The 144,179-nt window shown below is 45.9% G+C and overlaps 1 protein-coding gene across 1 annotated transcript; it reads right to left on the bottom strand.

Annotated features, from left to right (window-relative positions):
* Positions 1 to 43,801: 43,801 nt before the first annotated feature.
* Positions 43,802 to 101,851, bottom strand: stum (stum, mechanosensory transduction mediator homolog). The gene is made up of 3 exons (XM_080193406.1): positions 101,612 to 101,851; positions 48,718 to 48,897; positions 43,802 to 45,890 (listed from the first exon to the last, which is right to left on the bottom strand). Exons 1-3 carry the CDS (start codon positions 101,769 to 101,771, stop codon positions 45,856 to 45,858), a joined length of 375 nt encoding a protein of 124 aa, XP_080049532.1. The 5' UTR covers positions 101,772 to 101,851; the 3' UTR covers positions 43,802 to 45,855.
* Between the last annotated feature and the right edge of the window lie 42,328 nt (positions 101,852 to 144,179).

The raw sequence follows: 144,179 nt of genomic DNA, 5'->3' as shown, positions 1-144,179 counted from the left end.
ACCCAGAGGAAACCCACGCTGACACGGGGAGAAGGTACAGATTCCATACAGATGGTGACCCAAGCCGGGAATCAAACCCGGGTCCCTGGAGCTGTGAGACAGCAGTGTTAACCAGTGTGGTACCCATAATGGGAGCCCAGCCAGCGACACCCACATCTCACAATGAATTTGGAAAAGAAATTTGGTCTGAAATAATTCCTGGACGTTTCATGCCCTCCTATTGTTCACCTGATATTGACACCACACCCTCTCCTGGTCACCTGATTGGACACTTCTTGACCATTGCCTTGTTGCCAGTATAATTGTGACAAAAGTTGTCCAAAGGAAATGAGAGATAAAACCGTTTCTTCGTCCCTAGCCTTGACTTCTCTCCCCTGAGGATGTTTGTTGGGGTCTGGGGGTGGGGTGGCAATGGAAGGAGGAATGGAAAATGGCTGCCACGGGCCCAAGTCAGAGAGAGAGGGAGCTTCTTTTCCCTGGAAGCTGAGGGATTTGGAAGGGCTGAATCCTGAGCTCAGCCTGAGACTGACACTTGGGCCTGAGGCGGGAATCAGAAAAGTCACGGTTCTGCTGCTGGTCTCTTAGCAATCAGCCGGGAGCACGAAGGTGCTGGGCCCACAGCGTAGCCTATTGACAGAGTGCAGGTATCCGCTGTCCAGGGTGTAACTATTGACAGAGTGCAGGTATCCCCTGTCCAGGGTGTAGCCTATTGACAGAGTGCAGGTATCCGCTGTCCAGGGTGTAGTCTATTGACAGTGTGCAGGTATCCGCTGTCCAGGGTGTAGTCTATTGACAGTGTGCAGGTATCCGCTGTCCAGGGTGTAGTCTATTGACAGAGTGCAGGTATCCGCTGTCCAGGGTGTAGCCTATTGACAGAGTGCAGGTATCCACTGTCCAGGGTGTAGCCTATTGACAGAGTGCAGGTATCCACTGTCCAGGGTGTAGCCTATTGACAGAGTGCAGGTATCCGCTGTCCAGGGTGTAGCCTATTGACAGAGTGCAGGTATCCGCTGTCCAGGGTGTAACTATTGACAGAGTGCAGGTATCCCCTGTCCAGGGTGTAGTCTATTGACAGAGTGCAGGTATCCGCTGTCCAGGGTGTAGTCTATTGACAGTGTGCAGGTATCCGCTGTCCAGGGTGTAACTATTGACAGAGTGCAGGTATCCCCTGTCCAGGGTGTAGCCTATTGACAGAGTGCAGGTATCCGCTGTCCAGGGTGTAGCCTATTGACAGAGTGCAGGTATCCGCTGTCCAGGGTGTAGCTATTGACAGAGTGCAGGTATCCGCTGTCCAGGGTGTAGCCTATTGACAGAGTGCAGGTATCCACTGTCCAGGGTGTAGCTATTGACAGAGTGCAGGTATCCGCTGTCCAGGGTGTAACTATTGACAGAGTGCAGGTATCCGCTGTCCAGGGTGTAGCCTATTGACAGAGTGCAGGTATCCGCTGTCCAGGGTGTAACTATTGACAGAGTGCAGGTATCCGCTGTCCAGGGTGTAACTATTGACAGAGTGCAGGTATCCACTGTCCAGGGTGTAGCTATTGACAGAGTGCAGGTATCCGCTGTCCAGGGTGTAGCCTATTGGCAGAGTGCAGGTATCCGCTGTCCAGGGTGTAGTCTATTGACAGTGTGCAGGTATCCGCTGTCCAGAGCGTAGCCTATTGACAGAGTGTAGGTATCCACTGTCCAGGGTGTAGCCTATTGACAGAGTGCAGGTATCCGCTGTCCAGGGTGTAGCCTATTGACAGAGTGCAGGTATCCGCTGTCCAGGGTGTAGCCTATTGACAGAGTGCAGGTATCTGCTGCTCAGGATGTAGCCTATTGGCAGAGTGCAGGTATCCGCTGTCCAGGGTGTAGTCTATTGACAGTGTGCAGGTATCCACTGTCCAGGATGTAGCCTATTGACAGTGTGCAGGTATCCACTGTCCGGGATGTAGCCTATTGACAGTGTGCAGGTATCCACTGTCCAGGATGTAGCCTATTGGCAGTGTGCAGGTATCCGCTCACTACCTGAATGTGGCATCAGAACACATCAGAAAATTTATTGTCCCCCCGTTATTTTTGGCAGAAAAATCCAGAACTAGAGGAGAGCCAGCCAGGTGACTCCTGGGTACAACAACAAAGAAAATTACAGCCCTTCAGCTGTATCGACCATGCTGCCCGACTGAACTAAAACCTCCTACCCTACTGGGGACCATATCCCTCTATTCCCATCCTATTCATGTATTTGTCCAGACACCCCTTAAAACTCACTACTGTATCTGCTTCCACTACCTCCCCCAGGCACCCACCACCCTCTGTGTAAAAAATCTGCCTCGTACATCTCCTTTAAACCTTGCCCCTCACACCTTAAACCTATGCCCCTGAGTAATTGACTCTTCCACCCTGGGAAAAAGCTCCTGACTATCCACTCTGTCCATGCCTGTCATCATCTTGTAGATTTCTATCAGGTCGCCCCTCAACCTCCATTGCTCCAGTGAAAACAAACCAAGTTTCTCCAAACTCTTCTCATAGCGGATGCCCTCCATATCAGGCAGCATCCCGGTAAATCTTTTCTGCACCCTCTCCAAAGCCTTCACATCCTTCTGGTAGTGTGGCGACCAGAGTTGAGCACTATATTCCAAGTGTGGCCAAATTAAGGTTCTATAAAGCTGCAACATGACTTGCAATTTTTAAACTCAATGCCCCAGCCGATGAAGGCAAGCATGCCGTATGCCTTCTTGACTACCTTCTCCACCTGCACTGCCACTTTCAGTGACCTGTGTATCTGTACACCCAGATCCCTCTGTCTATCAATACTCTGAAGGGTTCTGCCATTTATCATATTTTTCCTGTCTTTAGTAGACCTTCCAAAATGAATTCCATGTTGTCTGCCCACCTCCCCCCCACAGAATAACCGCCCCCTCCTGCAGTACAATCAGGCATTCCACCTGAGAAAAAGACCCATCAGCCAGCCACGTCTCTCCCTTTAGTGATAGTGATAGAATTCGGTCTACCCCCTCATCCTGAGGACTGGTGTTCTGTTTGAATAATTCCCAACCCAGCACATCAATCCCCCAATTCCCACCCCAATTCCTCCATTCCTGATGCAAGCCCAGCCAAACTAGGGAAAGTCCAACACACATTAAAACAAATCAGCTTCGACAATGCTTTTGTTTTATTGTACAGGCCTAACTTAGGGTGTGCAAATGCTCTTGGGCAGGTGTTGGGGAGGGGCTTAGGAACAGGGAGAGGAATAAGTGTCTCCAGCCCTCATCAAACGCTCCCGATATCTAACTGTGCCTTCAGAACGAGTCCCACGACCAGCTCCATTTTGGATATGGTGTGGCGGCCATTTTGTGATGGGTAGATAACGGAAGGCTCTGGAAGGTTCACTCTCTCCAACTTGGGACAGGTTTTGTTTTTTTCTACAGAATTATTGGGAAATTGTACATGGGGTGTGGGCAAGACTGAAGATCAGTCTGAAAGATTCTTTCAAGTTTCTTCTTGTAAAGGTGACTTTATTGTTTATCCGAAGGTTATTTATTGCGATATGTACATGGAGACAACATTGTGATGTAATGCCTTGGGTATGCCTGCTCTCGGTGACCCAAGCAGGGTGTTGGAGCAGCCAAGTTTGGAGTGTCTAGCCAATGTACAGAGTATGCATTAAATCTATTGTCAATGTAAAGCTTCTGTTTTCTATACGTCAGTCACACTCCAGAGGTCACACTCCAGACATCACACTCCAGAGGTCACAGCCGCAATTCTCCCAAAAGTGCTGAGTTGGCAGGAAAACTGTTCTAAATCCCAACTTCAGTTCAGTTTCTCACCTGAATCTTCCACACTCTGTGCACTGCAGAGGGCCCAGTCATGAATTTCATCAAAAACCCAGGGGGCGCAGGGCCTATTTGCGCCGGAGTTTGACAGTTCTGGAACTCTGCGCATGTGCAGTGGTCCCGATCTGTTAGTCTCTCCGTTTGCTGTCCAGCTCGATTGCTGGCCAGCCCGGCACCCCCACAGTGCTACCCTTCCAGCCGCCTCCCCCCCCCCCCGCAAAAAGCCCAATCGTGGCCCCCCACAACAATTGCCGGGCCAGCTTTGACCCCACCCCAGACCGCCCCTCGAGCAATGGCGATCCCCTCACCCCAGCAGACGCCCCCCCAATACCTCCCCCCTGGGGTCAGACCCCCCCCAGGAGGCAGGCGCCCACCCCCCCACACCTGGCAGACCACCCATCCCCAGCCCGCCCTGATCGCTGGGCCCCCATCCCTGACTGACCCCACCCGCACCAACTGCCCCTAGGCTCCACTCACAATAGACTCCTCCCCTTGGCACTGCCTGAGGGGCATGGGCACTTTGCCCCTTGGGCAGTGCCAGGGGCACAGGCTGGCACTACCAGGGTACCCATGCCCAGGAGGCACCACCCCCCACCACCCAACCCTCTTGATGGGGGGGCCTGATTGCCTCCCCTTCATTCCAGTAGGGTCTCCGGCTTGTTCCCTGAATGTGGGGAGCTAGTCTGAACCCCGCCGAAATGAAGAACTCCTGGCGGGGTGGAAGATTCATCCGAGATGGGAAAGTTCCCAATAATTAAATATAAAAGACATTTAAAACATATTAAAAAAGATTTAAATGACTCATCTGCCTTCCCTCTGGTTTCCAGTGTGGTCTGACCGGAGGCTGTTCATTGGCTCTGGGAAAAGCGTATGCGTTCCCGGTATATGTGCACATCCTGGAACAAGGTCGGCGAAATGCATCTCCCATTGTGACTCGACAGAAAAGTTGAGTGTCGTGAAGGGAGAATCACCTCCACATCACTGCAAGGGAGAGATCTTACCATGAGATCAAAGCCAAATCCTGCGGATGCTGCAATTTGAAACTAAAACAGAAAATGCTGGAAAATGTCAGCGGGTCTGACAGCATCTATGGGGAGGTTTTTTTTCATCGTGGCCAGGGATTTCAATCTGGTCAAGCTCAAGAGCGTACTAACAAGTTACCACCAACATGCCTCCTGTTCCACCAGAGGCCCAAACATCCCAGACCACTGCTACACAAATATCAAACATACCTATTGCCCACCCATGCTTTGGCAAATCAGACCACAAGGCTGTGCTCCTGCTCCTGGCTTACAAGCTCTCGTTAGAACAGGATATGGTGCTCGACTCATTGATCGACAGTTCTGACGCGCCACAGCAAAAAATCACCCCGACCTCCTCAGAAGACAAACACGGGACACGGCGGACAGAGTACCCTTCGTTGTCCAGTACTTCCCCAGAGCAGAGAAGCTATGACATCTTCTCCGGAGTCTTCAACATGTCATTGATGAAGACAAAAATCTCGCTAAGGCCATCCCCACACCCCCACTTCTTGCCTTCAGACAACTGCACAACCTCAAACTGACCTTCAGGAGAACAGTGACCACCACACCACACAACCCTGCCACAGCCACCTCTGCAAGACATACCAGATCATCGACACGGATGCCAACATCTCACGTGAGAACACCATCCGCCAGGTACACAGTACATATTCTTGCAACTCGGCCAACGTTGTCTACCTGATACGCTGCAGGAAAGGATGTCCTGAGGCATGGTACATTAACGAGACCATGTAGACGCTACGACAATGGATGAATGAGCATCGCTCGACAATCACCAGGCAGGAGTGTTCTCTTCCAGTTGGGGAACACTTCAGCAGTCATGGGAATTCGGCCTCTGATCTTTGGGTAAGCATTCTCTAAGGCGGCCTTCACGACACACGACAACACAGACTCGCTCAGCAGAGACTGATAGCCAAGTTCCGCACACGTGAGGACGGCCTCAACTGGGATCTTGGGTTCATGTCACACTATCTGTAACCCCCATGACTTACCTGGGCTTGCATTATCTCACTAACTGTCCTGGCTGGAGACAATACACATCTCTTTAACCTGTGCTTAACCCTCTCTCCACTCACATTATCTGTACCTTTAAGCCTTGATTACCTGTAAAGACTCGCATTCTAACCATTATCTTGTAAATTGAGTTTGTGTCCGTATATGCCCTGTTTGTGAACACAATTCCCACTCACCTGATGAAGGGGCAGTGCTCCAAAACTTGTGGCTTATGCTACTGTATAAACCTTTTGAACTTTAACATGGTGTTGTGAGACTTTTTACTGTACTATACAAGAAATCCAGATAAGATCTAAGGAGATCCATCAAAGATGCCAAAAGACAGTACCAGAGTGCCAGGCTAGCCACACTGACCCCAACCGACTATGGCAAGGTTTACAAGACATAACAGGCTACAAGATGAAGGCATACTCTTCCCCCCACCCTCACACTCTCCCCCCCCACCCTCATATTCTCCCACCCTCACACTCTCCCTCCCCACCCTTATACTCTCCCGCCCTCACAGAATTTCCTCCCATCTCACACTCTGTCTCCCAACCCTCATACTCTGTCCCCCCACCCTCACACTCTCTCCCCCCACATTCACACTCTGTAAAATGGCCGACTTTGTTCCTGCCTCAATTTGCCTGCTGCTGAAAACCTCATTGCTGCCCCTGTTACCTCCAGATTTGATTATTCCAACACACTCCTGGCTGTTTTATTTATTCATTCACAGGATGTTGGTGTTACTGGCAGAGCCAGCATTTATTGCCCATCCCTAATTGCCCTTGAACTGAGTGGCTTGCTTGGCCATTTCAGAAGGCAGTTAAAAGTTAATCACGCTGCTATGTGTGCTAATCTAAGCCCACAAATTAGGCAGTCAGATGTGTTGTTAACAGAATGATCTTCTATATAGAAATAACTAACAATATTTGACAAAACAACATTAAACATATGAAAACAGGAGCACTGGAAAACTGATCTGGACTTGCATAAAGTCATAAAGGATTACAACATGGAAACAGGCCCTTTGGCCCAACTGGTCCATGCCACCCAGTTTTAACCACTAAACTAATCCCAATGGCTTGTGTTTAGCCCATATCCCTCTATACCCATCCAATCCATGTAACTGTCTAAATGCCTCTCTACTAGAGGATACGCAATTTCCTTCCTAGCCTTCCACAATGTCCTGGGACACACTTCATCAGGTCCGGGATTTATCTACCTTGATGTACTTGAAGACTTACAGCAGCTCCACCTCTATAATATGTACACTCCTCAAGATATCGCCATTTATTTCCCCAAATTTCCTACCATCCATACTTTTCTCAACAGTTGAGAAATATTCATTTAGGATCTCATTCATTTATGGATCCTCACATAGGTGACCTTGTCGACCCTTAAGAGGTCCTAGTCTCTCCCTTGTTACTCTTTTGCCCTTTACATATTTGTAGAAGCTTTTTGGATTCTCCGTTGTCTTATCTGCCAAAACAATTTCGTGTCTCCTTTTTGCCCTCCTGATTCCTCCCTTAACTCTGCTCTGACACCCTTTAAACTCTTCAAGAAATCCATTTGATCCCAATTGCCTATGCATGTGCCTCCTTCTTCTTAGAGTCATAGAGGTTTACAGCATGGAAACAGACCTTTTGGCCCAACTTGTCCATGCCGCCGTTTTTCTTAAACCCCTAAGCTAGTCCCAATTGTGCACATTTGGCCCATATCCTTCTATACCTATTGTACTCATGCAACTATCTAAATGCTTTTTAAAAGACAAAATTGTACCGGCCTCTACTACTATCTCTGGCAGCTTGTTCCAGACACTCATCGCCCTCGGTGTGAAAAAATTGCTTCTCTGGATCCTTCTGTGTTTCTCCCCTCTCACCTTAAACCTATGCCCTCTAGTTTTAGACTCTCCTACCTTTGGGAAAATATATTGAATATCTAGCTGATCTGTGCCCCTCATTATTTAAGAGACCTCTTTCAGATCGCCCCTCAGCCTCCCATGCTCCAGAGAAAAAAGTCCCAGTCCATCCAGTCTCTCCTTATAACTCAAACAATCAAGTCCTGGTAGCGTCCTAGTAAATCATTTATACACTCTTTCTAGTTTAATAATGTCCTTTTTATAATAGGGTGACCAGATTTGCATACAGTATTCCAAGTGTGGCCTTATCATGTTTTATACAACTTCAACAAGACATCCCAATTCCTGTATTCAATGTTCTGATCAATGAAACCATGCATGCCGAATGCCTTCTTCACCCCTCTGTCCACCTGTGACTCCACTTTCAAGGAGCTATGAACCTGTACCCCTAGATCTCTTTGTTCTGTAACTCTCCCCAATTCCCTACCATTAACTGACTAAATTCAATCTACCAAAATGCATCACCTCTCATTTATCTAAATTAAACTCCATCTGCCATTCATCAGCCTACTGGCCCAATTGATCAAGATCCCATTGCAATCGGAAATAACCTTCTTCACTGCCCACTGTGCCGCCAATCTTGGTGTTACCTGATATTTAAGGATGACATCAGGGCGATAGTGAGAAATGATATAGGTTCTATGGAAAAAAAGATTGAATCCAGTTGGGTGGAAATTAGAAATAGTGAGGAGAAAAAGTCACTGATAAGTGTAGCCTATAGGCCACCAAATAATGACATCATGGTGGGGTGAGAAATAAACAAATAAATAACGGATGCATGTAAAAATGGTACAGCAATTATCATGGGGGATTTTAATCTATATGTCAACTGATGAAACCAAGTCAATGTAAAGAAGCCTTGAGGAGTTCATAGAATGTATCTGCGATGGCTTGCTTGAATAGTCTATAATAGAACCGACAAGGGAGCAAGCTATCCTAGATCTGATCCTCTGTAACGAGACAGGAATAATTAATGATCTTACAGTTAGGGATCTTCTTGGAAGAAGTGATCATAGTATGGTTGAATTTAAAATACAGATGGAGCATGGGAAGGTAAAATCCAATACCAATGTCTTGTGCTTAAACAAAGGAGACTATAAACAGATGAGGGAGGAGTTGGTTAAGATAGACTGGGAGCAAAAACTTTATGGTGGAACAATTGAAGAACAGAGGAGGACTTTCAAATCAATTTTTCACAGTGGTCAGCAAAAGTATATACCAGTGATACTAGAGAGGCGGTGCTCAGCAGACTGGAGGGATTGATTGTGGACAAGTCCCCAGGACCGGGTGGAATGCATCCGAGGGTTCTGAAAGAAATGGCGGAGGTGATAGTGGATGCCTTGGTGGTTATTTTCCAAACGTCGCTGGATTCCGGGGAAGTGCCGGAAGATTGGAAAGCAGCTAATGTTACGCCGTTGTTTAAGAAGGGTGGCAGGCAAAAGGCAGGGAATTATAGGCCGGTTAGTTTAACATCTGTTGTAGGTAAAATGTTAGAATCCGTCATCAAGGAGGAAATAGCGAGGCATCTTGAGGGGAATTGCTTGATAGAGCAGACGCAGCACGGTTTTGTTAAGGGGAAGTCGTGTCTGACAAATTTATTGGAGTTCTATGAGGATGTGTCTAGGGCGGTGGATAGAGGAGAGCCGGTGGATGTGGTCTTTCTAGATTTTCAGAAGGCGTTTGACAAGGTACCTCACAAGAGGTTATTGCAGAAGGTAAGAGGGCATGGAGTTGGGGGTAGGGTGTTAGCGTGGATAGAGGATTGGTTGTCAAATAGGAGGCAGAGAGTGGGGGTTAATGGGTGTTATTCGGATTGGCGGTTGGTGACTAGTGGAGTGCCCCAGGGGTCGGTGCTGGGGCCTCAGCTATTTACCATTTATATAGATGATCTGGAGGAGGGAACCAAGTCAAAATTTGCTGATGACACCAAGATTGGTGGAACGGCAAATTGCGCGGAGGGTGTGGAGAGTCTGCAGAAGGATCTAGATAGGCTGGGCAAATGGGCCAGGAACTGGCAAATGGAATTTAATGTTGGCAAGTGCGAGGTGGTCCACTTTGGTAGGAATAATGGTAGGAAGGACTGTTACTTACGTGGCGAAAAACTGCAGCAGGCGACGGTGCAGAGGGACCTCGGGGTCCTTGTGCATGAGTCGCAAAAACCCAGCCTGCAGGTGCAGCAGGTGGTCAGGAAGGCTAATGGGATGCTGGCCTTCATAGCGAGGGGGATTGAATATAAAAGTAGGGAGGTCTTGCTGCAGCTGTATAGGGCATTGGTGAGGCCGCAGCTGGAGTACTGTGTGCAGTTTTGGTCGCCGCACTTACGCAAGGATATTTTGGCCTTGGAGGGAGTGCAGAGGAGGTTTACTAGGCTGATACCGGAGTTGAGGGGGTTGAGCTATGAGGAGAGGCTGAATAAACTAGGCTTGTACTCATTAGAGTTTAGAAGAATGAGGGGAGATCTCATTGAGACGTATAAGATGATGAGTGGGATAGATAGGATAGAGGTGGAGAGACTCTTCCTGCTCAGAAAGGACAGTAGGACTAGGGGGCACAGCCTCAAGATAAAGGGGGGGCAGTTTAGAAAGGAGTTGAGGAGGGACTTCTTCACTCAAAGGGTGGTGAATCTCTGGAATTCTCTGCCCGTTGAAGTGGTGGAGGCTGCCTCACTAAATATTTTTAAGACGCGGGTTGACGGGTTTTTGATAAGCGAGGGGATTAAGGGTTATGGGGAGAGGGCGGGAATGTGGAACTGAGCCACAACAGATCAGCCATGATCTTATTGAATGGCGGGGCAGGCTCGAAGGGCTAGATGGCCTACTCCTGCTCCTATTTCTTATGTTATGTTCTTATGTTCTTATAAGGAAGGACTGTAGAAAAATAGATAATCAGCCATGGATACCTAAGGAAATAAAGGAGGGTATCAAATTGAAAGAAAATGCATACAAAGTGGCAAAGGTTAGTGGGAAACTAGAGGATTGGGAAATTTTTAAAGGTCAACAGAAAACCTCAAGAAAGAAAAATAAGATAAATTATGAGAATAAACTAATATAAATACAGATAGCAAACGTTTCTACAAATATATAAAACAAAAATGAGTGGCTAAAGTAAACATTAGTCCTTTAGAGGATAGAAACATAGAAGATAGGAGCAGGAGGAGGCCATTTGGCCCTTCGAGTCCACTCCACCATTCATCATGATCATGGCTGATCATCCAATTCAATAGCCTAATCCTGCTTTCTCCCCATTACCTTTGATCCCATTCACCCCAAGTGCTATATCCAGCTGCCTCTTGAATATATTCAATGTTTTGGCATCAACTATTTCTGTGGTAATGAATTCCACAGGCTCACCACTCTTTGGGTGAAGAAATATCTCCTCACCTCCGTCCTACATCTACCGTAAATTCTCAGACTGTGACCCCTGGTTCTGGATTCCCCCATCATCAGGAATATTCTCCCTGCATCTATCCTGTCTAGACCTGTTAGAGTTTTATAAGTCTCCATGAGATTCCTCCTCATTCGTCTGAACTCCAGCGAAAACAATCCTAACCTAGTCAATCTCTCCTCATACATCAGTCCCACCATTCCCGGAATCAGCCTGGTAAACCTTCGCTGCACTCCCTTGAGAGCTAGAACATCCTTCCTCAGAAAAGGAAACCAAAACTATACACAATACTGTAGGTGTGGCCTCACCAAGGCCCTGTATAATTGCAACAACACATCCCTGCTCCTGTACTCGAAGCCTCTCACAATAAAGGCCAATAAACCACTTGCCTTTTGTACTGCCTGCTGCACCTTTATGCTTACCTTCAGTGACTGGTGCACAAGGACACCTGTGTCCTGCTGCACATTTGGTCTCCCAATTTACAGCCATTCAGGTAGTAATCTGCCGCCTTGATTTTGCTTCCAAAGTGAATAACCCCACATTTATTCAAATTATACTGCACCTGCCATTTATTAGCCCACTCACCAAACCTATTCAGATCATTCTGAAGGATCTCTGCATCCTCGTCATAGTTCACCTTCCAACCCAACTTGGTATCATCTGCAAACTTTGAGCTGTTATACTTTGTTCCTCCATCCAAATCATTAACATATATTGTGAATCGCTGGGGTCCCAGCACTGATCCTTGTGATACCCCACTAGTTACTGCCTGCCAATTTGAAAAATACCCATTAATTCCTACTCTTTGTTTCCTTTCTGCCAACCAGTTTTCTATCCATCTCAATACACTTCCTCCAATCCCATGCGCTTTAATCTTGCACGATAATCTCCTGTGCGGGACTTAGAACATAGAACACTACAGCACAAACAGGCCCTTAGGCCCACAAGTTGCGCTGATCATATCCCTACCTACTAGGCCTATCTATAACCCTCAATCCCATTAAATGCCATGTATATCCCATTAAATCCTATGACTTTGTCAAATGCTTTCTGAAAGTCCAAATATATCACATCAATTGGTTCCCCCTTGTCAACTCTCCTAGTTACATCTTCAAAGAATTCCAATAGATTTGTCAAGCATGATTTCCCCCTCATAAATCCATTCTGGCTCTGTCTGATCATAAGAACATAAGAACATAAGAAATAGGAGCAGGAGTAGGCCATCTGGCCCTTCGAGCCTGCCCCGCCATTCAGTAAGATCATGGCTGATCTGTCGTGGCTCAGTTCCACATTCCCGCCCTCTCCCCCTAACCCTTAATCCCCTCTCTTATCAAAAACCCATCAACCCTCTTCTTAAAAATATTTAGCGAGGTAGCCTCCACCACTTCAACAGGCAGAGAATTCCAGAGATTCACCACCCTTTGAGTGAAGAAGTTCCTCCTCAACTCTGTTCTAAACCGCCCCCCCTTTATCTTGAGGCTGTGCCCCCTAGTCCTACTGTCCTTTCTGAGTGGGAAGAGTCTCTCCACCTCTATCCTATCCATCCCATTCATCATCTTATACGTCTCAATGACACTACTTTCTAAAGCAGTGGGTGGTACGGTAGTACGTTGGTTAGCACTGCTGCTTCATGGCGCCAGGGACCTGGATTCGATTCCCAGCTTGGGTCACTGTCTGTGTGGAGTTTGCACGTTCTCCCCATGTCTGCATGGGTTTCCTCTGAGTGCTCCAATTTCCTCCCACATTTGGAAAGACGCGCTGGTTAGATGCATTGACCAGAACAGGCGCGGGAAGGTGGCAACTAGGGGAATTTCACAGTAACTTAATTGCAGTATTAATGCAAGCCTTACTTATGACTAATAATTTAACTTTAACTGCTCTGTCATAAAGCCCTTGATAATGGATTTGAGAATTTTTCCCACTACCAATGTTAAACTTACTGGATGTAGAGCCAGAACAGCCAGTTATTGCAATAACGGAGAATGCAGCAGCACCCGAGGATGATCCAGACCCAGTGGGGGGGAGCAGGGTGAGTTGGCCATTCACCCCCAGCCTGGCCTGATTTTTCATTTTCTAGATTGGAGTTGAGATCTTCTACAAGAGTTTGGATCAATTGTACCCACGACAGGATGTGATGTTTCTCTGAAAATTGTTGCACGTCAATTTTTTTTTGTTTGCTGTTTATGTGCCTTCAGTGAGTCGGGGGGGGTGGCGGCTGCTGGGGTGGCAGGGTACAGGAGGGTAGGGGGAAGAGTGCAAGGCCTCTTAAAGGGGGTGTTCTCTCAGGGCCACGTGGTCAAGCCGGGTCCTGTGGAGGGGTAATGGCGGAAGCTGAGCCAATGGAGTGTGAGGGAGTGTATCGGGAAGGATCAGCAGTTACTGCTGGGGAACAGTAATGTACAGTTGCACAGTTACTCTGTCAGATCCTGTTTATCTATACAGCTATCCAGTGCTTCAGCAATAAAGTCTGAAGCTTCATCGAGTCACCTTCGATTTACTACAGTTAATTTGGGAACAGTGAACGGGAAGGGGTGGAACAGAGTGGGAAAGTATGGGAAGTGATATAACAGGGTGCGAAGGGATGGGAAATGCCGGGAACAGTTGGGAAAACGTGGGAATGGGTGGAACGAGGTGGAAAGAGAAGGGCAGTGAGACAGTCGGGTCTGTTCGGGTGGATGAATCCAGATGGACTGAAGGGCCTTTGTCACTTGCAGAGATTTTAATTTACACTGAAACACCATAAGGTGGCGCCACAGTCTGAGCCTGAGCTTCACAATGTGGAGATGTCTGCGTTGGACTGGGGTAAACACAGTAAGAAGTCTCACAACACCAGGTTAAAGTCCAACAGGTTTATTTGGTAGCAAAAGCCACTAGCTTTCGGGGCTCTGCCCCTTCGTCAGGTGAGTGGGAGTTCTATTCACAAATGGGATATAAAAACACAAACTCAATTTACAGAATAATGGTTGGAATGCGAGTCTTTACTGGTAATCAAGTCTTAAAGGTACAGACAATGTGAGTGGAGAGAGGGTTAAGCACAGGTTAAAGAGATGTGTATTGTCTTCAGACAGGACAGTTAGATTTTGCAAGCACTGGCAAAGTTATGAGGGTTGCAGATAGTGTGATATGAACGCAAGATCCTGGTTGAGACCGTCCTCATGTGTGTGGAACTTGGCTATCAGTCTCACTGAGCAGAGATGTTGGCATCAGTGTCGATGATCCGGCACATCTTGCAGAGGTTGCTGTGGCAGGGTTGTGTGGTGTTGTGGTCACTGTTCTCCTGAAAGCTGGGTAGTTTGCTGCCGACAATGGTCTGTTTGAGTTGTGCGGTTGTCTGAAGGCAAGAAGTGGGGGTGTGGGGATGGCCTTGGCGAGATGTTTGTCTTCATTGATGACATGTTGAAGGCTCTGGAGAAGATGTCATAACTTCTCCGCTCCGGGGAAGTACTGGACAACGAAGGGTACTCTGTCCACCATGTCCCGTGTTTGTCTTCTGAGGAGGTCGGTGCAGTTTTTCGCTATGGTGCGTCGAACCGTCGATCGATGAGTCAAGCGCCATATCCTGTTTCTATGAGGGCATCTTTCAGTGTCTGTGCGTTCCTCCTCATCTGAGCAGATCCTGTGTATGTGGAAGGCTTGTCCATAGGAGATGGCTTCTATAACTAATCCTCATAGAGATAACCAATCACCACAGAGATAACTAATCGCCACAGGATAACTAATCACCACAGAGACAGAGATTCTCCCAAAAGTGCTGAATTGGTGGGAAATATGTTCTAGATAATGCCAGTTCTGACAGTTCAGCTTCTCACCTGAATCTCCGCACTCTGTACAATGCAGAGGGCCCAGTTGGGAATTTCATTAAATGCTCGGCGAACGGGGCCAAAGACCTTGAAATTGGCAGGATGGAGCAGGAACTCATGCATGCGCACATCGCTGGGAGATCGCGGAAAAGACCTCCCAGCATCCAGATCACTGCCATCCAACTCCCCCACACATCACTGGCCTTATTGCTGGTCCCCACTACCTGTCCCACAAACATTGCTGGCCCCCACAATCCCCCACACACATCGCTGTCCCCTGCAATCCCCCACACACATCGCTGGCCCCCGCAACCCTCCACACACATCGCTGGCCCCTGCAACCTCCCACACGCATCGCTGGCCCCCGCAACCCCCCACACACATCACTGACCCCCACAACCCCCCCACACACATCGCTGGACCCCACAACCCCCCCCCACACATCGCTGACACTCCACAACACCCCAGCACATATCGCTGGCCCCCCATCCCCCACACACATAACTGGCCCCCACAACCCCCCACACACATCACTGGCCCCCACAACCCCCCACACACATCGCTGACCCCCACAACCCCCCCACACACATCGCTGGCCCCCGCAACCCCCCACACACATCACTGACCCCCACAATCCCCCACACACATCGCTGTCCCCTGCAATCCCCCACACACATCGCTGGCCCCCGCAACCCTCCACACACATCGCTGGCCCCTGCAACCTCCCACACGCATCGCTGGCCCCCGCAACCTCCCACACACATCACTGACCCCCACAACCCCCCCACACACATCACTGGCCCCCACAAACTCCCACACACATCGCTGGACCCCACAACCCCCCCCCACACATCGCTGACACTCCACAACACCCCAGCACATATCGCTGGCCCCCCATCCCCCACACACATAACTGGCCCCCACAACCCCCCACACACATCACTGGCCCCCACAACTCCCCCACACACATTGCTGGCTCCCACAACCCCCCCAATCACATCACTGGCCCCCCACAACCCCGCCACAGACACCACTGACCCCCATAACCCCCCTACACACATCACTGGCTCCCACAACCCCCCCACACACATCGCTGACTCCCCACAACACCCCGCACACATTGCTGGCCCCCACAACTCCCCACACACATTGCTGGCCCCCACAACACTCCCACACATCGCTGGCCCCCACAACTCCCCACACACATCGCTGGCCCCCACAACCCCCCCACACACATCGCTGGCCCCCACAATCACCCCACACACATCGCTGGCCCCCACAACCCCCCCACACACATCGCTGACCCCCACAATCCCCGCACACACATCACTGGCCCCCACAACCCCATCCCCCCAGCACACATCACTGGTCCCCACAATCCCCCCACACACATTGCTGGCCCCCACAACCCCCCCCCCCACACACATCACTGGCCCCCACAACCCCCCTACACTCCCCTGACTGGCCACACTCACTGCCCCCACACTCCCCTGACTGGCCACACTCACTGCACCCACACTACCCTGACTGGCCACACTCACTGCCCCTGCACTCCCCTGACTGACCACACTCACTGCACCCACACTACCCTGACTGGCCACACTCACTGCACCCGCACTCCCCTGACTGACCACACTCACTGCACCCACACTACCCTGACTGGCCACACTCACTGCCCCTGCACTCCCCTGACTGACCACACTCACTGCACCCACACTACCCTGACTGGCCACACTCACTGCACCCGCACTCCCCTGACTGACCACACTCACTGCACTTTCACTCCTCTCACTGTCTGCACTCACTGCACCTGCACTCCCTAATATGCCAGAGCTGTATGTAGGCTGCAGGAATGGACACACAGCCTATAGCACCACAAAGACAGCTGCATGGAAACCGGCTCCCAGGTTTTCAGAGGCAGACCAGGAGCACCTGCTAGGTGCTGTGGAGGAGAAGCCTGATTGCCTGTTCCCTGGTCAGGGCCCCAACTTGAGGGGTGTATCTGCCACAGCATTGTGGGAGGAGGTGGCAGAAGTGTTGAGTGCCAGGGGCCTGACTCTGCGCTCTGGCCGGTATTGTCGGAAAAAAAATGTACGACTGTCTGCGAGCAACTAGAGTGAGTGCGTATCCCACTTGGAACCCTGCAAGTGCTTGACACGGATCTCCAACCCTGCTTAGACACCTGAAGGGCAAGCAACAAATGACCCTTCCCCCAGGAACAGAATCTAACCCCTTCCTCTCATCCCTCAACCAGCACCCTTCAGTGGTGACTGCTTTCCCTGAAACTGTCAGCACAATGCCCAAGACACAGACATGCATTGCACACTGTGCACTGCAATATATTAATGCTTGTTATCTAACTTATGGTCCCACAGGAGAAGAAAATCCAAATGCACGGGAGACAACACAGACTGGTGGTGATGTGCCTGACCTGCAGCAGCTGACCAGCATGGAGGATCATACCATGGAGTTGGCAGGGGGTGATGGAGTATCCCAAATGGTCACTGACAGCTGGGTCGGCATACAGTATGCAAGTGACCAGAAGCGCACCCTCAACCTAGGTCCTCCTTGAAGTAAGTGTGATGCTGCATGGAATGATTTGCCTCCCTCCCCTAATGTGTGTTCTTTATTGCAGCTCTGGACCCAGAGGAACCCAATCCTTTGAGCGTTTCTGCAGCTCCCATTGCTCTGGAGCAAACTGCACACGAACCCCTGGATGACACCTCAGAGGGAGGCACTGAGGAATTCTCTGAGGGCAGCACCACTGAAACGTCAGCAGCATGTAACACACAACCCACCAACACAGATACATGCAACACGAAACTCGTTGGAGTTTAGAAGGATGAGGGGGGATCTTATAGAGACGTATAAGATAATGAAAGGGATGGATAGGGTAGAGGTAGAGAGATTCTTCCCGCTCAGAAAGGACAGCAGGACTAGAGGGCACAGCCTCAAGATAAGGGGGGGGGGGGGGGGGGGGGCAGATAAGAACGGAGTTGAGGAGGAATTTCTTCACTCAAAGGGTGGTGAATCTCTGGAATTCTCTGCCTGTTGAAGTGGTGGAGGCTACCTCACTAAATATATTTAAGTCACAGGTAGATAGGTTTTTGACAGACAAGGGAATTAAGGGTTATGGGGAGAAAGCGGGAAAGTGGAACTGATCCACTTCAGACCAGCCATGATCTTATTGAATGGCGGGGCAGGCTCGAAGGGCTAGATGGCCTACTCCTGCTCCTATTTCTTATGTTCTTATGATCACCGCGGTGGGTACCTTTAGCTTTGAGGTTTCTGGTGAGTACATCACAGCCGAGGGCTCGGGAACACGGAGATCTGCTGGAAGCCGGGATTCAGCTGTCCCCGAGCCAACTGCCTCTGGGTTCATTCCCAAGGCTGGTGGAGATGCATCAGGAAACCCAGGGAGTTGTGGAAGGACTGTCAGCAACCATGCTGCGACTGCAAGGCTGTTTAGGGACTCCAATAGAGCACTGTTGCAGGAGGTGGTGCCGCAAGGGTGGCAACTGCAGTGGAAAGTCTGGCTTAGAGATCTCTCCTCATGGGTGACAGGGTCCAGCCCATCCTGGAGACACTTTGGGTCATGGGCAAGTGTGTTTCCAGACTCCAGGAGGCACAGCATTCCATGGCCTTGGGTGTCAGGAGCATGTGGGAGACACTGTTGGCCATGGCTGGGACTGTTGCCAGCATTCTGGAGACACAGCAAGCTGTGAACCTCGGCAACTTAGCCCAGGCTCAGAGGGCCAATGCTGACAGGCTCCAGAACTTGGCTCGCTCACAGAATACTGCCGCGGAGGGGCTCCAGTGCTTGGCCCAGTCTCAGAGGGCCAAGGCTGAGGAATCACACATCATGGGGCAGATACATCTAGGCCTCCAGGAATGGCAGAGTCAGGTGATGCTGGAGCTTCTGGAGTTCAGTCCAGCTATCCTGGTATACCAGGGAGTGTCCCAGGGCCTCTGGGTACCCCAGGGGATGAGAAACGGCTTGAGCCCATGCTGGGACCTTCCACCAAGGAGACCCCGGACATCCAGAGACCTTCCGAGTGAGAATAACAGGGCCAGTGAGAATAACAGGGTGGCACTGAAACAGTGCCATCCACAAGTCAGCCAGGGCCCTCCAGGTCCCGGCCACCTGGGGACGTCAGCCAATGGCATCACAGGCAATGGGGCGTCACAGCTGGACACCCCATCTCCAATGTGCATCCTGGGGTAGCACCTAGAAAAAGCAGTAGACCACAGTTGTAGTTCACTCAGAGGGCACGGGTAAAGGTCAGCGTTAGTCAGGGTTTGGTAATCATTTAAGAGCACAATAAACTGTTAATTGCATATCATGCTGTGACTATTATGTCTCTGATTCTCTCCCCCACCTCCCCTCCCCCCCACAGCTCAGTGCTCCCAACTCACAAACATAGAGGTGCTGTCTGTTGAGCCTAGCAGACTCAGCCCATGCCTGCCCTACCTTTCCCAACACCCACCAGACCTTCAGTGCAAGTGCCCCCCACCCCCGACCAAAAGTCATGTGTCCCCACCCCTCTCAGCTACATGGGCCAGGGTGGCAGAGTGCATTCGGAGTGCATTCGGAGTCAGACTTGAGTTGTACAAGAGGCAGGATCCCAGTGTGCATAACAGCGAGTCCTCATCATCCTTCAGCCTTCATCCAAGACTCACAACCATTGCCAGCCCAGGCACAATAACAGGTTCGGATGTCTCTGGAGGATAGGGTGGTGGGACAACAGGAGCAGGGGAAGGGTGATGTGGTGGTTTGAGGGTCCAGGTCAGTTTGGATAGCGGCTTCACTTGCTCCTGGGGTGTGGTGGATGTGTGTTAGTTGCACAGTACCAGCTAGGTGAAGCAGGCTGCAATCAAGGCGTCTCTCGCTGCCCTTCCTTGCCAGACACCTGCCATTGCCACCCACTGTCTTTCCTCCGGTTCTTCATTTGGTGGGATGTCCACCTCGCTCCCTTGCCGTCGCTCCTCCTCCTCCTCCCGCTCCAGCTGGTCTCCCCACTGTTGGGCAATGTTGTGCAGGGTGAAGCAAACATAAGAACATAAGAAATAGGAGCAGGAGTAGGCCATCTAGCCCTTCGAGCCTGCCCCGCCATTCAATAAGATCATGGCTGATCTGAAGTGGATCAGTTCCACTTTCCCGCTTTCTCCCCATAACCCTTAATTCCCTTGTCTGTCAAAAATCTATCTACCCGTGACTTAAACATATTTAGCGAGGTAGCCTCTACCACTTCAGGCCAAAAAGGCAGAGAATTCCAGGCAGAGAACTTCAGGCAGAGAATTCCAGAGATTCACCACCCTTTGAATGAAGAAGTTCATCCTCAACTCCGTTCCAAACTGCCCCCTGCTTATCTTGAGGCTGTGCCCTCTCATCCTTCTGTCCTTTCTCCCTACCTCTACCCTATCAATACCTTTCATTATCTTATACATCTCAATAAGAACCCCCCTCATCCTTCCAAACTCCAACGAGTACAGACCCAGTCTACTTAATCTCTCTTCATAGTCTAACCCCCTCATCTCTGGTATCAGCCTAGTGAACCTCCTCTGCACTCCCTCCAAGGCCAAAATATCCTTGCGCAAGTGCGGCGACCAAAACTGCACGCAGTACTCCAGCTGCGGCCTCACCAGTGCCCTGTACAGTTGCAGCAAGACCTCCCTGCTTTTATATTCTATCCCCCTCGCTATAAAGGCCAGCATCCCATTCGCCTTCTTGATCACCTGCTGCACCTGCAGACTGGGTTTTTGCGACTCATGCACAAGGACCCCCAGGTCCCTCTGCACCGTAGCATGCTGCAGCTTTCCGCCCTTTAAATAGTAATCCCTCCTACTATTATTTCTGCCAAAGTGGATAACCTCACACTTGCTAACATTGTACTCCATCTGCCAGGTCCTCGCCCACTCACTCAGCCTATCTAGATCCCTCTGCAGACTTTCCGCACCCTCCACACAATTTGCTTTTCCACTCATCTTTGTGTCATCAGCAAATTTTGTTACCCTACACTCAACCCCCTCCTCCAGATCATCTATATAAATGGTAAATAGCTGAGGCCCCTGCACCGATCCCTGCAGCACTCCACTAGTCACCAACCGCCAATCAGAATAGCACCCATTGATACCAACTCTCTGCCTCCTATTAGACAACCAATCCTCTATCCACGCTAACACCTTACCCCCAACTCCATGCCCCCTAGCCTTCTGAAGCAACCTTTTGTGTGGCACCTTATCGAACGCCTTTTGAAAATCGAGAAACACCACATCCACTGGTTCCCCTCTGTCTACTGCACTAGTCACATCCTCATAGAAATCCAATAAATTTGTCAAACACGACTTCCCCTTAACAAATCCGTGCTTCGTCTGCTCTATCAAACCATTCTTTTCTAGGTGCCTCGCTATTTCTTCTTTGATGACGGATTCAAGCATTTTCAAATGATGATGATGTGTGAAGCACGCACAGGGTCATACCGGAGGGCCCCCGCAGAGTGCTCCAAGCAGCAGAACCGCATTTCCAGCAGGCCTATGCATCGCTGTATGACGGACTGGGTGGCTGCATGGGCCTCATTGCAGTGGGTCTTCGCCTTGGGCTGGGGCCTCCGCACAGGCGTCATCAGCCATGACCTTAGCAGGTAATCCTTGTAACCCAATAACCATCCTGGGAGCCTAGGCTAGTCTTCAAAGAGCCCAGGGATGTCCAACTTCCGGATCACAAAGCTGATATGGACACTCCCTGGATCATGTGCATCGACCTGCATGACCTGGAGCCAATGGTCACAGACAGGCATACAGAGCATCTGTGACCTGCCGCACACATCTGTGCTTGGAGGCCTGGGAGGTCCCAGCTAGGTCACCACTGGTGCCATGCATGACCCGATTAGGGTTGTGAGAAATTCCCATCATGACAAATGCTAGCACAGGTTATGCAGGTCGGTGTGCAGACTTGGGCAATGAGCACACTTAAGCCATTGCGACGTACAACTGCAGCATCTGTTACAGGCATGTGTTGCTGGTTCGTGTTACAGGACAGAGACAGGCTGCAAATCAGCACCAGATGTGTGGCAGTGACAGCAGATTCCATGCTGTCGATGTCTGAACCTCTGCAGCTGGCCTGGAGCAGCAGCTGCTTCATCTGGTTAGGCCTCTATCAGCACATGGTGCACTTCTCCCCCAACCCGGAACACCAGCACTCAGTTGAGTCCCTGATCACATCTCACAGCAAGACAATGTCACTGCAAAGTGCTGTGGGGGGAGGGGGAGAGGGAGCCTTCGAGGCTGCCTCTCACAGTGCACTACTTGGGGTGGTGGAGGAGCGGGACTTCCTGACAGAACAGAGAGCTGTCAGAAATGGAAGCCTCCCCCTTCCCCACAGATGTCACTTGCCAATGGGCCAAAACCTGAAGACAGCAGGAGGAAGGCCATCAGACATCTCCAAGGCCTGCCTGCAACATCCCCCATGCTCCGTTGGCAGCACTTACCTCTTCAAAGCTGCCACACCAGGTTGCAACTTCTAAATATCTGTCCTGATTTGCACCAAATTACATCACGCCAAGGAGGTTGGAGACGCAGACTTGGGCAGAGATTGCCGTGTGGATCCCAATAATGGCATGTAAAGGTATGTAGAAATCATAGAAACCCTACTGTACAGAAAGAGGCCATTCGGCCCATCGAGTATGCACCGATCACAATCCCACCCAGGCTCTACCCCCATATTCCGACACATTCAACTACTAATCCCTCTAACCTATGCATCTCAGGACATTAAGGGGCAATTTTAGCACAACCAATCCATCTAACCCACACATCTTTGGGCTGAGGGAGCAAACTGAAGCACCCAGAGGAAATCCACGCAGACACGAGGAGAATGTGCAGCCTCCACACAGACAGTAACCCAAGCCGGGAATCGAACCCATGGAGCTGTGAAGCAGCAGTGCTAATCCACTGTGCTACCATGCCACCCTTAATGTAAACTCACGCTAATCAACAGCCCGCCGGTTTTCTGCAGGTTCCTGGTGGAGCCATTTTTCTCCGGCTGGGAGATGTGCACAGGTCGTAAAAAATGTTGGGAAACCCGAAAATGGCTGACCCGACAGAAAAGTGGCGGGTGCAGATGGGAGAACCGCGGCCTTTAGTTTTACACCACACACATTAATTTCAAACCCACATTAATTTCTCACTCACACAATTTCACACACACTCATTAATCTCACACACACATTAATCTCACACACATTTGCATTAATTTCACACACTGTCATTAATGTCTCACACACATACATTAATTTCTCACTCACACAATTTCACACACACTCATTAATCTCACACATACATGAATCTCACAAGTTTGCATTAATTTCACACTTTTGTTAATTTCTCACACACTCTCATTAATTTCTCACACACATACGTTAATTTCTCACACACATACATTAATTTCTCACACACACATTAACTTCTCACACACACACTAATTTCTCACACTCACATGAGACACAGACACCTGAAGAAGAGACTTTCCAGACAGTAAAACACGCCATAACCCTATAGCTGCATTTCAGAAAAAACTATTTTTTGATCCTCAAGAAACACTCAAAGAAGTCTAACAGTGAGACAGACAATGGTTAGGTTATTCTAAAGGCAGTCTTTAAATTCGAGGCTTAGGTAACAATCAGTCAACTTTGCATGACCATCAATGAGTCAGAACTTTAGAGATGTTTCCTTATCATTGAGACAAAGGCAGAATCAATGTTTTATATTTTTGAATGTGAATATAAATTAGTTTGTTTGAATATCCTACATATCTTTTCAAGTGGATTCAAATTTCTCCTTCACTTTTAAATAAATTTGTATTTTGTATTTCTACATTGATATATTAGCTTATTTTGCACTTACACTGCGTAATATTCCAGACATTACTATAATGTAATCCAAGATTTAAGCTTTTAATAAAGTATTATAAAATAACCATTATAAAAGTTTGTAGTCTCACTGTAAAACTCAAGGATACTAACTCTTCCAGAATTCTCTAATGGTGGATTCTAAGTTCTGAGAGCATTAGACTCTTTAGAGAGTTCTGCTATAATATACCTGTGAAGTATATTTTATTCTGAGATAGCTTTGTTGAGTCTAAATCCTCCTTGGAGAGAAGACGTTTTACTGAAGTGTTGATAGCTTGCTTGGCTGGCTTAAGCTCTAACGACAATTTCAAATCTCTTTTAGTTGAGGATTTAAAATGACAGTAAATTTGACTGAATATATTTCCCTTGCTGGGGGATAGAGATAGCAAAACCCTAACTGATCTGTGTTGGCAATGAGCCATAAACTGGAATCCAATTTCAGTGCAGTCAAGGTATATCCTGCTTAGGAAAGAGGAACAGGAGTAGGCCATTCAGCTCCTCGAACCATTCAACTAGATCGTGGTTGATTCTATACTGCAGTGCCATTTTCCTGCACTATCCTCATATCCCTTGATATCTTTAATATCTAGAAATCTACCGATCTCACTGTTGAATATACTCAACAGCTGCGCATCTGGGGTGGAGAATTCCAAAGATTCACCAGCCTCTGAGTGAAGAAGTTCCTTCTCATCTCAGTCCTAAATGGCCTCTTATTCTCAGACTATGTCCCTTGGTTCTGGACCACCTCCAGAGTCCACCATGCAAACCAGCCTCCCAGCCATTGAGTCTGTCTACACTTCCCGCTGCTTCGGCAAAACAGCCAGCATAATTAAGGATCCCACGCACCTCGGACATTCTCTCTTCCACCTTCCTCCGTTAGGAAAAAGATATAAAAGTCTGAGGTCACGTACCAACCGACTCAAGAACAGCTTCTTCCCTGCTGCTGTAGACCTTTGAATGGATCTGCCTCGCATTAAGTTGATCTTTCTCTACACCCTAGCTATCACTGTAACACTACATTCTGCACTCTCTACTGTGACAATAATAAAACAATCAAATTGATGCTCTTGTGCAGGCACACACCAGTGATTTGAGCGCTGAACTGAACACAACTCTTATTAAACTGATCAGGTAGCACAAAGTTTGTGTGCTGACTATCTCAGAAGCTAATCATTTGCCACAGACTTCACGCCTGTTTTTGCGGGGAGTGGGGTCTATCACAGTTTACCCTCTCAGTCCCCAGAATATACCCCAGTGACTCCAGCCAGTGTAAAAGCTCTAAGCTGCAGAGCTCAAGCCAAGCTGGCAGTGCCCTTCCTGCGCACATGGTTAGTTGAAGTCACATGACTAAACGTTACTTGGGGTCAGGTGCCACATTGCCCAAGCTGTCACACGATTCAACCTCTGGGAGTTTGTCATTCTCCTCAACATAATTACAGTGTGTGATCCCACAAAAGCAGTGCAACAAGGGTAATGGGTGTACTGCAAGGTTCTGAGGGGTAAATTTACATGACTGCAATACTATATTCTGTACCCTCTCCTTTCTTCTCCCCATATACTCCATGAACAGTATGTTTTGTCTGTATAGCGCGCAAGGAATAATACTTTTCACAATATCCCACTATATGTGACAGTAATAAGTCAAATCAAATCAAAAAATCAAATCAAGTACCATGAAGAGCAGGGACTGGAAACAGTCTTCAAGTCACAAAAGCGCCATCAATCATCACCCTTTACTCCCTGCCCCTCAGCCAACTGTGGATCACACCTTTTACTTCACCTTCGAGTCCGTGTGTTTTTACTGTTGTAACCAGTCTGCTGGCAAATACTTGACTCTCATCAACCCTCCTCGTCACTGTTGTGTATGTGGTGTCATTTCCTTTAAGATAGTTCAGCTGAAGACGGTCGCCTGATTTGAGGGACTAATGGAAGCTGAGAGTGAATAATTACCTTGGAAGATGGAGTCCTCTGTCAGGCAGAATCTTCCAGCAGCCAGGCAGCAGAAATGTAAGGACAGAAGCTTGGCTAGAAGCAGTCTTACTGCTGCAAAGCCCTCCTGTGCCTAAGTTTCTCTTACCAGTAAATATTTACTCTTCCTAACAAAATCTGAAATCTCTTGACAACACTGTAACAGCTGCAACATAACGGTTACCTCCCCAAGAAAGTCAATCTTATTAGTTAGACAAATCCCTGCTAACTGTTTTTGATTAATCTCACGTGTTCTCCCCGTGTCTGCGTGGGTTCCCTGTGGGTGCTCCAGTTTCCTTCCACACTCCAAAGATGTGCATGTTAGGGGAATTAGCCGTGGTAAGTTGTCATTTATTGTCAGAGTGATTAGCAGGGTAAATATGTGGGGTTATGGGATTAGGGCCTGGGTAAGGTGCTCTGCCAGAGAGTCAGTGCAGAATGACGTCCTTCTGCACTTTAGGGGTTTTATCTAGTCCCTCAGGATATTGATGGAGAAGAGAGTTCCAGATTTACACAAATCTTTGTGCGAGCAAATCCTTAACAGCCTAGCTCCAATTTTAAATTTATGCTCATTTTTGTTGTGAACTGCCTCACAAGTGGATGTGAAAGGTGCAAGATAAATGTAAGTTATTTTGTGGGGTCACCCACAAGACTATAATGATGATGAGGACAATGACAAACACCTGGAAGTTGAATCCTGTGACAGTCTGGACAATGTGGCACCTGACCATGTGATACTTGACCCCATGTGACATTTGGTCATATGACTTCTACAGCTAACCATGTGTGCAGGAAGGGCACAGCCAACTTCTTATTTTGAGCTCTGCACTTGGAGTTCTTACACGAGCTGGAGTCACTGGGGATTGAGAGGGTAAACTGTGATAGCTACACTCTCCCCAAAAACAGGCGTGAAGTTTGTGGCGAGTGATTAGCTTCTGAGACAGGCAGCACACAAACTTTGTGCTATCTGATCAGTTTAATAAGAATTGGGTTCAGTCCAGTGCTCAACTCACTGGTGTGTGACTGCACGTCTCCACAAGGGCATCAGTTTAATTTGATTTGATAATTTTATTATTGTCAGAGGACAGAGCGCAGAATTAATGTCATAGTCATAACTAGGGTGTGGAGAAAGGTCAACTTAATGCCAGGTAGGTCCATTCAAAAGTCTGATGGCAGCAGGGAAGAAACTGTTCTTGAGTCAGCTGGAACGTGACCTCAGACTTCTTCCCAATGAAAGAAGGTGGAAGGAGGATGTCCAGGATGCGTGGGGTCCTTAATTATGCTGGCTGTTTTTCCGAGGCAGCAGGAAATGTTGACAGAGTCAATGGATGGGAGACTGGTTTGCATGATGGATTGGGCTACATTCACAATCCTTTGTAGTTTTTGTGATCTTGGGTAGAGCAGGAGCCAAACCAAGCTGTGATACAACCAGAAAGAATGCTTTCTATGGTGCATCTGTAAAAGTTGGTGAGAGTTGTAACTGACATGCCAAATTTCCTTAGCCTCCTGAGAGGCGTTGATGGGCTTTCTTAACTATAAAGTTGACATGGAGGGACCAGAACTAGTTGCTGTGGATCTGATCACCTAGAAACCTGAAGCTCTCGACCATTTCTGCTTCATTTCCATTGATATAGATAGGGGCATGTTCTCCACTACACTTTCTGAAGTTGATGGCTACCTTCAATTTATTGACATTGAAGAAGAGATTGTCATTGTTGCACCAGTTTCTCTACCTTTTTCCTGTACTCTGTCTTGTCATTGTTTGAGATCCAACCCATTTCAGTGGTGTCAACAGCAAACTCAAAAATTGAGTCGAAGGGGAAGTTAACCATGGGCATATCAGGACTTATCAACTTGGACTTGAATATAGCATGCATGACTAAGGAGTTTGTAGATGACATTAAAATTGACCATGTGTGATAACAAGAAAGGTATAAATTGCAGGAAGATAGCAATGAATCAGGAAAGTGGGCAGAACAGGTGGAAGTAGACTTGGGTAAAGGGAACAAAGTGAAGGAATACACAGCAAATGTGTATTGAAGTGTGAGGAACAGAGAGACCTTGGATTGCATATCCAAAGATGCCTGAAGGTAACTGGACAGATGTATAAATGTGGTGAAGAAGTCATTTGAGATATTATTGTGTCATTTCAAGATGAAATTAGATATGGCGGTTGGTGTAAAGAAATCAAGGGATATGGGGGTAAAGGGGGAATCAGGATATGGAATTCGATGAGCAGCCATGATCAAAATGAATGGTGGAGCATGCTCGAAGGGCTGAGTGGCCTACTGCTGCTTCTAGTTTTCCTGTTTTTATGCTTGTCTTTGTTAGCTGAGGCACAGACTATAAGAGCTGGGAGATTATGCTGGAATGTATAAAATGCTAATTACTCTACAGCTGGAACAACGAGTGCAGTTCTGGTCACCACACTATAGGAAAGAGAAGATTTATGAGGATGCTCTCTAACAGGAGAACTTCAATCTCAAGGAGAGATCACAGGAGTTGAGGAGAGATTGAAATGTACAAAATGATGAGGAGTCTGGATAAAGTGGATAGGAAGACCCCACACTCCTTGGTTGAGGGGTCCCTAACCATAATCACTGGTGGGAAAGGGTCAATAAATCCCAGTTGTGTAGACCAAGATGCTCAAAATGGCAGCCAACAGATACATGGCAGGGGACAGATTAAAGGACGTAGGTCAAAAGATGGAGTTGAAGTACAGATCAGCCATCATTTAATTGAATATTAGAACTGACTCAAGGGGCTAAAATCAGGACAGATTGAGGGTGAGATTAAGAGAGGATTTAAGGAGGAAATCTTTTCACCCAGAGGGTGAGGAGGATCTGGAGCTCACTGTCTGAAGTGGGGTAGAGGCAGAAACCCTCATCACATTTAAAAAGTACTTGAACGTGCATTGGAAGTGCCAGAACCTACGAGGCTAACTGCCAGTATGGATATGATGGGCCCAATGACCTCCTTTTGTACTTGCAATTTCCATGGTGGCATTTTCCCTGTTTTCTGGCGATGGAGATGGATTGCCATTGGAATTTTCTAGTCCCATCATTGTCTCACCTGTCAGCAGGACCAGAAGTTCCTGCCGGTGGGAAGGGCTGGAAAATCCCATCTGGATCCACTGAAATGTTCAAGATGGCAGCCGACAGATTCATGTTGGGGGAGTGATTAAGGGCCGTGGGTCAAAAAAAAATGAAGTACAGATCAGCCATCATTTAATTGAATGGGAGAACAGACTCAAGGGGCCGAACGGCCTCATGCTGTTTCTATGACGATTTTCGAATCAGCTCTGCTATATACTGTGTGTGTGGTGCAGTGGTTGGATAGGCGACAAGTTTACAAACATCCTGATGCAGGATGGGATGAGTGGGGGGGGGAGGGAGGGAGGGGGCAGTATCCAAGTATCAGTGGTGGAGGCAAGAGGGCAGGAAGGGGGTACTGAAAACATGAAATAGAGAATCTCCTAATATAACCGGATGAGAAAGATACACCAAATGAACAACAGCTGAGGCAATGCATTCAAGTGTCACGTTAATATTTATTAATTACAAAACATCCATACATTTAGGTCACAAAGTGGTCAGAACTAAAATGATTCTTCATGCTAAATATTCCAATAACAATGCACCTCCTCAGAAGTGTTTCTTTTAAATCCGGGTGCCCTAGATTTTATGTACAGTTCCCTATTCAACCTTCACAAACCCAGATTTGATATCAAGCAGACAGAAAGTCTCAGATGGTTGGGTACTTTTAGAAAGCAGAGGCATTCAGCCAGAGCTAAACATCTTCCATGTTCAAACTGCACAAACTGAGCTTTAGGATTCCTCTCAATGAGCAATCGCAGCATTGGAGAAGAATGAGACTGACAGAAAACTCATAAGGGAGGCAGTGGCGTACTGATACTTTCACTGGATTGGTAATCAAGAGACACAGGGTAATGCTCTGGGAATCTGGGTTCGAATCCTGCCATAGCAGATGATGAAATTTGAATTAAATTAAAAAAAATCTGGAAGTAAAAATCTAACAATGACCTTGAAGTGATTGTCATAAAAACCCATCTGGTTTACTAATGTCCTTTAGGGAAGGAAATCTGCTGTCCCTACCTGGTCTGGCCTACATGTGATTTCAGACCCACAGCAATGTGGGTTATTCTTAAGCCACACAGTTCAAGGGCAATTAAGGGTGGGTAATAGATGCTGGTCCAGTCAGCGAAGCCCACATCCCATGAAAGAATTTTATAAACTGATAGTTTGTCGATGGTGATTGAGGAGAGAGATGTTCTTGTTACTTCTCATAGAAGTACGAACGTGTTCTTCAGGACTGGGTCTATAATTGTATTGTAGAGTGGAATTCTTCCCCAATAATTGCATCCCTACCCCAACAAGCCTCAAATAAGACTTCTTTACTAAAACAAGCCTTCCCTTTCCCCTTTTTTCAGTTTGTCTACACTCTGACAGCACCTCTCCCGTTTATTCCATGGAGGGAAACCACTCAGACCCTCATAACTGTGTCTTTAAAAGAGCTTCCCAATTAGGCCATTCATCCTCCACCCTCTATAACCCTGCATATGTTGGCACACAAGCCCCAGTCTTACCTTCCAGCTGTTGTCTTGATCCAATTCCAAAAAATCTGGGTTGGATACGGAGTGCGGATATCAGGGTTAAAAATCTGGGTGGGATACGGAGTGCGGATATCAGGGTTAAAAATCTGGGTGGGATACGGAGTGCGGATATCAGGGTTAAAAATCTGGGTGGGATACGGAGTGCGGATATCAGGGTTAAAAATCTGAGTTGGACATGGAGTATGAGTATCAGAGTTAAAACATGCTCTGATTGTTAAAATGACCCAGCTCTTCTCGTTGTCCGTTAACCCTTTGTGAATCATGGTGGAACATTTTAAAAACACGACACATGTGGTGCTATTAAACCAATGCTGCAGATTAACCCTCACTTTCCCACTTTATAGGTTTCCCATACGTTGACAGCACAAGTATTCCTCACTCTGTGCATCCACCACTGAGTTAGGCAAGAACACACTGAGATTAAAAATCAGAAAATCCCTGTCTAAGTGCTGTGTTGGACAGGGAAAGGCCACCAGCTGACCTCCACTCTTCCTGCCAAATGTTTAAACATTTTACAGAAAAAGATTAAAGAAGTGGATCCCACGCTGTCCTGTTGGTGGGGCAGCTTCTGATTGGCCCTACCAGTAACTTAATCACCAACTTTAAGGGAGGAGGAGGGGAATTTTATAAATTTATATATTTCAAATATCTCCCCTCAGGGGGCAACGCCAGGGGGCAGTGCCATGGTTATGACCCTCTCCTCCCCCTGAGGACCGTACTGACCTGTGGGCCTCCAGTGAGTTCTGATTGCAAGGTGTACATTGTGGGGAACCTGTCATGATTCATGTTGGTGTATCCTCAGACCGGTGTGAATGGACAATAACCAGGTGTAAACACCTGATAATGACATTCAGATTAATGCAAAAGGGCATTCCTGTTACATCTCTGATGGAAATTGGAGACAAGTGGGGAAATTGCTGCAGCATAAGAACTATTTTGGGGTTATTTCTCAATTTCCCCTCCTCTCTGCCATTCCCGTCCCCTTGAAATGAGGGTGTAAACCCCCCCACACCCATAGACAGGAAAGATACAGGCACAGGAAGGAATCGGCTGGGTCTCTTCTCCCAGATAAAGGCTGAGAACGTAAGAACATAAGAAATAGGAGCAGGAGTAGGCCATCTAGCCCTTCGAGCCTGCCCCGCCATTCAATAAGATCATGGCTGATCTGAAGTGGCTCAGTTCCACTTTCCCGCCTTCTCCCCATAACCCTTAATCCCCTTGCCTACCAAAAACCTATCAACCTGCGTCTTAAATATATTTAGCGAGGTAGCCTCCACCACTTCAACGGGCAGAGAATTCCAGAGATTCACCACCCTTTGAGTGAAGAAGTTCCTCCTCAACTCTGTTCTAAACTGTCCCCCCCCTTATCTTGAGGCTGTGCCCTCTAGTCCTGTCCTTTCTGAGCGAGAAGAACCTCTCCACCTCTACCCTATCCATCCCTTTCATCATCTTGTACGTCTCAATGAGATCTCCCCTCATCCTTCTAAACTCTAACGAGTACAAGCCTAGTTTATTCAGCCTCTCCTCATAGCTCAACCCCCTCAACTCCGGTATCAGCCGAGTGAACCTCCTCTGAACTCCCTCCAAGGCCAAAATATCCTTGCGCAAGTGCAGCGACCAAAACTGCACACAGTACTCCAGCTGCGGCCTCACCAGTGCCCTTGTACAGTTGCAGCAAGACCTCCCTACTTTTATATTCAATCCCCCTCTCTATAAAGGCCAGCATCCCATTAGCCTTCCTGACCACCTGCTGCACCCGCAGGCTGGGTTTTTGCGACTCATGCACAAGGACCCCGAGGTCCCTCTGTACCGTAGCATGCTGCAGCTTTTCGCCCTGTAAGTAGTAGTCCTTCCTACCATTATTCCTACCAAAGTGGACAACCTCACACTTTACCACTGCCCATCCAGATTCACAACAAAACAGACATGGTCCATAAACGCCCGATTCGGATGCTCCAATTCTGAGGAGGTATGTTCAGAGCAGGGGGGCGGGGAAGGGTGGGAAAAGCAGATCAGATGGCTCTCTGGTTGGGGGAGGGCATGGGGGAGGGGAGGAGGTAGGACAGGTCGCTCTCTGGTAGAGGGGCAGGGATAGTCCGCTGCCACTCTGTGTGCGATCGGTGGGGGTAGGGGAGGGGGGTATCCGCTGCCACTCTGCAGTGGGGGGAAAGGGGGACAGGGGCTGTGATTGGTGGGGGTGGGGAAGGGTAGCAGAGGACTGCGGTCAGACTGGGTAGCAGGGGATGGGGCGGATAAGGGGGTCAGTAATTTTGCGGGTGGGGTAGTGTCTGTGGAGATCAGGGGGAGGCATTATCCGGCCCAGGAGCAATGTGTTGGGGAAGGTTTTTCTATTTTTTTCACTGCGCAGGCACAGTGGGAGATGCCGACTGGAGCTGCAGCGTTTCAGCTGCGTTAAGCCCCACCCACAGGTTTCTGCAGCAAGATTTGGGAATTGCTGCTTTTTTTCCCAGGCAGAGTGTGTATGGGGGTGCCTGAGAACGGGTCTAAAAGTCGGATCTGGAATACTCCCAGATTCAGCACTTAGAGCCAAAATGTTAAAATCGGGCCCAATGTTTCCTCTTGTGGAGAAGAACATAACTCGAGGCCACCAACATCAGAAAGTCACTAAGAAATCAAATGGGGAAATCAAAAAGAAGTTTCTTTACTCAAAGAGTGGTGAGAATGTGAAACTCACTCCCACATGGAGAGATTGAAGTATGAGCGCATTTGAAGGGAGATGAAACAAGCATGAGAAGAGAATAGAGGGTTATAGTGATAGGTTTAGGTGAGAAAGGTTGGGAGGAAGCTTACGTGAAGCACAAACATTGCCATAGACTTGTCATGGTTTCTGTGACATATTTCCTATGTAAATAATAGCAGTGCTATGGGAATATGTCCCACTTGAACCCGTATCTCTGACCCACTTGACACATATCTCTGCTCCTTCACTGTCTCTCAATCTGGATCACTGAAACAGCACAGCGAGAGCATCTGAAGAACGCAGGCTGTAGCGTTCAAGGAAATAGTCAATATCCACCATCTCAAGGGTAACTAGGGGCAGGTCATTAATATTTGCCTTGCTAATGATGCCTACATTTTGAGGACAAATAAATATTTATAGTTTAAAAAAAGTCAACTCCTTTTAGTGATGAAGAATCAGATTTTTAAAAAAAATCTTTCCCTGAAGCTCCATGAGGAGAAATGATAGCGCAATGTTATTGTCACTGGATTAGTAATCTAGGAGACAGGGATTCCAATACCACTCATGCAGGTTATGGAATTTAAATTCAATAAGAACAGAAGAAATAGGAGCACGAGTAGGCCATCTCGCCCTTCGAGCCTGCCCCGCCATTCAATAAGATCATGGCTGATTTGAAGTGGCTCAGTTCCACTTTCCCACTTTCTCCCCATAACCCTTAATCCCCTTGCCTACCAAAAACCTATCTACCTGTGACTTAAATATATTTAGCGAGGTAGCCTCCACCACTTCAACGGGCAGAGAATTCCAGAGATTCACCACCCTTTGAGTGAAGAAGTTCCTCCTCAACTCTGTTCTAAACTGCCCCCCCTTATCTTGAGGCTGTGCCCTCTAGTCCTGCTGTCCTTTCTGAGCGGGAAGAACCTCTCCACCTCTACCCTATCCATCCCTTTCATCATCTTATACGTCTCAATGAGATCCCCCCTCATTCTTCTAAACTCTAACGAGTACAAGCCCAGTCTATTCAGCCTCTCCTCATAGCTCAACCCCCTCAACTCCGGTATCAGCCGAGTGAACCTCCTCTGCACTCCCTCCAAGGCCAAAATATCCTTGCGCAAGTGTGGCGACCAAAACTGCACATAGTACTCCAGCTGCGGCCTCACCAGTGCCCTGTACAGTTGCAGCAAGTTCTCCCTACTTTTATATTCAATCCCCCTCGCTATGAAGGCCAGCATCCCATTTGCCTTCCTGACCACCTGCTGCACCTGTCGGCTGGGTTTTTGCGGCTCATGCACAAGGACCCCCAGGTCCCTCTGCACCGTAGCATGCTGCAGCTTTTCGCCCTGTAAGTAGTAGTCCTACCTACTATTATTCCTACTATTATATGAATCTGGAATATAAAACTAGTCTCAGTAATAGTGACTATGAAACCATTATCATAAAAACCTTTCTTGTTCACGAAGAGAAGGAAATCGGCCGTCCTTACCTAGTCTTGCTTACATGTGACTCCAGAGCCCCAGCAATGTGGTTGAATCTTAACTGCCTCCTAAAAGGAGATAGCAAACCACTCAGTGCAAGGACAATTAGGGATGGACAATAAATGCTGATCCAGCTATCGAGGTCCACATCCCAGGAAGGAATAAAGAGGCTTTCTGGGATGGTTCTGACTCTTTGAAGTCCTGGCTATTTCCATGGTGCCTTAGTGAGCATCACTGTAGCCAAAGCTCTTCAACTTTGGGTGACTACCCGAGAACCAATCAGGATATTGTACCAAAAAGATCAGCAAATCAGGAATGAAGCTATCGGCTTTGACTCAATGGGGAACATTCTTGCCTCCATGTCAGGAGTATTGGCTGACACTCCATTTCAATACTAAGGCAGCTCTTACATTACCAAAGCTGCCACCTTCTGGTTGAGACACTAAACCAAGGAGCTGTCCTGGATATAAAAGATCTCACAGCAATATAATGCAGAGGAGTTCTCTCATATTCGACATCGCTGCCAACACAATATGACTGCTGATATTGGTGTGCATAGAGAACCAATCACATTGTGTCCAGGGTCTGCCTTTGATTGACTTATCCATGTCCTGTGACCTTAACTGATTGTGAACTGAAATCCTCAACGAAATAGTGCATAATTCATCATTAAAACAGGATTCACCTTATTAAAATATTGATGTGGGAGAGATCAGCTGGCCAAACATAATTTTTTAGAATTCCCTGCCACCAAGGGATCAGCAAAAATTAGAATTCTTCCACAATACTGAATAGTTGGGACAGATTTGGTTCTTAATCTAACTGAAACGTGAAGAGGGGAAACGTTGCAGAAAATTACACCTTTAAATGTTGTAGGATGCTCCTCACCCACTGGCCCCCTTACCCCTCATCCCATACATACTGCCCCCTTACCCCTCACACCATACCTACTGCCCCCCTCACCCCGATCCCCTTATCCCTCACCCCATACCTACTGCCCCACTGACTCTTGACCCACTTCCAAAGAGTAACAGCAAAACCTGGGGGTCCTTGTGCATGAGTCACAAAAACCCAGCCGACAGGTGCAGCAGGTGGTCAGGAAGGCAAATGGGATGCTGGCCTTCATAGCGAGGGGGATTGAATATAAAAGTAGGGAGGTCTTGCTGCAACTATACAGGGCACTGGTGAGGCCGCAGCTGGAGTACTGTGTGTAGTTTTGGTCGCCGCACTTGCGCAAGGGTATTTTGGCCTTGGAGGGAGTGCAGAGGAGGTTTACTAGGCTGATACCGGAGTTGAAGGGGTTGAGTTATGAGGAGAGGCTGAATAGACTGGGCTTGTACTCGTTGGAGTTTAGAAGAGTGAGGGGGGATCTTATTGAGATGTATAAGATGATGAAGGGGATGGATAGGGTAGAGGTGGACAGGTTCTTCCCGCTCAGAAAGGACAGCAGGACTAGAGGGCACAGCTTCAAGATAAAGGGGGGCGCAGTTTAGAACAGAGTTGAGGAGGAACTTCTTCACTCAAAGGGTGGTGAATCTCTGGAATTCTCTGCCCGTTGAAGTGGTGGAGGCTACCTCGCTAAATATATTTAAGACGCGGGTAGATAGGTTTTTGTTCGGCAAGGGAATTAAGGGTTATGGGGAGAAAGCAGGAAAGTGGAACTGAGCCACTTCAGATCAGCCATGATCTTATTGAATAGTGGGGCAGGCTCGAGGGGCTAGATGGCCTACTCCTGCTCCTATTTCTTACGTTCTTATTATGTTCTTAATACAAGCTGAGCTCTGTGTCGCTGTGAGACACAATCACATTGCTAAATTATTACCGTTCCCCAGTTACACATGAAGCTTGGTGGATTGATGTAACCGGTTACGATTGCTGTGCTGTTGATGTCTCACACACATTGAAAAGGAAACAAATTAAATTAACTATAATTACCTAACCAAAGATCACATTTTAAAGTGTATAATTACACCCAACAGTTTTCAACAATGCAGCATCACTTGTTTCTATATCATGAGTATGCTGCACACAGGAACACATGGTGGGGGAACCATGCTGCGCACACGGGAACATGCGGGGGGAAGGTGCTGCACAAACATGGGAACATGCAGGGGGAAGGTGCTGCGCAAACATGGGAACATGTGGGGGGAAGGTGCTGCGCAATGCGGGGGGAAGGTGCTGTGCATATATGGGAACATATGGGGGAAGGTGCTGTGCATACAGGAACATATGGTGGGGGAACCGTGCTGCGCATACGGGAACACACGGGGAGGAATCATGCTGCGCAGATGGGAACATGCAGGGGGGACTTACACACGGGGGAAAGGTGCTGTGCACACGGGAATACATGGGGGGGCTGGAGGTGCTGTGCACACGGGAACACACAGGGGTAAAGTGCTGTGCACACGGGAACATGCGGGGCGAAGGCGCTGCGCACACGGGAACGCGCAGGGGGTAAGATGCGGGGGGGGGGGGGAACCGTGCTGTGCACACGGGGGAAGTTGCTGTGCACACGGGAGTACACGGGGGGGCTGGAGGTGCTGTGCACATGGGAACACACAGAGGTAAGGTGCTGTGCACACGGGAACATGGGGGGCGAAGGCGCTGCGCACACGGGAACGCGCGGGGGGGGGGGGAAACCGTGCTGTGCACACGGGGGAAGTTGCTGTGCACACGGGAGTACACGGGGGGGGGGGGTGGAGGTGCTGTGCACACGGGAACACACGGGGGAAAGGTGCTGTGTACACGGGAACATGCGGGGCGAAGGCGCTGCATACACAGGAACGCGCAGGGGGGTAAGATGCTGTGCGCACGAGAACGCGTGGTGGGGGGAAGGTGCTGCACACATGGGAACATGTGGGGGGTAGGTGCTGCACATACAGGAACACACAGGAGGAAAGTTGCTGCGCGCACAGGAACGTGTGGTGGGGGGTGAAGGTGCTGCACACATGGGAACGCGCAGGGGGAAGAAGGTACTGCGCACATGGGAACACACAGGGGAGAAGTGCTCTGCACGCTGGAACACACAGGGGAAGGTGCTGCGCACACGGGAACATGCAGGGGGGAAGGCACTGCGCACACAGGACTGCAGCAGGTGGTGAGGGAACCAACAAGAGGGAGAAACACATTTGTCCTCATCCACACCAACTTGCCAGCCACAGGTACATCTGTGATCATCGTAGGGAGGAATGACCATCTTCAAATTCATGTTGAGGATACATGTAGGCACTGATAAATGGAATAGACTTCAAACTGATCTACCAAAACTGGGCATCCACGAGGCGCTGTGGGCCATCAACAGCGGGACTGTACTCCAGCACAATCTGTAACCTCATGGCCTGGCATATCCCTCACTCGGCCATTACCACAGAGCCAGGGGATCACCCCTAGTTCAATGGAGAGTGCAGATGGGCATGCCAGAAGCAGCACCAGGCATACCTAAAAATGAGTTGCCAACCTGGTGAGGCTACAAATAAGAATTACTTGTGTGTCAAACAGCATAAGCAGCAAGTCACAGACAGAGCCAAGTGATTCCACAACTAACGGATCAGGTCTAAGCTCTCCAGTCCTGCCACATCCAGCCATGGGCAATTAAACAACTCACTGGAGGAGGAGGCTCCACAAATATCCCCATCATCAATGGCGGAAGAACCCAGTACATCAGTGCAAAAGGTCAGGCTGAAACATTCACAACAATCTTCAGCCAGAAGTGCCAAGTGAATGATCCAACTTGGTCTCCTCTGGAGGTCCCAGCATTGCAGATGTCAGTCTTCAGCCAATTCAATTCACTCCATGTGATATCAAGAAATGGCTGAAGGCACTGGATACTGCAAAGCCTATGGATCCTGACGATATTCCAGAAATAGTGCTGAAGATTCATGCTCCAGAACTTTCTGCTCCCCTAGCCAAGCTCTTCCACTGGCATCTACCAGTGTGGAACACTGCCCAAGTATGTCCTGTATATAAGGAACAGGACAAATCCAACTCAGCCAATTACAGACCCATCAGCCTACTCTCAATCACCAGTAAAGGAAGGGGATCATCAATGGTGCTATCAACATAGGAATATAAGAAATGGGAGCAGGAGTAGGCCACCTAGCCCTTCGAGCCTGCCCCGCCATTCAATAAGATCATGGCTGATCTGAAGTGGATCAGTTCCACTTTCCCACTTTCTCCCCATAACCCTTAATTCCCTTGTCTGTCAAAAATCTATCTACCCATGACTTAAATATATTTAGCGAGGTAGCCTCCACCACTTCAGGCCAAAAAGGCAGAGAGTTCCAGGCAGAGAACTTCAGGCAGAGAATTCCAGAGATTCACTACCCTTTGAATGAAGAAGTTCATCCTCAACTCTGATTTAAACTGCGCCCCCCTTATCTTGAGACTGTGTCCCCTAGTCCTGCTATCCTTTCTAAGCAGGAATAATCTCTCTACCTCTACCCTATCCATCCCCTTCATTATCTTATACGTCTCTATAAGATCCCCCCTCGTCCTTCTAAACTCCAACGAGTACAGACCCAGTCTATTTAGTCTCTATTCATAGTCCAACCCCCTCATCTCCGGTATCAGCCTAGTGAACTTCCTCTGCACTCCCTTCAAGGCTAATATATCCTTCCGCAAGTGCGGTGACCAATACTGCACACAGTACTCCAGCTGCGGCCTCACCAGTACCCTGTACTGCGGTACTTACTTAGCAATAACCTGTTTATGGACTCTCAGTTTGGGTTTCGCCAGGATCACTCCCTCAAAATAGTAAGTTTACTTACTATTCACAAGTAAGGCTTACATTAACACTGCAATGAAGTTACTGTGAAATTCTCCTAATCGCCACATTCCAGCACCTGTTCGGGTCAATGCACCTAACCAACATGTCTTTCAGAATGTGGGAGGAAACCTGAGCACCTGGAGGAAACCCATGCAGACACAGGGAGAACTTGCAAACTCCACACAGGCAGTGACGCAAGTCGGGAATCAAACCCAGGTCCCTGGCACTGTGAGGCAGCGATGTTAACCACTGAGCTACCATGCCGCCCATATTCCTGACCTCATTACAACCTTAATCCAATCATGGAGCTGAACCGCAGACAGTGACTGCCTTTAACATCAAGACAGCATTTGACTAAGTGCTGCACCAAAGAACCCGAGAAAATTGAAGCCTAGAAGAATGGCATCCACGTATTTTAAAATGTTCTAAGGAAGAGATAGCAGAGATATTATTACACAGATGTAATAATTTGCTATTGAAAAGTGTAGTGCCAGAGAACTGGCTGATAGCTGACAGAATTCCTAGATTTACAAATAGGGACTGATCATGTCCGGGAATTACAAAGCAGACCAGCTTAACATCAGTGCTGGGAAAAATAATGGAATCCTTACTAAAGGTGGGGATAGAAGAACCCCTAGAAATGAGAAATATAATAATGAATAGTCAGCATGGATTGCAAAAAGGAAAATCTTGCTTGACCAACCTTATCGAGTTTTTTTTGAGGAGGAAACAGAGAGAGTAGGCAATAGTAGGTATTTCCCTGGATTTTCGAACGTTCTTTGGTAAGGTGCCTCATAATAGACAAATGAATAGATTCAGAGAATGTGGAGTCAGGGGACAAGTGACAGAATGGATTGTTCGCTGACTTAAAAGCAGAAAGCAGAGCATGGGAGTAAAGGGTAGTTAATCAGAGTGACAGAGATAGGAAGTAATGTCCCACAAGGACCAGTGCTGGGGCCATTATTTTCACAATTTATATTAACGATTTAGACTTTGGAATCAAAATGCAATTTATAAATTAGTGGATGACACCAAATTGTGGCAGATAGTCAATGCTGAGGAGGAATACATCAAATTACAGGAGGATGTTAATAGTGGCAAATGCAGTTCAACACACATAAATGTGAGGTAGTACATTTAACAGGAAGAATAGGGAGGTCACTTATTCCTTCGGAGGTAAAAGTCTTGATGTAGTAGAGGAACAAGGTGATCATAGAGTACAAATCTCTAAATGCTGTGTGACAAGTTGACAAGGCAATTATGAAACAAGCTTTATTTCGAGAATTGAAAACAGGGAAGTTGTGCTAAATCGACAAGCATCGCACAATGTTCTAGTCTCCATATTACAAAAAGTATATAGAAGAATTGGAGAGGCACACAGAAGATTTATAGGGATGAGTGGGGAAAGCATACCAGGAAAAGATTGATAGGCTGGGTCTCTCTTCTCCCAGTTAAAAACAGCTAAGGCAGTGGAGCTGATTGAGGAGTTTAAAATGATGAAATGTTTTGATAAGAGTGAATATAGATAGATTATTTCCTCTTGTGGAAAAGAGCATAACTAGATCCCACCAATACCAGTTAGTCACCAAGAAATTCAATAGGGAATTCAGAAGAAACTTCTTCAGCCAAAGAGTAGTATGTGGAACTTGCCACCTCAGGGATAGGTTGAAGTGAATTGTATGATAGAATCCCTACAGCACAGAGGAGATCATTAGTCTGTACTAACCACAATCCCACCCAGGCCCTATTCCCATAGTCCCATGCACTTATTTACTAATGCCCCTGACAGTAGGGTCGATTTAGCATGGCCAATCCACTTAACCCACACCTCTTTGTATATCGATGTGTTTAAGGAGAGGCTAGGCAACTAGGATTAGATTGTTTTGGCAATAGGGTCAAATAACAAAAGATGGGAGAAGTTTCAAGTGATGGAAGTGCCAGGCAAAAACCATCTCCAACAAAAGAGAATCTAACCAACTCCGCTTGACATTCGATGGCACTACCATCACTGAACACTTTACTATCGATCTCCTGGTGATTACAATTGATCAGAAACTGAACTGGACTGGCCATATAAATATTGTGGTTACAAGAGCTAGGAATACTGAGGAGAGTAACTCACCTTCCAATTCCAAAAAGCCTGTCCACCATTTACAAGGATATGTTCAGAGTGTGATGAAATATTCTTCACTTACCTGGATGAATGCAGCTCCAACAATACTCAACACCATCCAGAACAGATGGGCATACCACTGACAAACAGTGGCAGCCATGTGTACCATCTACCAGATGACTGCAGGAACTCACCAATGTTTCTTAGGCAGTGTCTTCCAAACCCATGACCACTATCTTCTAGAAGGACAAAAGAAACAGATATCTGGGGACATCACCACCTGGAGGTTCCCCTTCAAGTCACTCACCATCTTAACTTGGAAATATATCGCCGTTCCTTCACTGTCCTGGAATTTGCTCCCAATCAGCACTGTGGGTGTACCTACACCTCAGGGACTGCAGTGGTTCAAGAAGGCTGCTCACCTGAAGGAGATGAATATTGGAAATAGATGGGTGGGGGGAGTACTGAGGAGCTAAGCTGAGAGCAGTTTCAGAGCAAATGGAGGCAGTTCAATACCTTCACTGTTATTGCCCAGTGCTAACAAAGGAAAAGGACAATACCATCCTCACATCCACCAGCGACGGGTTGCAGAATCACCTGTCTCACTCCTTTGCCCTGCCCAGGGCAGTGGCCTCTTTGACCTCTTTTGTCAGGAGTTCTGTGCTGCGCTTTCACCCAGTGTTGGTGGTGAGAGGAGGGGCTTCTCCTGCACTTTCACCCTATATTGGGGTGTGGGGAGCTTCTCTTGTCCCTTCACCCAGTGTCAAAGGTGGGGGGAAAGAGGCTTTGCCTGCCCTTTCACCCTGTATCTAGGGTGGGGGAGTTTCCCCTGTCCCTTTGACCAGTAGTGGAGTGATGGGCATCCCCAGTTCTGAGGGTGGGAGGTGCGCATCTGCCCCTACACCTTGCCCAACAAACCACTCCTGCCCCTTTACCCTGCCCAGGGGATCTGTCCTGCCTCTTCACCCTGTCTCAGGGACCAGTCCTGCCCCTTCACCCTATTCCCTGTCCAGAACCGACCAGGTGACATGGCCAGAGGGCGACACAGATAGGTGATATGTGACTATAAAATCATCATCGATTGTTGTGAAAAGAAATTTGGTCCCATTAGGGAAGGAAATCAGCCCTCCTTACCCAGTCTGGCCTACATGTGACTCCAGACCCACAGCAACATGGTTGACTCTCAAATGGAGATAGCGAGCCACTCAGTTCAAGGGAAATTAGGCAGGATAACAAATGCTGATCTATCGCATGGAAGAATAAAAATAAATCACTTAGCTGTATTCCAATACCACATAACTCGCACCTTAATTTTTATGTCACAAGGAAAGCACTTTACCAATCTGTAGTAGAGTTTATTCTGTGCAAAACACTCTTGAAACCTACTGTCTGAGTCTTTCCTGATACAGAGTACCTAGGTGAAAGGTTAAAAATATTTAGGTCAGTTTGGCAGTTCCCATTGGGAAACTTCCTGGATGTTTCATGTGCCGCCGACACTCATCCTACACAAAACTCCCACCCCAGGTTAAGTGACATGTCTGCCCTCATAGTGCCCCCACCCTTGCACCATGTCTGCAATCATGATGTGGAGATGCCGGCGTTGGACTGGGGTAAACACAGTAAGAAGTCTGACAACACCAGGTTTAAGTCCAACCGATTTATTTGATAGTAAACTCAGTTTACTAGTAACTGAGTTTACTAGTAGTAACTGAGCTAACTAGTAACTCAGTAAACTGAGTTTACTATCAAATAAACCGGTTGGACTTAAACCTGTTAACTTCTTATTGTGTCTGCAATCCCACATATTGACCCCACTAATCCACCCAACCTACACATCTTGGGACATTAAGGGACAATTTAGCATGGCCAATCCACCTAACCTGCATACCCTTGGACTGTAGGAAGAAACCCATGACTATATCATCAACTTACCAAGGAGGCAAATATTAAAATTGGCTGAGTTTTCAAACATGAGTTCTTGTTTATTTGAGGGGAAAAAAACACTTCTCCACTGACTGGTCCATCAGCAATGAGAGTTTGGGCCATCGGAGAGGAGAGTTTATGTCACAAAATCCCTACAGGGCAGAAGAAGGCTATTCAGTCCATCAAGCCTGCACCAACCATCCAGACCCTATTCCTGGAAGCCCATATATTTATCCTGCTAATCCCCTGACACCAAGGGCCAATTTAACATGGCCAATCAACCTAACCCACACATCTTTGGAGTGTGGGAGGAAACCGGAGCACCTGGAGGAAACCCATGCAGACACAGGGAGAATGTGGACTCCACACAATGACCCAAGGCTGGGAATCGAACCCAGCAGTGCTAACCACCATGCCGCCCCTATGTCATGAAAGGTGAATGAATGTGGCCACAATTGGCAACTCTGGATGGTTATAAAATATTGCATTTATTGAAATGGAAGAATTGGTATCTCATGCGTCAAGAAAAAGAGGCAGAGCTGTAGCCCTCATATTCCAGTTTTTAACACTTCAATGTGGAAGAACTTCTTGCAAGACCTACTTTGACTGGTTGCAGTTTCAGTTCAATAGGAAAAGCTGGTCATTCAAATATCTAGAGCATTCCTTTTTAATAAAACATTGACCACATCTCACAATAAACTGGCATGATCTACAATTATATAAGACAGCCATGTGTTACAAACATTACCTTCAATCCTTACATCATCAAAATTGTTTCTACAAAGACTAAAGATATAAAATTCACAAACATACGTACAATAAAATATATATGTATAATCCATCTTGTGCTGGTGGGACTAGCTTAGTGGTAAAAACTGGCATGGACAATGGGCCAAAGGGCCCATTTCCATGCTGTAAACCTCTGTTTGATAATCCACCAATTCGTACACCAGAAATGGCAGGGAATTTTAGCGCAAAATCTTGGCACTCTTCACAAACACCTCTTAAGAATTCTTGCATTCCCCCATATCTGTTGGTTGACTGGAGAGACAGTCTAACTGCCTAATGCAGAAATCCACATTGGATCAGCAAAGAAAGTCAGGCTTTGGCCTAAGTGAGCAGGAGGGAGGGCAAAGAAGATGGCGGACTCTGCTGTGAATTGAGTGGGAGTGGGCATCTTGAGGTATCCAGAGAAAGAGACAGGAATATTGAGGGCTGAAGGGGCATCAAGTCACATTGTCAATTCTAAAGAACTGTTTCAATTTTCATTTCTGGTAAAGTTTCCCAAAACTGTTAGCAGATTATAATAAGTTTCTTTGATGCCAGGTGCTTTCACTTGAAGGCAATGACATCCACAATGGCGATGGATAAATTGAACATTTTGTGCCCCTCATCCTCAGTTTCTCAGATTGACAATGTTTTCCCCCGCTCCACCCCCAAAGATTCCCAAAGAATGGGCAGCACGGTAGCACAGTGTTTAGCACTGCTGCTTCACAGCTCCAGGGTTCTGGGTTCGATTCTTGGCTCGGGTGACTGTCTGTGTGGAGTTTGCACATTCTCCTCATGTCTGCGTGGGTTTCCTCCGGGTGCTCCGGTTTCCTCCCACAGTCCAAAGATGTGCGGGTTAGGTTGATTGGCCATGGTAAGAAATTGCCCCTTAGTGTGCCCAGGGTAGCTGAGGTTAGAGGAATTAGTGGGTATAACATGTAGGGATATGGGGGTAGGGTCTGGGTGGGATTGTGTTCGGTGCAGACTCAATGGGCCGAAGGGCCTCTTTCTGCACTGTAGGGTTCTATGGTTAATGGTGCCAATCCCAAAAGACTTTGTTGTTCCCAACACATTTTTACACTTATTTCAAAAACAAAATCAATTCAGAATTTACACCCATCATCCTCCAGAATCATTCAGCTCAGTATTTCCCTCCCTGCAGAAATTTTACTCTTTAAGAACAAGAAATTGAGTTAACTCTTGAAAAATCCCATGGGAATTGGAAAGAAAAACATTCTGCTCCGGGAATTTCTGGAAAAGCCAGGAACAGTGTTGGGAAACAGAAGTTCATCGATGAAATTCCCAGAGCCTTAAGAAGGTCAAAGGCTTTGTAGAAAATCAGCAGCCATTGTTACCGTGGAAATGTGAAGAAAAGCGGGAGAAGCCATTGCTGGTCGACCAAACGGGAGCAGGAGAAACGTAGGCTGAAGTTTCCATTGAGTTGTATTTATTTTAATCCTCCCCTCCCAGCTCATGTGGTTTAAACTGTTGGGGAAAAAAAAAACTGGCCCAAAATTGAGGTCTTCTGGCATTCCAAAGCCTGAAGGCAGTCAAGAGATGTCCGACCTGGGTTTCCAGCAATGGCTGTGTGGGGAAAAGGGGATGGGGCATGACGAGAATGACTCTCTTGAGATGTATACAGACTTACACATGGTGCGGAATCCCCTGCTCTCTGTAGCCTGCAGAAACAAAAATCATATATTGAAGGAAGCCAACTTTTTCGGACTCTTCCCCCCTCCATCATTGTGACTCATTCCCATCTGTTTTAACATAAACCATATTCCATGTTCACACTTATCTAATGTTTCAAACATCTTGCTCCTCCAGTGATTGAAAACAATTATTTTCTTTACTCCCCATTTCCCATAGCTCACCAAGCAGGCTCTGAACCTATCGGTGGTTACCGAAATCCATGGGGAACATTAAAGTAAAAAGTACAGCACAGGAACAGGCCCTTTGACCCACGATGAGTTTTTAAAAAAGTTTTATTTATTAGTGTCACAAGTAGGCTAGCATTAACACTGCAATGAAATTACTGTGAAAATCCCCTGGCCATCACACTCCAGTGCTTGTTCGGGTACACTGAGGGAGAATTTAGCATGGCCAATGCACCCAAACCAGCGCGTCTTTCAGACTTGGGAAGAAACCGGAGCACCTGGAGGAAACCCACGCTGACAAAGGGAAAACTTGCAAACTCCACACAGACAGTGACCCAAGCCAGGAATCGAACCATCGTGCTGCCCATGTTTGTGCCAAACATGACGCCAAATTAAACTAATCCCTTCTTCTTGCCCTTGGTCCAGGTCCCTGCACGCCTTGCACATTCATGTGCTTATTTAAAAGCCCATTAAATGCCCCGATCTAATCTGCCTCCACCACCATCCAGAGAAACTCAGCAGGTCAACCACGGAAAGATCTGCAGAGTTAATGTTCCGAGTCCAGTGTGACTTCTTCAGAATGGTTCTGGAGCTGCTGAGTTTATTCAGCACTTTTCTGCTTTTATTTCAGACTTCCAGCATCTGCAGTGTTTTTTTTTACACAGTATATTAAAGTTCTGGACATAGCACTGAGGCAGAGAGTGGGGGTCAACGGGTGCTATTCGGATTGGCGGATGGTGACTAGTGGAGTGCCCCAGGGGTCGGTGCTGGGGCCTCAGCTTTTTACCATTTATGTAGAGGGAACCGAGTGTATGGTGTCGAAATTTGCTGATGACACCAAGATTGGGGGAACGGCAAATTGTGCGGAGGGTGTGGAGAGTCTGCAGAAGGATCTAGATAGGCTGGGCGAATGGGCCAGGAAATGGCAAATGGAATTTAATGTTGGCAAGTGTGAGGTGGTCCACTTTGGTAGGAAGAATGGTACGAAGGACTATTACTTATGTGGCGAAAAACTGCAGCAGGCGACGGTGCAGAGGGACCTCGGGGTCCTTGTGCATGAGTCGCAAAAACTCAGCTTGCAGGTGCAGCAGGTGGTCAGGAAGGCAAATGGGATGCTGGCCTTCATAGCGAGGGGGATTGAATATAAAAGTAGGGAGATCTTGCTGCGGCTGTATAGGGCATTGGTGAGGCCGCAGCTGGAGTACTGTGTGCAGTTTTGGGCGCCGCACCTGCACAAAGATATTTTGGCCTTGGAGGGAGTGCAGAGGAGGTTTACTAGGCTGATTCCGGAGTTGAGGGGGTTGAGCTATGAGGAGAGGCTGAATAAACTGGGCTTGTACTCGTTAGAGTTTAGAAGAATGAGGGGAGATCTCATTGAGACGTATAAGATGATGAATGGGATGGATAGGATAGAGGTGGAGAGACTCTTCCCGCTCAAAAAAGACAGTAGGACTAGGGGGCACAGCCTCAAGATAAAAGGGGGGCGGTTTAGAACGGAGTTGAGGAGGAACTTCTTCACTCAAAGGGTGGTGAATCTCTGGAATTCTCTGCCCGTTGAAGTGGTGGAGGCTGCCTCGCTAAATATTTTTAAGACGCGGGTTGATGGGTTTTTGATAAGAGAGGGGATTAAGGGTTATGGGGAGAAAGCGGGAAAGTGGAACTGAGCAGCGACAGATCAGCCATGATCTTATTGAATGGCGGGGCAGGCTCGAAGGGCTAGATGGCCTACTCCTGCTCCTATTTCTTATGTTCTTATGAGACATACGAGGTAGGTCATCAGTGCTAGGGGGCAGAGTTACGTGGAAAAACTGGGAAAAGATTAAGGGTGGGTGAGGGGAAATATTTTGGTCCCCCTGTACTGTACCTATTGGTGGTGGAGGTGGCCCCGCCATTGGGTAGTGGTCGAATCTTCTAGTCCACCAATGTCTACATGGTTTTGCGTGCCCCATACTCTCCACTGCCGGGAACGTGCAGTGCAGTCACCATCGGTGGGACCGGGAAGTCCCTCTGGCAGAAACATAGAATCCCTACAGTGAGGAGGAGGCCATACGGCCCATCAAGTTTGCACCGACAACAATCCCACCCAGACCCTTTCCCTTAGTTATCCTGCTCATCCCTCTATCCTATCACATCCTGGGACACTAAGGGTTAATTTAGCATCACCTAACCTGCACATCTTTGGACCATGGAAGGAAATCAGAGCACCCGGAGGAAACCCATGCAGACACAGGGAGAATGTGCAAACTCTGCACAGTGACCCAAGGCGGGAATCAAACCCGGGTCCCTGGCACTGTAAGGCAGCAGTGCTAACTAGTGTGCCACTATGCCACTCAAGGGAAGAACAAGGAGATGTTGGCCTTGGGCTTTTGGGATTAAATATGGTGACGATAATGGAAAATCTGATTGGAGAATATTACTTTTCAAATTCAAACTGTGCGAGGAGGAGTGGGTGCCACAAATCCCACCCCAGTAATACAGTCACTTCAGGACTCAGGGAATTTGCTCTCACACATCGCGGGTGTAACTTTAATCTGATTCACACCATCACTCAAACACCACAATGATCCCTGGAGACCGTGGGCAAAGGATGAGGACGGAAGGAGATTGGTGATTGGCAGCTTCCACTTACTGGCTAGGATGACCATGTCCATTCCCCAAAATATACTCATGATCCAGCCCACCATCACCACCGCCGTGAGGATCTGAATGAGGGCGGCAGCCACGTTTATCAGGAAGACACAGCATTTGTGGCGGTTGGGCAGATCTGTTTCCGCCCCACACAGCACCATGAAGGCTGACACAAAGGTTCCTGAAAAACAACAACCAGCAAAAAATAAAATGTAAAGTTACCAAAGCCCTTTCCCTTTAATTGTTAAAGGGGTAGTGCATTTTTATATCTTGGGCTGCTCTTTTTCTTTAACTATTAAAGGGAAAGTATCTCACAGCCACTGAATAGGTTTTCAGGTCTAACCACAGTTATCACACAGAACTGCGCCGAATGTTTCTGCACTTGTTAATTCAATGTCAGTGTTTATGTTTCACATAAACCACCTCCGAGTCTCCTTTCATTAACCCTCTCTGCAAAGGGCTTCCTCTCATGTACTTGCCTAGTTCAAATACATAGAATGCCTACAGTGCAGAAGGAGGCCATTTAACCCATCAAGTCTGTACCAACTCAGCATCTCACCCTGGCCCATCTCCCACCCTATGTCCATAACCCCATGTATTTACCCCACTATTCCCAATAACCAACACATATTGGGTCACACGCAGACACAGGGAGAACATGCAAACTCCACACAGACAGTGACCCAAGGGTGAAATTGAACTCAGGTCCCTGGTACTGTGAGGCAGCAGTGCTAACCACTGTGCCACCCTTGTGGTTGTGCAGTCCTAATTTTTACCATTCTCAGAAAAAAATATTTCAAATTTCACCAACTGTCGTGGTGGGATTCAAACCTGGATCCCCAGAACATTGCCCTGGGTCATTATCTGACAATACCAGGAGACCATGCCTCTCTCGAATTCCTGATTGGATTTTTTTAGAGATTATCTTAAGTTGATGGCTCCTAGTTCTGGTCTCCATTGCTAATGGAAACATCTTCTCCAGGTCTGTTCAAGCTAAACCTTGCCTACATGTTGAATAGACTGTCGGTACTGAAAGTTGACAAGGTACTGGGACTAGACGAGATTCATTCATCAGAGTTGAGCTCTGACGAAGGATCATCCAGACTCAAAATGTTGGCTCTATTCTCTATTCCCTCTCCATGGGTGCTGTCAGACCTGCTGGGTTTTCCAACATTTTCTGTTATTGTTTCTGATTCCAGCATCTGCAGCATTTTGCTTTTACAAGAGCAAGGAGGCTATGCTGAACTTAAGAGTCATAGAGGTTTACAGCATGGAAACAGGCCCTTTGGCCCAACTTGTTCATGCGCCCTTTTATTTTAAAACCCCTAAACTAATCCCAATTGCCTGCATTTGGCCCATATCCCTCAATACCCCATCGTACACACGTAATTATCTAAATGCTTTTTAAAAGATAAAATTGTACCCACCTCTACTACTACCTCTGGCAGTTTGTTCCAGACACTCACCACCCTCGGTGTGAAAAAATTGCCCCCTCTGGGCACTTTTGTATCTCTCCCCTCTCACCTTAAACCTACGCCCTCTAGTTTTAGACTCCACCGCCTTTGGGAAAAGATATTGACCTTGTCTATGCCTCTCATTATTTTATAGATCTCTATAAGATCATCTCTCAGCCTCCTACGCTCCAGAGAGAAATGTCCCAGTCTATTCAGTCTCTCTTATAACTCAGTCTATCAAGTCCCGGTATCATCCCAGTAAATCTAGTCCCTCATGCAAGAAGGGTGTGAGACATTGGAGAATGTGTAGAAGAACTTTATAGCAATGGTTCCAGGGATAAGAAACTTCAGTTATGAGGACAGAATCAAGAGGTTGGGACTGTTTCCTTTGGAGAGAAAGCGGCTAAGGAGATTTGATGATATGGAGATGCCATACAGAATTTCAAAATCATGCGTGGGCTGGACAGAGTAGATCGGGAGAAAAGCACTGGATAAAAGCAAATTGCTGCAGATGCTCGAATCTGAAATCAAAAGAGAAAACACTGGAAAATTTCAGCAGGCCTGGCAGAATCTGTAAGGAGAGAAAAGAGCTGATATTTTGAGTCCAGACGACCCTTTGTCTATAAACTTCTTCTACACATTCTCCAATGTCTCACACCCTCCTTGCATAAGGGACTAGATTTACTAGGATGCTACCGGGACTTTGTCAAAGCTAAAAGGCATAGAAAGTGGGGGATATTTATACTGCAGGATGAGGGAAGGAAAGATGAACCATAGCCAGAAAAAGTTAAAGTTAAAAAGTTAAAGTTTATTTATTAGTCACAAATAAGGCTTACGTTAACACTGCAGTGAAGAAACAATATAAAACAACAAGAAACAAAGGGCATAGGTTTAAGATGAGTAGAGAGAGATACAAAAGTGTTCAGGGAGTATAGAAATACAGAGGGACCTGGGAGTGCAAGTGCACAAGTCTTTGAAGGTGGCAACACAGGTGGAGAAGGTTGCAAAGAAAGCTTATGGTAGGCTAGCCTTTGTAGGACGGGGTATAGAGTACAAGAGCTGGCGTCTAATGCTACAGTTGTACAGAATGTTGGTTAGACCACATTTGGAGTACTGCGTCCAGTTCTAGTCACCTTACTACCGGAAGGACGTGGAGACCCTGGAGACAGTGCAGAGGTTTACCAGGATGCTGCCTGGTATGGAAGGACTGGGTTATGAGGAAAGATTTAGTAAATTGGGGCTCTTTTCCTTAGAAAGACGGAGATTAAGGGGGGATCTGATAGAGGTGTATAAAATAATGAAGGGTATAGATAGAGTAAACAGTGGCAAGCTTTTTCCTAGATTGGAGACAAATATCACGAGGGGCCATGGGCTTAAGGTGAGGGTGGAGAGGTATAATTTGGATGCTAGAGGGAGGTTTTTCACACAGAGGGTCGTGGGGGTATGGAATGCACTGCCAAGTAATGTGGTGGAGGCAGGCACGCTGGACTTGTTTAAGGTTTACTTAGATAGACACATGAGCGAAATAGGAATGGAGGGTTATAGGAGACTGTTTTAAATAAGGATCAGAGCCTCGGGACATTCCTGGAAATCAACTGTTACATTTGTTGATGATTTTCTCTTTTACTCCGCAGGTGCTTCGGTCCACCTTGTTGTCTAACGAGGGCATGCACACGGTGGGTCGTGTGTGGGCTGTTCTTGAAAGTTCGAGAGTGGCCAAGTACTTTGCATTGTTTGTATATGCTTAAAACTGAACAGGCAGATGGGCACCTAAACAGCTCAGTGACTCAAGGAGAAAATAGCAAGGCATCTTGAAGAGAATTGTTTGGTAGAGCAGACGCAGCACGGTTTTGTTAAGGGGAAGTCGTGTCTGACGAATTTATTGGAGTTCTATGAGGATGTGTCTAGGGCAGTGGATAGAGGAGAGCCGGTGGATGTGGTCTTTCTTGATTTTCAGAAGGCGTTTGACAAGGTGCCTCACAAGAGGGTATTGCAGAAGGTCAGGGGGCATGGAGTTGGGGGTAGGGTGTTAGTGTGGATAGAGGATTGGCTGTCAAATAGGAGGCAGAGAGTGGGGGTCAATGGGTGCTATTCAGATTGGCGGTTGGTGACTAGTGGAGTGCCCCAGGGGTCGGTGCTGGGGCCTCAGCTATTCACCATTTATATAGATGATCTGGAGAAGGGAACCGAGTGTATGGTGTCGAAATTTGCTGATCACACCAAGATTGGTGGAACGGCAAATTGCGTGGAGGGTGTGGAGAGTCTGCAGAAGGATCTAGATAGGCTGGGCGAATGGGCCAGGAACTGGCAAATGGAATTTAATGTTGGCAAATGTGAGGTTGTCCACTTTGGTAGGAATAATGGTAGGAAGGACTATTACTTATGTGGCGAAAAACTGCAGCATGTGACAGTGCAGGGGGACCTCGGGGTCCTTGTGCATGAGTCGCAAAAACCCAGCCTGCAGGTGCAGCAGGTGGTCAGGAAGGCAAATGGGATGCTGGCCTTCATAGCGAGGGGGATTGAATATAAAAGTAGGGAGGTCTTGCTGCAGCTGTATAGGGCACTGGTGAGGCCACAGCTGGAGTACTGTGTGCAGTTTTGGTCGCCGCACTTACGCAAGGATATTTTGGCCTTGGAGGGAGTGCAGAGGAGGTTTACTAGGCTGATTCCGGAGTTGAGGGGGTTGAACTATGAGGAGAGGCTGAATAAACTAGGCTTGTACTCGTTAGAGTTTAGAAGAATGAGGGGAGATCTCATTGAGACGTATAAGATGTTGAATGGGATGGATAGGTTAGAGGTGGAGAGGCTCTTCCCGCTCAGAAAGGACAGTAGGACTAGAGGGCACAGCCTCAGGATAAAGGGGGGTGCGGTTTAGAACGGAGTTGAGGAGGAACTTCTTCACTCAAAGGGTGGTGAATCTCTGGAATTCTCTGCCCGTTGAAATGGTGGAGGCTGCCTTGCTCAATATTTTTAAGACGCGGGTTGATAGGTTTTTGATAGGCAAGGGGATTAAGGGTTATGGGGAGAGGGCGGGAATGTGGAACTGAGCCACGACAGATCAGCCATGATTTTATTGAATGGCTGGGCAGGCTCGAGGGGCTAGATGGCCTACTCCTGCTCCTATTTCTTATGTTCTTATGTTCTTACTATCACTGTTTGCTGTGCAGATACATGGATTTGGGCCAGTGTCTGGGGGAGTTTGCGCATTCTCCCTGTGGTTGTGTGGGTTTCCTCCGGGTGCTCCAGTTTCCTCCCACACCCCAAAGATGTGCTCTTAGGCTGATTGGTGTAACAAATTGTCCCTAAATTATTCTCCCCTTAATCTGGTTTCCAATGGGGGTACCATAAGCATAGACATGGGTCAAGGGTGGAGGAGGAAAAGCACATTGTTAAGATGGCGGCGCGGGCTCGTTGGGCCAAAGGGCCTGTTTCCCATGCTGTGTTGTTCTTTGTATCTTCTTAGGGGCAATTTTTTTCACTCAGAGGGTGGTGAGTGTCTGGAACAAGCTGCCCAAGGTCGGAGTAGAGGTGGGTACAATTTTGTCTTTTAAAAAGCATTCAGACAGTTACATGGGTAAGGTGGGTGTAGAGAGAGATGGGCCAAATGTTGGCAATCAGGATTAGCTTTGGGGGTTTAAAAAAAAGGGCAGCATGAACAAGCTATAAACCTCTATGACTCTATCTCAGATACTTCCCTTCCTTGACTTTTCTGTCTCCATTTCCGGCAATAAACTATCTACCAATATCCACTACAGGCCACTGACTCCCACAGCAATCTGATTACAGCTTTTCACATCCTACATCCTGTAACAACTCCATATCCTTCTCTCAGCTCCTTTACCTCCCTCACATTTGTTCCAATGATGCCACCTTCCAAAGTGGTGTTTCTAATATGTGCACCTTTTTTCTCAACCATGAATTCCCATTTACAGTTGTCAACAGAGCCTTCAAAGCATGCAGTCTACCTCCTGCGCCACGACCCTCACCCCCTCCCTTTGTTCTCACATTTCACCCCACCAGTCTCTGCACAAACATAATTCCCCACCATTTTCACCAACTCCAGCGTGATGCCACCACCAAATGTATCTTCCCTTCACTCCCTCTGTCAGCATTCCACAGAGACTGTTCCCTCCAGGATAAACTAATCCACTCCTCCACTATACCCAACACCTTTCCTGTCACTCATGGCATCTTCCCATACAATCGCAGAAAGTGTAACACCTGTCCCTTTACCTCTCCTATGCTCACCATCCAAGGTCAAAAACACTCACTCCAGGTTAAGCAGTGTTTCACTTGCACCTCTTTCAATTTGGTGTACTGTGTTCTCTGCTCCCAATGTGGTCTCCTCCATATTAGAGAGACCAAGCGCAGACTGGATGATCGTTTTGCTGAACACCTTCAGTCTGTGCACAATGAGGATCCTGACCTTCCGATTGCTTGCTATTTTAACATGACCCTGCTCCCATGTCTGTCCTTGGCTTGCTGTAATGTTCCAGTGAAACTCAACGCAAACTGGAGGAACAGCATCTCATCTTCCGGCTAGGCACTTTACAGCCATCCGATCTCAACATCAAATTCAACAACTTCAGATGATTTGCTCTACCCTATCTTGACCCCCTTCTTCATTCTATTTTAATTTTTTACTGTTCTCTACCTTTTTTTAAAAGTTGTCTTTCTTCATTTTTCTTCCTTTCCACTCTTTCCCCCTACTTTATCCCCCTTCCCTTACCTTTTAAATTTTACCCGTGTCCCCTCCACTTTTGTTCTCCCCCTTCCCCAACATCTTCATCTGTCAGAGCTTATCCTGATTTTAGCTTCTCTGCCGTTTAGTCATTCACATCCTTTCTCTCTGTAGACAGCCAGCCATTAGCAGTCTTTACCCCTGGTTTCCAGGGAACTGGGTTCAATTCCCGACATGGGTCACTGTCTGTGTGGTGTTTGCACGTTCTTCCAGTGTCTGCGTGGGTTTCCTCCGGGTGCTCCGGTTTCCTCCCACAGGTTAGATGCATTGACCTGATGAGGCACTGGAGTGTGGTGACTAGGGGAATTTCACAGTAACTTCATTGTTGTGTTACTTGTGACTAATAAGTAAACTTTAACTTTCTCTGGCTATGATTCATCTTTCATTCCCTCACCCTGCAGTATAAATATCTCCCACTTTCCACGCTTTTTTGCTCTAACAAAGGATCACCTGTCAACTCTTTCCTCTCCTTACAGATGCTGCCAGGCCAGCTGAGATTTTCCAGCATTTTCTCTGGAAAGGGAGTAACTGTTTTTGTTTGCAAAAGGATCGAGAACGAGAAGCACAGATTTGGTGAATTGCAAAAGGAACTAATGTGATTTGAGAAAAAACTTTTACAGAGGGTGGGTGGTTCAGGTCTGGAATGCACTGCCTGGAAGTGTGGTGAAGGTAAGTTGTGACCTAATGGGCCACCTAAAATGGTGATTTGTATAGCACTCTGGGACAATTGGGCAAGAACTAAAACAGCAGGCTGCTGCCTAAAAGACAGAAATAAACAGACTGCAACTCAGATGACTAAATGCACAGGATATGGGTCATCTCCAGGACAAAAGGAACTTTCTGGTCAAACTGGATTGTTTACCAGACATAGGGGCACTGTAACCCCTTATTTGGGAGGGAGATGTGCGTCCTACTAGACCCCAGCACTTACAGACATGGCCATTGGGGACACATCCAGAGATTGGTGTGGCAGGATCCAGGTGGAGTTTAATCAATCATAGTGATCAAGTCCTGATCGATTGATTGGCAATGGCCAAAAAGGGCGCGAAACCCAACGGATAAAAAGGGTGCTGCACAATCAAGAATCTCTCTCTGACTCCATGAACGAGCTACAACAATGGTGACCGTCACCAGCAACAACCAGCATGAGGAGAGCTACCACACTCAAGAAGGAAGACCACAGCTAAAATGCCAGACCAGACCAAAGGACCAGACTATGCAGAGGATGACCGAGACCAACTGACCGAGACAGATAAAGGCCAATATCTGCTTGGGTACTTGCCAGTCACGCAAAGCTAAGTCAAGGTCCCGTATTGGACTTGAACTTTAGTATTTTCTGTAAGATAACTTATTGTTGGTTGAGTGGGTGATTATTGATTGTGTGTTTTAAATAAATATTGGTTGCACTAACAAGAAGTCTACTCACAATTCTTTGTCCATCGCACAAGGGTTAAAACAGACTGTGCGGCAGGTACAACAAAATTCAATCGAAGCATTCAAGAGGGCATTAGATGTTTATTAGAAAAGAATTTGGGAGGTATGGGAAAAAGGCAGGAGATTGACACTAAGTCATAATGCTCATTGAGAGCTGGTGCAGATATGATGGGCCATCCTTCTGCAGTGTATCAATTCTGTGATTCTGTAATCTCAAGGATCTCCAATAGTCACTCCTTGGTATTCTCATTCTCAGGGAAAAGAAACCCAGATCATGGTACATCCTTCATAAATTCAACCTATGTGGGCGTTGCAGGCAAGGTTGGCATTTATTGCCCATTCCCAGTTGCCTTGGGGAAGATTTAATAGAGAAATTCAAAATGAATAGCGGTTTTGATAAGAACAGAAGATGAGAAACTGTTTCCACTGAGCAGAGGATCAGTAACGAGGGGACGGAGATTTAAAGATTAAGAAAAATAACCAGGAGTGAGGTGAGATTCTTTGTTTTAAAACACAAAGAATGCATTATGATATTGAATGCACTACCTGAAAGCGCAGTGTAAGCAGATGTGGTAATAACTTGAGAGAGAATTAGATAAACACGTGAAAACGGAAAGTCTTCAAGGGCAACAGTGACTAACTAATTAGCTCTTTCAAAGAGTCAGCACAAGGATAATGGGCTGAGTGGCCTCCTGCTGTTGTATAATTCTCTACATTCTGAGGAGGGTTAATAAAAAGGAGGGGAAGAGGAGAGAGAGGTTTAATTCAGGCTTTCCTGATTCAATGCTGTCAGTTTCTCCTTTATGGTCTGAGTGTCACGGCACTGTTTAAAGTTTATTTATTAGTCACAACTGAGCTATACATTAACACTGCAACAAAGTTGCTATGAAATTCCCCTAGTCACCACACTCCGCGCCCATTTAGGTCAATGCATCTAACCAGCACGTCTTTCAGACTGTGGGAGGAAACTGGAGCACCCGGGGAGACATGGGGAGAATGTGCAGACTCCACAGACAGAGAGAACCATTTGCTTCCTTTGCAATTTGCACTGAGTACTGACTCATGTTTCCCCAGACTGAGCTATACCAGGGCATAGCCCAGTGGGATAACAGCAGTGAACTGGATATCACGCTCTTGGTCACTCACAGGATTTTTCAATGTCTCTGCAGACAGACTGAGCAAACACAGAACCATACACCAAACTCAAGGAGCAGCTTTATTCACAGCACAGTGAATGTACAGAACTGTGTGATCACACTCGTTTCATTCCAGCCAGTACAGCCAATCTTTCCATCATGTAGAACTGTGGTCGCAAATCTGGCACAGGAAGCTCCTGCAGCCAATCCTGGCACAGGAAGCTCCCGCAGCCAATCCTGGCACAGGAAGCTCCCGCAAATAGCACCGACATATTCATTTGCTCCAGATGGATTATTGCATCAAAAAACTGCTGCCCATCAGTCAGCCAGTTTGGTGTTTCCAAGTGGATGTGGAGAAGAGGTGCTGTAATCCACAGAATTGTTACTGCACAGAAGGAGGCCTTTTGGCCCATCACGTCTGCACTAGCTGTTCAAATGAACAGTTCACCTGGTGCCATTCTCTCTGCAGTCCTCCACATTGTTTCTTTTCAGATAACAGTCTAATTCCCTTTCCAGTGCCTCAATCAAACCAGCCTCCACCTGGAAGGGAGGATGATTGGAAAGGGTGTGGAGTAGAGGAGTGAACAATGGAGACGGCAGGGTGGCACAGAGGTTAACACTGCTGCCTCACAACACCAGGGGCAGGGGTTCGATTCCTGGCTTGAATCCTTGTCTGTATAGAGTTCTCATGTTCTCCCCGCATCTGCACGGGTCTCCTCCAGGTGCTCCAGCTTCTTCCCACAGTCCGAAATACATGGTGGTTGGGTACATAAGCCATGCTAAAAATCTCCCTCAGTGTACCCGAAGAGGCACCAGAGTGTGGTGACTAGGGGATTGTCACAGTAATTTCATTGTAGTGTTAATGTAAGCCTACTTATGACACTAATGTGGACGTTAAGAAAAAGGATGTGTTGGAAATTTTGAATAGCATCAAGATAGATAAGTCGCCGGGATCAGATGGGATGTACCCCATGTTACTGTGGGAGGCGAGGGAAGAGATTGCAGAGCCTCTGGTGATGATCTTTGCATTGACGATGGAGACGGGAGAGGTTCCGGAGGATTAGAGGATTGCGGATGTGGTTCCTACATTCAAGAAAGGGAACAGGGATAGCCCAGGAAATTACTGACTGGTGAGTCTAACCTCAGTGGTTGGTAAGTTGATGGAGAAGATCCTGAGGGACAGGATTTATGAACATTTAGAGAAGTTTAGTATGATCAAAAGTAGTCAGCGCAGCTTTGTCAAGGGCAGGCCGTGCCTTACAAGCCTGGTTGAGTTCTTTGAAAATGTGACTAAACACATTGATGAAGGAAGACCGGTGGCTGTGGTTTATATGGACTTCAGCAAGGCATTTGATAAGGTCCCCCATGCAAGACTTCTTGAGAAAGTGAGAGGGCATGGGATCCAAGGGGCTGTTGCCTTGTGGATCCAGAACTGGCTTGCCTGCAGAAGGCAGAGAGTGGTTGTAGATGGGTCTTTTTCTGCATGGAGGTCGCTCACCAGTGGAGTGCCCCAGGGATCTGTTCTGGAACCCTCGCTCTTTGTAATTTTCATAAATGACCTGGATGAGGAAATGAAGGGATGGGCTGGTAAGTTTGCCAACAATACGAAGGTTGGTAGTGTTGTGGATAGTTTGGAGGGATGTCAGAAGTTGCAACGTGACATAGATAGGATGCAAGACTGGGCAGAGAAGTGGCAAATGAACTTCAACCCAGATAAATGTGTAGTGGTACCTTTTGGCAGAGCACATGGGATGAAGGAGTATAATATCAAGGGTAAGACTCTTCGCAGTGTAGAGGATCAGAGGGACCTTGGGACCCAGGTCCATAGGACTCTTAAATCAGCCTCACAGGTGGAGGATGTGGTCAAGAAGGCATATGGTGTACTGGCCTTCATCAATCGAGGGATTGAGTTTAGGAGTTGGGAGATAATGCTGCAGCTTTATAAGACCCTAGTCAGACCCCCCTTGGAGTACTGTGCTCAGTTCTGGTCGCCTCATTACAAGAAAGATGTGGAAGCTATTGAAAGGGTGCAGAGGAGATTTACAAGGATGTTGCCTGGATTGGGTGGCATGCCTTATGAGGATAGGCTGAGGGAGCTAGGTCTTTTCTCCCTGGAGAGATGAAGGATGAGAGGTGACCTGATAGAGGTTTATAAGATATTGGGAGGTATAGGTTGGGTAGATTCTCAGAGGCTATTTCCCAAGGCTGAAATGGTCACTACAAGAGGACACAGGTTTAAGGTGCTGGGGAGTAGATACAGAGGAGATGTTAGGGGAAAGTTTTCACTCAGAGAGTGGTGGGTGAGTGGAATTGGCTGCCGTCGGTGGTGGTAGAGGTGAACTCGTTGGGTCTTTTAAGAGACTTCTGGGTGAGTATGTGGGATTTAATGGGATTGAGGGTTATAGATAGGCCTGGTAGGTAGGGATAGGATCAGTGCAACTTGTGGGCCCAAGGGCCTGTTTGCACTGCAGTTTTCTATGTTCTATGTTCTAATAATAAACTTAAACTAACAAATCCACTCATGTCCTCTCCGCAGTCAGGAATGGCAACACTCTTCTCTAGCTCACAACGAGACCGGTTAAATCTACTTCACTGCCATGTATACCTGGACATTTATAATCGTATTTGATTATTACCAACCTGAACTACTACTTTTCATAGATGCCTCACAAAAAGTGAGTAGGTAAGATGGAGTTAGGGGTAATATAATTAGTCTGGATAGAGGATTGGTTAACAGATAGAAAGCAGAGAGAGGGAATAAACAGAAATTTACAAGTGAATAGTGGAGTATCACAAGGATCAGTGCGGGGCCTCTGCTAATTACAATCTATATTAAGTGACTCAGATGAGGAGACAGAGTAATGTATCAAAGTTTGCTGTGGGGAGGGCACACTGTGAAGAGATACAGACAGGTTAAATGAGTGGGCAAAGTACAGCAGATGAATAATAACATGGGGAAGTGACAAGTTATTCAATTTGTTTGTAAGAATGAAAGAGCAGAATTTTTTTTAAAAGGTGTAATACTTGTAAATGTTGACATTGAGAGATTTGGGTATGCTCGCAGAAGGAACACAAAGTTAGCCTGCAAGTGCAGCAAGTAATTAGCCAGGTAAGTGACATGTTGGCCTTTACTGGAATGGTTCTCAACCTTTTCAGTAACATGGCACATTTCAACGAGACAAACAATTCCGCGGGAATGCTCATAAATGTCACATTTACTTACAGTTACTATGGTTACTGTCTTACCAGAGTATAAACTTCAAAGCAGATTCACTCGATTGTTGTTTTGGGAATTCTGCCATGTCTGAAGCTTTACTCGGAGCAGTAAACTAATAATTTGACTTCTAATTTGCTGGATTCCTGGGACGTTGATGTTTACAGATTTTGCAGTGGTGTGCCGTTCACCTTACAGCAGGTCTTAGCCAACTCCCACACAGGAAACAGTTTCGTTATCCTTAATCATGTGTCACACATGCCTATAACCCACCATCCATTCTCAACAGGACAAAGTATTCCTGAATGGATGCGCTTGCAGTTTAACCACAACTATTTCATTGCAATTCCTGAGTTGTTGATTGTTAACATGACTGAGTCAAGTGAATTTTCAATGATACCCATGAGGAATTAAACAGGAACAATGAGAAGCAGCTTTTTTTATATAGTATATGCTTTGCAGTGGGGAGAGGGACGGAGATATTGAAAGGGTGCAGAGGAGATTTACAAGGATGTTGCCTGGATTGGGTGGCATGCCTTATGAGGATAGGTTGAGGGAGCTAGGTCTTTTCTCCCTGGAGAGTCGAAGGATGAGAGATGACCTGATAGAGGTTTATGAGATGTTGAGAGGTATAAATAGGGTGGATTCTCAGAGGCTATTTCCCAGGGCTGAAATGGTCGCTATGAGAGGACAGAGATTTAAGGTGCTGGGGAGCAGGTACAGAGGAGATGTCAGGGGTAAGTTTTTCACTCAGAGGGTGGTGACTGAGTGGAATCGGCTGCCGTCGGTGGTGGAGGCAAACTCGTTGGGGTCTTTTAAGAGACTTCTGGATGAGTACATAAATTTAATGGGATTGAGGGTTATAGATAGGCCTGGTAGGTATGGATATGATCGGCGCAACTTGTGGGCCAAAGGGCCTGTTTGTGCTGTAGTGTTCTATGTTCTATAAACATGCAATTGCTCCATCATTGTCAGCCTCGTGTTTTACTGCTGAAATGAGTTTCGAGGGCTGAGGAGTGTGCGTCTGTCTCCATTATTTACTGCGCAGACACGTCTCCTGGTAGGGACCCAGCCTGCATGGACTGCCCAGACTGTCTGCACACTCACAATAGATAGGCCAATTAGTAACTCTGGCTAGAATTCATGCCATTACCAGCAACACATTATTTAAGAATCAGAAATGAAATTGAAACTAAGCTGGGTCTGTTTGAAATGGGTGAGTGCAAGTTTGGAAGGACATTTCCCACTGCAGTTGATAAGGAAAATGGGAATGCACTTTTGCAAAAGCGAGGGAAAAGTTTCTCACCTGTGATGCAAGCCCTCAAGGAACGTGCCAAGAGAAAGAAGTATCTGGGAAGCAAAAGAGAAAATGCTGGAAAACCTCAGCAGGTCTGGCAGCAGCTATAAGGAGAGAAAAGAACTGACATTGAGTCCAGTTGACTGTTTTTCAAAGCTGGAACGTTTCTGGAAAGCACGTGCTTCAGCAGCATTGGGTAGGTCTTTTTACCCCTTGGAGATTGTGTGCCCTGCCAAGGCGGCATTTACACTGAGCTCACAGCAGCAGTCAGAGCTTTCTTCGGATCCGGCAGCCCACATGGTTTAAAACCTGCAGAATGCCGCAGCACACCAGCGTGCAACAAGCAGCACAGCAGTTGGGAACTACTGCTTTATTGCAAGGACTCTGGATTTCTTTCCGAATCAGCAGAGCCTTAACTGTGTGGTGATCAAATAAAGGCAAAACTTTGATCTATTGGTATTCACCCAGTGCTAAAGAATTAATTGTACCATTTCTGCTCTGTACCTTTCTGAGCTGCTTATATTCTGCTCAAAGGAACTGTGCCCTCTGGAATACATGAGGAAAGAAATCTTGCTACAATTATTACAGGGTTTTTGTGAGACCACTTCTGGAGCACTGTGCCTCCACGTTTAAGAAAGGAGATAATCAGACTGACAACGGTACAGCAAAGGTTCACCAGATTGGTCCCTGCAGTGAGGGGTCCTATGATAAGGACTGAGAAGATTGAGACGACAATCTCACTGGAGCCTACAGAATTCTGAAAAGCTGGCAGGATGGATGCTGAGAGACTGTTTCCCTGGCTCAGGAATGTGGAACATGGGAATACAGTCTCAGGGTGGATGCTGAGAGACTGTTTTCCCAGCTTGGGAATCTAGAACATGGGAATACAGTCTCAGGATGGATGCTGAGAGACTGTTTCCCCTGGCTTGGGAATCTAGAACATGGGAATACAGCCTCATGCTAAGAGGCTGTTTTCCCTGGCTTGGAAAGCCAGTCTCAGGATTAAGGGCCGATCATTTAGGTCTGAGGAGGAGAAAGTACTCCACTCGAAGTGTTATGAATCTTTGGAATTCTCTACCCAGAGGGTTGTGGATGCTACATTGGTGAATGTAATAGACAGGTTTTTGAGCCTTTTGTGAATTCAGGGATAGATCCAATTCAGAAGGTAGCTATAAAATAAATGGCAGAACCATCAGGAGCATAGACACACAGAGAGACCTGGGAGTACAGGTCCACAGAATCGTAAAAGTGGCAGCAGAGGTGGAAAAGGTGGTGAAGAAAGCATATGGCATGCTTGTGTTCATCAAATATAACCCCCTTTATATACTAACCCCACTCCCCGCCCATCCACAGAACTGTCATCCTATTTACATAGGATCATCAGGTGCAGGCCATTCGGCCCATTGAACCAGCTCCACCATTAATGGTGGATCATCCCCTTAATCCCACTTTCCGATCATATCCCCATATCCCTTGATGTCATGAGTATCCGTCACCATTCCCACCCTTCCCTGCCCTTTCTTTGATACATAGGATCCCAAAAATCTTCTACTCCGATTGTTATGGGCAATCTTGCCAGGCCAGCCAAAATGGCAGATCCTCCATTGCAGTGAACATCCTAACTCACCTTCACCACCAACACTATATAACTAACTGTGTCCTGTAGCTGGTCAGCCAAACTAAGGTGCCAGAAATGGGTACAATACCTCAGCAGAGGCCTAAGCGATGATTCATAGGGAGTTGTGCTTGGAAATCAGATTGTAAACACAGCTGTTAGATAAAAATGCAATGACTGCTCCCTATATTGGCTGTTACTGTAATTCAGTGAGATGCACATTCCCATGACGAACATCAAAGCTGTAGTGGAGTCTAAGGGACACCCACACAGTGGCATTCAGCAGTGAGGAAACTCTGCAAGAGCTGGGTGATCTTGCTTGGCAACATGTCTGGTCAATCTCTAACTGTTTTATCGTCCACCACTTCAAACAGGCACCAACACAACAGCCTCAAGAACTCTGTTGCCATGGCAATCAGTCAGGACACTGATGCACTGAAAATATCGCCCCAGAATTAATTCCCATCTACTCCAGCAGGTCTTGGCCCAGCATCATAGCCAAACACCTTCCACCAGTGTTGCATTCCCTCAGTACTGCACAAGAGTATCTGCCTAGATTTATCTTTATTTGTACTGGCAACATGCCCATCTCTAATTGCCCTTGGTTTGTTGGGCCATTTCAGAGGGTAGTTAAGAGTCAACCACATCACTGTGGCTCTGATGTCACATGTAAGCCAGACATACGGTAAGGCTGGCAGATTTCCTTCCCTAGAGGACATTCGTGAACCAGATGGATTTTTATAACAAACCACTGATAGTTTCAAGGTCACCATTACTAAAAGGAAACCAGACTGCATGGCACAATTCCTGGCAGACAACTCTTGGAATGCAATTGAACACAACAGTATAATAATGAGTGGGACACGGTATTAACAAGGGGCAGAATTCTCTCCAAGCCACTTACTATCCTGACTTGAAAATATATCACCATTACTTCACTGTTGTTGGGTCAAAATCCTGGAATTCCATCCCTAATAGCACTGTAGGCGTATCTACCCCACAGCAACTGCAGTCGTTCAAGAAGGCAGCTCAAAAGAGGCAAATAGGGATGGGCAATAAATACTGGCCTTGCCAGCAACACCCACATCCCATGAATCAATAAAAGGAAAAAAGACATTTTCAACTGCTTGAGACCAGTAGAGATGTCATCCATTGGGGCCAGTCCATCCACAGATCAACTACAATCCATCTCTGATTCTTAAACAATACAATTTCACTCCTATCTACACCTCCAAAATTGCGACCAGAGCAGCTGTTTTCCCTGATCCAAACAATACAGGAATGACACTGTATCAGAATAATACTTACCTCCAATAGTCATTCCACTGAGGTGTCCCATCAATACACAGAGGTCATAGAGCACAAATTGGTTGGTGAAGTACGTCAGTGAGGAACAACAATCACATAACCATCAGTAACATTCACCGATTAATACCATCCACACCACCATTCACTGATTAATCACTGGTTGTTACTGCAGTAGTCGATTTGTGCACTGCAAGATCCCGCAAACAACCTTCTAGCCAAGTTTTATGTTTCCATTAGTTTGAGATAAGAGGTAAACCTTTTAGAACTGAGGTAAGGAGAAATTTCTTCACCCAGAGGGTGGTGAATGTGTGGAATTTACTACCACAGAAAGTAGTTGAGGCCAAAACGTTTTGTGATTTTGAGAAGAAATTAGATATAGCTCTTGGGGCTAAAGGGATCAAGGGATATGTTGGGGGGGGTGCAGAGAAGGGGAGGATCAGGATATTGAATTTGTTGATCAGTCATGATCAAGATGAATATTGAGGAAGTTCAAAGGGCCTTCTGCTGCTTCTAGTTTCTATACGTCTCTTCAGGCCTACATCATGACCCCAAATCCAAATATTCCTCTAACTCCAGCTTTCAAGCATCTTCCCTTTGCTCAATCACTGACCCTGCCTCAGGCTCTCGAATTCTCTCCTTAAACCTCTCTGTCTTCCTCTTCTTTTAATTTTTGTTAGGCAAGAGAATTAATATTCTGAGTAGATGATGCAAAGATAAAAAATAGTCACAAGCTAACTAATGGGGGAAACAGGAGCTTGAGAGACTATAGGACTGTGATGGGCAGCCTAGGTTAATGAGTGGGCCAGGAGTTGCCCTCCTACATCTCCGTGGGCCACAAGATAGAAATCGGGCTTGTTCACTAATCATAAACCCATGAATAAGATTGAATACACGCTGAATATTTCATAACAATTGTATCACCAAAATGCATTACCATCAATATAAGAACATAAGAAATAGGAGCAGGAGTAGGCCATCTAGTCCTTCGAGCCTGCTCCGCCATTCAATAAGATCATGGCTGATCTGAAGTGGATCAGTTCCACTTTCCCACTTTCTCCCCGTAACCCTTAATTCCCCTGTCTATCAGAAAGCTATCTATCCATGACTTAAATATATTCAGCGAGGTAGCCGCCACCACTTCAATGGGCAGAGAATTCCAGAGATTCACCACCCTTTGAGTGAAGAAGTTCCTCCTCAACTCCGATCTAAACTGCACCCCCCCCGCCTTATTTTGAGGCTGTGTCCTCCAGTCCTGCTATCCCTTCTAAGCAGGAAGAATCTCTCTACCTCTACCCTATCCCCTTCGTTATCTTATATGTCTCTATAAGATCCCCCCCTCAGCCTTCTAAACTCCAACGAGCACTCACCCAGTCTATTCAGTCTCTCTTCATTGGCTGACCCCCTCATCTCTGGTATCAGCCTAGTGAACCTTCTCTGCACTCCCTCCAAGGCCAATACATCCTTCCGCAAGGGCGGCGACCAAAACTGCACACAGTACTCCAGCTGTGGCCTCACCAGTACCCTGTACAGTTGCAGCAAGACCTCCCTGCTTTTATATTCTATACTCCTCGCTATAAAGGCCAACATTCCTTTCGCCTTCTTGATCACCTGCTGCACCTGCAGACTGGGTTTTTGTGATTTGTGCACAAGGACCCCCAGGACCCCTGCACCGTAGCATGCTGCAGCTTTTCGCCTTTTAAATAATAATCCCTCCTACTATTATTTCTACCAAAGTGGATAACCTCACACTTGCTAACATTATACTCCATCTGCCAGGTCTACTAATATATTAATAGAATTGTTATCAACTATGGTAAAAATAAAAGAAATATTTATGCTCACCTCATTTACATCATACTCAATGTGCTTTGATTGGATCTGAGGAAATCATTGTGTGCATTCAGCAAGCACCTCACTTCACGTACCCTCACTTCAGCAATACTAATAGGAAAAAATCTATGTGGACGGAAACTGGGGGAGCTGCAGGGGAGCATGGGTAACGGTCAAAAAAAGTTCTCATGGGCTACGCTCGGAACCCTGGTTCTACACTCAGAATTCCAACGAAATATAGGTTTAAAACCTCTTCTTTCCACAACAGTGCTGAAGGCCTTATAATCAAGTTTTAGACCACCTCTTCTAATATTGAGAGGCATCAATATAAACGCATTTTTAGTTTAAAAAGTGTGCCCCTTTAAAAGAAAACAATGAAAATACACACAATTATCAGCATCTTTGGGGTTTGGTAACAGCATTTTGAAAAAGAGGGAGAGAGATGTGTGTTAGGCTTCACACATCTGGCAGGGCCGGTTTCCCGTGGGAACATTGCTTCCTGGCAGCACAGGTTTCTTGGAGAATCTCACTCCCCTACTTGGGGTTAAGGAATGTGAAACTGGAAAATCTGCCAAAAAGCAGCAACGCATACAGAGAGACAATTCCATTTTAGGTTAATTCATGTGATGGCTGGGGCTTATTTTACTGACCACAGCAGATTAAAACAAGAGTTTGCTCTCTCAGCTATTTACTGAACACTTGCCCCACCCCCACACTAACCTCTCTTGGGCCTCTCTCCACATCCTCCTAACTATCCCTACATTACGAGACCCCTGGTCTCTTCTCATTTGATTGGGAGGGGGGGTGGGGTGGGGGGGAAGAGAGAGAGTTGGGAAGAGAGAAAAGAGAAATCTTGTCATTAGATGTCTCTCTCACAACCTCGGGACACCCAATGTGCTTTACAGACATTGCTGCATTACTGCATTCAAATAATTATGCTGCATGTTAATAGAACCATAGAATCACTGCAGTGCAGGAAGCCAGTCAGCCCATCCAATCTGCAATGACTCTGTGGAACAGCCTCTTTCCCAGGCCCTCCTCTGTCCTATCTCTGTAACCCTGTGCATTTGCCATGGCCAATCCACCTAACCTGCCCATTTTGTAATGGAAGTGTTTGAAGCACCTTAAAGTGTAGCATTATTGTAGCGATAACATGACCAAATTATTTCAGGGGGCAGTTGAGAGTCAACCACATTGCTCTGGATCACATGTAAGCCAGACCAGGTAAGGACGGCAGATTTCCTTCCCTAAAGGACATTAGTGAACCAGATGGGTTTTTCCAACAATTGACAATGGTTTCATAGTCTTCAGTAGACTTTTAATTCCAGATTTTCATTAGATTTAAATTTCACCATCTGCTGTGAAGAAGGGACCCATATTTTGCCCTGGGTCTCTGGATTTCTAATCCAGTGACAATACCACTATGCCACCATCTCCTGTGTGACAGATGGGGCCGCTGTGAAGAAAGTGACAGATTGGGCCTGTGACAGATGTACTGGGCCAGAGGGGGCTCTATGACAGACAGGACCATCGGTGCAGCAATATCACCAAGCATTTTTCTGCAAAAATTCAATTCAATTTCCCTGTAAATCTTGCATCCTCCAGAGGTGTGGACCCACACACACTAACCGGCCTATTCAGTTTGGACAGACTGTTTGGATCAACACACTAGCAGACTCTCAAAATTGTTACAGTGCACAAAGAGACCATTCAGCTCATCATTGCTCATTTGGCGAGCCAATGCAGACATCAACCTGGTACTATCTGCCTTGCCACTCCAAGTAACCCTCCTTTTTAGACAACAGTCCAAGTCCCTTTGAATTTCTTGATTGAACTTGTTTCAACCAGGCCAACTGGTGCACTCTAGTATATGGGTTCCAATCAAACCCCCTCTTAACCTACTTTAATTATTCCTTTCTGCTAACTCCTTTTTCACTGCTTAGATACAAAGAACAAAGAACAACCCAGCACGGGAAACAGGCCCTTCGGCCCAACGAGCCCGCGCCGCCGCATCGCCCTACACCTATTCTACCCTGCATGTCTACGAATGGGACCCTACTCAGTCAGATTCAGGCAGATGAAGCTATATCATCTGCCCCCACCACCCCTCCTCCCCCCCACCCCCACCCCCCCACCCATTCCATGCAGTATTCAATTCCACATTCCCACCACTCTTTGGGTAAAGAGGTTTCTCCAGCATTCCTTATTGGATTTATAAGACCATAAGGCATAGGAACAGAAATGGGACATTCGGCCTATTGAGTCTGCTCTGCCATTCAACAAGATCATAACTGATCTGATAATCCTCAACTCCACTTTCCCACCTTATCCCCATAACCCCTGATTCCCTTATGGATTAAAAATCTTTCTAGCTGAGCCTTGAACATACTTAGTGACCCAGCCTCTAGCCTCCTTTGTAAAGAATTCCTCAGATTCGCTATCCTCCGAGAAAATAAATTCCTCCTCATCTCTGATTTGAATGGGCCACCTCTTACTCTGAGATTATGCCTTCTAGTCCTAGACTCTCTGACCAGGGGAAATCAACCTCTCAGCATCTATCATGTCAAGCCCTGAGGATCCTATATGTCACAATATGGTCACTTCTCATTCTTTGATTAATGAGTACAGTCCCAACCTACTCACCTTCTCATAAGAAAATCCCTCCATACCCAGCATCAACCTAGTGAACCTGCTCTGGACTGCTTCTGTGATAGTGTGGCCCCTTTAGGGGTGGATGTTTGTGGGTCACATGACCTGCAGCCTAGCAGGAAGAAACGCGTGATCTGTCGCCTATCAGGTGTTAGGCCACAGATCTTGCTAGGAAGGAACCTTTGGTGTGAGCCCGTGAATCAATGACAATAGATCTGTATCTATACTGAGCTGGTTTGGAAACGGTTTTATCTTTCCTTCCAGCAGAAAGTTATTTTGTTTATGGTTTGTGGCCCTCAAACATATAACCTCATTAAAAGCTTTACATCTCCAGGAGACACTGGATACAAAATCCTTTGACCAGTTAATCACTCTAATAAGGGAGCACTACAATCCCCAACCCTCCATTATTGTGTAGCGATATAAATTCCACTCAGCCTTTAGGGACCAGGGGAGATAGTTTCTGTTTTTGTCATCAGGATTCATCAAACAGCCAACACGGAGTTTGACCTTTGGCCCATCCTTAAATGATATGTTACATGATTGACTCTATGTGTTACACTTTGAATATCCAAAGGAAGCTGCTGCTCACAGAAAATAAAATATCCTTGGATAAAGTGGTTGAATCGGTTCAAATGAAAGTATCAAACAAAAGTGCTTTTGAACTGCAACGCGTGCAGGGCGAGGTGGTCATAATGTGGCAGGAAACAACGGCTGCTCACAACACCAGCATGGAGGGCCCAACAGAGCCCAAGAGAAGGAAGAGAAATAGTCAGCCACAAGGGGTTGATGAATGTTATCATTGTGGGGGATACCATTCCCAAGACAAAGGTAGGGGAGTCTAAAACTAGAGGGCGTAGATTTAATGTGAGAGGAAAGAGATAGAAAAGGGTCCAGAAGGGCAATTTTTTCAGACAGGATGGGCGAGTGTCTGGAACAAACTGCCAGGGGTAGTGCTAGAGGCAGGTACAATTTTGTCATTTAGACAGTTAGTTGGGTACGATGGGTATAGAGGGATATGGGCCAAATGCGGGCAATTGGGACTAGCTTAGTAGTTAAAAAAAAGGGTGGCACAGACAAGTTGGGCCGAAGCGCCTGTTTCTATGCTGTAAACCTCTACGACAGATACAAATGTAAAGAGCTCATTTGTTTCAGATATAACTGGAAGGGGCATCTACAAGCCATTTGCAGAGTCAGACAGTGCCCAAGAGAATAAACAAAAGTCTCCAGAGAACAAGATTGAGGAAGAAAAGTTTGAAGCTCAACATTGTAAAGTTAAACAAAACACCCTGCATTAAAATCTCCCTTATAGTTAACGGGAGTCTATTAACTACACAGGTCAACCTATTTAGGGGAGGCACTGAAGATATTGGGAACAATCTCAACACCAACATCTTACCAGCACCAGTCTGCTCAGCCGCCCCTGATGTTAGTGAAAGGACAAGAAGCCTACTAGCTTTATGGGGCAGCATGGTGATTTGATTTATTATTGTCATATGTATTAACACACAGTGAACAGTATTGTTTCTTGCGCGCTATACAGACAAAATATACCGTTAATAAAGAGACAGTGCAGAATGTAGTGTTACAGTCATAGCTCAGGTGTAGAGACACATCAACTTAATGCAAGGCAAGTCCATTCAAAAGTCTGGCAGCAACAGGGAAGAAGCTGTTGTCGAGTTGGTTGGTATGTGACCTCAGACTTTTGTATCTTTTTCTCAACGGAAGAAGGTGGAAGAGAGAATGTCTGGGTGTCTGGACATCCATTAAATAAAAGGGAGATTTTAATGCATGGTGTTTTGTTTGACTTTACACTCTGTCTGACTCTGGGTGAGGTCCTTAATTATGCTGGCTGCTTTGCAGAGGCAATGGGGAAGTGGAGACAAGAGTCAGTGGGTGGGAGGATGGTTTGTGTGATGGATTGGGCTACATTCACGACTTTTTGTAGTTCCTTGGTTAGCACTGCTGCCTCACAGAGCCAGGGACCCAGGTTCAATTCCCAGCTTGGGTCACTGTGTGGAATTTGCACGTTCTCCCCGTGCCTGTGGATGTTCCTCCGGGTGTTCCGGATTCCTCCCACATTCTGAAAAAATGTTAAGTGGTTCGGCCATGCCTGAATGTACCCAAACAGGCGCTGGAGTATGACAACTAGGGAAACTTCACAGTAACTTCATTGCAGTGTTAATGTAAGCATACTTATGACTAATAAATAAACTTTAAGACTAGTTGAAGCAAATCAAGTTGAAATGGGAAGAAATATTCAACAGCACACATTGAATGACAGCTCCTGGAAAACCACTTATCAAGAAATCTTTCAGAGAGAACTGGAGTGCATAGTGTAAAGGCTAAAATCTATTTGAATCCTGGGTCAAAGTAAAAAAAATTTGAAGAGCCTGGCCTGTCCCTTATGCCCTACATCAAAAGGTTGATGTGGAGTTGAAGCAATTGAAAGACCTAGGGATAATTAAATCGGTAGAATTTGAGTGGGTCACATCAGTAATTCCAGTGCTAAAACCAGACCATACAGTGAGGATTTGTGGTGATTACAAGTTGACCATAAACAGGGCTGTTCAAATATATAGATCCTATCCCTGGAATAGAAAATCTTTATGTTAAACTGGCAGGAGGCCTCAAGTACTAAGAAATTGGACTTGAGTCATATGTACCACCAGCTTGAGCTAGAAGACAACGAGAGGAAATGTGTTACCATTAATACACACAGGGACTTATTCCAATGCAAGGTTATCCTTCAACAACCCCTCATCTTTCAGTATACTTTGGAAAGCCTAATGCAAGGGATCTGAAGAATGGTTGTGTATCTGGACAATGTCTTAATAACAGAGGTGTTACCCGAGGAGCATATAGTCAACTTGAAGAAGTTCTCAAAAGATTCAAAGAAGGTGGTGTCCGTTTGAAAAGAGAAAAAAGTACTTTTCAGGCTGATGAGGTCACGCTTTTAGGATTCAGAGTCAGTACAAAAGGCTTGCCCCCACTAGAAGAAAAGGTAAAGGTAATAAAAGAGATGTCTGCACTAAAGAACATAAAGTTGAAGTTCTTTTTTTTGTTTTTATTCCAATTCAACCAAATCAAGTCCAATTCAGTGTCTCAACTAGTTGAGACATTTCCGATCCAAGCTGACAAGACAGGGCTCTCACCTCCTGTCTTGGGCTTGATCTAAATGACCCAAGCTGATTGGAGTAGGCATAGCTCCTCCTCAAGGCTAGGGATGGTCAACTATAATGGATTTTTTTTAACCCAACCTGTTCACTCTTGCACCACCTTCTGAAAAAAACAATGATGACAATGGGAAGATTCTCAGAAGAAAGCCTTTGACCAAGTAAAACAGGCCCTACAATAATCCACTTGTTCATTTTGACCCAGGCAAGCAGATCATAGTGACGTGTGATTCATCTTCTAATGGCATAGGGGCGTATTTTACCATTAAATGGAAGATAGCATGGAGGAGCCTTTCGCTTTTGCTTCCAGAACCTTGTCTGAATCCAAAAGGAGGTATTCACATTCTGTTACTAAGAGTCTAGCATTTATATTCACTGTCAAGAAGTTTCACCAGTACACGTATGTCTGCCATGTCACCATCATCTTGGAGCATAAGCCATTGCTGGGCTATTCCAAAGATAAACTACTGATTGCATTGGCCCAAGTACAAAGATGGGCCTTAATATTAGCTGCTTACAGCTACACTTTCAACACAGCCCAGGGACACAAGTCTCTCATGCAGTGCTTTAAGTTGGCACCCACTTCCACAGATAGCATCTTTGTCTCTGGTTCCCCAGGAGATAATCATTGCTTTAAATTTTCTGGACACTTCCCATTTTGTTTTGAAAATTAAAAGAATGGTTTTGACCACCTGCATTTTGACAAATCAAAGCAAATCTGACCCTATTTAGGGATGAAATCAGCTGGGAAGACAGGGTGCTTTTGTGGGGGAGTTGAGTGATGGTACCATGAGTGATGGTGCCACCCCTGGAGATGAGGGCCTTAATGAAATAACTGTCACTAGAGAGGTAGTGCTTGATAGACTAACGGGACTGAAGGTAGATAAGTCCCTGGGACCGGATGGAATGCATCCCAGAGTTCTGAAAGAAATGGCAGAGGTGGTAGTGGATGCCTTAGTAATTATTTATCAAAATTCGCTGGACTCCGGGGAAGTGCTGGAAGATTGGAAAACGGCTAATGTTACGCCGCTGTTTAAAAAAGGTAGCAGACAAAAGGCAGGGAATTATAGGCCGGTTAGTTTAACGTCTGTGGTTGGAAAAATGCTGGAATCCGTCGAAGAAGAAATAGCGAGGTACCTAGAAAAGAATGGTTTGATCGAGCAGACGCAGCACGGGTTCGTTAACGGGAAGTCGTGTTCAACAAATTTATTGGATTTCTATGAGGATGTGACTAGTGCGGTAGACAGAGGGGAACCGGTGGATGTGGTGTTTTCAGATTTCCAAAAGGCGTTTGATAAGGTGCCTCACAAAAGGTTGCTGCAGAAGGTTAGGGTGCACGGAGTTGGGGGTAAGACGTTAGTGTGGATAGAGGACTGACTGTCTAATAGGAAGCAGAGAGTTGGAATCAATGGGTGCTATTCTGGTTGGCAGTTGGTGACCAGAGGAATGCCGCAGGGATCGGTGCTGGGGCCTCAACTGTTTACCATTTACATAGATGATCTGGAGGAGGGGGCTGAGTGTAAGGTGACGAAATTTGCTGTTGACACGAAGATGATTGGAAAAGCAAACTGAGTGGAGGGTGTGGAAAGTCTGCAGAGAGATCTGGATAGGCTGAGCGAGTGGGCAAGGACCTGGCAGATGGAGTATAATGTTAGCAAGTGCAAGGTTATCCATTTTGGTAGAAATAATAGTAGGAGGGATTATTATTTAAAAGGCGAAAAGCTGCAGCATGCTACGGTGCAGAGGGACCTGGAGGTCCTTGTGCACGAATCGCAAAAACCCAGTCTGCAGGTGCAGCAGGTGATCAAGAAGGCAAATGGAATGTTGGCCTTTATAGTGAGGGGGATAGAATATAAAAGCAGGGAGTTCTTGCTGCAACTGTACAGGGCACTGGTGAGCCCGCAGCTGGAGTACTGTGTGCAGTTTTGGTCGCTGCACTTGCGGAAGGATATATTGGCCTTGGAGGGAGTGCAGAGAAGGTTCACTAGGCTGATACCAGAGATGAGGGGGTTAGCCTATGAAAAGAGACTGAATAGACTGGGTCTGTACTCATTAGAGTTTAGAAGACTGAGGGGGGATCTTATAGAGTCATATAAGATAATGAAGGGGATAGGTAGGGTAGAGGTAGAGAGATTTTTCCCACTTAGAAAGGATAGCAGGACTAGAGGGCACAGCCTCAAGATAAGGGGGGGGGTGCAGTTTAGATCAGAGTTGAGGAGGAACTTCTTCACTCAAAGGGTGGTGAATCTCTGGAATTCTCTGCCCATTGAAGTGGTGGAGACTACCTTGCTAAATATATTTAAGTCATGGGTAGATAGGTTTTTGATAGACAGGGGAATTAAGGGTTATGGGGAGAAAGTGGGAAAGTGGAACTGATCCACTTCAGATCAGCCATGATCTTACTGAATGGCGGGGCAGGCTCGAAGGGCTAGATGGCCTACTCCTGCTCCTATTTCTTATGTTCTTATGACATAGGCACTTCCCCAGGAGTTGAACAGTGCACCTCCTGGGCAGACCAAGAGAAGATGCTGGTCAGGAGCTACATTTGATGGCTAATGAGTTAGAGGAGGAGGTCAACTCTTGCCAACATTGTCAAACGCAGCAGGTCCTTCTGCCCGCAGCAAACTGATAGCCCTGGGAGTGGTCCAGCTAGCCTTGGAACAGGCTCCACCCTGATTTCACTGGCACTTTCATAGGGATGATGTTTTTGATCTTAGCAGATGCCCACTCAAAATGACTTGATGCAAAAATCATGCATTCCACAACCTCGTTAACCACTGTAGACAAACTTTAGGAATTTATGGCATACCAGAGGTAATGGTTTCAGAACAAATGGCACCATCTTTATGGCCAAAAACTTTCAGCACTTTGTCAGAATGAACGGCATCCAACATTTACACATGGCTCCATACTACCCTGCTTCCAGTAGTTGACAGAGGCAGCAGAGCAAATTTTCAAGGCATCAATGAAGAAACAATCCTTTAGACCACTGCCCCTTTGATTAGCCAATTTTCAGGGATAACTATGGCCAATATGTTGATGGGCCAATGCCTTGACCTCTTTTTCTGAAATGTTACAGGATGGGTGGAGACTAAGTAATCCACACAAGACAGGTATCATGATTCAGTTGAGGGAGACAAGGCCACAAAATGTGGAAACAGTCAATCACCTCAGGTGATGGGAAGCTGCAGGCCTCACAGCCAGTCAACAGTAATACAGTCTGGTGTGTCAGCAGCTGAGTCAGCACTAGTAGAGTCTAGTGTTCCCTAAGAAGAATCTCGACTGTCAGCTGAAGCAGAGGAAGAGAGTGCCAGCCCTTGTACAATGTCGGAATCTCTACTGTAGACTCCGATATCCCCATAGTTTGGAGAATCCAGTTGCGGAATTGTGCTGCTCCATAACAGTCCAGAAGTCCTCACAGCAACTGACTTTGTGAGCTTTGCCAAATGGCCCCATTTTGAAGATTCTATTTTGACTGGACACATCTTTAAGAGTTTTGTTTGGATGATTGTAAGTGACTTAAGGGGGAGAAGTGAGGTAGCTGGCCCTTTTGGGGCCCATCAAAAAGCAGCGTGCAAACTGCTGCCCGGTGTGGGTCTTGCCAGGAAGGAATCTTCAGTATGAAGCCATGAGTTGATTGGAATAGATCTGTATCTATATTGAGTTTGTTTGTAAATAGTTTTATATTTCCTTCAATAAATCACCATTGTGATTCAAGGTTCCTTGTCGAGTTACCTCGTGCTACAATAGCCTCCAATCCCTGTATATCTTTTAGAACCATAGAAACGTAGAACATTACAGCACAGTATAGGCCCTTCGGCCCTCAATGTTGTGCCGAGCTATGTCCAAACCCAAGATCAAGCTATCCCACTCCCTATAATCCTGGTGTGCTACATGTACCTATCTAATAACTGCTTGAAAGTTCCTAAAAAGTCCGACTTCAGTATCACAGCAGGCAGTCTACTCCACACCCCAACCACTCTCTGAATGAAGAATCTACCTCGGACATCCCTCCTATATCTCCCATCATGAACTTTATAGTTATGCCCCCTCATAACAGCTACATGCACCCGAGGAAATAGTTTCTACGCGTCCACTCTGTCAATCCCTCTCATGATCTTATAAACCTCTATTAAGTCGCCTCTCATCCTCCTCCGCACCAAGGAGAAAAGCCCCAGCTCCCTCAACCTTTCCTCATAAGACCTATCCTCCAAACCTGGCAGCATCCTGGTAAATCGCCTCCGCACTCTCTCCAATGCTTCCACATCCTTCTTATAATGAGGTGACCAGAACTGAACACAATATTCCACATGTGGTCTCATCAACGTCCAGTATAGTTGCAGCATAACCCCACGGCTCTTAAACTCAAACCCCCTGTTAATAAACACTAACACACTATAAGCCTTCTTCACGGCTCTATCCTTCAGAGATCGGTGAGTATGAACCCCAACTTCATAGCTAAGGGGATCAAAACTGTTCACAGTGTTGCATGTGCGAGGTTTGACTAGTCTTCTATAATTTTAGCAAAACTTCCCCATTTTTATATACTATTCTCTTTGAAATAAAGGCCAACATTCCATTTTCCTTCCCTATTACCTGCTGAATCTGCATGCTAGCTTTTTGTGATTTATGCATGAGAATCCCCAAAGCTTTGTGCAGCAGATTTGAGTAGTCTTTCTCCATTTAAATAATATTCAGCTCCTTTATTCTTCATACCAAGTACATGACTTCACATTTTCCAACATTATATTGCATCTGCCAGTTTTTGCCCACTCACCTAACCTGTCTATATCCCTTTGTAGACTTTGTCATCCACACCACTTGTCTTCCCACTTATGTTTGTGTAATCCGCAAACTTGGCAATAGTACATTCACTTCCCTCGTCCAAATCATTAATAATTATTGTACATAATTGTGGCCCCAGCACTGATCCCTGCAGCACTCCACTACTTACAGGTCCTGTTCACTGCATATTAAATTGACACATCTTCTCTGAATTAATTCTCAAATGTGGGTGTTGTTGCAAGTTGGCATTTACTGCCCATTCCCTGGAGGGAGATTTAGGAGAGGAATTCTATTTTTCCCCATCCATCCATTGATTGTGGCTGTCATTTATTGCCCATCTGTAAGTTCCCTCGAGAAGGGGGTGGTCAGCCGCCTTCATATACGGCTGCACTGCATTTGATGCAGGGACAGCCGCAGCACTGTTAGGGACAGAGTTCCAGGATTATTCCAGGAATTCAAAACAATGAGGCATTTTGATAAGAATAGAAAATGAGAAACTGTTTCCACTGAACAGAGGGTTGGTAACAAAGGGATGGAGGTTTAAAGATTTGGGGGAATAAGAGGAAATTTAGGAGGTGAGAGGAGGAACTTTTTTGCTATAAAACACAGGTGTGTTGTCAGCACAAGGACAATTACGCACTCCAAGCTCAGTGTGGGAATACTCTTGAGTGGACACTGAAGATACTTCTGTTGAGGTTTGATTTTGACTCCATTATTTTTGAATTAAAGGTATGTTCAATACTGGTGCTCTGGGAGGACCTGTTTTGAGTCAGGGATGTTGATGCTGTGCTGAAATTTCAGTGAATTGACTCCATAGCACTGCGAACAGCAGGCCTGCCACAGCTGGAGCCTATTTGCAGCACTATTTTACACAGTTCCTACTGAACGCAGCAGGTACTGAAACCCAGCAAACACATGAATAATATAGAGCGCTAAAGAATGCTTACAAAAGAGATTGAATGAGTGAGAGACAGAGGGAGAGAATGCGTTCAAAATGTTCAGTCACTCAGTAATTCTTTCGAAGTTCAATTCACATAACATTCTGGAACAATCTCAGCATGCACACAATCCGACATCATCCCATCGAGAGAAAGAACCTGTATTTCTCTAGCGCTTTTCATAGCCTCAAGATATCCCAGAGTGCATTAGTCAATTTGACGGTTTCCAAAGTAACCAATTTGTCCACTGCTTCAAAAAGAGGGATATGCTATTGAAGCTTTTTTGTTGTGTACTCATCAGCAAGAATATCAAATTTCAAAGGCAACAATAATTTATACTGCAAAGGGTGCTGATTGGTTGGCAAGTCAGCCCTGATTGGTCGAGACATTGCCATTGCAAACACACCAGTGAGCTGTTGTCTCCCAGCTTTTGGTTAATTTTAAAAAAGGTGCATTTGCCTGGACACGTTCCTCTTGATGATTAGCCATGATCATTAGCCATGATCATAACGAAAGATAGAGCAGTCTCAAATGGCTGAATGGCCTACTCCTGCTTCTAGTTTCTATGTTTTTCTATGTTTGCCTGCAGAGGACAACTCCCTGTCTATGAACAGTCTATGGTCAGGGAGCTACACTGCCAGCCCAAATTCTTGGCACAATCAGGAATGTGCAGTAACTGCCGTCCAAACGCAGAATGATTATGTTCTTAGTTTTGCAAGCATGGCCTGGTTAAGTAGTCAGTATCCTACTAAAGGGACATGCTGTTTGATTTGATCCACAATTAATTGGGATGTATGGACTGTGTACCTGGCTTCGCACCTGCTCAGAAATTCAAATACCACATTCTGTGGTAGCAGAACATCTTTCTGGCCCGTGACAGCATCTGTTAGTGGAAAATGCCACTCGGTCATTATAAAATGGGGAGCTTCACCTGTTAGTCAAATTTTTTATCCTTCCAGTTTGTACACAACAAGCTGCCACAATCATCTGATAACGACCTGATATCCTCTTGATGTTGGTTGAGAGATAAATATTGGTCAGAACACCATGGTTAATTCCCCTTCTTTCCTTTAAATATATTATCTTACCTTAGAGAGCAGTCAAAGCCAATGTTTATTGGCTCCTCTAACACACAGTGCAGCACTCCCTCAGAACTGAGGTGATGCCTAGATTGGCACACCTTCAGCCGAGGGAGAGACTCAAACCTACCTTCTGACCCCAGGGATGAGTACGTGACCCACAGTTGACATGGGACTCAGGGAAATCAGAAGGACCAAGTTAAAGACTTGAGCACAAAAGCCAGGCTTTAAAGTGTGCCATGGACATTCATCTGTAGGTAGACAGGATCCCGTCTTATTGAAAAGCACCATCTCTGATAGTATAGCACTCCTTCGGTGCTGCACTGTATCTCCATAACTTGCAATGACATCCACAGAACAGCTTGTAGACAAAGCGTTCTCCAAAACCTCAATAGTTGCAAATCCCTCTGATTTATCCCTGAGTTATTTATCCCTCTGATTCGATGATTCAAGGACTTCAAAAATGTTGATTGATCAAAGTCAACCTTAACTAGTGAGCTTGCACACAACCAGTGGGAGAGAGACTGCAGTCAGAGTGAGATTTAGCCAGACTGAGGGTATCAGAAATTTGGAGCTGAGTGGGAAGAGGTGCTGTCCTTTGGGAGAAATGGAGAGGCACTCCTGCGAGGGAGATTCGAGGACAAGGAAGTAGAAATAAAATTGAACCGTGACATCACAACCAACAGGTAAGTAATTGGCAAGTAGTTCTTCTTTTCCTTTTTCTCATTTGTTTTTCTCTTGGCATTGTAGCTGTTGTTGTTACATTAACTTAAGGATTAAGTTATGGCACGAGATCCCAGACCCGTGTCATGCTCCTCCTGTGCAATGTGGGAGTTCAGAGACCTTTCCGGTGTCCTTTATGAAGAGAGACTAAGAGTCATATAAGATAATGAAAGGGATGGATAGGGTAGGGGTAGAGAGATTCTTCCCGCTCAGAAAGGATAGCAGGACTAGAGGGCACAGCCTCAAGATAAGTGGGGGGCAGTTTAGAATGGAGTTGAGGAGGAACTTCTTCACTCAAAGGGTGGTGAATCTCTGGAATTCTCTGCCCGTTGAAGTGGTGGAGGCTACCTTGCTAAATATATTTAAGTCACGGGTTGATAGGTTTTTGACAGTCAAGGGAATTAAGGGTTATGGGAAGAAAGCGGGAAAGTGGAACTGATCCACTTCAGATCAGCCATGATCTTAATGAATGGCGGGGCAGGCTCGAAGGGCTAGATGGCCTATTCCTGCTCCTATTTCTTATGTTCTTATGTCCCTGGCTTCTTCACGTGCAGGAGTTGTGTCCAACTGCAGCTCCTGTCAGACCACTTGACAGCGCCGGAGCCGCACACATATTCACTTTGGAGTATTCGTGATGCCAAGGAATACGTGGATAGCACATTCAGTGAGTTGGTCACACCGCAGATAAAAATTACTGAGGAAGATAGGGAATGGGTGACCACCAGACAGAGGAAGAGTGGGAAGGCAGTGCAGAGGTCCCCAATGGTCATCTCCCTCCAAAACTGATAAATCGTTTTGGATACTGTTAAGGGAGATGGTTCACCAGGGGAAGATGGCAGCAGCCAGGTTCATGGCACCATGGCTGGCTCTGCTGTGCAGGAGGGCATGAAAGAGTGGCAGCTCGATAGTGATAGGGGTTTAAATTCTAAGGGGAATAAATTGGCATTTCTGCAGACACAAGTGAGACTCCAGGATGGTATGTTGCCTCCCTGGTGCAAGGGTCAAGGATGTCTCGGAGCAGCTGCAGGGCTTTTTGGAGGGGGAGGGTGAACAGCCAGCTATCGTGATGTATTTAGACACCAACGATATTGGTAAAAGATGGGATGAAGTCCTACAAGCTGAATTTAGGGAGTTAGGAATTAAACTAAAAAGTAAGACCTCAAAATGGCTAAAAAGGGGTCATGAAATGTCCTTGGCAGACAGGATTAAGGAGAATCCTAAGACATTTTATTCATACATTAGGAACAAAAGAGTTATCAGGGGAAAAAAAAAATTGGACCTCTCAGGGACAAAGGAGGGGAATTATGCTTAGAGTCCAAGGAAGTAGGTGAGATCCTAAATGAATACTTTGCATCAGTATTCACATGTTGACTGGGAGTCTCTCAGAGGGATGTGTTGACCTGTTAGAGAAAATCTCAATTACAAGGGACTAAGTGTTAGGTTTTCTAGGGAACATTAACACAGACAAATCCCCAGAGCCTGATGGCATCTATCCTAGACTGCTCAGGGAGACAAGAGATGAAATTGCTGGGCCTCTAACAGGAATCTTTGTCTCTTTACTGGACACAGGCGAGGTCCCAGAGGATTGGAGGATAGCAAATGTGGTCCCGTTATTTAAGAAGGGTAGCAAGGATAACCCGGGTAATTATAGGCTGATGAGCTTGACGTCTGTGGTAGGGAAATTGTTGGAGAGGATTCTTAGAGATAGGATGTATGCACATTTAGAATGAAATAATCTCATTAGCGATAGACAGCATGGTTTTGTAAGAGGGAGGTCATGCCTCACAAATTTGGTTGAGTTTTTTGAGGAGGTGACAAAAACGATTGACGAGGGGAGGGCCGTGGATGCCATCTATATGGATTTTAGTAAAGCGTTTGACAAAGTCCCTCATGGCAGGCTGGTGCAAAAGGTTAAATTTCACAGGATAAAAGGAGAGCTAGCTAGATGGGTGGAGAACTGGCTTGGCCATAGAAGACAGAGGGTAGCAGTGGAAGGGACTTTTTGCGGCTGGAGGACTGTGACTAGTGGTGTTCCACAGGGCTCTATACTGGGACCTCTGCTGTTTGTGATATATATAAATGATTTGGAAGAAGGTGTAACTAGTGTGATCAGTAAGTTTGCGGAAGACACAAAAATGGCTGGACTTGCGGATAGCGATGAACATTGTCAGAAAATACAGCAGGATATAGATAGGCTGGAAAATTGTGAGATGTGTCTATTTTAACGCCAGGAGTGAAGTGAATAAAGTGGATGAGCTTAGAGTGTGGATTGCTGCTTGGAAATGTGATGTGGTGGCCATTACAGAGACTTGGATGTCTCAGGGACAGGACTGGATACTTCAGGTGCCGGGTTTCAGATGTTTCGGAAAGGACAGAGAGGGATGCAAAAAGGGGGAGGGATCAGGGATAGTGTCATGGCTGTAGAGAAAGTGGACACCGTGGAGGGATTGTCTACGGCGTCTCTGTGGGTGGAAATTCGGAACAGGAAGGGATCGATAACTTTGCTGGGTGTTTTCTACAGGCCACCCAATAGTAACAGGGATGTTGAGGAGCAGGTAGGGAAACAGATCCTGGAGAGATGTAGTAATAACAGAGTTATCGTGATGGGAGACTTTAATTTCCCAAACATCGATTGGAATATCCCTAGGGTAAAGGGTTTTGATGGGGAGAAGTTTGTTAGGTGTGTTCAGGAGGGTTTCCTGACACAGTATGTAGATAAGCCTACAAGGGGAGAGGCTGTACACAATCTGGTACCGGCTAATGAACCTGGACAGGTGTCAGGTCTCTCAGTGGGAGAGCATCTTGGGGATAGTGATGATAACTCTATCTCCTTTACACTAGCATTAGGAAGAGATAGGATCAGGCAAGCTAAGAAAGTGTTTATCTGGAGTAAGGGGAAATATGAAGCCATCAGGCAGGAAATTAGACGAGTAAATTGGAAGGAGGTATTCTCGGGGAAAAGTACCGAAGTAAGGTAGCAGATTTTCAAGGAATGTTTGTCTAGAGTTCCGCACGACAACATTCCAAAGAGACAGGGAGGTTTTGGTAGGTCACGGGAACCGTGGTGCACAAAAGTTGTAATGAACCTAGTCAAAGAGAAAAGGAAAGTGTACAAAAGGTTCAGAGAGCTAGGCAATGTTAGGGATCTAGAGGAGTATACAGCTTGTAGGAAGGAACTTAAGAAGGAAATTAGGAGAGCCAGAAGGGGTCATGAGAAGGCCTTGGCAGGTAAGATTAAGGAGAACCCTAAAGCATTCTACAAATATGTGAAGAGTAAAAGGATGAGATGTGAAGGAATAGGACCTATAAAATGTGGAGGTGGGAAAGTTTGTACAGAACCGGTAGAAATAGCAGAGGTGCTTAATGAATACTTTATCTCGGAATTCACGGTGGAAAAAGATCTGGGTGGCTGTACTGCAGGCTTGCGGCGGACTGAAAAGATTGAAAGAAAGAGGATGTGTTGGAAATTTTGAATAACATCAAGATAGATAAGTCACCGGGAGCGGATGGAATGTACCCCAGGTTACTGTGGGAGGTGAGGGAAGAGACTACAAAGCCTCTGGCAATGATCTTTGCATCGTCGATGGAGACCGGAGACGGGAGACAGATAGGCTAAGCGAGTGGGCGAGGACCTGGCAGATGGAATACAATGTTAGCAAGTGTGAGGTTATCCACTTTGGCAGGAATAATAGTAGGAGGGACTACTATTTAAAGGGCAAAAAGCTGCAGCATGCTATGGTGCAGAGCGACCTGGGGGTCCTCGTGCATGAGTCGCAAAAACCCAGCCTACAGGTGCAGCAGGTGATCAGGAAGGCAAATGGGATGCTGGCCTTCATAGCGAGGGGGATTGAATATAAAAGTAGGGAGGTCTTGCTGCAGCTGTACAGAACATAAGAACATAAGAAATAGGAGCAGGAGTAGGCCATCTAGCCCTTCGAGCCTGCTCCGCCATTCAATAAGATCATGGCTGATCTGTCGCTGCTCAGTTCCACTTTCCCGCCCTCTCCCCATAACCCTTAATCCCCTCTCTTATCAAAAACCCATCAACCCGCGTCTTAAAAATATTTAGCGAGGCAGCCTCCACCACTTCAACGGGCAGAGAATTCCAGAGATTCACCACCCTTTGAGTGAAGAAGTTCCTCCTCAACTCCGTTCTAAACCGCCCCCCTTTTATCTTGAGGCTGTGCCCCCTAGTCCTACTGTCTTTTTTGAGCGGGAAGAGTCTTTCCACCTCTATCCTATCCATCCCATTCATCATCTTATACGTCTCAATGAGATCTCCCCTCATTCTTCTAAACTCTAACGAGTACAAGCCCAGTTTATTCAGCCTCTCCTCATAGCTCAACCCCCTCAACTCCGGAATCAGCCTAGTAAACCTCCTCTGCACTCCCTCCAAGGCCAAAATATCTTTGCGCAGGTGCAGCGCCCAAAACTGCACACTGTACTCCAGCTGCGGCCTCACCAATGCCCTATACAGCTGCAGCAAGACCTCCCTACTTTTATATTCAATCCCCCTCGCTATGAAGGCCAGCATCCCATTCGCCTTCCTGACCACCTGCTGCACCTGCAAGCTGGGTTTTTGCGACTCGTGCACAAGGACCCCGAGGTCCCTCTGCACCGTCGCCTGCTGCAGTTTTTCGCCACGTAAGTAATAGTCCTTCCTACCATTCTTCCTACCAAAGTGGACCACCTCACACTTGCCAACATTAAATTCCATTTGCCATTTCCTGGCCCATTCGCCCAGCCTATCTAGATCCTTCTGCAGACTCTCCACACCCTCCGCACAATTTGCCGTTCCCCCAATCTTGGTGTCATCAGCAAATTTCGACACCCTACACTCGGTTCCCTCCTCCAGATCATCTATATAAATGGTAAAAAGCTGAGGCCCCAGCACCGACCCCTGGGGCACTCCACTAGTCGCCATCCGCCAATCCGAATAGCACCCGTTGACCCCCACTCTCTGCCTCCTATTTGACAACCAATCCTCTATCCACGCTAACACCCTACCCCCAACTCCATGTCCCTCGACCTTCTGCAATAACCTCTTGTGAGGTACTTTGTCAAACGCCTTCTGAAAATCAAGAAAGACCACATCCACCGGCTCTCCTCTATCCACCGCCCTAGACACATCCTCATAGAACTCCAGTAAATTTGTCAGACACGACTTCCCTTTAATGAAACCGTGCTGCGTCTGCTCTATCAAGCAATTCCCTTCAAGATGCCTCGCAATTTCCTCCTTAATGACAGATTCTAACATTTTACCTACCACAGACGTTAAACTAACCGGCCTATAATTCCCCGCCTTTTGCCTGGCACCCTTCTTAAACAACGGCGTAACATTAGCCGTTTTCCAATCATCCGGCACTTCCCCGGAATCCAGCGACGTCTGGAAAATAACCACCAAGGCATCCACTATCACCTCCGCCATTTCTTTCAGAACCCTCGGATGCATTCCATCCGGTCCTGGGGACTTGTCCACAATCAGCCCCTCCAGTCTGTCGAGCACCGCCTCTCTAGTAACAGTAATGTCATTAAGACCCTCCAGTCCTACCACCTTTCCATCGCTAACACCCAGCAAATTATTCACGTCCTCCTCCGTGAAGACAGAAACAAAAAAGTTATTCAATACCTTAGCCATATCCCCATCCCCTACCACTAGGTCCCCTTTCTCATCCTCTAAAGGACCAACATTCACCCTAGCCAGCCTCTTCCTTTTTATATATTTATAAAAACTCTTGCTATCCTTTTTTATATTAAGCGCTAGCCCAGCTTCATAGTTTCTCCTGCCCTTCTTTATCAACTTCTTTGTCAATCTTTGTTGACATTTAAACCTCTCCCAATCCTCTTCTCGCCCACTACTCTTAGCTACTCTAAATTCCTCCGCTTTTAGTTTAACACTTTCAGGGCACTGGTGAGGCCGCAGCTGGAGTACTGTGTGCAGTTTTGGTCGCCTCACTTGCGCAAGGATATTTTGGCCTTGGAGGGAGTGCAGAGGAGGTTCACTAGGCTGATACCGGAGTTGAGGGGGTTGAGCTATGAGGAGAGGCTGGATAGACTGGGCTTGCACTCATTGGAGTTTAGAAGGATGATGGGGGGATCTTATAGAGACGTATAAGATGATGAAGGGGATGGATAGGGTAGAGGTAGAGAGATTCTTCCCGCTCAGAAAGGACAGCAGGATTAGAGGGCACAGACTCAAGATAAGGCGGTGGGGGGGGGGGGCAGTTTAGAACGGAGTTGAGGAGGAACTTCTTCACTCAAAGGGTGGTGAATCTCTGGAATTCTCTGCCCGTTGAAGTGGTGGAGGCTACCTCGCTAAATATATTTAAGACACGGGTAGATAGGTTTTTGGTAGGCAAGGGGGTTAAGGGTTATGGGGAGAAAGCAGGAAAGTGGAACTGATCCACTTCAGATCAGCCATGATCTTATTGAATGGCGGGGCAGGCTTGAGGGGCTAGATGGCCTACTCCTGTTCCTATTTCTTATGTTCTTATGAGATGTTCTGGAGGATTAGAGGATTGCGGATGTGGTTCCTATATTCAGGAAAGGGAATAGGGATAGCCCAGGAAATTACCAACCAGTGAGTCTAACCTCAGTGGTTGGTAGGTCGATGGAGAAGATCCTGAGGGACAGGATTTATGAACATTTAGAGAAGTTTAGCATGCTCAAAAGTAGTCAGCGCGGCTTTGTTAAACGCAGATCGTGCCTTAAGAGCCTGGTTGAGTTCTTTGAAAATGTGACTAAACACATTGATGAAGGAAAAGCAGTATATGTGGCTTATATGAACTTCAGCAAGGCGTTCGATAAGGTCCCCCATGCAACACTTCTTGAGAAAGTGAGAGAACATGGCATCCAAGGGGCTGTTGCCTTGTGGATCCAGAACTGGTTTGCCCACAGAAGGCAGAGAGTGGTTGTGGATGGGTCTTTTTCTGCATGGAGGTCGGTCACCAGTGGAGTGCCCCAAGGATCTGTTCTGGAACCCTTGCTCTTTGTAATTTTCATAAATGACCTGGACGAGGAAGTGGAGGGATGGGTTGGTAAGTTTGCCAACAATACGAAAGTTGGTGGTGTTGTGTATAGTTTGGATGGATGTCAGAAGTTGCAGCATGACATAGATAGGATGCAAGACTGGGCAGAGAAGTGGCAGATGGACTTCAACCCAGATAAATGTGTAGTGGTACATTTTGGCAGGTCACACGGGATGAAGGAGTATAATATCAAGGGTAGGACTCTTGGCAGTGTAGAGGATCAGAGGGACCTGGGATCCGGGTCCATAGGACTCTTAAATCGGCCTCATGGAGGATGTGGTCAAGAAGGCGTATGGTGTACTGGCCTTCATTAATCGAGGGATTGAGTTTAGGAGTGGCAAGATAGTGGTTCGATAATGGTTTATAGGACCCTAGTCAGACCCCACTTAGAGAACTGTGTTCAGTTCTGGTCGTCTCATTACAAGAGAGATGTAGAAGCTATTGAAAGGGTGTAGATTTACAAGGATAATGCCTGGATTGGGTGGCGTGCCTAATGAGGATAGGTTGAGGGAGCTCGGTCTTTTCTCCTTGGAGAGACAAAGGATGAGACATGACCTGATAGAGGTGTATAAGATGTTGAGAGGCATAGATCAGGTGGATTCTCAGGGGCTTTTTCCCAGGGCTGAAATGGTCGCTATGAGAGGACAGAGGTTTAAGGTGCTGGGGAGTAGGCATAGAGACGATGTCAGGGGTAAGTTTTTCACTCAGAGGGTGGTGGGTGAGTGGAATCGGCTGCCGTCGGTAGTGGTGGAGGTAAATTCCATAGGGTCTTTTAAGAGACTTTTGGATGAGTACATGGGACTAAATATGATTGAGGGTTATAGATAAGCCTAGTAGGCAAGGATATGATCGGCACAACTTGTGGGCCGAAGGGCCTGTTTGTGCTGTAGTTTTTCTATGTTCTATCAGGAGTATAGAGGCACAGAGGGACCTGGGTGTGCAGGTCCACAAATCCTTAAAGATGGCAATGCAGATGGAGAAGGTGGTGAAGAAGGCATATGGCATGCTTGCCTTTATAGGACAGGGCATAGAGTATAAAAGTTGGCATGTGATGTTGCAGCTGTATGGAGCGTTGGTTAGGCCACATTTGGAATACTGCGTCCAGTTCTGGCCACCACACTACCAGAAGGACGTGGAGAGAGTACAGAAAAGGTTTACCAGGATGTTGCCTGGTATGGGGGGTCTTATGAGGAGAGATTGGGTAAACAGGGGTTGTTCTCCCTGGAAAGACGGAGGATGAGGGGCGACCTAATAGACGTGTATAAAATTATGAAGGGCATAAATAGGGTGATTAGTGGGGAACTTTTTCCCAGGTCAGAGGTGACGAACACAAGGGGTCACAGGTTCAAGGTGAGGGGGGCAAGGTTTAACACAGATGTCAGAGGGACATACTTTACACAGAGGGTGGTAGGGGCCTGGAATGCACTGCCAAGCAAGGTGGTAGAGGCAGATACGCTGGGATTATTTAAGACTTACCTGGATAACCACATGAACAGACTGGGAATGGAGGGATACAAATGAATGGTCTAGTTGGAAGCATGAGTGGCGCAGGCTTGGAGGGCCGAAGAGCCTGTTTTCTGTGCTGTATTGTTCTTTGTACTCTCAGGATTGCTACCAGTGCCACATGCTAGTCAGAGTAAGAATGTTCGGATAGCTAAAATGGATAGGTGGCTTGAGGGATGGTGCAAATGCTATTGGGGAGGGTTTAAATTAATGTGGCAGGGGGACAGGAACTGATGCAGGAAGTCAGAGGGAACAGAAAGTGGGAAGAGAAACAAAAGGCAGTAAGAGGAAAAGTGGAAGGCAGAGAAACCAAAGACAAAAGTAAAAAAATTATATCATAGTTCTAAGAGGGCAATAATTACAAGAAAACAAGCCTGAAGGCTGTATCTCAATGCGAGGGGCATTTGTAATAAGGTGGCTGAATGAGCTGCGCAGACAGTTATTAACGGATATGACATAATTAGGATCACAGAGACCAAGAGATAGTAACTCAACATCTAAGGGTATTTAATATTCAGGAAAGACAGAGGGAAAGGAAAAGGTATGGGTACTGTTGCTGATTAAAGCAGAGATTAACGCAATAATAAGAACAGACATTAGCCTGGATGATGTGGAATCTGTATGGGTGGAGCTGTGGAATACCAAAGGACAAAAACATTAGAGGGAGTTGTGTACAGAACACCTTCTTCCCTGCTGCACTTCAGACTTTTGAATGGACCTACCTCAGACTAAGCTGATCTTTCTCTACACCCTAGCTATGACGGTAACACTACATTCTGCACTCGCTCGTTTCCTTCTCTATGAACAGTATGCTTTGTCTGTATACTGCACAAGAAGCAGTATTTTCATTGTATGTTAATACATGTGACAATAATAAATCAGATCAAAATCAAAGACTACCAAACAGTAGTAGTGAGGTTGGGGAGGCATCAAGAAGGAAATTAGAGATGCGTGCAGTAAGGGTACAGCAGTTATTATGGATGACTTCAATTTGCATATTGATTGGACTCACCAAACTGACGATATGCGATGGAGGAGGATTTCCTGGAATGTATATGGAACGGTTTTCTCGACCAATATGTCAAGGAACTAACTAGAGAGGAAGCCTTCCGAGACTGGGTATTGTGCAATGAGAGAGGATTAATTAGCAATCTTTTGGTGCAAGATCCTTTGGGAAGCATGATCATAATATGGCAGAATTCTTCACTAGGATGGAGTGAAAAGTCTGAGACTAGGGTCCTGAATTTAAGGAAAGCTAATTTTGATGGTACGAGATGTGCACTGGCTAAGATGAGCTGGGAAAGGATACCTAAGGGGTTGAAAGAGGATAGGCAATGGCAGACATTTAAAGAATACATGGATGAACTTCAACAACTGTACACCCCTGTCTGATGTAAGACTAAAATGGGGAAGATGGCTCAACCATGGCTAACAAGGGAAATCAGGGATAGCGTTAATGCCAAAGAGGAGGCATTTAAATTGAATAGAAAAAGCAGCAAACCTGAGGACTGGGAGAAATTTAAAATCCAGCAAAGAGGGACAAAGGGTTTAACTCAGAAGGGGAAAATAGAATGCGAGGGTAAGCTTACAAAAAACACAAAAACTGACGCGAAAGCTAGATATGGGAAGAGAAAAAGACTGATGAAGACAAATGTAGGTACCTTACAGTTAGAATCAGGTGAATTCATAATTGGCAAAGAGATGGCAGACCAGCTGAACAAATACTTCTGTCTTCACGAAGGATGAAACAAATAACCTTCCAGAAATACGAGGGGAAGAAGATCTAGCATGAAGGAGGAACTGAAAATTAAAGTTCATGATATTGGTATGACATGGCATGGATTGAGAACTGGTTGGCAGACAGGAAGCAGAGAGTGGGAATAAATGGGTCCTTTTCAGAGTGGCAGGCAGTGATCAATGGGGTGCCACAGGGTTCAGTGCTGGGTTCCCAGCTATTCATAATTACATGAATGACTTGGATGAAGGAACTGAATGCAATATCTCGAAATTTAGAGACAATACTGCTTGGGTGGCTAAGTGCTGAGAGGAGGATGCTAAGAGACTGCAGGGTGACTTGGACAGGCTAACTGAGCAAACACAATATAATGTTGATAAATATGAGGTTATCCACTTGGGGGAAAAACAGAAAGGAAGATTATTATCTGAATGGTGCTGGTTTAGGAAAAGGGGAAGTGCAAGATGACCTGGGTGTCATGGTGGAATAGTTATTTAAAGTTGGCATGTGGGTACAGTAGGAGGTGAGGGAAGCTAATAGCATGATGGTCAAGAGGATTTGAGTACAAAGAACAAGGCACAATACAGCACAGGAAACAGGCCGTTCGGCCCCCAAGCCTGTGCTGCACATTGGTCCAACTAGACCATTCGTTTGTATCCCTCCATTCCCAGGCTGCTCATGTGACTATCCAGGTAAGTCTTAAACGATGCCAGCGTGTCTGCTTCCACCACCCTACTTGGAGTAAAAGAGTAGGGATGTCAGCTGCAGTTATACAGGGCCTTGATGAGGTCACAGTTTGAGTACTATGTGCAGTTTTGTTCTTCCAGTCTGAGGAAGGGCATTCTTGCTACTGAGGGAGTCCAGCGAAGTTTTACCAGACTGATTCCCCGAATCTCTGCAAGTCTGACAGCATCTGTGAGGAGAGCAACTCGGCCAACATTGTCTACCTGATACGTTGCAAGAAAGGATGTCCCGAAGCATGGTACATTGGGGAGACCATGCAGACGCTACGACAACGGATGAATGAACATCGCTCGACAGTCACCAGGCAACACTGTTCCCTTCCTGTTGGCGAACACTTCAGTGGTCACGGGCATTCAGCCTCTGACCTTCGGGTAAGCATTCTCCAAGGCGGCCTTCACGACACACGACAGCGCAGAGTCGCTGAACAGAGACTGATAGCCAAGTTCCGCACACATGAGGACGGTCTCAACAGGGATCTTGGGTTCATGTCGCACTATCTGTAACCCCCGTGACTTGCCTGGGTTTGCAAAACCTCACTTACTGTACTGTCTGGAGACAATACACATCTCTTTAAACTGTGATCAGTGCTCCTTCCACTCACATTATCAGCCACTTCAGGTCTTGAACAGCAGGTTAGGTGTAAGGATTCGCATTTTAATCAGTAATCTCTAAACTGTCTGTGCTTTATATGCTCTGTCTGAGGCCAGAACTCTCCATTCACCTGACGAAGAGGCAGTCCCCTCGAAAGCTTGTGAGTATATTATCAAATAAATAGGTTGGACTAAAACCTGGTGTTGTCAGACTTTTTACGGAGAGAATAGAGCCAATGTTGCGAGTCTGGATGACCCTTCGTCAGCTCTGATGTTCAAAGGTTAGGTCACTGGTTTAAAAGGAAAGAGAGAGGGAGAGAGAGGGGAGAGATTGGGACACAGGAATGGGAAGACTGCAGATGCAAAGGGAAAAGGGGATAAAGGAGTATGGGAAGAGTGATGAAGCACAAGGTTCTAGTTTCCCAGTCTCAACTCCCATGAAGAACGATTAACATTGCCAGATAGGGACAGGAGTGGCCATCTTCTCACCCAAAGCAGTTCTTAGTCCTCCTGATCTCAAATCCCTCCATTTTTCTCTACATCCTTTAGTGCGGTCCATAACCAAGTAAACATTTATTAAACACTTCCTGGAGCCTCTGGCACATTACATTTCACATTGTCTCGTTCTCTCAGCCTTCCTGTGTGAAGACATTTATTTTTACGTCACATTTGTTCTCTACCAGTTTGTTTGGATTCTGAGATTACTTTGGCTAGTTGTTCAGCTGGGGGCTGTCCTCTTGAATAGGTCATGGATAAGGTTTCTAGGTCACAGCAGTGTATTGGCAGGCGGGAGGGTGGTTTGAAGTGCGTATACTTTAATGCGAGGAGCATACGCAATAAGGTGGACGAACTTGCAGCCTGGATTGGTACCTGGGACTTCAATGTTGTGGCCATTACAGAGACATGGATAGAGCAGGGATGGGAATGGTTGTTGCAGGTTCTGGGGTTCAGATGTTTCGGTCAGAGCAGAGAAGGTGGTAGAAGAGGGAGAGGCGTGGCATTGTTAGTCAAGGACAGTATTACGGTGGCAGAAAGGACGTTTGATGTGGACCTGTCAATTGAGGTAGTGTGGGCTGAGATTAGAAACAGGAAAGGAGAGATCACACAGTTGGGAGTTTTTTTTATAGGCCTCCAAAAAGTTCCAGAGATGTAGAGGAAAGGATTGCAAAGATGATCCTGGATAGGTGCGAAAGTAACAGGGTAGTTGTTATGGGGGACTTTAACTTTACAAATATCGATTGGAAAAGCTATAGTTCAAGCACGTTAGAGGGGTCAGTTTTTGTCCAATGTGTGCAGGAAGGTTTCATGACACAGTATGTAGATAGGCCAACAAGAGGTGAGGCTAGAGCTGCAGAGCTGGGCCGAGAGGTGGCGGATGGAGTTTAATGCGGAGAAGTGTGAGGTAATTCACTTTGGTAGGAATAACAGATGTGTTGAGTATAGGGCTAATGGGAGGACTTCGAATAGTGTGGATGAACAGAGGGATCTAGGTGTATGTGTACATAGATCCCTGAAAGTTGGGAATCAAGTAGATAAGATTGTTAAGAAGGCATACGGTGTCTTGGCATTTGTTGGTAGGGGGATTGAATTTAGGAGTCGCAGCGTCATGTTGCAACTGTACACAACTCTGGTGCGGCCGCACTTGGAGTATTGTGTGCAGTTCTGGTCCCCACATTACAGGAAGGACGTGGAGGCTTTGGAGAGGGTGCAGAGGAGGTTTACCAGGATGTTGCCTGGTATGGAGGGGAGGTCCTATGAGGAGAGACTGAGGGATTTGGGGTTGTTTTCGCTAGAAAGAAGGCGGCTAAGAGGGGATCTTATTGAAACATATAAGATGATTAGAGGTTTAGATAGGGTGGATAGTGATAGCCTTTTTCCTCGGATGGAGAAAGCTAGCACGAGGGGGCATGGCTTTAAATTAAGGGGGGGTAGTTATAGGACGGATGTCAGGGGTAGGTTCTTTACCCAGAGGGTGGTGAGGGATTGGAATGCCCTGCCTGCTGCAGTTGTAAATGTGCCTAGTTTGGGGGCGTTTAAGAGATCCGTGGATAGGTTTATGGACGAAAAGGGATTGGTTTAGGTTAGTGGGTCATTGTTTTTTAACTGGTCGGCGCAACATCGTGGGCCGAGGGGCCTGTTCTGCGCTGTAGTGTTCTATGTTCTATGTTCTATGCTACATTGGATTTGGTACTGGGTAATGAACCAGACCAGGTGTTAGACTTGAAGGTAGGTGAGCACTTTGGTGATAGTGACCACAATTCGGTTACGTTTACCTTAGTGATGGAAAGGGATAGGCATATACCGAAGGGCAGATGTTATAGCTGGGGGAAAGGTAATTATGAGGCTATTAGGTGAGATTTAGGATACGTAGGGTGGAGTAGGAAATTGCAGGGGCTGGGAACATCTGAAATGTGGAGCTTATTCAAGGAGCAGCTACTGCGAGTCCTTGATAAATATGTACCTGTCAGGCAGGGAGGAAGTGGTCGAGCGAGGGAACCGTGGTGTACCAAGGAAGTTGAATCTCTGGTGAAGAGGAAGAAGGAGGCTTACGTAAAGATGAGACGTGAAGGCTCAGTTAGGGCACTGGAGAGTTATAAATTAGCCAGGAAGGAGCTAAAGAGAGAGTTAAGAAGAGCTAGAAGAGGACATGAGAAGACTTTGGCGGGTAGGATCAAGGAAAAGCCTAAAGCTTTCTACAGGTATGTCAAGAGTAAAAGATTGGTTAGGGCAAGATTAGGGCCAGTCAGAGACAGCAGTGGGAAGTTGTGCGTGGAGCCTTAAGAGATAGGAGAGGCACTGAATGAGTATTTTTCGTCTGTGTGCACGCAGGAAAAAGTCAGTGTAGTCGAGGAGAATACTGCGAAACCAGGTAGGAGACTAGACGGGATTGAGGTACATAAGGAGGAGATGTTGGCAATTCTTAAAAGTGTGAAAATAGATATGTCTCCTGGGCCGGATGAGATTTACCCTAGGATTCTCTGGGAGGCTAGGGAGGAGATTGCAGAGCCTTTGGCTTTGATCTTCATGTCGTCATTGGTTTCAGGTACAGTGCCGGAAGACTGGAGGATAGCAAATGTTGTCCCCTTGTTCAAGAAGGGGAGTAGAGACCATCCTGGGAATTATAGACCAGTGAGCCTTACTTCTGTTGTGGGCAAAGTTTTGGAAAGAATTATAAGGGATAGGATTTATAATCATCTAGAGGGAAATAAATTGATTAGGGATAGTCAACACGGTTTTGTGAAGGCTAGGTCGTGCCTCACAAACCTTATCGAGTTTTTTGAAAAGGTGACCAAAGAGGTGGATAAGGGTAAGGCAGTTGACATGGTGTATATGGATTTTAGCAAAGCGTTTGATAAGGTTCCCCATGGTAGGCTATTGCAGAAAATGCAGATGCATGGGATTGAGGGTGATTTAGCAGTTTGGATCAGGAATTGGCTAGCTGTATAGGGCATTGGTGAGGCCGCAGCTGGAGTACTGTGTGCAGTTTTGGGCGCCGCACCTGCGCAAGGATATTTTGGCCCTGGAGGGAGTGCAGAGGAGGTTTACTAGGCTGATACCGGAGTTGAGGGGATTGAGCTATGAGGAGAGGCTGAATAAACTAGGCTTGTACTCGTTAGAGTTTAGAAGAATGAGGGGAGATCTCATTGAGACGTACAAGATGATGAATGGGATGGATAGGATAGAGGTGGAGAGACTCTTCCCGCTCAAAAAAGACAGTAGGACTAGGGGGCACAGCCTCAAGATAAAGGGGAGGCGGTTTAGAACGGAGTTGAGGAGGAACTTCTTCACTCAAAGGGTGGTGAATCTCTGGAATTCTCTGCCCGTTGAAGTGGTGGAGGCTGCCTCGCTAAATATTTTTAAGAAGCGGGTTGATGGGTTCTTGATAAGAGAGGGGATTAAGGGTTATGGGGAGAGGGCGGGAAAGTGGAACTGAGCCACAACAGATCAGCCATGATCTTATTGAATGGCGGGGCAGGCTCGAAGGGCTAGATGGCCTACTCCTGCTCCTATTTCTTATGTTCTTATGTGATAGAAGACAGAGGGTGGTGGTTGATGGGAAATATTCAACCTGGAGTTCAGTTACAAGTGGTGTACCTCAAGGATCTGTTTTGGGGCCACTGCTGTTTGTCATTTTTATAAATGACCTAGATGAGGGTGTAGAAGGATGGATTAGTAAATTTGCTGACGACACAAAGTTGGAGGAGTTGTAGACAGTGAGGATGGATGTTACAGTTTGCAGAGGGACATAGATAAGCTGCAGAGCTGGGCCGAGAGGTGGCAGATGGAGTTTAATACAGAAAAGTGTGAGGTGATTCACTTTGGTAAGAATAACAGGAGTACAGAATATAGGGCTAATGGAAAGACTCTTAGTAGTGTTGACGAGCAGAGAGATCTCGGGGTACATGTGCATAGCTACCTGCAAGTTGGCACCCAGGTTGATAAGGTTGTTAAGAAGGCGTACGGTGTGTTAGCTTTTACTGGTAGAGGTATTGAATTTCAGAGCCGTGAGGTCATGTTACAACTGTACAAAACTCTGGTGCGGCCGCACTTGGAATATTGCGTACAGTTCTGGTCGCCGCATTATAAGAAAGATGTGGAGGCATTGGAAAGGGTGCAGAGGAGGTTTACCAGGATGTTGCCTGGTATGGTGGGAAGGTCTTATGAGGAAAAACTGAGGGACTTGAGGTTATTTTCATTGGAGAGAAGAAGGTTACGAGGTGGCTTGATTGAGGCATACAAGATGATCAAAGGATTGGATAGGGTGGACAGTGAGAGTCTTTTTCCTCGGATGGTGATGGCTAATACAAGGGGACATAGCTTTAAATTAAGGGGTGGTAATTATAGGACGGATGTCAGAGGTAGGTTCTTTACTTAGAGGGTAGTAAGGTCGTGGAATGCCCTGTCTGCAGCAGTTGTGGACTCGCCAACTTTAAGGGCGTTCAAATGGTCAGTGGATAGACATATGGTTAACATTGGAATAGTTTAGGTTAGAGGGTCATTAGATTGGTTCCACTGGTTGGCGCAACATCGAGGGTCGAAGGGCCTGTACTGCGCTGTAATGTTCTATGTTCTAAAGCAGCTGTTAGGGTCAACTGCATTGCTATGGGTCTGGAGTCACACGCAGGGCAAGGGGGAAATTTCCTTTCCTAAATAACAGCAAACCCAGTGGGTTCTTAATGCAATCTGATATCAGTAATGTTGGCCACAAAACTAGGAGCAGTGTTTGAGCTGTGTCTATTCCAGATTTATTTAATTAGTTTCAAAATTTCCCCAGCTGTCATAATGGCACTTGAACTTATGTTAATTAGTTGAGACCTCTGAATTACTACTCCAGCAACATAACCAATATGTTACAGCTCTCCTATTGAATTCATCCTCAGTGAGTCCCCAAAGAAACTTCCAAAGCTGAGAGTGATGAGAGAGAATGCAAGAAAGCTTTGGGCATTATGGGTTGCCTGTCCTGAGAGCTGGGTTATGACAGATTTGGGAGAGAGGTGGGCATCATGGTGCTGTCTCTCCGAGGAGATGGGTTATGGGTGATTTAAGAGAGACAGTTTAGCATTACGGTTCTGTCTGCCTGGGAAGATGGATTATGACAGAGAATTGTATATTATGGTCCTGTTTCTCTGAGGAGCTGAGTTACGAGTGATTTGAGATGGAATTGGATATTACAGCCCTTCTCTCTAGGGAACTGGGTTACGGGTGATTTGAGAGGGAGTTAGATATTACAGCCTTTCTCTCTGGGGAACTGAGCAATTCTGCCTCACAGCCTTCAATGCAGACCTTCTATTTTCTTTGTCCAAATATGGGTAGCTTCAGATTTGTTTCTGAGATGAGGAATTCTGAAAAGATAACCATTACAGAAATAAATCCCTTTATATATGGTAGGAGATGGCACATTTAAAGAATAATTTGAAGCCAGGGCAAGGAATGCACTCAGGGTCAACAATTTTACAAACTGCCAGAAACAACAATACAGAGGTTCACCCACAAGATAGCAGATCCAAGCTGATTTTGCCACTGCTAACCTAGCCTGGGCCTCGTGCCTGTCCCTTTAAACACTACTGTTCAGACCTGGCACTTTAAACCCTATAGTCTATCAGTCCAGTTGATTTTAGGGAGATGTAAATTGCTGGTGGCAGCTCAACCTCAGAGTCCAGCTGACTCTATCTTCCTTCAAGAACGAGAACAAAAATAAAACATTTTGAACATCTGTAACAAAGTGCGATATTTACTATATGACGCAAGGTGCGCATTACTGGGACACAGATGCAGAAGTGAGGTTCCTGATCTCAAGTGCTTCATCCACCTGAGAGGGTAGGTCAGGCCTTGGTTTAACATCACACCCAATGCAGACTATCCACAACATTATCCTGGATGATATATTCAAGTGTCTACAGCGTGATTTGAACCCTGACTCAGAAAGCTCGAGTGCCATTAACAATTAACATTTATATTATAGCTATTGTTGGAAATACTTACCATTCGGGCAGCATCTGCAGAGAGAGAAACTGAATTAACTTCTCAGGTCTGTGACCCATTAAAACAAATGCAGAAACTGAGAGCAAGGGTAGGCCATTCAGCCCTTCGAACCAGCTCCACCATTCAGTATGACCATGACTGATTCCCTAGCTCAATGCTATATTCCTGCTTTCTCCCCATACCCTGTGATGCCACTAAAAGTGAAAAAAAAAATCTCCCTCATGAATATATTCAGCAAGTTGGCCTTCACAGCCTTCTGTGGTAGAGAATTCCAAAGGTTCACTACCTTTTGAGTGAAGAAATATTTCCTCATCTCAATCCTAAATGGTCTATCCTGTGTCCTGTGACTGTGTCCCCCAGTTCTAGATTCCCCAGTCAGGGGAAATAACCTCCCTGCATCTAGTCTGTCCAGCCCTGTTAAAGTTTTATATGTTTCAATCAGATTGCCTCTCATCTTTTGAGACCCTTGTGAATACAGGCCCAGTTGAACCAATCTCTCCTCATAATGGGATTGGTGGGACTGTCCTATCAGCCTGGTGAACTTCCACTAAGCTCCCTCTATGGCATGTATTTCTTTTCTTAGATAGGGAGACCAAAACTGCATGCAATACTCTAGGTGTGGTTTCCCCAGGGTCTTGAACTGAAACATCAACTCTGTTTTTCTCCCCCCGCAACAAATGTTGTCTGACCTGCGAAGTATCTCCAAAATTTTCTGTTTTATTTCAGATTTCCAGCATCCGCAGTATTTTATCTTTAGTATTACGAACACCATACCAATATCTCTGAAAGATGTATCCCCTGAACACACAGGAAGCTGCGCACATGCACACCCACACAATTGAACGACGGAGAAGTCAACGTCCAGGTTACTGCGACCAGCTCTGATCTCCATATTATGAAAAGGATAGAGGCACCAGGGAAGGTTCACGAGGATTATAGTAGATTGGGAGGTAAGCCAACATTATGAAGAAACATTTGAATAGACTAGGGCTCTTTAAGTTCAAGGTGTGACCTGATACATGTACGTTACAGCTATAATAGGGCAGGAGTAGAGCAGTTGGCGCCATTTAAGGAATAGAGCAGAACCAGGAGCAATAAATACAAGTCCAAGGGGAAATTGAGCAGAAACTTCTTTATCTGGAGTGAATATGTGTCTCACCGCTAGTTCAGACACATAGTAAACATGAGGGCTAGGGGTACAGGAAGGTTCTGCTGATCGGGTCTGATCAGGATCAGAGATGTTGGAGGGGCCCCAATGCCAACTGGATGGAGCAGTGGGGTTGAATGAGCATATAGTTCAGAAACAGACCAACTTCACTCTATGTACCCTTAGACAAAAGATCACTCTGATTATTGCTTGGTGAGAAATCACTGTCAAATAAATTCCGGAGTCTAGATAATGGCACAAGTAAAGGAGTTTGGGGTTACAGGATAAGCTAAATTTCCCAAAGCTCCCTAGGGCACCTCACCAAGCCATTTCCTTGTGCCCCCATGCTGTGCCATGAACCCCTCACCACATTATGGCCGAGTTGGCAAGCACAGGTTTAGCAAGGCATGGTGCATCATCCATTTTATGTGCAAGTCAAACATAAATTCTATTCGGAGAAGTGGCATTGCTATAGCAACAAGTCTTACAGTTCTGTGACAAGTGTGTACGTAGTGAAGGATATGAAGGGGCAGTTCTGCTTCACACCTCACTCCAAGAAATCAGTTTAAATCCTCATTACAGCTAAACCACTCCCTTCCCAAAAATTCCTTCCACTTCTCCTTGGCACTTCCAATTCGCTCCGCAATTCAGTCCTCTCTCCCAATAACTTCACTATTGCCAAGGTTATAGGACAATAGGCTATTCAGCCCATCCACCAATGCTAGCTCTTTGTTTCCAGTGTTCCACTCCTTATATTCCTGCAATGTTACACTTTAAATTAAATCCAGGTTCAATCCCCGAATCCTCCCCCAATTTCCTCCCCTTTGCCTTTTACCCTTGAAGGTTGTACAAGGATCAGCCATCCTCCACAGCTCACTTTCTGCCCACTTGACAATAGAGTGAAACTGAACATGGTTTATCTATGCCCTTCATTCCACCACCCCCCTCCACCTATTGTCCCTGCCTCATCCCATCTTCTCTCCATGTCCATCCCAACCTCGCTGCCCTGTGCCTCCCTCCCTATGCTCAACTCACTCCATGATCCTCACCCTCTCCCGACTAATCCCCACACTCCTAACCCTCTTCATGCCCTTCTCCCCCCCTCCCATGTTTGCCATTTATATCAAACTCAAAGAGTAGCATTTTCCACCCGAGTGAATCAAAAAGTCTCTCTGATCTCTCAACCAGAGCGGGAGGTGTCTGAATAATTAACCATAGTGTGTCAACTCTGAACTGTCAGGAGAGAAGGGGGGAAAGAGCGAGAGCAAGAGAGACAGGGAGATGAGAAAGAGGGAGTTGGAAGCAGAAAGAAAAGGGGAAGAGAGAGAAAAGCAGAGAGTGCTTGCATGTGTATAGCACGTAGTCTCCTTGTGTCACTTCTGTTAAAGCACTGCAAATGAAAATTGTATAAGAAAGCTGTACCAGCAAGAGTAAAATAAATGTGATTGTTCCTTTTAAACATTCTATTTTGTTACTAACTGGGGAGAGACTGGACAGGTTGAGAACATCCATTACTACTGTGAATGCCTCTTGAAAGAAGGGAAAAAGCTCAGTAATGGAGCCAGTGTATTAAACAAGATAACATTCCCCTTTCAAACAATAGAAACATTAACAGAGGGATGAGAGAGGAGGGGAAAATCATCTAACTGTCTGAATTAGGGCTGTGGGAAAAAGACTTACACACCGCTCACATTAAATCAACATCGCTGGGATTTTCCTATCAATTGACAGGAGTTATTTGAAAATAAATCACAAAACAGAGTGGATACGGAGAGTGATAAACAAGAGCAAACAGGCATTGAGTACTTTTGTACAATTCAAATTAGCAAGAGGATAGCAACTTTGTTAGATACATTCCTAAAAATTCCACCTGTCAAAAATCATAACATCAATCAGGAACACATTAAAAAGAGGAACAGATATAGGTAGGGAAAAATTTTATTCAGGATAAACATATATGTTAGAGATCATATAAAGAGACATATACATGCAAGAGACACAGAGACACACATGGAATAAAAGAGAAATTTACATGAGACATAAGTATATAGACACACATATGCATGAGACATATATACACACACTAAGCATAAAAAAGAAAAACATACATATTAAAGCAAATACATCAGAGTATATAGAGACATATGCAAGAGGCATTTAAACAAGATATAATGTACACATATATATAAATAGAGAAACATATATTGAAGAGAGAGATATCTATTAGAGAGTTAGTTCTGTTATTAGTTTGATGGCCCCTGTCCTGTAGATTTAAAGGGCCCTTACCCAGTCCTGGGATGAAGGTGTTGAGGAAGAGACAGAAGACAGCCAGTGGGAAAGGCATGTAGGGGATGGCTGCCCGCATACAGCTCTTCTTCTCCCGGACCTGGATCACTACCCCTCGGCTGGAAGAGGACAAGCCCGTCACGCTGACCTGCTCCTCCATGTCGCCTGCTCCGGCTGAGGCTACGGAGCTACGGCTCTCAGCCCCTCGGTCCGCACTTGGGCTGCGGAAACCAATGCCAGTACGAGTGCTTATGCTGCTGCTGCCGCCGGGCGGAGCGATCCCAGCCGCTTGAATGGGACGGGCTGGGCGCAAACACTCACTTAAAGGGGCAGGCAGAGGGTAAATACACCCCTAAAGAGGCATGCAGAAGACAACTATACCCTTAAAGGTGCAGGCAGGGGTAACTACACCCTTAAAGGGGCAGGCAGGGGGTAACTAATCCTTAAAGAGCCAGACAGAAGGTAAATACCTCCTTAAAGGGGCAGACAGAGAGTAAATACGCTCTTAAAGGGGCAGGCAGAGAGTAAATACACCCTTAGAGGGGCAGACAGGGAATAAAGAAGAAGGACCTGATTATCTCCAGATTCAGTAAAAAGTCTGACAACACCAGGTTTCAGTCCAACCGATTTATTTGATAGTAAACTCACAAGCTTTCCAGGGGACTGCCTCTTCATCAGGTGAATGGAGAGTTCTGGCCTCGGACAGAGCATATAAAGCACAGACAGTTTAGAGATTACTGATTAGAATGCGAATCTTTACACCTAACCTGCTGTTCAAGTCATAAAGTGGCCGACAATGTGAGTGGAAGGAGCACTGATCACAGGTTAAAGAGATGTTTATTGTCTCCAGACAGCACAGTGAGTGAGGTTTTGCAAACCCAGGCAAGTCACAAAAGTTACAGATAGTGCGACATGAACCCAAGATCCCTGTTGAGACCGTCTCAACCCAAGATCCCTGTTGACGGTCTCAACAGGGGTCTTGGGTTCATGTCGCACTATCTGTAACCCCCGTGACTTGCCTGGGTTTGCAAAACCTCACTCACTGCGCTGTCTGGAGACAATAAACATCTCTTTAACCTGTGATCAGTGCTCCTTCCACTCACATTGTCGGCCACTTTAAGACTTGAACAGCAGGTTAGGTGTAAAGATTCACATTCTAATCAGTAATCTCTAAACTGTCTGTGCTTTATATGCTCTGTCCGAGGCCAGAACTCTCCATTCACCTGACGAAGAGGCAGTCCCCTCGAAAGCTTGTGAGTTTACTATCAAATAAATCGGTTGGACTAAAACCTGGTGTTGTCAGACTTTTTACTGTGTCTACCCCAGTCCAACGCCAGCACATCCACATCATATCTCCAGATTTGCAGATGATACAAAGTTGGGTGGGAAAGTGAGCTGGGAGGAGGATGCAGAGTTGTTTCAACGTGATTTGGACAGGCATGTTTATGGCAGATGCAGTATAAATTGGATTAATGTGAGGTTATCCACTTTGGTAGCAATATTAGGAAGACAGATTGTTACTTGAATGGCTGCAAATTAGGGAAGGTGGATACTCAACAAGACCTTGAAGTCGTCATGCATCAATAGCTGAAAGGAAATGCCCAGATACAGCAGGCAGTAAAGAAAGCAAATAGTAAATTGGCCTTCATAACGAGAGGGTTTGAATATAGGAATAGGAATATTTTGCTACAATTATATAGGGCACTGGTGAGGCCACATCTGGAGTATTGTGTGTAGTTTTGTGTCCTTGTCTGAGAAAGGATATCCTTGCTATAGAGAGAGTACAGCAAAGGTTTACCAGGCTGATTCCTGGGATGGCAGATCTGTCATGAGGACAGACTAAATTGGTTCAGTTAGGATTATATTCACTGGAGTTTAGAAGAGTGAGAGGGGATCTCATAGAAACTTATAAAATTCTAACAGGGTTAAACAGGGTAGATTCAGAAAGAATGTTCCCAATGGTGAGGGAGCCCAGAACTAGGGGTCATAGTTTGAGGAGAATGGGGTAAACCTTTTAGAACTGAGACGAGGAGAAATTTCTTCACCCAGAGGGTGGTGAATGTGTGGAATTCACTACCACAGAAAGTAGTTGAGGCCAAAACGTTTTCTGATTTCAAGAAGAAATTAGACATAGCTCTTGCGGCTAAAGGGATCAAGGGATAAGCGGGGAAGGGGGATCAGGATATTGAATTTGATGATCAGCCATGGCCAAAATGAATGGCGGAGCAGGCTCAAAGAGCCGAATCTCTATTCCTGATTCTAGTACCTATATTTCTAAATACACTCTTAAAGTGACAAACAGTGGATAAATATATCCTGAACAGGGCAGGCAGAGGATAAATGCATCCTTAAAGGGACAAGCAGACATTTCTCCTCTCCTGCTTTTAGCTACTCCAACCACACGATCTGCTCTCATTCTATGTCATGCTCAATCACCTTGTGCCATCTGCACAAATTTAGCAGCATACAAACATATCCTTAAAGGAGCAGGCAAAAAATAAATGCTCCCTTAATGGGGCAGGCAGAAAATAATTATGCTCTTGAAAAGGTTGGCAGCATGGGCACATTCTCTTAAAGCAACAGGAACCATTCAAATATACTCTTAGAGGGACAAAGTGAATAAATACATCCTTAAAGAGGCAAGCAATGTGCAACTGTTAAAGGATCAGGCAGTAAAAAAAAGTAACCCTGAAAGGTCAGGAAATTAATAGATGCATGTTAAAAACAAGACATCCAGATTTTTAAAAGTCAAAGGCCAGGACACACTGAATAGCCTGAAAAGCTGAGGCTTCTTGATTGATATGTTGGGCAACCCATGTCAGGAGTATGGTGGGGGCAGTTGAAGGTAGAAGGTCATATAATATCAAGTTAAAGCACATGGGATTGCAGGTAATATCTGGTTAGCAGATAGGAAGCAAAGAGTTGGCATAAATGGGTCTTTTTCTGATTGGCAGCCCCATGGCTCTGATCATAGATAGTACTGTGTTCTCTGCAGATTGTGGCCTGTCTGGCTGTTGGGTGGGCCTTTCTCCCCAGTGAGAGTGCTAGCAGTTAGACTGTCATTGCCACTTTAATAGTTCACCCTGTGGATTTGGCTATGTCTCAAATTCCTTGCCTTTAGAAGTTATCGTTTTGAGTAGCCCCACTGACCTCTGATCGGTATTCATATCTCAATTTCTCTAGCTGCTCACTAATCTTGTTATTGAACAAATCTTCCTCTAGATGCCTGCTAATCTTGTCACTGGGCAAATCACATTTCACTATTCTTCTAGACGCTGGCTAAGCTGGTTACTTGTTTGTTACATAGAAAAACTACAGCACAAACAGGCCCTTCGGCCTATAAGTTGCACCGAACATGTCCCTACCTACTTGGCATACCATAACCCACTATCTTACTAAGTCCCATGTACTTATCCAAAAGTCTCTTAAAAGACCCTATCAAATCCTCCTCCACCACCACTGCCGGCAGCCGATTCCACGCACCCACCACCCTCTGAGTGAAAAACTTACCCCTGACATCTCCTCTGTACCTACTCCTCAGCACATTAAACCTGTGTCCCCTTGTGGCAACTATCTCAGCCCAGGGAAAAAGCCTCTGAGAATCCACTCGATCAATACCTCTCATCATCTTATACACTTCTATCAGGTCACCCCTCATCCTTTGTCTCTCTAAGGAGTAAAGACCAAGCTCAATCAACCTATCCTCATAAGGCATGCCACCCAATCCCGGCAACATCCTTGTAAATCTCCTCTGCACCCTTTCTATGGCTTCCGCACCCTTCCAGTGATGAGGTGACCTGAATTGAGCACAGTACTCCAAGTGGGATCTGACCAGGCTCTTATACAGCTGCAGCATTATCTCCCGACTCCTAAACTCAATTCCTTGATTGATGAATGCCACTATACCATACACCTTCTTAACCAAAACAGCCTCTACCTGCGAAGCTGCTTTGAGCATCCTATGAACCCAGACCCAGGATCCTTCTGATCTTCCACACTGCCAAGAGTCTTACTCTTAATATTATAATCTGTCACCCTATTTGACCTGCCAAAATGAACCACCACACACTTGTCTGGGTTGAAGTCCATCTGCCACTTCTCCGCCCAGTCTTGCATCCTATCAATGTCTCGCTGCAACTTCTGACATCCCTCCACGCTATCCACAACATCTCCAACCTTTGTGTTATCAGCAAACTTACTAACCCATCCCTCTACTCCCTCATCCAGGTCATTTATAAAAATCACAAAGGGCAAGGATCCCAGAACAGATCCCTGGGGCACACCACTGGTGACCGACCTTCATGCAGAAAAAGACCCATCTACAACCTCTCTTTGCCTTCTGTGGGCAAGCCAGTTCTGAATCCACAGAGCAATGTCCCCTTGGATCCCATGCCCCCTCACATTCTCAATAAGTCTTGCATGGGGGACCTTATCAAATGCCTTGAATTTTGAAGTCCAGATAAACCACATCTACTGCTCTTCCTTCGTCAATGTGTTTAGACACATTCTCAAAAATTTCAATCAGGCTCGTAAGACATGATCTGCCTTTGGCAAAGCCGTGCTGACTGTTCTTGATCATACTATACCTCTCCAAATGTTCATATATCCTATCTCTCAGGATCTTCTCCGTCAACTTACCAACCACTGAGGATAGACTCACCGGTCTATAATTTCCTGGGCTATCTCTTCTCCCTTTTTTGAATAAAGGAACCACATCTGCAATCCTCCAGAACCACTCCCGTCTCCATTGGTGACGCAAAGATCATCGCCAGAGGTTCAGCAATCTCTTCCCTTGCCTCCCACAGTAACCTGGGGTACATCCCATCCGGTCCCAGCGACTTATCTAACTTGATGCTTTTCAAAAGCTCCAATACATCCTCTTTCTTAGTATCTACATACTCAAGCTTTTCAGTCCACTGCAAGTCTGCACTACAACTACCAAGATCTTTTTCCACTGTGAACACTGAAGTAAAGTATTCATTGAGTACCTCTGCAATTTCTACTGGTTCTATACAAACCTTCCCACCGTCACACCTGATAGGTCCTATTTCTTCATGTCTTATCCTCTTGCTCCTCACATACTTGTAGAAAGCCTTGGGGTTTTCCTTAATCCGACGTGCCAAGGCCTTCTCATGACCCCTTCTGGCTCTCCTAATTTCCTTCTTAAGTTCCTTCCTACTAGCCGTATACTCTTCTAGATCTCTAGCATTACCTAGCTCCCTGAACCTTTTGTAAGCTTTTCTTTTCTTCTTGACTAAATTCATTACAGCTTTTGTGCACCACGGTTTTAGCCTACGATAACTTCCCTGTCTCATTGGAACGTTGCTGTACAGAACTCCAGACAAACATTCCTTGAAAATTTGCCACATTTCTTCTGTACATTTCCCTGAGAAAACCTCTTTACAGTTTATGCCTCTAATTTCCTGCCTGATATCCACTTCTGTTTTCATCTCAAGTTCACTGTTAACCTCATTAACTTCCAAATTCCTAACAGTTCAAGGCTAGCATTGACAGAATTTTAATCAGTAAGGGAACCAAAGGCTTTGAGGATTGTACGGTGGGAAAGTGGAGTTGAGGTTTATCACATTGGATCAGTCATGATCCTGTTGAATGGTGGAGCAGACTCGATGGGCTGAATAGCCTACTTTTGCTCCTACGTCTTATGGTCGCAAGTGACCTAAGGCTTTGTCTGTCACATGATCCCAATCTGATCCCACTCTAACTTTACTCTGCAGTGTATAATGGTGAGATCAATCTCCATTTAAAATACTTGTTCAATTTCATTTGTACTCTGGGTTGTAACAAGAGACATTTTAAGCTGGAAGCTGGATTTAAACTCATGAACATACTTCCGACACAGTGGGAGGTTTTATTTGACCCTGAGCCCACAAGCAGGAAAGCACGGAATCTTTTAACGAGAATTTTGGTTGACCAAACCTGCCTGTCACCTTGCCCAGCATAGCAACGTGACAGAAAACATTAATGAGGCAGGATGAGCACATGCATTCTTCATATCTTAGGAGTAATCGAATGTATCCGCCACGGCTCAGCATTCCTACTTTTGAATCAGAAAGTTGTGGATTGACATCCCACTCCAGAGACTTGAGCATAAAGTTCAGCCTGGCACTCCAGAGCAGTACTGAAGGAGTGCTACCCTGTCAGAAGTGCTGTCTTTCATAGTCATAGAGTCAGACAATACAAAACAGGCCTTTCAGTCTATCGAGTCTGCACTGACAAAACTATACTAAGGCCAGAATTATCCGATGTCACACAACCTGCCACTGCTGCCAGCGGGAATGGAGAATTTAGTGTTCCAGCCAAATCTCCATTCACTGCAGCAGATCTGGAGAATCCCAGCCACAGACAAGGTCGCAGAATTCTGGCCTAAACCCACACAAATCCCATTTTCCAGCATTTAGCCCATAGCCTTGAATATTATAACATTTCAAGTACCCATCCATATACTTTTTAAAGGTTGTGAAGTCTTCTGCCTCTGCTACTTTCCCAGGTAGCGCATTCCAAACTACCAGCACTCTCTGGGTGAATGAAACTTTCCTCAGATTCCCCTCTAAATCTCCTCCCCCTCACTTTAAAATTATGCCCCCTCATTATTGACCCTTCAACCAAAGTGAACAGCTGCTTTCTACCCACCCTGTCCATAGCACTCATTATCTTATACACCTCAATCACATTCCCCCTCCCCTCAGTCCTCACTGCTCTAAGGAAAATTATCTGAGCCTATCCAGCCTCTCTTCATAGCTCAATTGCTTCATCGCAGACAACATCCTGTGAATCTCCTCTGTCCCCTCTCCAGCATTTAACTGAGACCCTGTCTGCCTAGCGGGCATAAAAGATCCCTTGGTACGACTTCAAAGAAGAACAGGCGAGTTATCCTCTGTCCTGTAAAATAACCATGATGTGGGTATGCCGGCGTTGGACTGGCGTAAACACAGTAAAAAGTCTGACAACACCAGTCCAACCTATTTATTTGATAATATACTCGCAAGCTTTCGGGGTTAGCCCCTTCGTCAGGTGAATGGAGAGTTCTGGCCTCAGACAGAGCATATAAAGCACAGACAGTTTAGAGATTACTGATTAGAATGCGAATCCTTACACCTAACCTGCTGTTCAAGACCTGAAGTGGCTGAAGGCGGCCTTCACGACACACGACAGCGCAGAGTCACTGAACAGAGACTGATAGCCAAGTTCCGCACACATGAGGACGGTCTCAACAGGGATCTTGGGTTCATGTCGCACTATCTGTAACCCCCGTGACTTGCCTGGGTTTGCAAAACCTCACTTACTGTACTGTCTGGAGACAATACACATCTCTTTAAATTGTGATCAGTGCTCCTTCCACTCACATTATCAGCCACTTCAGGTCTTGAACAGCAGGTTAGGTGTAAGGATTCGCATTCTAATCAGTAATCTCTAAACTGTCTGTGCTTTATATGCTCTGTCTGAGGCCAGAACTCTCCATTCACCTGACAAAGGGGCTAACCCCGAAAGCTTGCGAGTATATTATCAAACAAATAGGTTGGACTAAAACCTGGTGTTGTCAGACGTTTTACTGTAAAATAACTACACACCCTCGGTATTGTATTGCTGTTGTAGGATTCTGCTGTGCACAAGTTAGCTGGGGCATTTTCTGCATTGGGATAGTGACTACACTTCAAAAATGATACATTAGCTGTGGCCCTGTACTGATGTTTTTCTTTACAAAAGTACCCTTAATAAGACATAACTGTACAATTAAAAGGATTTGTGGCAAGCAAACTCAATGTTAACAGGGCAGGCAGAGATCACATGCACCCTTAAAGGGATCAGGACATTTGAACACATGCTTAAAGTGTTAGGCAGCAAGAAAGCCTTAATGGGGCAGACAGTGAGCAAATGCACTTTTGTAGGGGTATTTGTAGTGATTGTCCCTATGAGGACACAGCAGAGTAAGGGTTACTTGGCCTAGGTGATCAGAGTGGTGAGAAGGCCTCATAGGCAGAGACATTTTGGGAGATTAGAGTGGTGAGAAGGCCTCATAGGCAGAGACATTTTGGGAGCTAGTTACAGCCGTGTGGCTGCTGTACAATTCTTATTAATAAATATCTTTAGTTGCACTAATGAAATGTGCAAAAGTGCATCTACAGTAAGAAGTCTCACAACACCAAAGTCCAACTGGTTTATTTAGTAGCACAAGCCACTAGCTTTTGGAGCGCTGCTCCTTCATCAGATAAGTGGGAATTCTGTTCACAAATAGGGCATATAAAGACACAAATTCAATTTACAAAATAATGGTAACATGCATCTATACAGATAGGTTGTTGTTCGTACATCGTTATCAATGAGGACCTCGATACCATTAATCATTTTGAGGCTGGATGCGGTGTGTCCAGAGATAACTGATCAGGCCAATTTGGGTACAGAATGACCTAGCACATATTGGACAGACTTGTGTAGGCACTGTAGTTGTTGTACTGGTGGCTCTGGACTTGCGCAGCTCGCACTTAAGTTATGCTTCAGCAATGCACCTTGCTTCGTAAGCTAGACAGCCCTTGTGGATGAGGCAGCACCAGGTAGGATAGTTTTGTGCCTGCGTTTCCCAGGTGATTGTGTCTATGTCAAGCCATTTCAGGGAGGCCTTGAGTGTATCTTTGTAGATTTCTTCTGCCTCCATATGAGCATCTTCCAGCAAAGAGTTCCTCAAAAAGGAGCTGCTTGGGTATGCGCTCATCTGGCATACGGATGACATGACCTGCCCACCAGGCCTGTGTCTCATCAGCAGTGTGTGGACTGATGGTAGACTTGCTCTAGAGAGAACTTCAGTGTCTGGTACTTTGCCATCTGATGCATAATCTTCTGCGAAGACAAGTCACGTGGAAATGATTGGCTGTCTTGCATGCCTTCGATACACAGTCCACGTTTCACAGGCATACACCTTCAGTTTTGTTGCTGGGCTGATTCCTCGATGTTCCCATACAGTGGAGCGCAGTCAACCAAAAGCAGAACTTGCCTTTGCTATTCTGCAGTTAACTTCTGTATCAATAGTCACTGCTTGGGAGAGGGTGCTGCCAAGATAAGTGAACTGGTCCTCTGTCTGTAGTTTCTGCTCTTTGATTGTGAAGATGGGTTCTGTGTACGGTGCATGAGGAGCAGGCTGGTGCATGACTTCAGTCTTTTTAATGTTGACAGTGAGGCAAAATTGTCAAAAGCTGTGGAAAATTTGTCCATACTGACTTGCAATCCTGGCTTTGAGCCAGTATACAGGGCACAGTCATCGGCAAAAAGAAAGTCTCTCAGAACAGTCTCCTTCACTTTGGTAATAGTTGAAGTCTCCTCAGGTTGAAAAGCTTCCCATCCACTCTGTGCTTGAGGCTGATTCCAGCAACACTGTCCTGGAAAGCATCATTCAGCATGGCAGTAAACATACTGAACAGTATGGGTGCAAGCACATAGCCCTGTTTGATGCCATTGGTGACTGGGAATGCGTCAGAGGATTCTCCGCCGTCCAGTACGCTGGCCATCATGCCATCATGGAACTGGCATGCCATCTGAATGAATGTGGGGGGCCAGCTGAACTTTGACATGATCCTCCACAGGCCTTGTCGCCTGACAGTGTTGAAGACTTTCGCGAGATCAGCAAAGATTGTGTAGAGCTCATGATTCTGCTCCTGACACTTCTCCTGAAGTTGGCGCTCAGCAAAAATCATATCAATAGTCCCGTGATCTTTGCAGAAGCCACACTGTGACTCTGGAAGCAGACCCAGCTCCAGATGAGTGACCAGACATTTAGCAGAACTCTTGCGGGGGTTTTTCCTGTGATGGAGAGCAGCAAGATTCCTTGGTGGTTCTCGCATACTTGCCAATTGCCCTTCCTCTTGTAGAGGTGTACGATGGAAGCATCTTTAAGTTCCTGAGGAACGGATCCTTGCTTCCAAAAGGACTGAACAACTCAGTGAGATTCTCGGTAAGTACAGGACCAGCAGCTTTGTAGATCTCTGCCTGTATGGCATCTGCCCCGGAGCTTTGCCACTGTATAGCTGGCTGACAGCTTTTGTGACTTCGGCTACTACAGGTGGGTCATCCACGGCACTGTTGGTATCGACCTGGGGAATCCTGTCTATTGCCTCATCGTTAATAGATGACAGTCGGTTGAGGATGACTTCAAAGTGTTCAGCCCATCTCTGCAAGATCTGAGCTCTCTCTATAATGAGTTGTATCATCTGTACTCAGGAGGGGGAACTCCCGAGAGATTGAGGTCTGTAGAGAGTGTTGAGGGCTTTGTAGAACCGTTTCAAGTCATTTCTGTCAGCGTATCCCTGTATTTCATCTGCCTTGGCGCTCAGCCAAGCATCCTGCATTTTATGCAGTTTATTCTGGACTGTCCTGCAAGCACTGGTAAAAGCATTTTTCTTGGCAGCTGATGATCGGTCGTTTTAATAGGCCCGATGAAGACGGTGCTTTTCAACAGGTAGAGCCTGTATCTCCTCATCATTCTCATTGAACCAGTCATGCTGCTTGTGGGTAGACGGCCTGAGCATCTTCAGTACAGATGAATGGACAACATCCCTGAAGCATTCCCAGTTGTCCTCAATGCTTCCTGCGAGGTATAGGTTAGCAAGCTTCATTTCTAAGTCTTCAGCCAGTGCTGAAGCTATGCTGGTGTTCTTTAGCTTGGCTGCATTGATTCTTTTCATAACCTTGCTTCCTTGTGGGCCTCTTGGGTCTGATGCAGAACCTCATTTTGGAGACAATGAGCCTGTAATCTGTCCAGCAGTGAGCACCACACATGGCCTTGGTCACCCGGACATCCTGCCTGTCTTTTCTTCTGATAATGACATAGTCAATAAGATGCCAATGCTCAGAGCGGGAGTCCATCCAGGAGGTCTTGTTACAGGTAGGCAGAAGGAAGGTTGTGTTGGTGATGAGGAGGTCATGTGCTGCACAGGTCTTCATTAAGAGTAGGCCGTTACTGTTACACTTGCCCACTCCATGCCTCCCAATGACTCCCTGCCAGATTGTAGAGTCACACCCTACTCTTGCATTGAAATTGCCAAGCAAGATCAGCTTATCGGTACTGCTCACTGCTCATAGTAGGGCGTCTAGAACTTGTCTTTCATCTTGTCCAGGTTGTTCATTGTAGGGGCACAGGCGCTAATCAGGGTGGTTTGACTTCTGTTCTATAGTGGAAGCTGTAATGTCATAAGCCAGTCGTTCACACCCTTGGGTAGACTATCAAGTTTCCGAACAAGGTGACTCCTGACGGTGAATCCAACTCCAGCATCACGACACTCATCGCTGCTGCGACTGCTCCAGAAAAATGTGTATCCACCTCCAGTTTCAGTCAACTGACCTACGTTGGCAAGACGAGTTTCACTCAGGGCTGCAATGTCAATACTAGGTAGAAAGTAAATGGACACTTCAGAAGCAGCGAGTGAGGAAGTGCATGCACTGAGTAAATGCATTCCTAAAGGACAGGCTGCATGCAAATAAATTCTTAAAGAAGTAAGCAAGGAATAAATGTACCACTAATGGGGCAGGTAATATGTAACCATACCATTAAAGTAGTAGGTAAACAGACTCTTAAAATGAATAAATACACCATCAATTAGGGAGGCTGTAAGTCAATGTGCCCTTAAAGGGATGGAATCAAGCAACCATACCCTTAAAGAGCCAGACAGTGAACAATGCACATTTGAAGGAGTAAACAGGGAGCAAAGATGCCCTGAATGGGATGAGGCTAAGCAATGACAAAAATCCCCCAATTTATTGTGCACACAAACTCTGGAGCAGTGTATTAAAAGAAAGTGAACTAGCGACAACCTACCTGCACTGGTACTGTGGGATGTAATTAACGGCCTCCTTGTTGAGGAGGTTAGCTGTTAATTGAATGTCGGTGAGCTAATGAGGCCTTTGTGACTGTGGGGTCCTGTTACATAATTTCTCTCCGTGAACAGTACTTGTGGAGTAATCAGAGCCACATCAGTAGGGCTGTGGTTAGCACAGGTTCATCTCCACAGGGTGACTCATTGTGTTTAACAGGAGCACCAATTAAATGTTATTATTTATAAAATTTGCTTCCCTGATGAGTTTCATCCTTTTGTTATTAGCTTTCTGTCTAACTCTTTATCTATCTATCTCTCTCAATATATCTTTTTATCCAGCAACTGCATCTAAATATTTATTTATATTTCATTTCATACAAGGGCACGAGAATTCTATTTCATAGAACCATACCATAGAACCAACGAACACTACAGCACAGAAACAGGCCCTTTTGGCCCTTCTTGGCTGTGTCGAGCCATTTTTCTGCCTAGTCCCACTGACCTGCATCTGGACCATATCCCTCCACACCCCTCTCATCCATGTACCTGTCCAAGCTTTTCTTAAATGTTAAAAGTGAGCCTGCATTTACCACTTCATCTTCATTCAGCTCATTTCACACTCCCACCACTCACTATGTGAAGAACCCCGCCCCCCCGTAATATTCCCTTAAAACTTTTCCTCTTTCACCCTTAGCCCATGTCCTCTAGTTTTTTTCTCCTCTAGCCTCAGTGGAAAAAGCCTGCTTGCATTTACTCTATCTATACCCATCATAATTTTATACACCTCCATCAAATTTCCCCTCATTTTTCTTCGCTCCAGGGAATAAAGTCCTAACCTATTCAACCTTCCACTGTAACTCAGTTTCTCAAGTCCCGGCAACATCCTTGTAAACCTTTTCTGCATACTTTCAACCTTACTAATATCCTTCCTGTAATTAGGTGACCAAAACTGCACACAATACTCTAAATTCAGCCTCACCAATGTCTTATACAACCTCACTATAAAATTCCAACTCTTATACTCAATACTTTGATTTATAAAGGCCAATGTTCCAAAAGCACTTTTTACAATCCTATCTACCTGTGACGCCACTTTTAGGGAATTATGTATCTGTATTCCCAAATCCCTCTGTTCTACTACACTCTTCAGTGTCCTATCATTTACCATGTATGTTCTACCTTGATTTGTCCTTCTAAAGTACAATACCTCACACTTGTCTGCATTAAACTCCATCTGCCATTTTTCAGCCCATTTTTCTAGCTGGTCCAAATCCCTCTGCAAGCTTTGAAAACCTTCCTCACTGTCTACTACACCTCCCACCTTTGTATCATCAGCAAATTTGCTGATCCAATTTACCACATTATCATCCAGATCATTGATATAGATGACAAACAACAATGGACCCAGCACTGATCCCTGTGGCACACCACTAGTCACAGGCCTCCACTCAGAGAAGCAATCCTCCACTACCACTTGCTGGCTTCTTCCATTGAGCCAATGTCTAATCTAATTTACTACCTCTCCATGTATACCTAGCGACTGAACCTTCCTAACCTCCCATGTGGGACCTTGTCAAAGGCCTTACTGAAGTCCATGTAAACAACATCCACTGCCTTCCTTTCATCCACTTTCCTAGTAACCTCCTCAAAAATCTCTAATAGATTGGCTAAACATGACTTACCACGCACAAAGCCATGTTGACTCACCCCAATAAGTCCCTGTCTATCCAAGTATTTATAGATCCTATCTCTTATTACTCCTTCAAGCTTACCGGCCTATAATTTCCCAGATTACTTTTTGAGCCTTTTTTAAACAACGGAACAACATGAGCTATCCTCCAATGATCCAGCACCTCACCCGTGGATAACGACATTTTAAATATATCTGCCAGGGCCCCTGCAATTTCAACACTAGTCTCCTTCAAGGTCCGAGGGAATAACCTGTCCAGTCCTGGGGATTTATCCACTCTGATTTGCCTCAAGACAGCAAGCACCTCCTCCCCTTTAATCTGTATAGGTTCCATGATCTCCCTACTTATTTGTCTTATTTCTGTAGACTCTATGCCAGTTTCCTTAGTAAATATGGATGCAAAAAACCCATTTAATATCTCCTCCATTTCTTTTGGTCCCATACAAAGCCGACCACTCTGATCTTCAAGAAGACCAATTTTATCCCTTACTATCCTTTTGCTGTTAATATACCTGTAGAAACTCTTAGGATTATCCTTCACCTTGACTACCAAAGCAACCTCATGTCTTCTTTTAGCCCTCCTGATTTCCTTCTTAAGTAGTTTCTAGCACTTTTTATACTCTTCAAGCATCTTATTTGTTTCCTGTTGCCTATACATGTCATACATCTCTCTCTTCTTCTTTACCAAATGTGCAATATCCCTCGAGAACCAAGGTTCCTTATTATTATTTACTTTGCCTTTAATCCTGAGAGGAACATACAAACTCTGCACTCTTAAAATTTCTCCTTTGAAGGCCTCCCACTTACCAATCACATCCTTTCTAGAGAACAGCCTGTCCCAATCCATGCTTTTTAGATCATTTCTCATTTCTTCAAATTTGGCCTTTTTTCAGTTCAGAACCTCAACCTGAGGACCAGATTGATCTTTATCCATGATCAAGTTGAAACTAATGTTCTAACTAACTTCATGTTCTCATTAATGTTTTTTCCTTCAACCAGTCTCACTAAAATCAATTACTTGCGCGCTTACTTTCAGCGACTGAAAGCATCTCTGCATCCTCCTAACAGCTCACCCTCCCATTCAACTTTGTATCATCTGCAAATTTGGAGATAATACATTCAGTTCCCTCTTCCAAATCATTAATCTATAATGTAAATAGTAGGGGTCTTAGTACAGATCACTGCAGAATCCCACTAGTCACTGACTGCCAATGAAAAGACCCATTTATGCTCACTCACTGCTCCCTATCTGCTAACTAGCTTTCGATCCATCTCAAGAAATTACCTTCAATCCTATGTAATTTAATTTGACATAGTAGTCTGTTATGTGAGACCTTGTCAAAAGCCTTCTGAAAGTCTAAATAAGTCACATCCACTGGTTCTCCATGGTCAACTCTACTAGTTAAATAATTCCAATAGATTCATCAAGCATTTTGGGATTAGGTTAAAGCTGATTGAGTTTGAATTGTATCATGTATATTACGGTGGCACAGTTGGGGGCAGCATGGTGGTACAGTGAGTAGCACTGCTGCCTCACAGCACCAGGAACCTGGGTTCAATTCCGGCCTCTGGTGACTGTGTGAAGTTTGGACATTCCTCTGGATGCTCCCATTTCCTCCCACAGTCCAAAGATGTGTGGGTTAGATTCATTGGCCAGAATAAATTGCTCCTTAGTGTCAGGTGGATTAGGAGGGTAAACCTGTGAGGTTCAGGGGATAGGCCCTGGGAGGGATTATTGTCAGTGCAGGCTCAATGGGCTCAATGGCCTCCTCCTGAGTTTTAGGGATTCTATGATTATTGATTCAGACCGTTGAAGTTCTTAGCTGTTACTGTTAACTGCTGGCTTGCTGCTATCCTCAAGGAATATGTTCAAAACTTGGCTGCACTTTCAAAGGGCATAAGAGATGAGCAAAGCTCAAAAAAGACAGCTGTCATCTCAAACCTGTTAAAGGTGACACCAGCAACCTGCTCTGCCTCTGCCCAAAACTGCAAGAACCTACAAAATGCTGTGAACGTAGCCCAACCATCATGCAAACCAGCCTCCCATCCAGTGACTCCATCTATACTCCCGCTGCCTCAGAAAAACAGCCAGAACAATCAAGGATCCCACAGACCCCAGACATTCTCTCTTCCACTGTCTTCTGTTGGTAAAAAGATGAAAAAGTATCACATTACAACCGGCTCAAGAACAAATTCTTCCCTGCTGTTATCAGACTTTTGAATGGACCTAATATATATCAAGCTGATCTTTCTCCTCACCCTAGCTATGACTGTAACACTATCTTCTGCACCTCTCCTTCCCTTCTCCTCTGTGTACTCTATGAATGGTATGCTTTGTCTGTATAGCACACAAGAAACAATACTTTTCACTGTATCCCAATAAATGTGACAATGGTAAATCAAATCAAACTGAAAAGCATATCATTTTAGAAAGATTTCTAGAAGACATGAGAAAATATAATTCATAGATATTGTCAGTGAAGTTTTATCCCCAGTCTTGCAGAAGGAAGATTTGATTGGATTACTCTGCAGAGAGATAGAATGGAATAAATGGACTGAAGGATCTCCTTATGTGCCATACTGACACTATGATCAACTTTGTTTCTGAGCTCTGCAATCAGGTTGCAAACATATTTATTCATGTAACCTTTGAGTCTTAATATCGACAAGTTTGGTTTGTGGCATTTGCCAGGTTTGATCATGTGAATTCTGACCACCTGACATCCAGTTCACGTGGCATCTGAACATGTGACATTTGACCATATGAACAAGTGACATCTGGAAATGCTGTTGTATCCATTGTCTAAAGCTTGGGTCCACTGCTGTTGAGAATTATTTGCTCATGGCCTCACAGCAGCTGCTGTTATGTGAGAAACTTAGAACATTGGGAAGCCTATCCCCAAAAGCTGCAAAACAGGGATGGGGAGAAGGGGAAAACAGAAGCTAGGTGGGGTTGAGTGGTGGTGAGGATTTGCAAAGTGTGAAATCAGATGTGGGAGGAACATTGATTCCACCAGTAACTGGCTGAAATTATATCAATAACTATCAGTAGTCGCACTCAGATTCCCTTCAAAATTAACTGCCTCACAGTATCTTACTGAGAATATATTTGCAAATTGTCGTAATCACTGTAAAGCCTAAATACACTAACTGTAGCTAGCAGTAGGCGCACTACCATTTTCTCAAGGGCAAATAGGGATGGGCAATAAAGTTACTATTGCCTTTGACAGGCCCCACCTCTATCCCTGATTCCTTGGGCTCTGTGTTGGCCTCAACCAAACTCTGAACCTTGGTTAGACCCAAACTGCTGTTGCTGGGAGATTTGTGCCCCACTGCAGGAGGATTAGTATCTGTATCATGCCAACCCTAAGAACAAACTAAACATGCAATATCCCAGATAGGAGCTGTTGTGACATAGAGAAACATTCTGCAGCTCATCAATCTAATGGATATCTGTATGAGGTACACCTTGGAACAAGCCATAATAGATTATCACGAATAAATATATTTTCTCACTGGTTTGCCCAGGGCACTTAAAAAGATCATCAAACTCCTCTTGCAGTTAATCCTTGGAAATGAATTTAATGAAGAGGCACGGCGTTAGAGGTGGCCAGCAGCAGCGAAGTGAGACAGTACCGAGGGATCGCAGGTGTTTCTTCTGTCTGCAGTTTATTGCATGATAGTTAGTCAGCCCTGATTACTGCAATTCATCCCAGTGAGCACAATGTCATGGTCTGAAGATAAATGACAGGCCAGCTATTTGCTGCAGACATAGAACATAGAACACTACAGCACAAACAGGCCCTTCGGCCCACAAGTTGCACGGATCACATCTATACCTACCAAGCCACAGAACTATCTGTAACTCCCAATCCCATTAGATCCCATATACTCATCCAGAAGTCTTTTAAAAGACCCCAGCGAGTTCACCTCTACCACCACCGATGGCAGCCGATTCCACTCACTCATCACCCTCTAAGTGAAAAACTTACCCCTAACATCTCCTCTGTACTTGCTTCCCAGCACCTTAAACCTGTGTCCTCTTGTAGCGACCATTTCAGCCCTGGGAAACAGCCTCCGAGAATCCACCCTATCTATTCCTCTCAATATTTTATAAACCTCTATCAGGTCGCCTCTCAACCTTCGTCTCTCCAGGGAGAAGAGAACTAGCTCCCTCAACCTATCTTCATAAGGCATGCCTCCCAATCCAGGCAACATCCTTGTAAATCTCCTCTGCACCCTCTCAATAGCTTCCACATCCTTCCTGTAGTGAGGCGACCAGAACTGCGCACAGTACTCCAAGTGGGGCCTGACAAGGGTCCTATGATGTTGCAGCATTACCTCTCGACTCCTAAACTCAATCCCTCGACTAATGAAGGCCAGCACACCATACGCCTTCTTGACCACATCCTCCACCTGCGAGGCCAATTTAAGAGTCCTATGGACCCAGACCCCAAGATCCTTCTGCTCTTCAAACACAGCTAAGACTCCTACCCTTGATATTGTACTCCTGCATCCCAATGGTCCTGCCAAAATGGACCACTACACATTTAATATAAGAACATAAGAAATAGGAGCAGGAGTAAGCCATCTAGCCCCTTGAGCCTGCCCCGCCATTCAATAAGATCATGGCTGATCTGAAGTGGCTCAGTTCCACTTTCCCGCTTTCTCCCCATAACCCTTAACCCCCTTGCCTACCAAAAACCTATCTACCCGCGTCTTAAATATATTTAGTGAGGTAGCCTCCACCACTTCAACGGGCAGAGAATTCCAGAAATTCACCACCCTTTGAGTGAAGAAGTTCCTCCTCAACTCTGTTCTAAACTGCCCCCCCTTATCTTGAGGCTGTGCCCTCTAGTCCTGCTGTCCTTTCTGACCAGGAAGAACCTCTCCACCTCTACCCTATCCATCCCCTTCATCATCTTATATGTCTCAATAAGATCCCCCCTCATCCTTCTAAACTCCAACGAGTACAAGCCCAGTCTATTCAGCCTCTCCTCATAGCTCAACCCCCTCAACTCCGGTATCAGCCTAGTGAACCTCCTCTGCACTCCCTCCAAGGCCAAAATATCCTTGCGCAAGTGCGGTGACCAAAACTGCACACAGTACTCCAGCTGCGGCCTCACCAGTGCCCCGTACAGTTGCAGCAAGACCTCCCTACTATTATATTCAATCCCCCTCACTATGAAGGCCAGCATCTAATTTGCCTTCCTGATCACCTGCTGCACCTGTAGGCTGGGTTTTTGCGACTCATGCACAAGGACCCCCAGGTCCCTCTGCACCATAGCATGCTGCAGCTTTTTGCCCTTTAAATAGTAGTCCCTCCTGCTATTATTCCTGCCAAAGTGGATAACCTCACACTTGCCAACATTGTATTCCATCTGCCAGGTCCTCGCCCACTCGCTCAGCCTATCGAGATCCCTCTGCAGACTTTTTACACCCTCCGCACAATTTGCTGTTCCACTTATCTTTGTGTCATCAGCAAATTTCGACACCCTACACTCAGCTCCCTCCTCCAGATCATCTATATAAATGGTAAATAGCTGAGGCCCCAGCACCGACCCCTGGGACACTCCTCTAGTCACCAACCGCCAATCCGAATAGCACCCATTGACACCTACTCTCTGCCTCCTATTTGACAGCCAATCCTCTATCCACGCTAACACCTTACCCCCAGCTCCATGCCCCAACCTTCTGTAACAGCCTTTTGTGCGGCACCTTATCAAACGCCTTCTGAAAATCTAAAATCACCACATCCACCAGTTCCCCTCCGTCCACCGCACTAGACACATCCTCATAGAATTCCAATAAATTCGTCAGACACGACTTCCCCTTAACAAGTCCGTGCTGTGTCTGCTCTATCAAACAATTCTTCTCAAGATGCCTCGCTATTTCTTCTTTGATGACGGATTCAAGCATTTTTCCTACAACAGACGTTAAACTAACCGGCCTATAATTCCCTGCCTTTTGCCTGCTACCCTTTTTAAACAGCGGCGTAACATTAGCCGTTTTCCAATCTTCCAGCACTTCCCCAGAATCCAGCGAGGTTTGGAAAATAATCACTAAGGCATCCACTATCACCGCCGCCATTTCCTTCAGAACCCTGGGATGCATTCCATCCAGTCCTAGGGACTTGTCCACCATCAGTCCCGCTAGTCTGTCGAGCACTACCTCTCTAGTGACAGTGATCGCATTCAGGCCCTCAACTCCTGCCATTCTTCTATCTTTAATACCCGCCAAACTATTCGCATCCTCCACGTTGAAGTCCATCTGCCACTTCTCCGCCCAGTTTTGCATCCTATCTATGTCACACTGCAACTTCTGACATCCCTCCAGACCATCCACAACACCATTAACCTTCATATCGTCGGCAAACTTACTAACCCATCCCTCCACTTCCTCATCTAGGTCATTTATGAAAATGACAAACAGCAAGGGTCCTAGAACAGATCCCTGGGGCACTCCACTGGTGACCGATCTCCATGCAGAAAAAGACCCATCCACAACCACTCTCTGCCTTCTGCAGGCAAGCCAGTTCTGGATCCAAAAGGCAACAGCCCCTTGGATCCCATGCCCTCTCACCTTCTCAAGAAGTCTTGCATGGGGGACCTTATCAAACTGAAGTCCATGTAAACCACGTCCACCGCTCTTTCTTCGTCAATGTGTTCAGTCACATTTTCAAAGAACTCAGCTAGGCTCGTAAGGCATGACCTGCCCTTGACAAAGCCGTGCTGACTATTCCTGATCATTCTAAACTTCTCTAAATGCTCATAAATCTTGTCCCTCAGGATCCTCTCCATCATAAATCTTGTCCTCAAAATCCTTTCTGTATTTTTCACATCTAATGTGAAAAATGTTCACACGCAATTAACTTGATTCTCAGGATTTAACACGATCACAGAGCATAGCAGACAGTTCAACACATCAATAAATAAACTGTGTACAAGACTGGAAAGTAATTTTGAGATTCAAATGGTTTATATGTAGAATAATGGATGCCTGGGAGTGATTACAGACTGGAATCCAATTGACAGCTTCGGATCGTTTATATATAGAATAATGGATACCTGGGAGTGATTACAGTTTGGAATTTAATTGAGAGGTTCTTAAACATAATGATGTAGAGTCATAGGACCCAATTTTACCATCAAGTTGCACCCGTTTTCAGGTGTGAACACATGGTAAAGTTTAAACGCATTTGAATGCATTTAAATTGAATTAATGGGCTAGATGCCCAACTTTACCTGCATTTCTCTCTTTACCACTGTGTTCTCCTGTCCAGATTTTCGACGTGAAGCATACATGGTCCGCGAAGGTCCAAGTTGGGTGCTCCAGCTTCTGTGGTGGTAAGTCCAGAGCTTCTGGCATCTCTCTGATTCAGAACAATGGTGGTGGTGTGTGTGTGTGTGAGTGGTCAGATGGCTCTCGGGTGGGTTGGGGAGGGAGGCAGGCCAGATGGCTTACTGGTGGGGGGAGGGAGGCGGGTAAGATGGTTCTCTGGTGGGTGGGCAGAGGAGCGAGCAGGAGGTCAGGGGCAGGGGGTCCATTGTTATTCGGTATATGATCGGTGGGGAGGAAGGCGGTGTCCACCGCCACTCTGCTTGCAATCGATGGGGGGGAAGGCGGGGGATCCGCTGCTACTCTTCTTGCAATCGGTGGGAGGGGAGGAGGGGTCTGCTGTCACTCTGCTTGCAATTGGTGGGCCGGGAAGGGGGGGGGGGTCTGTTGCCATTCTGCGTGCGATCGATGGAAGGAGAAGGAGGCCGCGATTAGTTTGGGTAGCGGGGGGATAGGCGGATAAGAGGGATAGTTATGTTGTGAGGGTGGGGCAATTTCTGTTGCGACCAGGCATTATCCAGCCCAGGAGCGATATAGCAGGGGAGTGTTTTTCTTTTGTTTTCTGCACAGGTACTGTTGAAGATGCTGATCAGAGCTGCTGGGTTTTGGGCATGTTAAGCCCCATGCACAAGCTTGTGCAGTGTGATTTGGAATCACTGATTTCTTTTCAGGCAGAGTGCATATGGGGTGCCTGAGAGCAGATCTAAAAGTCAGATCTAAAACACTAACAGATTCAAGTCCGACCAGCAGTTAGAATCAAAATGTTGAAATCAGGCCCATAGAGTCCTTATGCCCAGAAAAGGCCCTTTGGCCCATTGATAATAACTACCACTGAAGTCAAGCTAATTCCTTTTTCCAGCACTTATCTCATATCCTTGAGTTGTGTGATATTTCAAGTGTGCTCATCCAAATGTTGATTAAAGGTTGTAAGATTTCTGGCCTCCACTACCTTGTAAAAAGTCTGACAACACCAGGTTTTAGTCCAACCGATTTATTTGATACTAAACTCACTAGCTTTCGAGGGGTTTCCCTCTTCTTCAGGTGAATGGAGAGTTCTGGCCTCAGACAGAGCATATAAAGCACAGACAGTTTACAGATCACTGATTAGAATGCGAATCTTTACACCTAACCTGCTGTTCAAGTCCTAAAGTGGCTGACAATGTGTGTGGAAGGAGCACTGATCACAGGTTAGAGATATGTATTGTCTCCAGACTGTACAGTAAGTGAGATTTTGCAAACCCAGGCAAGTCACGGGGGTTACAGATAGTGTGACATGAATCCAAGATCCCTATTGAGACCGTCCTCATGTGTGCGGAACTTGGCTATCAGTCTCTGCTCAGCGACCCTGCGCTGTTGTGTGTCATGAAGGCCACCTTGGAGAATGCTTACCTGAAGGTCAGAGGCTGAATGCCTGTGACCACTGAAGTGTCTGCCAACAGGAAGTCAGTGGTCACGGGCATTCAGCCTCTGACCTTCACGTAAGCATTCTCCAAGGCGGCCTTCACGGCACACGACAGCGCAGGGTCGCTGAGCAGAGACTGATAGCCAAGTTCCGCACACATGAGGACGGTCTCAACAGGGATCTTGGGCTCATGTCGCACTATCTGTAACCCCCGTGACTTGCCTGCGTTTGCAAAACCTCACTTACTGTACAGTCTGGAGACAATACACATCTCTTTAACCTGTGATCAGTGCTCCTTCCACACACATTGTCAGCCACTTTAGGACTTGAACAGCAGGTTAGGTGTAAAGATTTGCATTCTAGTCAGTAATCTGTAAACTGTCCGCGCTTTATATGTTCTGTCTGAGGCCAGAACTCTCCATTCACCTGAAGAAGAGGGAAACCCCTCAAAAGCTAGTGAGTTTACTATCAAATAAATCGGTTGGACTAAAACCTGGTGTTGTCTGACTTTTTACTGTGTTTACCCCAGTCCAACGCCAGCATATCCACATCATCTCCACTACCTTCCCAGGTTATGCATTCCAATTCCCTACCACCCTCTAAGTGATTTTTTTTCTCAAATCCCCTCTGAATCTCCTGTCCCTCAATCTAACCTCATGATTGACCCCTCAACCAAAGAGAACAGCTGCTTCCTAATCACCCTGTCCATACCCCTCAATGTTATACACCTCAATTTACAAACATCCACTCCCTCCACCACTGATGCTCAGTAGCAGCAGTGTATACTATCTACAAGATGCACTGCAGCAATTCACCAAAGATCCTTAGACAGCACCTTCTAAACCCATGACCACTTCCATCTAGAAGGACAAGGGCAGCAGATAAATGGGAACACCGCCACTTGCAAGTTCCCCTCCAAGCCACTCACCATTCTGACTTGGAAATATATCATGGTGTGAAGATGCCGGTGTTGGACTGGTGTAAGCAAAGTAAGAAGTCTCACAAAACCAGGTTAAAATTCAACAGGTTTGTTTGGTAGCACAAGATACAAACTTTCAGCGCGCTGCTCCTTCATCAGGTGAGTGGGAGTTCTGTTCACAAACAGGGCATATAAAGACACAAACTCAATTTACAAAATAATGGTTGGAATGCAAGTCTTTACAGGTAATCAAGTCTTAAAGGTACAGACAATGTGAGTGGAGAGAGCGTTAAGCACAGGTTAAAGAGATGGGTATTGTCTCTAGCTTGGACAGTTAGTGAGGATTTTGCAAGCCCAGGCAAGTCGTGGGGGTTACAGATAATGTGACATGAACCCAAGATCCTGGTTGAGGCTGTCCTCATGTGTGCGGAACTTGGCTATCAGTTTCTGCTCAGCGATTCTGCACTGTCATATGTCGTGAAGGCCATTTTGGAGAATGCTTACCCGAAGATCAGAGGCTGAAAGCCCATGACTGCTAAAGTGTTCCCCAACAGGGAGGGAACACTCTTGTCTGGTGATTATCGAGCAGTGTTCATTCATCCGTTGTTGTAACGTCTGCAGGAAAGGATATCCCGAGGCAATAGTACATTGGGGAGACCATGCAGATGCTACAACAATGGATGAATGAACACCGCTCGACAATCACCACAAGACTGTTCTCTTCCTGTTGGGGAACATTTCAGTAGTCACGGGCATTCAACCTATGATCTTCAGACAAGCATTCTCCAAGGCAGCCTTCACGACACACAACAATGCAGAATCACGGAGCAGAAACTGATAGCCAAGTTCTGCACACATGAGGACAGCCTCAGCCAAGATCTTGGGTTCATGTCACGCTATGTGTAACCCCCACGACTTACCTGGGCTTGCAAAATCTCATGAACTGTCCTGGCTGGAGACAATACACATCTCTTTAACCTGTGCTTAACCCTCTCTCCATTCACATTGTCTGTGCCTTTAAGACTTGATTACCTGTAAAGACTTGCATTCCAACCATTATTTTGTAAATTGAGTGTGTGTTGTTTTATGCCCAGTTTGTGAACAGAACTCCCACTCACCTGATGAAGGAGCAGTGCTCTGAAAGCTAGTGGCTTGTGCTACCAAATAAACCTGTTGGATTTTAACCTGGTATTGTGAGACTTCTTACTTTGGAAATATATCGTCATTCCTTCGCAGTTGCTGGGTCAAAATCCTGGAACTCCCTCCCTAACAGCATTGAGGATCAACCACAGAACATGGACGCAGCGATTCAAGAAGGCAATTCATCACCATCTTCTCAAGGACAACTAGGGATGGACAATAAATGCTGGCCAGCCAGCAACATCCATGTCTCACGAATTAATGAAAAAAAATCATGTCTCACCTCTACCTTCTCTGCTCTAAAGAAAATAATCCAAGCCTATCCAGTTTTTCCTTAAAGCACAAATGCTCCATCCCAGGCATCATCCTGGTGGATCTCCTCTGTACTTCCTTCCATGCAATTACATCCTTATGCAATCACAAAAAAATGATGACATTATAAGTAATCTGTGATTTAAACCAATATACTTCACTCCATATCCCTTCATTTTGGCCAGAAAGGCGGCGTAGTAATGATATTGTCACTGGACTATCAATCCAGTGACCCAGGGTAATGCTCTGTGGACCTGCTTTCAAAACCCAACATGGCAGATGGTGAAACTTGAACTCAAAAAAATCTGGAAGTAAAAGTTTAATGATATCCACATGATTAAACACTCTTCATGTCCTTTAGGTAGGACAACTTGAATGCAGATTACAGGGTCACCGGCAGGGTTCCGAGGAATGTGGAGGAACAGAGAGATCTTGGGGTTCATATCCACTGATCTCTGAAGGTTGCCACTCAAGTGGATAGAGCTGTGAAGAAGGCTTATAGTGTGTTAGCATTTATTAACACCGGGTTTTGAGTTTAAGAGTGGTGGGGTTATGCTGCAATTATACAGGGCCTTGGTGAGACCACATTTGGAATATTGTGTACAGTTCTGGTCACCTCACTGTAAAAAGGATGTGGAAGCATTGGAGAGAGTGCAGAGGAGGTTTACCAGGATGCTGCCTGGTTTGGAGGGTAGGTCTTATGAGGAAAGATTGAGGGAGCTGGGACTTCTCTCTTTAGAGCGGAGGAGGATGAGAGGTGACTTAATAGAAATTTATATGATAACATAAGAACATAAGAAATAGGAGCAGGAGTAGGCCATCTGGCCCTTCGAGCCTGCCCCGCCATTTAATAAGATCATGGCTGATCTGTCGTGGCTCAGTTCCACTTTCCCGCCCTCTCCCCAGAACCCTTAAACCCCTCGCTTATCAAAAACCCATCAACCCGCGTCTTAAAAATATTTAGCGAGGTAGCCTCCACCACTTCAACGGGCAGAGAATTCCAGAGATTCACCACCCTTTGAGTGAAGAAGTTCTTCCCCAACTCCGTTCTAAACCGCCCCCCCTTTATCTTGAGGCTGTGCCCCCTAGTCCTACTGTCCTTTCTGAGCGGGAAGAGTCTCTCCACCTCTATCCTATCCATCCCATTCATCATCTTATACGTCTCAATGAGATCTCCCCTCATTCTTCTAAACTCTAACGAGTACAAGCCTAGTTTATTCAGCCTCTCCTCATAGCTCAACCCCCTCAACTCCGGCATCAGCCTAGTAAACCTCCTCTGCGCTCCCTCCAAGGCCAAAATATCCTTGCGTTAGTACGGCGCCCAAAACTGCACACAGTACTCCAGCTGCGGCCTCACCAATGCCCTATACAGCCGCAGCAAGACCTCCCTACTTTTATATTCAATCCCCTTCGCTATGAAGGCTAACATCCCATTTGCCTTCCTGACCACCTGCTGCACCTACAAGCTGGGTTTTTGCGACTCATGCACAAGGACCCCGAGGTCCCTCTGCACTGTCGCCTGCTGCAGTTTTTCTCCACGTAAGTAATAATCCTTCCTACCATTATTCCTGGATAGATCGAGTGGACGTGCAGAGATTATTTCCTCGAGCGGATGTAGCTGTTACTAGGGGGCAAAACTACAAGGTTCATGGTGGGAGATATAGGAGGGATGTCCAAGGTAGGTTCTTTACTCAGAGTGATCGGGGTGTGGAATGCACTGCCTGCTGTGATAGTGGAGTCGGACACTTTAGGAACTTTCAAGCAGTTATTGGATAGGCACATGGAACACACCAGAATGATAGGGAATAGAATAGCTTGATCTTGGGATTGGACATAGCTCAGCACAACATAGAAGCCAAAGGTCTGCACTCTGTTGTACTGTTCTATGTTTAAATCTGCCGTTCATACCTGGTTTGGCCTACATGTGACTCCAGAATCCACAGCAATATAGTCTTAAATGTCATCTGAAATGGACTAGCAAGCCACTCATTTCAAGGGCAATTACGGATGGGAAATAAACTGTGGTCCAGTCAGCAATGTCCATATCCCATGCATAAAAAAATGATATCTCATTCTTTGGCTCAGTGTTTGTACTTTATGATTAAACCTTTATAAAGTGTTTTGGATTATTTTTCTGCATTAATGCTGCTTTATAAGTATAGGTTCTCTTGTTGAGCAACCAGACATCACCTATAGTTTAATATGTCATTCAATAGTCTCCAAAGTGATGTTCTGTAACTTGGTGAAAACGGAAGATAAAAATCTGTTGTCCTACATTTTTTTGGCCAATGATTTGAATGCAAACTGGGTTGATTTCACTGATGATAAAAGATGTGTCCACCATTTTTTATTGCACAGTGTCCAATATTAAATTAAGAAGTCCCATGTAATCTGCCTTCAAGGGAAATCAGCTTGACTTCACTAGAAGGAAAATGTCTCATGTGGAGCAGTCTTAGTTTCATTTTTGCTTTGAGCAGAGCATACACGCACAGCTCTGATGCCTTCAAGCTTAATACCGATGTATGTGTCCTCAATGATAATAAATAAACCTATATCTGTATCACAGTGTCAGAGAGGAAGTTTGATGAGGACTTGTCTGTTGAGGTAGTATGAGTGGAGATTAGAAATAGGAGAGGAGAGGTCACCCTGTTGGGAGTCTTTTATAGACCTCCTAAAAGTTCTAGAGAGGTTGAGGAAAGGATTGCGGAGACGATCCTGGTTAGGAGTGACTGTATCACAGTGTCAGAGAGGAAGTTTGATGAGGACTTGTCTGTTGAGGTAGTATGGGCGGAGATTAGAAATAGGAGAGGAGAGGTCACCCTGTTGGGAGTCTTTTATAGACCTCCTAAAAGTTCTAGAGAGGTTGAGGAAAGGATTGCGGAGACGATCCTGGTTAGGAGTGAAAGTAATAGGGTAATTGTTATGGGGGACTTTAACTTTACTAATATTGATTGGAATTGCTATAGCTCTAGCTCGTTAGAGGGGTCAGTTTTTGTACAAAGCATGCAGGAAGGTTTTTTGACTCAGTATGTAGATAGGCCAACTAGAGGTGAGGCTATATTGGATTTGGTGCTGGGAAATGAGCCAGACCAGGTGCTGGACTTGGAAGTTGGTGTGCATTTTGGTGATAGTGACCACAATTCGGTTACGTTCACCTTAGTGATGGAAAGGGATAGGCATGAACCTCGGGTCAGTAGTTTTAGCTGGGGGAAGGGTAATTATGAGGCTATTAGGAGAGAATTAGGAAGCATAGGTTGGACTAGGAGACTACAGGGACTGGGAACGTCCGAAATGTGGAGTTTTTTCAAGGAGCAGCTACTGCGAGTCCTTGATAGGTATGTCCCTGTCAGGCAAGGAGGAATTGGTAGAGCTAGGGAACCGTGGTGCACTAAAAAAGTTATTTCGTTGGTTAGAAAGAAAAAGGAGGCTTATGTTCGGATGAGACTTGAGGGCTCAGGTAGTGCACTAGAAAGCTTTAGATTGGCTAGGAGGGAGTTGAAGAGTGAGTTAAGAAGGGCTAAAAGAGGACATGAGAAGACTTTGGCTGATAGGATTAAGGAGAATCCTAAGGCGTTCTATAGGTATGTTAAGAACAGAAGGTTGGTTAGGGCAAGATTAGGGCCAGTTACAGACAGCAGAGGGAAGTTGTGTGTGGAACCGGAAGAGATTGGAGAGGCATTGAACCAACATTTCTCTTCGGTGTTCACGCAGGGGGACATGAATGTAGCTGAGGAGAACACTGGGTTGCAGGGGTGTAAACTAGAAGTATTGCAGTTGATAAGGGAGATGTGCTGGATATTCTTGAGGGTTTGAAAATAGATAAGTCCCCTGGTCTGGATGGGATTTACCCCAGGATTCTCTGGGAGGCAAGAGAGGTGATTGCAGAGCCTCTGGCTCTGATCTTCAGGTCGTCGTTGGTCTCAGGTATAGTACCGGAAGATTGGAGGATAGCGAATGTTGTCCCATTGTTTAAGAAGGGGAACAGAGACTTCCCCGGGAATTATAGACCAGTGAGTCTTACTTCTGTTGTGGGCAAGGTTTTAGAAAAAATTATTAGGGATAGGATTTATAGTTATTTGGAGAGTAATGAATTGATTGGAGATAGTCAGCATGGTTTTGTAGCGGGTAGGTCGTGCCTTACTAACCTTATTGAGTTTTTTGAGAAAGTGACCAAAGAGGTGGATGGGGGAAAGGCAGTTGACGTGGTATATATGGATTTTAGTAAGGCGTTTGATAAGGTTCACCATGGTAGGCTTCTGCAGAAAATGCAGATGTATGGGATTGAGGATAATCTAGGAAATTGGATCAGGAATTGGCTAGCAGATAGGAGACAGAGGGTGGTGGTTGATGGTAAATATTCGTCATGGAGTTCAGTTACGAGTGGTGTGCCTCAGGGATCTGTTTTGGGGCCACTGCTGTTTGTAATTTTTATTAATGATCTGGATGAGGGTATAGTTGGGTGGATTAGTAAATTTGCTGATGACACCAAAGTCGGAGGTGTGGTAGATTGTGAGGAAGGGTGTCATAGTTTGCAGGGAGACTTAGACAGGTTGCAGAGCTGGGCCGAGAGGTGGCGGATGGAGTTTAATGCGGAGAAGTGTGAGGTAATTCACTTTGGTAGGAATAACAGATGTGTCGAGTATAGGGCTAACGGGAGGACTCTGAATAGTGTGGATGAACAGAGGGATCTAGGTGTATGTGTACATAGATCCCTGAAAGTAGGGAATCAAGTAGATAAGGTTGTTAAGAAGGCATACGGTGTCTTGGCGTTTATTGGTAGGGGGATTGAATTTAGGAGTCGCAGCGTCATGTTGCAACTGTACACAACTCTGGTGCGGCCGCACTTGGAGTATTGTGTGCAGTTCTGGTCCCCACATTATAGGAAGGATGTGGAGGCTTTGGAGAGGGTGCAGAGGAGGTTTACCAGGATGTTGCCTGGTATGGAGGGGAGGTCCTATGAGGAGAGACTGAGGGATTTGGGGTTGTTTTTGCTAGAAAGAAGGTGGCTAAGAGGGGATCTTATTGAAACATATAAGATGATTAGAGGTTTAGATAGGGTGGATAGTGATAACCTTTTTCCTCGGATGGAGAAAGCTAGCACGAGGGGGCATGGCTTTAAATTAAGGGGAGGTAGTTATAGGACGGATGTCAGGGGTAGGTTCTTTACCCAGAGGGTGGTGAGGGATTGGAATGCCCTGCCTGCTGCAGTTGTAAATGCGCCTAGTTTGGGGGCATTTAAGAGATCCGTGGATAGGTTTATGGATGAAAAGGGATTGGTTTAGGTTAGAGGGTCATTGTTTTTTAACTGGTCGGCACAACATCGTGGGCCGAAGGGCCTGTTCTGCACTGTAATGTTCTATGGTCTATGTTCTATAATGTGTTTACCCAATCCATTATGAGTGACTGGTGCCTTGTGTCCTGTAGAGTAAATAAGCCCGAAGTATTAGACCATTATAATAACATGACAGCTACCTTCTTAAATGTGTCACTCTCATTGAGTGCCAATAAACTCAAATAAACTCTCCTTTTAAAGGCATTTACTTTAATAGATTAAAGTGTGCTTCATGGTGGCACAGTGGTTAGTCTTACTCCCTCACAGTGCCAGGGACCCGTGTTCAATTCCAGCCTCAGGTCACTGTCCGTGTGAAGTTTGCACATTCTCCCCTTGTCTGCATGGGTTTCCTCTGGGTGCTTCAGTTTCCTTTCAACGTCCAAAAAATGTGTGGGTTAGGTGGATTGGCCATGCTAAATTGACCCTAGTGACAAGGGATTCACAGGGTAAATATGTGGGATTACGGGAATAGGGCCTGGGTGTGATTGTGGTCAGTGCAGGCTTGATAAGCCGAATGGCCTCCTTCTGCACTGTAGGGATTCTGTGAAGACCATTCCTTCCTTCAAGTTGTCAGCTGTGGCTCACTGGGTAACATGGTCAGAAGGTTAAAGAGTCAAGCAACTTGACCAGAGGCCAATACTCCAGTGAGGGGATGCTACACTGTCAGAGATTTGCATGAGATCTTAAACCCAGTGCCTGTCTGCTCTCTCAGGTGGTTGTGAAAGATCCCATGGCACAAGTTTGAAGAAGGACAGGGAGGTTGTCTCTGGTGTCCTGACCAATATTTATCCTTCAAACAACATCCCTCTAAAGAGAATAGGCCATTTTTGGTGTTGTGGTCACCCTACTGAAGAAAGCATATACTTGCCATAAAGGGAGTGGGGTGGAGGTTCACCAGGCTGATAGCGGTGTTGGTGAGGCTGCCCTTGGAGGAGAGATAGGTTCAAATGGGCCTGTATTCACCAGAATTTTGAAAGATAAGAGGCAATCTGATTGAAACATATAAAATTCTAATAGGGCTGGACAGACTAGATGCAAAGAGAATGTTTTCCCTGGTTGGGGAATCTAGAACCGGGGACATAGTCTCAGGATAAGGGGTAAACCATTTACAGCCTAGATGAGGAAAATTTTCTTCACTCGCAGAGTAGTGAACCTGTAGAATTCTCTCCTGTAAAAAGATTGCGGAGGCCAAGTCACAATGTACTCAAGAAAGAAATAGAACATAGAACATAGAACACTACAGCACAAACAGGCCCTTCAGCCCACGAGTTGCGCCGATCACATCAACACCTATCTATAACCCCCAATCCCATAAAACCCCACATACTCATCCAGAAGTCTTTTAAAAGACCCCAGCGAGTTCGCCTCCACCACCACTGATGGCAGCCGATTCCACTCACTCACCACCCTCTGAGTGAAAAACTTACCCCTAACATCACTTCTGTACTTTCCTCCCCGCACCTTAAATCTGTGTCCTCTCGTAGCGACTATTTCAACCCAGGGAAATAGCCTCTGAGAATCCACCCTATCCATTCCTCTCAACATTTTATAAACCTCTATCAGGTCGCCTCTCAACCTTCGTCTCTCCAGGGAAAGGAGACCCAGCTCCCTCAACCTAACTTCATAAGGCATGCCTCCCAGTCCAGGCAACATCCTTGTAAATCTCCTCTGTACCCTTTCAATAGCTTCTATGTCTTTCCTATAGTGAGGCGACCAGAACTGCGCACAGTACTCCAAATGAGGAGTTAGATTTTAATGTTCGATTTTAATGGCATCACGGGTATGGGGAGAAAGTGGGTATATGGCACTGTGTGGGAGGATCAGTCCAGATCACACTGAATGGCACAGGAAGCTCGAAGGGCTGAATGGCCTACTACTGTTCCAAGTTTCTACGTTTCCACACTGCCTTCAGTAGGATGTTACAGTGTATAAATGGGCTGACACGTTTCCTAGGCTGCAAAGTGCTTTGAGATGACATGAGAAGTGCAAGGTGCTATATAAATGTAATTCTTTCCTACATCAAGAGACATACCCTGTGACAGGAATGCAGCAGAATTCACTGCAGATGAGACTGATCATTGCTCTTTGATGGGCTTTTCTTTGAACAGATTTAGCTTGTTATGTTATAAATTCTCATCCAAATGTTCAATTCATCACAGCTGCATGCAGAAACAGTCAGGTTTTTATAAGGGAAAAAGATACAGGGAATCTGAAACTAAAAAATTAAACAGCAGGTTTGTCTCTAAAGACAAGGACTGGCATTCATGGGAAGTTGCTAATGCTTCAGGGCTTTTCCCGGAGCCTCAAAGGAACGGAAGGTTATAATTATAATCGAAGATTATAATATGCTGTTACATGCAACAATGGGAGAAAAATTAATGAAGCTTCTAGGTAGAAGTGTAGGCACTGTTGTAATGTAAGAAACATAGCAGCCCATTTATACACTGTAATATCCTACTGATGGCAGTGTGGAAACATAGAAACTTGGAACAGTAGTAGGCCATTCAGCCCTACAATTCAATGTGATCAGGACTGATCCTTCCACACAGTGCCACATACCTACTTCCTCCCCATACCCATGATGCCATTAACATCTAAAATCTCTTTCTTGAATGCATTCAATGACTTGGCCTCCACAACCTTTTTGTGGTAGATTTATTTTCATTTTCTTCAAACAATTCAGTTCAATCAAAAAGAATGAAAATGAGGAGAAAATGGACTGTTAGACTAGGGCAAAGTGATTGAAAGTTAAGTGATCATAGCTCCAGGAAGCAGCTATTGTTGGCACTCTTATAATTAGAACAAAGAGCAAAGAAAATTACAGGGCAGGAACAGGCCCTTCGGCCCTCCAAGCCTGCACCGGCCATGCTGCCCAACTTAACTAAAAGCCCCAACCGTTCTGGAGACCATATCCTTCTTTTCCTATCCTATTCATATATTTGTCAAGGCACCACTTAAAAGTCATTACCGTATCTGCTTCCACTACCTCCCCCGGTAGCGGGTTCCAGGCACCCACCACCCTATGTGTAAAAAATCTGCCTCGTACATCTCCTTTAAAACTTCTATGAGTTTCCTAAGTCACAAGAAACACCTCAGAGTTTTGATTAGTCGGGATGGCCGACTGATAGGCTTGACAGCCCGAATAACTTAATCCTGTTCCTATGTTCTCCAAACTTCGTGGCCTGGGCCTTGGCACCTCCTTCTGTGACTGGATCTTGAACTACCTAACTCATAAACCACAATCAGTAAGAATAGGCAACAATACCTCCTCCATGATAATCCTCAACACTGGTGACCCACAAGGCTGTGTTCTCAGCCTCCTACTATACTCCTTGTACACCTATGATTGTGCAGCCAAATTGCCCTCTAATTCAATTTTCAAGTTTGCTGACAGCACCACCGTAGTGAGTCAGGTCTCAAATAATGACAAAACAGAGTATAGGAATGAGATAGAGAATCTGGTGAACTGGTGTGACAACAATAACCTCCCCCTCAATGTCAACAAAATGAAGGAGATTGTCACCAACTCAGGAAGCATAAAGGAGAATATGCCCTTGTCTACATCAATGGGGGCGAAGTAGAAAGGATCAAGAGCTTCAAGGTTTTAGGTGTCCAGGTCACCAACAATCTGTCTTGGCTCCCCCCATACCGACACTATAGTTAAGAAAGCCCACCAATGCCTCTACTTTCTCAGAAGACTAAGGAAATTTGGCATGTCAGCTATAACTCTCAACATCTTTTACAGCTTGATCAAAAAGGTCATGAACGTAGCCCAATCCATTAAGCAAACCAGCCACTCATCCATTGGCTCTGTCTATACTTCCCACTGCTTCGGCAAAGCCAGCATAACTAAGGACCCCACGCACCCCAGACATTCTCTCTTCCACCTTCTTCCTTCAGGATGTGGCCAAACGGGCCATCTAAAATGGCGATTTACAAAGCACTCTGGGACATTTGGGCAAGAACTAAAATGACAGGCTGCAGCCTAAAAGACAGAGATAAACAGGCTGCAATCCCGATGGGCGAATGCACATGATATGGGTCATCTCCAGTACAAGAGACTTTCTGGTCAAACTGGTTGTTTACCAGACATAGGGGCACCATAACCCCTTATTTGGGAAGAAGGTGTGGACTCTACATGCCCCCAGCATCTGCAGACATGGCCATTGGGGACACACCCAGAGATTGGTGTGGCAGCACCTGATTGGACTTTATCGATCAGGGTGATCAAGTCCTGATCGATGGATTGGCAATGGCCAAAAGAAGCGCAAAACCCAATGGGACATAAAGGATGCTGCACAACCAAGAATCTCTCTCTCTTTCTCTGACCCCACGAATGAGCTACAACAATGATGACCATCGCCAACGGCGACCAGCACAAGGAGAGCCACCACACCCAAGAAGGAAAGGAAGACCAGAGCCAGAATGCCAGACCAGACCAAAGGACCAGACTACGCAGAGGATGACCAAGACTAGAGCACAGATAAAGGCCAATATCTGATTGGGTACTTGCCAGTCACACAAAGTTAAGGTCTTGTATTGGACTTGAACTCTAGTATTTTCTGTAAGATAACTTATTGTTGGTTGGATAGGTGATTATTGATTGTGTCTTAAATAAATATTGGTTGTACTAACAAGGCGTTTACTCACAGTTACTTGTCCACCAAATAAGGATTAAAACAGACTGTGCAGCAGGCCCAACAGGGAAAAAGACCTGAGGTCATGTACTGACCGACTTAAGAACAGCTTCTTCCCTGCTGCTGTCAAACTTTTGAATGGACTAACCTTGCATTAAGTTGATCTTTCTCTATACCCTATCTGTGACTGTGACACTATATTCTGCACTCCCTCGTTTCCTTCTCTATGTCTGCATAGCGTGAAAGAAACAATACTTTTCACTATATTTTAATACATATGACAATAATAAATCAAATCAAGTCAAATGATCCAATTATAGAAGCACATTAGATACTCATTGTCCATATTATAAAGTGCAGAGGCCTGAGGTTTGAGGTCTACTACTGACACGAGGCAAAGGTTAAGCTCATAGTGACCGAGGAGCCTGGTGCTGGGTGAGCAATACTGTGCTGTGAAATAAGGCTGGGGCTCACTGAGTCAGAGCTGACAACTTGAAGGAATGGTTTTAATTTATTAAAGTAAACTCCTTTAAAATAGGTCTATCAGGTGAATTGTAAATATTTGCCCTTGATAAGACTGTACTTTCTTAGATGATAGTTATCGTGTTATTGTAATTATCTAATATCTTATAATTATCTAATAAATAACGTTTAATTTGGGTTGATTTATTGTATAAGACACAAGGCAACTAATCACTCATAAGGGATTGGGTAAAGACTATTAAGACTGAGTGCATGAGGACACTGATACATAGGTATAAAGATTGAAGATATAAGAGCTGTGTGTGTGTGCTCTGCTCAAAACAAAAGTGAAACTAAGACTGGATCACATGATACACTTTCATTCTAGTGATGTCATGCTGATATCCCTTAAAGGCATGTTACATGGTACTTCTTAATTAGTGATTGTAGATGAGGAAAGATAGGAAGATGTTTGAGTGAGTATAAACACTGGTGGATCAAATGGTCTACATTTTTCTGTATTGTACCGTATGTCCAATGAAAGATTGGATATTGAAGACTAATGTTCAAGACACTGTTGCACATTACCCCAGGAGGAATGTAACAGCGGTACTGAAGAAAAGAGTGTTCCTTTTCCAATAAGAAAATAGAGTTGATCATTTAGTCCTCTGAGTCTACTCCACTGTTCATTATAATCGTGACTGATCATCCAACTCAACAGTCTGGATCCCACCCCCCACCTCATGTCTTTTGATCCCCTTTGGCCAAAAGCTATATCTAATTGCCTCTTGAATATAGTGTTGTGGCCTCAACTGCTTTCTGTGGTAGTGAATTGAATCTCCCCATTGTCTCCCCATTCACTATTTCCAATCACCCCACTGCCTCACCACTCACTGTTTCCAATCTCCCCACTGTCTCCCCACTTGCTGTTTCCAGTCCCCCACTGTCTCTCCACTCGCTGTTTCCAATCTCCCCACTGTCTCCCCATTCGCTGTTTCCGGTCTCCCCACTGTCTCCCCATTCACTATTTCCAATCTCCCCACTGTCACCCCATTCGCTGTTTCCAGTCTCCCCACTGTCTCCCATTTGCTGTTTCCAGTCTCCCCACTGTCTTTCCACTCACTGTTTCCAATGTCCCCACTGTCTCCCCATTCGCTGTTTCCAATATCCCCACTGTTTCCCATTCGCTGTTTCCAGTCTCCTCACTGTCTTTCCACTCACTGTTTCCAGTCTCCCCACTGTCTCCCCACTCGCTGTTTCCAATCTCCCCACAGTCTCCCCACTCGCTGTTTCCAATATCCCCATTGTCTCCCATTCGCAGTTTCCAGTCTCCTCACTGTCTTTCCACTCACTGTTTCCAGTCTCCCCATTGTCTCCCCACTCACTGTTTCCAGTCTCCCCACTCACTGTTTCCTGTCTCCCCACTGTCTCCCCACTCACTATTTCCAATCTCCCCACTGTCTCCCCGCTCACTGTTTCCAATCTCCCCACTGTCTCCCCGCTCACTGTTTCCAATCTCCCCACTGTCTCCCCGCTCGCTGTTTCCAATCTGCCCACTGCCTCCCCACTCACTGTTTTCAGTCCCCCCACTTGCTGTTTTCTATCTCCCGACTGCCCTTCCACTCAATATTGGATACGGGGAAGGAGACCGACAATAATCATCCAATCCAGGAATGAAGATTTTCTTCCGGTTGAGTGTGTGTGACAGTCATTACCACACAAAGCAGTTGAGCCTATAACACCATATGCTGAAGAAGCATTTAGATTGAGTTCTAGGGTGAAGGAGACAAAAGGATATGGGGCAGTGGAGGGGGAGGTGAGATCAGGTTGTTGAGTTGGGTGATCAACTGTGAATAAGGTGGGTCGCCACGGAGATTTATGTGTCAGGCACCAATGGGAGACACGTGTGATGCGGTGAAAGCTCCAGTGATGAGTCCAAGGAGAATGTGTAATTCGATAGCATGATTCTGAGTAGCAGTCTCAGCACCCACACCTATGTTAAACCACAGCTGGGGGTGGAGAGATTGTTAATTTTAAGAATGGTGGGCCATTCAACTCTATAGCCAAAAGGCAACATTCAGCCCTTTAGGGCCATTCACAGCCTGGTGTTCCAACATTAAGGGGAGGCTGAAGTTACCTTATACAAAAGTGGGTTGTCAAAGCAATGGTGTATATATTCAGGGTGGAGCCTTGAAAATTATGGAAGAAACCTCAGTGTCAGTTAGGTGATTGAGTTGAGTTTTGTTGTAAAAGGAGGGCTGTGGTGGGAGTAGGAGGGACTCATTTGGGATTGGCCTCGGTTCTCATAAGTTTATAAGTTATAGGAGCAGAATTAGACCATTCGGTCCATTGAATTCACTCCGCCATTCAATCATGGCTGGCTCTTGATCAGCTCATGGTCTCCTTTATACACTGCAGCCTACAGCAGGTTGACAGCTCACTTAACTGCTTTCGGAAGGAGGAGAAGTAATATTCTTAAGCAGAGGCACAGTAAAATCATCCAGCTAAAAAAAAGACAACAACATTTTGCTTACTGTGCTTTCAATACAGTGAATTAAATATCCCAAGGTACTTCAAAGAAGTTATCAAACAACAGTGAACCACATGAGGAGATATTGCAGGGCAGATGAGGAGAGTGTTGGTCAGTGTTATGACATGGCATCATCAAGAAACATCAGACTTTGTTAGGAACAAAATTGACAAGTGGAACTTGGTACAATCCAACCTACTGTTGATTCTTTTCTCTGTTAAGTATCCTACTCTACAATGCATGCAGGTGATGTCAATATAATATGACAGTCTTCCATCTTGACAATTCTTGCGCAATCTCAATTTGTCCCTTGTGAAATAAATGGTTGTGTTCCTCTATTTCTGGCAATTAGATCATGTGATGAAATTTCTTCTCTTCCTAGCATTGCTATTTGGCATGTTTTCCATCAACCATGTTATCACATTGGTTCTTGTGCCTTTCTATCAGTGTAATCATTTCAGCAATCTTATTCTTGCATGTAATCTCAGTTTCCTTCTCTGCCTGAATTGATGTTTTGCCTTGTTCCTTCTAGCACATCTCCTTCAGCTGAGTGGTTTACCAATCTCTTCATTTTGTCTTCCATATCAACCAATCTTCTGCTTAGACCTAAGGTGTTCTTTATTCCGATGCATCCGCTTCCTCCTCTGCCACTGAGTTTCCTGCACTCTATCCTCACCAATGGCAGTTTGGTCTGAGTCTATTCCAGCTCCATCTCCCTCAATTGGTTTTCAAATAACTCCTTTTCTTTACCTTGATGGTCAACTGAAGTACCCTTAGATGGACTGACAATTTTAAGCGTTCCTCTAAATTAAAAGAGTTCTCTGCAGCGAATGCGGTCTTCAACACATTTCCAAATTTGTTCCAACTCAGCTTTATTTTACATTTTCTCATTAAGTTGTCCTTCTTCTTGACTTCATTATGTCAACTTTAGAACTCCATTTTTTAGTTAGTTGTCAGTCATTTCACCTTGTTTTTTTTTGTTTTCTTCAGAGTTTTAATTCTTTTCTTTCATTCATTTGTGGGACATTGGCATTACTGGCTGGCCAGCATTTATTGTCCATCCCTTTTTAGTGATTCCTCCGAATGTTCAGTAGCTCCTAATTTCTGAAACTTCTGACCCTCATTCTCAGCAGGCGCTAGTTTTACTCTTAATCCATTTGTGTCATGTAAACGTGGCTTAATCCATTCAGTTTATCGGTTTCTGAGTTTTTTTTAAGTTGAGTCAATCATTGTTTTCTAAGAAGATTTGATAATGATATTTCCGTCTTCATGCTTTACTCACACATAGGCTGTCCCATCTAATTGATGCCATCCTTATCGTCATTTTTTACGTTGTGGCATTCTGGTGTCATCAAGGGACTTCAACTTTTGTTGACAAGTGAAATCTGGTACAGGAGTTTGCAGTTCTAGGCTGATCTAGAGCAGAGTTCCAGTCTTTATGATGTTAATTACATGACTGCTAGATGATTCTGCCCGAGAGAGGACTTCACCTTCTGGAGTGATCACTCACTCTGTTTTCATTGTCACCAAATCAAATCAGGTGACCCACTTCTACTGTACTGTCTTAAAGAGATAGACACCACATAACACAACAGTCAGCGATAGGTTTTAATGAAGTATAAAGATGCAGAGTGTATAAGAACAATACCTGAGAATTGAGCCTACGCAGGTGAAGACAGGGCAGCAGTAGTTGAACAATTAAAATGGAGGAATGCTCAAGAAGCCAAGGAGAGTGCACCTTCCCCCTCAACCGCTGATGTTAGGGGGTTATCAGGAGGGCATTTCACCAGCTTGGTGGTACCAAGAGAAAACTCTGCGCATGCAGCTCCTTGCCCTCTTCTAATCAATCCCGCCGGATTCCCACCCCAACTACAGTAGGACAGGCAACCCTTGAGCAAAGTCCAGGGACCGCCTGAACGAATCCAGGTGAATAGTAACCCTAAAGATACAATTCAGTGGCCTAGAAAAAAATGGAGCAGCCAGCAGTGGTTCAGGATGGTTAAACCCCTGTGCTACTCCAGGAGTGGCTCAGGATGGTTAGACTCCTGTGCTACTCCAGGAGCGATTCAGGATGGTTAGATCCCTGTGCTATTTCAGGAGTGGTTCAGGATGATTAGATCCCTGGCTATTCCAGGAGTGGTTCAGGATTGTTAGACACCTGTACTATTCCAGGAGTGGTTCAGGATGGTTAGACCCCTGTGCTATTCCAGGAGTGGTTCAGGATGGTTAAATCCCTGTACTACTCCAGGAGTGATTCAGGATGGTTAGACCCCTGTGCTATTCCAGGAGTGGTTCAGGATGGTTAGATCCCTGTGCTATTTCAGGAGTGGTTCAGGATGGTTAGATCCCTGTACTATTCCAGGAGTGGTTCAGGAAGGTTAGACCCCTGTGCTACTCTGACTTGCTTGAAATTGGCCCAAGCTGTTCTTCATTCAATTCCCCCCTCCTTAAACTAATCCCAATGCACAGAAGTACAAATGTACAGAAGACTATGTCAAGCCATCTGTTGTTATTGGAACCAGTGTCAAATTTAGTGTTGACTGCCAGGGCTGATTACATTCCTGCTGCTCACCCTTATTCCATCTAACACGCCAGACTGCATCAGAGCAATAATTCCAAAACCAATCCTGTCAATCTTCCCAAAGGCACAGTATGGTAATTATCTCAGCATCAGCTGTGGCTCAGTGGGTAGCACTCTCACCTCTGAGGCAGAGGGTCATGGCTTCACTCACCATTTTAGGGACTTGAACAAAAAAACAAGCTGTATGGGGTCAGTGACCAAAGTCTCAGTCAGTGAGATAGACTTATGAATGTCTTAAAGGAGGAGCGAGAGGTATCAGGAGAATGTTCCAGAACTTGTTGCTATGAAAGCATGGCCACCAATGGTGGAGTGATTAAGATTGGGGATGTGCAAGAGGTCAGAATTGCAGGAGTGGAGATATCTCAGAGGGATGTAGGTCTAGAGGAGATTGCAGAGATAGGGAGGGATATGAGACTGGAGGAGATTACAGAGATAGGGAGGGATGTGGGACTGGAGGAGATTATAGAGATAGGAAGAAATGTGGGGCTGGAGGAGATCACAGAGATAGGGAAGGATGGGGGGCTGGAGGAGATTAAGATAGGGAGGGATGTGGGGCTGGAGGAGATTATAGAGATAGGGAGGGATGTGGGACTGGAGAAGATTATAGAGATAGGGAGGGATATGGGGCTGGAGGAGATTACAGAGAGATGGAGGGATGTGGGACTGAGATTACAGAGCTAGGGAGGGTTGTGGTTCTGGAGAAGATTACAGAGATAGGAAGGGGTGTGGGGTGGAGGAGGTTACAGGGATAGGAAGGAATGTGGCGTTAAAGGAGATCACAGAGATAGGGATGAATGTGGCGTTGGGGGAGATTACAGAGAGAGGAAGGGAAGAGGGGATTGAAGGAGATTACAGAGGTAAGGAGGGATGTGGGGATTGGAGGAGATTTAAGGTTAGCCATGGTAAATGTGTGGGGTTGCAGAGATAGGGTGGGGGAGAGGGCCTGGGTAAAAAATTCTGTCAGAGAGAGAGAGACAGTGGACTCGATGGGTCAAATATCCTCCTTCTGTACTGTAATGATTCTATGATTCTCTGATAAATGGGCTGTGAGCTCTTTGAGTGGCAGTACAGGTGCAAGGGGCGAAATGGCCTGCTTTTTTTTGTTTCTGTGCTACTATCTTCCAATGGCATTACCATGCTGTAGTGGTATTGTCATTTGAGTAGTAATCCAGCGACCCAGTGTATTACTCTGGGGCCCAGGCTCAAATCACACCAAAACAGATATGAATTTGAATTAAATAAAAACCTGGAATTAAAAGTCTTATGATGACTATGAAACTATTGTCGATTTTTGTATAAACCATTTGGTCACTAATATCCTTTGGGGAAGAGAACCCGCCTCCTTATCTGGTCTGGCCTGCATGTGACTTCAAAGCAATGGGTGGAATTTTACCAGCCCGCCCCATTCCATGATGGACGGAGTGAGCCTGTAAAATCGCGCGAGAGCCAAGAAATCAGGATAATGCCCAACTTTTTGGCTTTCCTGATTTTTTGAGAGCAAGATTTCTGGTGAGGCCAATCTCTTGTTGGAAAAATCCCTGGTTCTCTTTGGCGAGGAAAACACCTGCTCCCCATGAACAGGGGACAATCCTGTTAGTCTTGCCAGTAGAACCAGAGGCCATTGAGGCTGCCCAGCAGACATCTTGGCACTACCCACTGGGAAGTGCTGGGAACAGGGCTTACGGGTGGTTGGGGTCTTTGTGGTGTGGGGCCTATGGGGACAAGGCATGAAGGAGGAACCTGATCGGAGGGGGGGTGCTACTGCACACTCTGCAATGGGATCAGATCGGGGGACAAAAGAGGGCCCATTGCTTCTGTGCAATTGCATTTGGATCAGTGGAGGGGGATGCCAGATCTGTCTGGGAGGCAGTGGGGTGTAGGGGGCTAGATGCCCATGGCTGTGGAGCTTCTGATCGGCTGCAGGTGCAGAGTGGGGGTGGGGATGGGGTTGGTTAAAGTTGCCTGCAATAGCAGGGGCCTGACATCTCTTTCTCTGTCTGCCACACTCATGCAACTACTGTTGGGCATGCACAAAATAAGAGGTCTGCACATGCGCAGTAGTTCCCTCTACAGGGCAGCTGGCGAATTAAGCCCAGTCCACTGCCTGCAGCAGCTAGAAACAGTCTGCACCATTTTTTTCAGTGACTAAGTCCCAGAAATCCTGAAGTGGAGGGAGAGGAGCCAGAGGCCGTGGTACATACTGGCACCGCTGACATAGGTAGGAAAAGGGAAGGGGTCATGATAAGAGAATATAGGGAGTTAGATAGACAGTTGAGAAAGAGGAATGCAAAGGTAGTAATCTCGGGGCTGCTGCCTGTGCCACAAGAAAGTGAGAGTAAGAATGGAATGAGGTGGAGGATGAATGCGTGGCTGAGGGATTGGAGCAGGGGGCAGGGATTTAGGTTT

Source organism: Carcharhinus amblyrhynchos, chromosome 7 (genome assembly GCF_965287045.1).
Source record: "Carcharhinus amblyrhynchos chromosome 7, sCarAmb.v2.hapA, whole genome shotgun sequence".
In the NCBI taxonomy this organism is placed as follows: domain Eukaryota; kingdom Metazoa; phylum Chordata; class Chondrichthyes; order Carcharhiniformes; family Carcharhinidae; genus Carcharhinus; species Carcharhinus amblyrhynchos.
Note: the sequence above shows the minus strand (reverse complement) of the source record. Positions and strands in the feature narration are given on the sequence as shown.

Excerpts from the sequence above, each read along its gene's own strand:
- stum (XM_080193406.1), bottom strand. The coding sequence starts at position 101,771 with ATGGAGGAGCAGGTCAGCGTGACGGGCTTGTCCTCTTCCAGCCGAGGG. Across the intron at positions 48,898-101,611 it reads CACCTTCATCCCAGGACTGG|GAACCTTTGTGTCAGCCTTC; the intron begins GTAAGGGCCCTT and ends GTTGTTTTTCAG. Across the intron at positions 45,891-48,717 it reads GGACATGGTCATCCTAGCCA|GCTACAGAGAGCAGGGGATT; the intron begins GTAAGTGGAAGC and ends TTGTTTCTGCAG.